Raw genomic sequence first — 143,644 nt, 5'->3', positions numbered from 1 at the left:
TTTTGTCAACAGATGCAATTTCTGAGCTCATCTATCAGTAATAAACTGGGTACTAATAAAATTGGAGGACTCCCACTTTCCAGCTCTTGACTCTGGGACTCTGTTGGGGTCTTCTCTGCTGTCCCATGGTACATGAGCTGAGTATTCCCATTCCATTTTAATATTCACAGCATGACAGAGGTGATGAACACACGAGAACCAGTGATGGAGGAATTCGCACTCAGCCAGACTCCTGAGGAAGAAGGAGGCCCTTCAAGCCAGGTAACTTTAGCAGAACTGGAAAGTATCCGAGTTGCTTATCAAAACCAATTTAATGCAACCAATAACTGTCATAGAGGTAGATGTTGAATTGTAAAGAACAGCTGCCAGAAAAACAAGCCCTGAAATACATGTTTGATCCCACTTAGGTTTTATTATTGAAAGGTAGAAGTTTGGCAAGAGTGTTTTCTCAGGTCTGCAGGGCACAGTGGCAGCGATGCCTGGATCCTGCAGGGATGCAGGCAAAGCGGCTGTTTGTCACCAAGAGTTTGGATCTGAGCAACTGTTGTGCAGTGAAGACATCCAGCCAGTACTGTGCCACAGCCAGCTTTTATACAGCATCCTTGTAATAAGCTGAGCTTCCTCAGGCTCAGAGGGAGCTCCCTTTTTAGGACAGAGACCATTTGAAATGATTGTGTAATTCACATAAATGGCTGTGGCATCATAGCAGCAGCACTGGTCAGGGCCATTTGCTGGCAGGTGCAAGAGCATTTTCTGTCCCCAGGCGGTCTCAGACACCCACTCGTGTACCTGCCCGCAGTGCTCAATCCAGCAGGGTGGATCACGATGTCCCAAGCCCCTTTTGTGACAGCCCCCATGTCCCAGTTTGCTCTCTGTGGTTGGGCTCATGATTCTGTGTCAGTATCAGGGACAAACCACCTAAATGTGTTCTGGTTGGACCTGAGTTGCTCCTCTACACGAGGTGTAACATTGAAAGCAGACTCAGAAAACTACTCTAGGAGCAGCCTATTCCAGGTGGAAATCAAGGATTTGAAAGCCAAGGAAGTCAGAACTGAAATTTTGCAAATTCCACTTGGATCACTTGTGCATGTAATGAAAGCCTTTGTGCAATTAAAGAGCGTACCAAAGGCTTTCCCATGCCTCAGCAACTGCACAGGATACATGCTGGTCACTTAAGGAGCACATTTTCACCGAGTTCCAGGTTTTCACTGTTGTGTTAGTGTATGCTGCCCAAACTCTCTCCCAGCCCTGGTTCCACCTATGTGTTCAAGGCTGTTCTGTGGTGTCTCTGATCACATGCTCCAGAGTTTTTCCCCCAGCTCCCTTTACCTTTCACCTCTGGAAGAAGGTGCTACCATCCACACTTTAGTGGTGGCCACCTAAGGCAAAAAAAATCAAATAGAAATGAGATGTAGTGCAAAGTCAGTGACTCAGTGGGAAAAGCAGGTTTCTTCCAGCAACTTCCAAGCACTTTGTCCAGGAGACCAGTCCTTCTTTTCCTGCAGTCTCCTGCCCACTCGTCATACACTCCAGCTTCCGCAGAAAAACACAGTGAGGCCCGACAGGCAGCTCTGCTTCCTGCCAGTCCTGACTCATTCCTGGAGGGACATGGTAAATACTGGGCTCTGCTGGAAAAAAACATTATGTGATTGGTGTGAGGAAAGACCATATGAGGATGACACAAACAAAAATAGCCAGGCTGAGGCCGCACAGGTGCCTTTCCTAAATTTTGTTGCAGCCGTAGTAATCGGCTCTCAGCACATTTTTAGATCTTTCATTTCCTCAGGCTTCAGAAAGCAGATGAAAAAGCAGAATTTTCATCTGGATGAAAACCAGGGTTTACCAGCAGGCTTGGGGATGGGGTGGCTGTCATGCAGCCCTCTGCCACCAGAACAGGCTGCGCAGCAGGCAGGGGAAGAGGTCACTGTCACCTGCATGTGCAGCCGTGGGAGGAAATTCAGCAATTTGCCCCTAATTTTATGGTTATTTTCTGCCAGCTGAGCTGTGAGGCTCAGGGATCTGGGCTCTGTGGTTCTGCAGAGCAGTGCACTGGTCCCAAGGGGCATCTCTGGTCCTGTCCTGGCCAAGGAGATTTTACCTTGTCTCATATTTGGAAATAGCAGGATTGTATTAGACACTTATTAAAAATTCCTTCCAGTCAAGACAGCTGCCATGGAAATGTCTTTTCAAATTACAAACAGGTCAGGATGAGGCTGTGTAATAGGAAGTTGGGAGGAACTTTTCTAATAGGCAGCATGAGTGGCATTGCTTGGTCAGGATGAGTTATACCCTGTGAGTGCAGCTCAGGGAGGCATCAGAAAGGTTTACCTTTGGTGATTCACTTGGTCTAGTTGTACTGAAGGGGCTTTCTCACAAAAGAAATTTCTTCCTAATTGTATCTCACTTTGCAACACTAACAGTAATACACAACATTTCTCACCTTTGTATAGATTTGCAAAAAGTCATGAATCCTCACAATGCTACCATGGGGAGTGAGGGTGTGAGGATAAGGTTTGTTGTCCTTCCCCATCTCCAGAAGTCAGATACAGACATCCCAACAGTATTAAAACTGTGCTTGCTTCCTCCTAGAAGCACAGCCCTTCCCAAGGGCTTGCCTCCCCATGCCAGCTCTGGTGCTAAGTGGGACAGCTAAACCCCAGGCTCTTAGGGAGTGCAGCTGCTGAGATGAAGGAAGGTTTCAAAAACCATGGAGCAAACAACTCCAGTGGGTTATGACATCCCCAGATCCCTGTCACTGTCCTAGGGGATGTGCCCACTCTTGTGGTGGTTAGGGAATATCTGCATGTTTCTGCCTGTGCTCATAGCGAGAGCTGTGCTGAGACTGGCTCACATAACCAGCAGTGTTTGGTCTAACCAGAGACCCAGATTCAGTGGTGAATATGTTGCAGGTGTGTGGGGAGGCTCCCACCAGCAAACCTGTGGCAGCATCTGAAGTTAAACTGGGATTGTTCTTGCTCTCAACTGCTAGTTTGATCCCCTTGCATCCATCTTGATTTTACTGTTACAAATAAAATAAAATAAATAAAATAAAAATAAAACTCAGCTAGCACTGAGAGATGTGCAGCTTGTTAGCTGAGGTATACAGAAGTTTGAGAATCCAGGAGATAAGGTTTCAGTGAAGCAACAACAGGGTTTCTTACGGAAATGTCCTGGAGGGGCTGGAATGATTTTTCCTCAAAAAAACCCAGGAAAAACCCAATTCAAAACAAAGTACCCTGAGAGATTTAAGTGATCCAGCGATGTTGAAAACAGGAAAGCACTTTTACGTGTTACAACCTCCTTCAGTAAAAAGACCTAGTTCAGCTTCAAGCTCTAACCACGGTGTAGTGTTTGACCTGCAGCTTGAATGTGACATATGAAAATAAACAGCTGGCACCATTCTCTGTGTAAAAATCATCTCTGGGGCTCCCTGTTTTGCCTGAATGCATCATAAAATACAGTGTTTCACATTACAGAAAATAGCTCTACAGAATGGTGGCTTCTTAATAAACTGTCACTGCAAGAAAACATGAATATCATATCAAAGTGAAAGGACAGCAGCCAGAAGGGCTGCAGCAGCCATTTAGATTAGCATTATAGCAATGACTTCTGTGTCCTAAAAACCCATCAGAACTGAAACATGAGTGTTTGGCAGCATAAAAAATTTTGTCTCCAAAGTCTCCATTTTTACCACTGGTGTCGGATCACACAAGGCAATTGTCTGCTCAACACACTGACAAGCAAAGTCTGTTCTTTGCTCAGGAAGGGACAGAATGTACAGAATGATGAGATCTATAGCCCTTCTGCATGCATGCTTGTCCAGCAAGGATCTGGGTTCAGCTGCTTTTGAAATCCTCCCTGCGCAGGACTGTTCCCCTGCACCAGTTTGAAGAGGATTTTTTAAGGGACATGTGAGTGCATGTCAAATGCAGAAAGGATGTACTCTGCTTGTTCTGAATATGCATCCCTGGGCAAGGCTTTGATGTCTCCCAATGTCTCCCCAGGCCTTCCCAGACTCACGTGAGAAGTACCCCAAGCTGTCCAAAAGACTGCCTTCGATCGTGGTGGAGCCGACTGAGTCCGGGGAGGTGGAGAGCGGGGAGCTGCGCTGGCCTCCTGAGGACCTGAAATCAGCAGAGGACAAGGGTCTTCATGGTGACCAAAGAGTCTGTGTCCAGCAGCAGCAGCAGCAGCAGCAGCAGATGGATCTGGAAGGTCTGAATGAGTAATTTTCATCCTTGTTCCCCATAGGAAAATAGCTGTTTCAGACCATGCCGTGCACTGAAGTTAACAGTGAACCAAAGAACTGCAGGTAGTTGAAGATGTCCAGAAATACCTGCACTGGAGAAGGAGCCCTGTGGACTGAAAATTTCCTTGTAGCTTTTAAGCACATGGTGTTTTCATCCACCTCAGCCACTTTCATGGCCAACAGACAGTTCACGGCGTGTTAGCAGTTCACGCTCAGAAACAGAAATCCTGGTCAACAGCATGTATCTACCTCCCTGTCTCCTATCCTAGGAGCAAAGTGTTTAACAGCTGCACATTTTCAAAGCATTGTGATGTCTCAGGAGTGTGTTAGTGCAACAGGAGCTCATAGACATGTAGCTATGACTAGCAGTGTCACTGTAAATATGTCAATGGTAAATATGGCTAAAGATAAGAGTTTGTTGGACTGTAGCTTGCACAGGGAGTGCTCCAGTGTGGATCTGATCTATTTGTTTCCTTTTTTTTTTTTTTTTCATCTCAGCCACTATCCTTTTCTCTTGAAAAGTGACCCGGTTTCCATTTCAGTGTACCAGCATTTGCCACCCAAACGCCCAGACACAGCAGCCAGGAGATGGGGTGCAAGATGCACCTTCACTTCCCTTCAAAGGGGTGTTGACAAATGGTCTTGAAGTGTAAAATCACCTACTACTCCAGTTGGCGTTTCTGAGTGGTGACAACCACAGAGTTTGATCACTCAGGTAGAAATATGAACCAAATCTATTTCTGACCTCCAGGTTGCACACTGTGGCCTCTGTGTTGTTTTTGTGCCTTGATGTTAGACTCATTATGACAGTCTGAGCAGATTTCAGACAGCAGGTAGTGTTCCTGTGGCGGTGGCTATCCATAGGGATCACCTCACCTCACTAATATCTGACCTGAGGTCTCAAGTTTTCTGTAAAGTCAGACTGTGATGCACTCAGAATTCCCTACTCCAGGTTTAACTACTGGTTTGCAAGCAGAGAAAAATGCTCATATCAGGTCTAATCACCCTAATGAATCAACTGCTGGGTGGAGCAGGGAATCAAACAAAGGTTGGACCTATCTGGGGAAATAAATACTGACGAGCCATTTCTTTGCAGATACTTTAGCACACCCAGCTCAAGAAGTGGAAGACAGTACAGATACCCTGGAAAGCAGAACTGAAGAGCATGAATAGGAACTCCATGGCCTCAGAAGTGAAACTTCATTGTGAATGTTGTTGGAAAGCTAACACACTCTGAAGACATGTCAAAGTAATCTGTATTTAAATCTGCAAGGGTTTTATTTAGTTAGTACCTAAAGAAGCGTCTGGGCTTTAGAACTGTTCTTTTAACATTTTGATTTTCAGGCTGGGATTCATATTATTTGTTTAATTTTCCCTTGGGAAGCAGTGGGATGTGTTAGGAAATATGAGACTGTCAAGGAAAAGATGCTCCTCATTTCAATTAGTGCATTGCATTGGTTTTACCTTTTTCGAGAAAGGCTGCTTTCAGATATCAACAGCAGGACAAAGGTGTTGCGTTTCTGCAGGAAGGATGTCTTAAATCTAAAACCTTTCTTTTTTTTTTTTAGCCATTTAAAACTAGCACTGTGATATTATGGACAATAGATGTAATATAATGTCACCAGTTGATTTTGTAACTTTTGTATAGAGACGCAAGGGCAAGGTTTGCCTCCTGGCTGCCGCCCCGGGGCAGCCCAGAGCAGTTCTCTCCCTTTGGCTAACCTGTGCAAATTTGGATGAACCAGCCTTTCCTTAGCTGCCTTTTCAGTAAGGCTGATGCCTTTTGGAAGCACTTTCTCTCTGTACATTGATGAAACAATGAGCTAGTCATTGATGTTTGTGGAGTGGGGCTGTCTGGGGTGGGCTTGGTTGGGTGGATCGTGCTGTTCGTGCACACTTCAGGCCAGGTGGGGAGCACTTCCCTCCCTTAAAGCCAATGAGATGGTTCCTGCTCCCCCCAGGGCTGGTTTTGTCCCACCTTGTTAATAGAAATTGTTGTGACATTTCTTCTTTGGTATGTTTGGTGTATAACCCAAGTGCAGAGATGCATCTGTTCCTCCCCTGGCCCAAGCTGGGCAGCGGTAGGGGGTAGGTGGTAGGAGCTCCCTAGCACATCCCAAAACTGTCCTTCATTTTGTCTGGCTTCAGGTTTCCCCCTGAGCCACCTGCAGTAGGAGAGGGTGGAGGAGAGCTGCGGTGGTGGGACAAACACCTGCCTCCCTCCTGCCCCAGTGGCACTGCTGGCGGGAGCACATGTGCCAAGGGGTGCCCTCACAGCCCCCTTGGCTGTGGATGCATAGTCACCTCCTGGAGCCCAGAGCTCACAGTAGGACAAGCTGTCTCTGGACACCTCTGGCCTCCAGTGGATTTTCCTTGGGAATTTGGGGGTCATTTTGACAGATGTGAACCCCTTTCTGCACGGGAACCTCCAAGAGACTCCCTCCCAGTGTCCCAGGAGAAGTATCTATCTCAGCTCAAAACCCTTTGGATGGTGCTGGTGGGGGTAGAGAATGTGTGTACTCAGAGGGACTTAACTGTGTTGGTGATGAGTGCCTCGTAAGCTGTGAGGTTGGCTTTCTCCATCTCTGCAGGCTGGATGGGGTCTGTACTTCTAATTAATGTTGCATCCTGAAGAAGCCGCTTGCTGTAGATGGAATGAAATAACAGGATTCCTTCCAGCATTAACTCCTAAGCTGACTTCCAAGTACTTTCTTTTCTCCAGTAATAATTTTCTCTAATGGCAACTTTTAATTTTGTGATGGTCAATAAAATTTACTGGCCAGATGTATTAATAAGTTTATAACTTCTTAGCAACCAAATTTAATATATTTACTCACAAAGAATTCTGTGCAATGAATGTTTAATACAAAGGGAAGAGACTATTTTACTTCAAAGCAACATTAATTTATGTACAAAACTATAGCTCATTCTTTGGGGTGTTTGGGATCTAGGACCCTTTTTATAAGCAGTGTAGTACAGTATAATGTGATACTTAAGTTAAACTTTGCTCTCTCAACCTATAAAACAATTTGTTTTGCCTTCTTGATGTAGACTTTCTTGAGTACACTGTCACAGAATTATTTTGTCAGGTGAGTGGGATTCTGGTCAGAGCACTGAATTTCACCAGAGTAACTGAAGGTTTCAGGAACATCTCCTAAATCTGGCTGCTATCACGCCCTTCACTGGTGACAGTTTTCTGACAAAGCCAATGAAGCAAGAACAAGCTCAAGCTACATGTTGGGGTAGCAGTGGAGCAGTGAGGGGAGGTCACCAGCTCGGACCCACCATGGGCAGGAGAAGAGCCATGCTGGTGAGGTGGCCAGGCTGATGGGAGGCGTTCTTTAAATGTTGCTTTTGCATCGAATGTCAAGTTTTACAAAGCTCTGGGGAGAAAACAACAGCGGTGACGACATATTTTTAGCTCTGTGATTTCCTTCCAATCTGCATCTGCCCAGCTCCGTGAGGAATGACGTTAGACGTATCACTTAATTTGCTTTTTGCTTTATAAAAGGAAAAACAGTTGTTTGAAACACTTCCCTCAATTTTATGTGCTCTCTATCTGCTTTCAGACGCTCCCTCCCTTCCTGCTCTGGATGGCCCTTATCCTATTTCCACCTGAGGTCAATGGCACTTCCCTAAACAAGTTTCCCAAAGAAACAACAAAATTCTACATACAACCTGAAAACACACCATGCAAGCAGCACTATTTTTTTTCATCTGTGTGTGTAAAGCTACAGCCCATATAGAAATCCCAGATTTCCTTTTTCCAGCCTAATTACTCCTCTCTTTTCTTTTCCCCTCTTTTGCACTTCTCCCCTGAATTATTTTACCTGAAGTGGTTGCTTCAAACTAAACCTTTCTCCTAAAGCTGTGTGGCCTCAGTTTAACATCCATGCAAAGCCAAACTCCTCCTCCCATTTTTATTTTTCTGAACATGGGCCAGAGGCCCTAAAACAGGAGAGCAAGATAGAGAGAAAATTGTTTTATACAAACAAGCCCTATTTATTGAACTTGCAGGTCTATGAATGTCCACTTACTTTGTCTGTGTGCAAGTGTTGTCTCTCTAATAAACTCAATAGTTGTTTTGTATTTTTTTCTGGATTAAAAGCTTTGTAGAAACTAAAAAGAAAAAAAAAACATTCAGTCATATTTTTCTAGTCTGGCTTGTAGAATACTTCATGTAGTGCAGAAAGGAAGTTTTATGGAGTAAGACATTGTTGGATTTTGCTCTATTTCAGTTCTTTCTAATTTTGTAAAATGCCACCTGTACATAATACTTGACTAATGTATGTCCTGTAGATGTATTACACCATTTAGCCTATTAAATGCCTATACTGGACCGATTGGAAGAAGAGGTTGTATCCACAGTTTCTTGGTTTAAAAATGCAAGGGGTTATTTGTGGTGGGGCGTGTCCTACCACCAGTACAGGGAATGAAGCCCACTCTAAGATTGCCTTCATCCTGTGACATGTAAATACTCACCCAGGCACTCCAAGCACATGCTCCTACACAGATAAATTCAGGTTTACACCAATGGCAGTTGCCATCACCGTCTCTTTCCTTTGTGCCCTTCCTAGACCAGGCAGCTCAACACCCCTTGCTTCTGTTTTGGGATTTCCTCTCTGCCCTGCTCACCCTGGTGGTACCCTGCCTTGCTGTGCTAGCAGCAAGCCAGTTGGCTCATCTTCATTCACCTTTTAATGCAATGCACATTTTTAACATTTTCTGGAAAGGCTATTGTAGAGCCCAGCAGGAACTCACATTACTGGAAACCTATACCCTGTGCAAAGGGAGCAGGGTCATGTGGCAGAGAAGATGAGAGGCAGAGATAGCTTGCTGCTGAACAACTGATTTTTTTCCCCAAATGTCAAGTTACCAAAAAGCAGAAGATCAGATAACTGGAGGATGAGGCTGCATCTCACTTACCCCTTCAAAAGCTGCTGCTGCTCGCTGAGATGGGTAAGTCAGCGTAGCAAAATGCATTGCTTGGGGTCAAAGCCAGTTCTCTGCCGCTGTGGGGCTGTGCCTGATGGGCAGTGGTGGCACAGCAAGGGAAATTGGCTGTATCCCAGGCTGGAGGCAGTGAGCCCAGCTTTGGCACCATGGGGCTTGCAAACCTGATGCTTAGTGTCACTCAGTACTGGAGTTTCCATGCACCACGCATGGAAAATGTCGTGTCCAGGCATACGTTACTCTGAGAGTGGGATGACAAAGGTACTGACACTGCCTTCTCCTCACCTCCCTAGGAACTGTCCCTTCCCCCTGTGGTTTTCCTGTGTGGTGTATGGTGTTCAGCCACACAAGGATGCAACAGGTGCTACCCGATGGCTCCAGAGGATGCAATTTCAACTGGTGCCTATTTTATGTTGCTGTGAGATCCTTGCTGAGTCCTGGCTGTTCTCTTTCCTTGAGTCAGAAGGCAGGGGGAGTTTATCTGTAATTAATTAAATAGGATGAGCATAGGGAGTTTATCTGTAATTAATTAAACAGGATGAGTGTGGGAACACTGTTGTCTTACTCCTAACATTTGTATTTTAAACTTATATTCACTGGATCCTCAGGTTATTCCATTGACTTGAGACATTTTCATTTATTTTTAATCAGACATCTGCTTAGTAATTTTTCTTTTAGATGTATTCTGCTTGATGCTCCTGTCTAAAGAAGCGAGTAATGTTTTCAGTGGAATTAGCTTTTATTTAAACCACCAGTAAGAGATGGAACTAACTTTTTTATGATGTTAAACTGAAAAATGTCACGTCTAAATTAAATCAATCCTAATTTGTGCTTTTATCATCTTTTTAGTTTTTTCCAAATCCAGTATTTTTGTGAATTCTTTTGGGAGAAAGGTGATCCCTGACAGCCACAGGGAGCCATGATTCCCATAACAAACAGCACATCCCTCACATTTATGTTATAAAAGCTCATGTCATATGCACTGCTTCCACCACAAATTAATGCAAGACACCCTTCTCTCCTCTGTCTTTGAACACATATTATGGCTTTTGTTTCAGAGACAGTAAGTCTCCATAGTTTAAATTCACCCAGTTTTGGAAAATTAGGATTTTAACATATTCTTTTTTCGTTTTGTTTTTTCTTTCTTATAAAAAAATAAAAAATTGAAAAATAAATTTAAAACATTTAAAAATTGCAGTTTTCCTCTTAAGAACACTCATAAGATACTTTCCTTCATTTTCTCCAACAATTCTGCCATGAAGAGCCCGAAAACTTCCCATGTAACCTTAGCAGACCTCCCTTCTGGAGACCCTCCCTGAGCCCAGTGAGGGTGTAGGCAGGGGCAGAGGAGCAGGAGTCTCTATGGAGGTGGAGCCATGGACTAGGGGCTGATCTCATGCTCAGCTTTCAAACCCCAGGCCTCACACCAGAAAGGACAAGGATCTTTTCATCCTGCCTGAAAATTTGCGCCCACACACCGAAGAAAATCTGTTTAAAATGCCCATGATTGCACTGAGTCCGGCCATTAAATGGATGTTTGCAATCAAGCCAGCATTCAGCTTCAGCATGGCTCCTGGAGTGTGACAAATTGTCTTTATGAATTAGTCATTTAATTTGTGAAAGATAGTTTGGATATTGTCACATACCCACGTGTCCTCCATACCCCTGACAACTGTACCCCCACGCATTACTATGCAGTAGGTGATGAAGCCAAGAAAACCCTCGGGACTGGAATGCTGTTGGGACATACAGCCAGACCCCAGATCTGGGCAAAGCTCCAGTTTTCCAGCACCAGAAACCTCAGAAAAACCTATTGTTGCTGTCAGCTATTCACTGATGATGTTTTGAACAAGAAGTAAAAGCACAGGAATTTCTCTCATCAGCTCAGCCTTCCCTTGACAGCCTCATACATGCACCTTCAGGGTGGTGAGATATGGCAAGTACAGAACTGCAACACAGGGGCAGAACAAAATAAACTGAACATGGCTGGAAAACCAGCAACTCAGTTGCTCTTTCACTGGTACTGGTCTTTAACTCCTAAGTTGCGTGCTTGTGGGGAAGCAACTAGCTTTTTTCCCCAGAATTTACAACTGAGACAAGACAAAGTGAACTAGACACAAGAATGGTCTCCACATAGCTGTAGAGTGCACTGGCCCTTGAAGCAGCATAGTTGTTTTTTTAATTCTAAATGGCCATGACCAGCCACTAGCACTCCTGTTCCCCTGCAGGACATGCATGTGGCTGGGGCAGCTCATCCTCCCCCTCCTAATGAACCTGAGGGCTGGATTCTGCTGTAGAAGAGGTTTCTCTAAATCTCAGGTTTTTCTGTCCATCCTGGTTTTGGTTAATGTGGCCCAGAGGTGTGATGCTTGGACAGCATCCCTTGGAAGAGAAGGAGCTAACCCCACCCCGTGAAGGATCTCTGCACAGGGGGAAGAGCAGCTCCTGGTGTCTTTTCCATCATGAAACCCCCCAGGTACCACAGGGATGAACAGTCACTCCCACAGCACAGAAACCAATTTTGCTCCAGTAGGAACAAGAAAAAAAATGAAGATTGGGTTTGGGATGCTAAATGCCAGGAAGACTTGGTGCTTAAAGCACCAAGCAACCAGAAAACATGAGAAAAAGCAAAGCAGCCCGTTGACTCCTGCTGGCCTCAGCACCTTCTTTTTAGCTGAAGGTCTCTCTTTGGACCAAACCTGGTGCCCTCAGTTCCCTTTAATGACCCTTTAGCCCAGGGATACATCTCAGACTGAAGCTGTGCTCTCAAGTGGGATTGTAACTGAGCAGGCACATCTGAATTCCCTAGTTCACACAGAGGCTAAGGTGCTGCTGCCTATTTATAGGCAGATGGGTTAAATAAAGTGCCTTATTCATCCCTGAGGTTTTAAACAAATTCCAGAGAGGACAAAGGGCGTTGTGTCTTTTTCCCCACCCATATTTTTTTGGCCCAGTTTGTACATGCAGAGTTCAGACTTGTTCCAAGAGTGATTCAAAATAAGACTAGAGAATTATTTGCTGGCTCAGCATGAACCACTGTCCTGCTAGAAATCATCTGTGCAGTTTTCATATGCGTTCTGTGAAAAATAAGCTATTAAAAAATGTAAAGTTTTGGTGTGTGGGTACAAACTATGCTTACAGATCCACTGATAGTAATCCCCTCGATTTCCTGGCATTGCTTAGAGTCCACTGCAGCTGATGGATGAGTTTGGGTACCAAGGGGAAGAAAGAAGGAATAAAATGAGGGTATTTTAAGCACTTGCTTTATAGAAATGCTCAGTAATTTATTGAAATAAGCAAAACAAGAGATGGTCCCTCATGCTAAGCTGCTGTCCCAGTCAAGGCCAGCTCGCTGAGTCAGTACACTTTTCATTGCATTCTCCAAAGCTTTTCTGGTCTCTGACAGTGGTGTGTGCCCTTCTCACGTGCAGAGCCTCAGCGAGTTTGGGCAGGAGTGCTGCTGGCCAGGCCTCACTGTGTGAATAGCGTTGCTTAGGTGCTTGCATCTCATTCCAGCAAATAGGAAAGAACTGATCCAGCTCACAAATAACCCAGACGTGTAATTACCTTGTTTTCGCAATAGGTGATTTTGTCACAACCCAGCATCTGGCCCGGGTCATGATAACCACTATTGTAAGCCAGCCAAAGCTTTCCTTCCAAGTGATTCAATTTTAAACTCTTCGGAGTAGCAACTGCCTTTTGGTTGTTTTGTACTGGAAATACCTTAGAAGAAAACACGAGGTTTGGGAGGAAATCAACAGGAGTTGCCAGCAGCATTTTACCCACACAGGTGTGCCTGGTCCATACCCTGCCTGAGGCTCAAGATGTGCCTGCCCCACTTTGGAGTGCATTATTGTATATTGCCCCTCTCCCCTCTGCCACCAGCCCTGCTTCCCCCTACAGCCCTCACAGGGATCCCAGCTGTGTGGGTGAGCTGGCTCTGGCAAGGACAAAACCAGCAAGTTTTAGCTGCATTCACGACTGCAGGACCAAACCAAGAGTGGGCTGAGATGAAAGGAATCAGGTGAAATGGTCCAAGAACTGCACGACACATTTGCCTAAAAGTAGAGTAAAAGCAACAGCTGTGAGTCTCTCCAGTTATCTTTCCTGGTTACTCTTGAGTTGCCAGAAAAACTATTGACAAATTAACTAATTTAGGTTTTGGTGTTTTTTTTTTTCCCCTCCAGAAAAGCTTGCATGCATTTATTCAAAGACATTAAGTGTTTCTGCCACGCAGAACTCTGCCAAGAACTGTGCTTATTATTCCAGATTTACAATAAAAATCTTGTACAAATGACCTAGATACATAGAGTATAGCACTTAAGTGGGGATTTGTCTGAATCCAGCACACATATCTAATCAGAAAACATCTACAGGCTTGGGAAAACACCATGATAGGATCTTACAAAGTTTTAATATATAGGTGGGTACAGGTTACATGAGAGGAGAGAGGCAATACTGTGTTAATGTTGGAAATTCTCTCTTTTATTGTTCTGTAACATCTGCTGGCCAAAGGAGAGAATGAAGAGCATCCTGAGATGTAAATCAACCTGGTCCACCAACTCCATGTGTGAACTGAAGTCATTTGACCTTTTGAGTCTCACTCTTAGAAAATTGGATAAATGGCTGACTCCAAAAATGAGAACCAGATGCTGCTACATTTTAACAAAATCTTCCTGCTTGTAGAACTATTCTTACTTGGAAAGAAAAATCTATAGGCAACTGTTTTGTGTCTTTAACACAGGACAATGTGAGCTCTTAGCAGATGGCAGGATAAGGTCCATGCTTTACACCAGAGCAGAACACAGCTCTCACTATAATGTGATCGTGCCTGGAGTGTTCATAAACAACAGAGCTTCTGTAGCAACATATGCTATAGGTGTTGCATGGCAGTAGGTAGGTTTGTAAATACTGTACCACTGCAGAGTAGTGAATTTACACAGTTAAACACACACAAAATGAATGAGAGATAGGCACAGAGCATATGATGCCAAACATCAAATACTAAACATTTCTAGAGTGACCATCAACTCTGCTCCAGAGGAAAATTTCAGAAGAAACTTGAAGATCTCATTTCCCCTCCAAATTTACTGTGATTGTCACTATACTCAAGATACTCATGTTGATATTTCAGTCTTCTTTGATCTACCAGTCTTCCTACAGGCTGCCAAGAACATGTAACAGTTTGTACACTCAATTATCCTATAGTTAAGCTGTATCTTCTCTTTGTGGATTTATTTTTTTATTTAGAAGGATACGATTACCCTCTGAGTAATGCTTTGCTACCAACTCAAAGCAAAATGCTCTGCAAGCAATATATGTGAAAGAGTAGGAATCTCTAGTGTCTAATGTGAAAACTAACACATAATCAACTTTTATCACAAAAGCATAAACCAGCCCCAGCTGTATCCATGCTGCTTGACCAGATCTGGTGAAGTTGTGCTCATGAATCTCCAAACTGATCTTCCTCTAAGATCAGGTATGTACAGAGATAATTCCTTTGACTTTGTAGACCTGATTCTTCCTGGGTAATACACTGAATATGGACATTTGGACTGTTACTGGAGCTTACTTCTGAAGTGCTTGTGACCCCATTCTTCTGGTGTGCATTTCTTGACAGTTTTGCTGGATCTCCATTGAGAACTTTCCTCCTGTGTCTTCTTGGAGAGATCAGGTAGCTCAACAAAAGGCAAGATTAAAAAACACAGGATGGGATCCCTTACAGTGGTGACATGCTCAGAAAATTTTGCAAAAGAGCGCCCAAGTTGGTCTCTTCTGCACCAGAGGCTGCTGGATTCAGTCCACAGTCTGGAGAAGAAGTCAGCTAATATGCTCCATCTTTGCTAAGCAACTTAGTTTCTGTCTGAATTCCTACATGACTAGCACACAGAGTGCATATTAAAGATTAATGCAAAAGACCCTGCAGATTGGAGCTTCCTGAAAGGCATCACGCAGCAGGTCTTCGTTAGCGCACGAGAGCAGATGGACACACCCCGGGGGGCTGACAGCACATGCAATGCCTCTCTGCACTCTCTTCTTCAGCCTAATGCCTCTGAACTTCATAAGCAGCCTCAAAACATCCATAAATGATTCAGAAGAGGATGGATTCACCAAGGGGGAGAAGTGTCTCTTGCTGGGTTGTAGGAGACCCTAGACCTCTGTTCTAGTTCTTGTTCCACCACAAACATAGGCATAGTCACGTTATCTGTCTGAGTTGAAGTTACACAAGAAGATTTATATGCTCAGTCCCCAAATTTTGAACCCCTCCATCTTTACTGTCCTGAGAGTACCTCCTTTTCCTCAGTAAAGTGTTCTACCTTTCCACATCTGACATCTGACGTCCACACTTCTGTACACTGGTGGGATTGACAAAGTTTCTCACCAGTGGGATCTGTTCCAAGAGATGGTGTCCTCACAGACAGATTTTGGCTGCCTCTTCTCAGGGCAGGAAGAAGGTTTCTGAGCAGCTTTTAAGTGTCCCCTGCTAAGAGCATGGCATTGAGATGATACGTTGGCAGTGGCACTCCTATTTTTTTTCCCTTTTCACCCCAAACTTAAAAGCGGTAATTTATATGCCTAGCATTTCAGAAATGTTTAAAATTACAAAAGACTTCCAAATAATGCCCACACAATGTGACACTGTACACTGCTGCTTATCAAATTGGAAAAAAATCATACATGATGTAAGAGTATGAGTTTAACAACAGTATTTTTTCTTGCAGCTCCTGAAGACAGTAGTGGTTTGCATAATGCATACCATCGAGGCTGGCATGATTTAGGGATTACATCTTCAAACTAATGGGTGGAAACATGCATGTAGTTACCAGAAGCTGTAACTCTTCAGTTCTTGCCTCTTCTCCTTTTTGACATTTGCTTTTGTGTTGCATTTCTGGTGCTGACAGTGAGCTTTATACACAGAAAGTGAAACAGCTCAAATATTCTACATACCTATCAGCAGTCGCCTGATGTTGCTACACACCCATCCCTCCTCCCCAGGACACAACTGCCTCTGTTGGACACGAACAGCTGAGAGAGCTGAGGAGCCAAACCTGTGGCTGTAGTGATGGTTGGCCAAGCCCTGTGGCTGGCAGTAACCTTGCTGCCTGTCCTGAGCAGATGCCAGTGCTCAGCCCTCCCCAAGTGCCACCAAACCTACACTTACAAACTGAACCATTGGCCTCTCACAGCCCACATGTACCTAACACCTTCCTACTCTGTCTTCATCCCCATCTGCTGAAGGGGCTGACACAAAGACAGTCACCAGCTACCAAGGTCATTGGCAGATGTTGCAACACCTCTGGGTCCCTCTGGGATCAGTTTGAGCTATTGCTCCGGGAGTAAAGATCAGAGGGACAGGCAAACCTTTTTTCAGAGCTATCAGTGGGACCTGTCTCTTTACTCTATGTCCTGTGAAGGGACCTGGCAAAGGGTCTAGAAGGAAAGCCATATGAGGAGTGGACGAGGTCACTCTGTGGAGAAGAGCAGACTGAGGGGAGACTTCCTCACAGTCTGCAGCTTCCTCGTGAGGGGAAGCGGAGGGGCAGACACAGATCTCTTCTTTGTGGTGACCAGTGATGAGACCCAAGGGAATGGCCTGTGGTTGTGTCAGGGGAGGTTTAGCTTGGATATTAGGAAAAGGTTGTTGGTCACTGGAACAGGCTCCCCAGGGAAGTGGCCATGACACCAAGCCTACCAGAGTTTAAGAAGCTTTTGGACAACTCTCTCAGGCACATGGTGCAATTCCTGGGGCTGCTCTGTGCAGAACCAGGAGCTGGAGTCAATGATCCTTATGAGCCCCTCCTAACTCCGTTTATTCTATAATTCTGTGACTTAATACTGAGACTTGCATCATATGGCAGTCAGTCCCACCACTACCCAGTATCCTGTGTGGTACCACAAGCTCTTCAGTTTCTCTGTTCTCTGATGACTTACTGATCTGCAAAATCAGGCAATGCCAGGTTGTTTTCTGAACTTGCATCTAGTTTTAGCAGCTTTGAATGTCCCTAAATAATCATTCAGCCATGCAATTTAGCCCGCAGCCTGTAACATCATGCAAATTAATTTTTATTATCAATTGCTCAAAAGGGAAAGTTTTGCGGAAAAACGTGTTTCAAAATGCCTAACAATCTCCACTTTTTTTAACACAATGTTTCCAAGTGGTGAAAAAAAAATGTATGCAGCCCATTTTCCAGAAACACAATGCTCACCCTAGAAACTATAAACTAAAACAATCCTACTGGTGATTGCAGTTCAGTGGAGCATTTTAGTTCATAAGTTATTTGAGTAAGAGGGATATTTGCAAAACATCACTGCTAATCCTGCCGTTTGCTATATGTGGAAGGGCTCCAGCCGATTTCAGTGAAACTCCACCCACGTGGAGTAGGCAGTAGAATGAGGGACAGAATGAGCTCTTGCCTTTTCCACCAAAATAACCTGTCAGCAGCCATATTTCAATGTAAACTAATCAGGAATATACATGGGACTGTTTCTCCATAGCAGTTTTACTTTTTTCTCCTCTCTCTCTGTCCCAGCAGAGCTGTTCAGGATATTCTTTCACATCAGCTACATTGGATGACCATCACTGACTGTGGGGTAGCCAAGGTTGGGTGTAAGTCATGGGGTAATGAGCCTCTTGAGCTGCCCCAAACCAACTTATCCTGCTCCTTCCCTTGAACAGTGCTGAGAAAACCTTTCTTTCTTCACTGTTGGAAAATTATAGAAGTGCTCCAAGCAAGGTTTTTTTAAACCTGAATCTTCTCCTCAAGCTGACTCTGCTCCTACTCACACCATCTCACCTGGGTGAATGTGCCTCTGACCTCATGCCGAGACAGTCTTGTGTGCACAGGTGAGTGAAATGGCAGCACTAGGTTGAAGCTCAGCTTAACTCCAACACAAAGAGCATGTCCTTTGGACCAGATTTCTCTTTCTGAAGTATTACTCATTCCATTTAGTACAGGTTGATTTATACCTAGCAGTCCTCTTGTTTCCCACAAAAAGTCACAAGCTGAGTTTTGCAGGCAAACATCTTAGTAAATTTATAGGCTACATCACGATTTTCATCTTGGAAGGAGCAAAGACATAATTTTCTCATGCAATTTCTTTGAAAATCATGCCCTTTTTGATTCATTGTGCTTGAAAGTCTTTCTGAGCCAGAAAATGCAGACCTCTCTGGGATATTAATTTTGAAAGTTGAACAAAGGATAGAGGCATCATTTAGGAAGTCTGTTCAACACTCCTGAAGATGAACAACCCAAATATGCCACTGCATATATTATCTTCCTTCTGACCGAGTGACAGCAGCCTCTCCGTCACACAGACAAAAAGCACATGAATACTTCAAAAGAGGCCAGCACTCAGGAATGTGAACATTCAAGATATCAAGTGCCTGTTTCAAGAAATTGGAACAGGTTTTGCAAAATACATTACAAATTGAAGACACGTGTATCTGTGCAGACATATGCAAAGGCTGGGTGGTCTAGGCACAAGGGCCTCTGGGCTGTAGGACTGTCAGCTCCAGGTATTCAAAAGTTCTACAATTTTGGCTCAAAAGTGCAAGATTTAAAACAAGTGGATCTGGGCTCCCTGACTGCTTTTTACAGCAGGGGGAGAGGAGAGACACTGCATTTTCAGTCATTACTCTGCAGCACAAAGGGCTAAGAACAACCTTTAGAAAATCCCCAAATGGAGATTCTCTGATAGTCGCACGACTCCAGGTGCTAGATTTCCAGAGAGAGAATGTGATCTAGTGAGCAATAAACCCTAGTTAGTGATACTGCCTTGGAAACCCATGTTCTGCCACCATTTCAAGCTGACTCTGTCGTGCTGGGTCGATCACGGAGTCCCTTTGTGCTAAACCCACGCAAAGACATCAGCATCAGGGCCAGACTCCTGAGCAACCTGCAAACTCACCAAAGGAGCCATGGCAGCTCCCTAGGAGGTACATGGGAAGATGAAGTGCTTGGGAAGCAGGACTCATTACAGCCAGCCTGACACACACCAGGAAGCTCAAGTTATGCTACAGGAAATCCTGAGGAAGGAGGTAGTTCTGGTCCAACCTCTCCCAGTGACTTACACACCAGTGTCAAGGGGTGTTTGCCTCTGCTCAGCACTTACAGGCAGGACCCTTCTTGGGTCTATCCCAGCCTTCCCCTCCTCCCACCACAGCAGGAGTCAGTCCTGTCAGCAGTGAAAGGAATCTCGACCACCCCTTCACCAGGTCAGCTGGAAAGCACACAGCTCAGGGGCTGGTAGCTGGGGAGATCTGGGGACAAGGAAAAGTGAGACTCCAGGATTTCAACCCTTGCTCTAATGAATTTTCACTCCAAAATACTTTTTAACTCACATTTACCTTCCAGCTGGTTGTCGTGAGCAGCAGCATACAGGGTCTTTCTTTTCTCTTCATGGACAAACAGCTCTTTGATGTTGCATGAAAAGTGTAGTGGGTTTTTTGCTTTTTAAGGTATTGAAAATGAACTTCAGCCTCACAACTCCCTAGTGCTTTAGAGAGCAATCACCTCTGAGGCAGGAAACAAGGTCAAATCCCTCTGGCAGACATGAAAACTCCTGAGGCTTCCTCACATCCCACTGTGTGCACCAGACAGCTGAGCTCCCAGGTCTGGAAGTGATGGCAGCAAGCAGGATGGGGAGCATGCCAGTGACCTTTTTCAGCTCAGAAGAACTGCGGAATAATTTGTATTGGGAGGGATTTGCAGACTTTTTTTGGTCTAACGCTGCTCAAAGAATGGCTGCCTGCTGCATGGCAGGCTGATCATGGCTCTGTCCCACTGAATCTTGAACACCTTCAAGGATGGAATCCTGCTCTTCTGCTTGACCACCCTCTTGGAAAAGTATTTTCCTTATGTCCCATCCCTTTCCACAATATGTGATTGTACCTTTTGCCCTTTCACTGCACGCACCTGAGAAGAGTTTGCCTCTTCTCCACAACCATCCACTGCTGATTAGACAAGACAGAAGGGATATCTCCCTTTAGCCCTCTGAGGGTTCGAAAGGTGGGGTTAACAAAAAGATAAACCATTGTCCCAGATCTGGTGCTCAGAATATCTTGGCCTAGTAACTCATCCAAACCAGACTGCCTGACACCGTTGTCAGGTAATCAGAGGAACGTGGCTCCAAAGTGTCCAGCTCTTAGATGAACAACTCTGTGTGCCTAGAAGAGGTCAGTTTGTCACTCCTACCCTCTGGGCACTTTAGAATAGACTTTTTCCATGTGGTGATCACCTGCCACTAAGATTATGCTTGAAAATACAGGTGTTTCCTTGACACCTAAATAGCAACTTAAAAAAAGCCACACTAGATCTGATAGGTGTGGAGCAGATGGTCTGTGAGGTCTCTGGGCTTAACCTCTCCAGACACAAACAAGACATTGTAAGATTTTCCTTATCTTCCCTTTATCTGTCTTTTCCAGGGACATTTTCAAGGTCTTTGGGTAAGGGCTGTCTTTCCTGAGTCCATACAGTGTTTAGCAAATGTCAACACTGCTTCTATTTGGGTCTTGTGTGACATAAACCATAGAAAGTAAAAAGGTGGGATTTTCTCTCCGTGGTTGTTGCTGTAGCAACTCACAAATCAATATGCTCCACTTCCACTGGGCTTTTCATGGGTAAAGGAGGTGTTTCCACGACACAGATGTGGAGGAAGCCATGGTGACAGTGTGTGTGGGAGTGGGGCTCTACAGGCACCTCAGCTGCTCCTTGTCACACCGGCCACGTTGAGCACTGGCATTGCTAAAAAGTGGTGGATGACAATATTGCTATTTTCTCCTGTTGGGACAAGTACCCCCTTGTTTAAAAATCCAAACCTCTGTGCACACCTACACAATACTCCAAATCTTTGCAGTATGTGGACTATGATGATATGAATAATATAAATATTCCTTTGTACTCATTAAAAGATTTAAACTCTCCCCTCCACCCACCCACCCAGCCCTGTGTGCCTCTATATATGTGATAATATGGGATTATAAAACAGTGCTGTTATTCCTGTGGGGTTTGGTTATTTAACATTGTACTGAGCAAAGTTATCAGAGCAATCCTGACGGACCAAAATAACTCTTTGTTTCTGATGTGGTGTTTGCAAAATGGGAGCCAAAAATAGCTATTGGCTGGTTGACTTGAACCATTGCTGACCTTTCAGCACACCCAGCAGAATCCGCCAGCACCAGAAATCCCTTTGCTCCGGGTGTGCAAGCAAACTACCCTGCACTCATCTCTTCAGTGTTTGACTCCTACTAAACTTGGGTCACTCAGGTCCAGTCCTATTTGTTTCAGTTGCCTTAGGTTGTGTGCTGAAGGGGAGAGAGGTGTCAGCTCCGTCTGGGAAGACTGTTCAGTCCTTTAGGAAAGGAGAGGTCTGTAAAAGCATGCCACCACCTGCCCCACTTCTGTGACAGCTTTAGGTGACCCAGAGCCAGTCACAATCCTAAATGTCTTTTGACCTGTTTCATCCCCCAAGCACAGAGACAGACCCGGACCTGCACCTGGACCTGGATGCCAGATGGAAGTCAGGAGACCATTCCTGGTTCTGCTCAGGCAGGGTGTCCAGCTTTCTGCCCTTTTCCTCCCTGGTTTGCAGTTCTCAATCCTGCACAGGACTTTACTGGCCAACACGCCAATAAACACCCAACACCCCTGAAGAGAAGTGTGTTTGTCAAAGGTGTTCGTCAAAGGCCCAATGAAGCCCTGAACCCTGCAACTATTTTACTCCTGTATAACCAACCCTCTACTCTTCTGTTTCGCCTGTGGTTTATGAACCCCCTTGCCCAGGAACCATTTTATCATCTGTCTCACTCTGAATCTACAGTCCCACACCAAAAAGCAAAAACTCCAGAAATTTCTACAGGTCTCATGTCCTCTTCTCCTCATGCAGATGGCTGTGAGAGAGTTGCCACCTGCTCAACTCTACTCCTTCTCACAGGTCTTCTGTCCATTATTACTCCTTCTCAACATTCTCCCACTTGCTTAGCTGAGAGAAAAATCCCAGGGATTTTTCCCTGGGAAAAATAGGAATTGGAGGAATGAGGGAATGAGGGCACCTCATAAATCAGGGAGCCAAGTGAACGTGCAGAGACATCAGGAGCAAGTTCATGCATTAGCCGGAGAAAAGGGGAGATGTGCTTCTTGTCCAGGGATTGTTCCTGCCTTGACTCATGGAGTCACCCATGGTGAAGTCCAAGAGGCAGGGAAGACCCTTCCAGGCTGACTGAGTCATATTCAGAAGAGAAGCTTTGTGAGAAGCAGCTCCAACTTTTCCCTAACCACCCTTCCTTGACTTACCAAAAGGCACAACACTTGGTTTGCAGGATACAAAGTGATATAAGGCAGAGCATCAAGAGAAAATATCTTTGCTGGCTATGTTTGAAGAAAACATCTGCTCATGCTGGATCTTGAGGGGAGCTCCAGTCTGGACCCAGAGCTCTGGTGATGTGCAGAAGTGACTGTGGGGAGATGAGTGTGCAGTGTTGCTTTGACAGTTCTGGGGCAACTTTCCCTGCAGTGCACAGAGCTTGTGGAAAGGAGAGGCTTGAAGAAATCACCTGTGAAATTCCTGAAAGCCTTTCCTGTGCAAACTGAATATTTTGAAGTTCACGCATTTAGCTCCATTTAGGGGAATTTTCACAGAGTAAGACAGCCTTGATACAAAACACTCATCAAATTTCAAATCACTCCTGCAATTTTTTCATAAAATGGGCAAAACACCACCCTTTCTTATGCTTTATTCTCAGAAACTGCCACTTTATGTGGACATTTTTAGGTATACAGTAAATATATTCTGACCTGTCTCTCTTAATGTTACATTTTAGCCCAAACAGGAAAAGGCTGCAAATTAAACAAAGAGGAAAAAAAGATATTATAATTGGAAGTTTCAAGCAAGCAGCTTGAATTACAGGTAGTGTTAGCAGGACAGCCCATAGCAGAATTCTGATGTACCTTTCCAAAGAGGATGCTGTCAGCAAAAGTATTCCTAAACATGCTGTAGGGGCACAAGAGAAACAGCAAAAAGGAGGAACCTGAAAATAATAATAAATTCTAGTGATTTAGATACTATATATTCTTCCTGTATACTCTGAGAAATGCTTAGGTGCTTGTTAGACATTGCGAAAAATATCTTACTGTGAATGTGCTGGGAAGGGACTAGTACTACTTTTAAATAATTTTCTAATGGTGTTTGGATCAGACTGGTTGTATAAAGGAGGTTCTGTGCAAGCACCAACCCCACTAACCTACCTCAAATTTGTTTTTATGTAAAAGAGACAAAACTTGTGGAAAGAGAGGCTGAAAGCAGAAGCAGATCAGCATCTAACTGCTGAAACTCAGACAGTTTCAAACCTCCTTTGATTCACATCGGTGGCAAAGTTGTTACTCCCCATCTGACAATCCTGCTGACACCAGTAGGGATTTCACTTGCAGAACATGAGCAGGAGTGGGCAGCAGATAGGTACTTCAATACAGACCGGATCTTCTATTAACCCTTTCAGAGGCTGTGACAAATTATTGCCTTACTGCTTGATCACAAGTTGTCTTCAGGAATTATTTGCAGCAGAATCTGGATCAGGCAACATCGATCTCAGATTTGACTTGCTTGTCTTTTGTTGCTTCACATACTTATTTTATCATTCTTCAAAGACAAGTGTATTTTCCCTCTAACAAGACCATCTTGTAGAGGGTTAGCATACAAAGGGCAGATTATCAGAGAACCAAGAGCAAAACCCCTTGGGACACTTGTGCAAATTGCAGCTGAAGCAGATGGTATTTAAACAGAATGTCTGGGCACAATTAGAGGGGGAAGAGAGAAGCCACAGAGGACCTGGAAGGCAGACTGACAAGATCCTGTAGCCTTGGCAACACCACCTCCTGATTGCCCACATCAAATGCAGAGGATAGGGCATGAAGGAGGTCGCTAATCAAGTGCCATCTTTGACGAGCTTCTTAATTTCTGCGGTTATGTTCTGAAGGGCTCCTGTCTTTCTCTCAGCCTGTGTAGGAGTGGTGTGGATTTGCCTAAAGGAGCACTGAGGAGCTTAACTACCACAACAGGACTTCCAAGTTGCTCCATAAAGGACACACAAAACAAAGTCTTCAGATGTACCTTGTTTTCTCACTCCCTGACCCATGCTGACCTGCCTTAGCAGCACACAGGGACCCGGTCACCAGCTGAGCTGTATCCAGCAGTGCTCACTTGCGGACACACAGTGCACCAGCAGCTGGGAAGAGGCTGCTGCTGGACCTGCTGCTCAGGCAATGACGGGCTGGAAAGCTGGAGGTAACAAACTGGGGTGAGCTTTGCCTTCAGCAACTGCCTGGGGAGGGACAGAAATAGGTTACTGAAGGTCCAGGCACATTCAAACAGTGATTTCGGTGAGAGATGTCCTCAACAGTGAGAGATGGCCCCAGATCACACACACAGCAAAGCAGAGTCAACCTCCCTTTAGTGCCTTTGGCAAAATCGATGGTTGAGCTCTTGGAAAGCAGGTAAAAGGAGCCCGGAGAGGGAAGGTGTCCACCCCCTTCCTTGTGTTACGCATTAACTGTAGTGATTTGTGCACAATAAGCTATTATCTTTTTAGTTTATGGAGAAAACCAGATGTTTTTAGAGAAAGGTCCATCTCATTGTTGAGTAGGTGTTTAAAACTCAGGGAAACAAAGAGTCTCTATCTGCATAAGACACAAAGAAAACTGCATGCAAAACTTATGACATCGGGGTCTCGAGGGATTTCCCAGAAAACTGAAAAGAACATAGAAATAGTTTCTCTCTACCTTCTCTGGCATAATCACATTGGACACTACATGAAAAAACATTCATTTAGGTGACAGAGATGACCGTTTTAATTTGACATGCTAAATTTCAGAACAAAACTTTCTGTGTCACCTGCCAACTTACCTAGAATGTGCAGCTTCAGTGAATAAACAACCTGAACTCCGATATAAGCAATTCTTATTACCCTGGAATTGTAGGAGGAGTAAATAAAGAAAGAGTATCTACTGCAAGGGTAAGCATTTGAGGGGGAAAGTGGGTAAATATGGAGCTGAAAAAACAGAAAGAAAAAAATTCAGTTATTTTCAAAATCCTCCTCAATTTACGCAAATCAGTTGCAGGGGATGTGAATTCAGCTCCCTTTTGCAGTCTGCATCCCTGCAGGACCAAGCAGCCACTGCTCTTCACCTCTACTCTGGGACATATGGTCCAGAGCCTTCTGGCCAGCACAAGGATAAACCTCTTGCATGAGATTTCCCTGGACATTCATCTTTCTTCCTTCTGTGATATCTACCCCAATCTGCTCCTTTTCCTCCATAAGCAGCACTTAATCAGCAGCACAGATGAGCACCTTCTGCATTCCAAAAGTCCCAGCTGGGAAATCTTGATTGTCATCTGAGCTCTCATCTTCATTGACACTTTGGCCTCACCTTTTAGGACTCTCCTTCTGCTCAGTTTTACCTGTGCCTTACAGCATCTGGGGGATGCTCTGAGCACAACTGCACCCCCAAACCCCTCAATACTTTAATGCTGGAGCCACACGCATCTTCAAACAAAGCCTGTGAACGTTCTCTAAGAGCCAATTTGGTTATAAACAACTCTTTTTCCGTCCCATTATGGACTATTGACACAGCTGTTCTCTTTCATCACTCAGCCTATGGAGAACTATAATTTCAACATGAAAAGAACATTAATAAAATTTTCACTGCTCCTCACTAAACTGCTCTCCCATGTTAATGGTCTGCACGGTTAGATTTGAACACGTCAGTGCTTGTAGCATCTGGAGCTTGGAAACTGCAGAGTTCCCTCCACAGGCAGCAGGGAAGGTGACGGGCAGAATGGCATGAGAGCAGGGGCAGAGCAGAAAAGCCTGGGAACATCTCCTGCAGCTCAGGGCCTGGTAGCACATGGCTTTTTATGGCTTAAGATCCGGGGCAAACCGGGGAGTCACGTGAGGGGACCTCAGTCCCTGTGTCCAGCGTACCTTGACTTGGGAGGTCAGCAGTGGCCTGGGACCATCTACTCAGAAACAGGATAAGGACATGAGCGATATCAGAAACGGGTGTTTCCTTAGCAGGAGGAGTTGCGCCATCCTATGCCAAAGCTCACCAGGCAGCTGGAGCCTGATGGTTACTGCTGTGAGGCCAAGCCACAGCTCTGCTTCTACAGATGGAGGATCCAAGAGGCCTCATGCATCCCACTCTGCCTTCATTCTCACAGCAGCTCCCTGGCAGAGAGCATTTGCATTTGTTTGTTCCCTGGGCACCTGCACTGCCACACCCAGGCAACATCTGTGTCTCTGTCCCCAAAGTGGGGTAACATGCTGGGTGCCCCAGGAGCGGGACCGGGGCTGAGCCGGCACCATTTTCTCAATATCTTATCAGACTTTTTATTTTTAAAATGGGAGAATAATATTTCTCTTTGCCTGTGTCGTGAGCATTCTGGGTGGGTTTGCAGCACTGCTTCTGGGAGAGCATCCAATGTCCTCTGCCTTGTTTGGAAAGGGTGGCTCCCGCCCCGCCGCCAGCCCTGCCGTTGATGACATTGGCAGCTGCAGCAGATTTGGCCCACAGACTTTGCTCTCCTGGTTGGTTTTCATGCCATCTCTCATGTTTTTTTTCCACACGACCTCCTCCCCCCAGGACAAAGATAATCGTCTCTCTGGCTGCTCCTTGCGGTTGCCCTCGCTGTCCCCCCAGCTGCTGGTGCCACGTACGTGTCCCTGCTGGAGCCACCGCGGCCCCTGTTTTCCAGCGCAGCCACCAGCAGTGGGACGCAACCTGAAACCCCGCAGGAAGCTCACGCCCATTCCCATCCCTCGCTAGCCGGGAGTTGCCTGTTTTTAGCAGCTTTCTGTCCCACCGTGCTGTGAAGGTAAAGAACAGACTCTCCCCACCCAGGACTGGTTCAGGAATCTCACATCTCTCTGGTTGTAATAGTGTGAAAATGCTGATTAACTGGAGGTTCACAGCAGCCAGAGCAGTCCAATCCAGGCAATGGCCAGGCAGGGAGAGAGCATCCCTAAGGCTCTGGGAGAAGGCAGAGACCAAACTCTGGTGAAGCAACCTGCAGTCTGCCCAGGACAAGGAGCAGCAGGGAGGGATGGAGATGTGCGCCCTGCATGTACACTGCAGTGAGAAAACCCAGGAAAAAGTCATTTAGCTCCTACACTCATAGCTCTGCAAGCCCCCTTTGAGAGCATGGACATCCTGCCTTCCCGAGGGACTGGAGTTGTGTCCAAGCAAACACACACAGGGTGGCCAAGCAAGCCCCGAGCATGTCCATGCTAGTGGCCCAAGTGTCCTTGCAGTCTGGTTGCTCACAGGGCTCCCAGCAACCCCCCAGCAGACCAATTCTCACTGGTGTCAGTGCCTCTCATGATTTTATAAGAATATAACATGGGAACAGACAATTCCCTTTGAAAAGACCATAAATCTCCTGTCATATCTTTGCTGCACCTCAGCACAGATTTAGCCTGGTACCTGCTGGTGGTTAAGTCCCCTCACCTGTGTTTGCTGCTGTGTTGAAAACACCTAATTTTGCATTTCCCGTGATAACAAAACCTCCTCCTTTCTTTCCCCTCTTTAGCACTCAAAGGTGAACCAATATATAGCCCAAAGAGCTGAAATAAGCATTGCTATCCTCCTGCTCAATTGGCAGCCACTTCTTGCCATCTTCCAGATGATACACTCTTGGTGTGGCCACAACTGCTCGAAGATCAGCTCCTCCAGGTTCATTCCCATCTGATGGGCAACATCAACAACACCAAAAGTCCAAAATCTGTCCTTCAGAATTGAGGAAGGGGCTTGAAAAACTCGACGTATGGTACACTGCGCGTGATTCAAAGATACATCTAAGTTCTTTTTAATTTCATTTAAAAAGAAGTGAAGTTTCTGCATGTAGGACCTGAGATTTTAAGAAAGCAAATATTAAAATCGCAAGGCCTATCAGAACCTTCATCAGTAACAGCCGTTTTCTGAGAACACCAAAAGGCTGGGCAGCCAAAGGCCAGGTTATGAGATCTGTGTAGCAAAGGCGTCACCCTACTCACAAAAACATATACGTCTTTCATAATTCCTTTTGTGTGCCACTTGGAAGAACGCTCTTGTAAGGAAGATACTTACCTGGATTGCTCAACAGCTCAGGATCTGATTTCCGGCTCTGCTGCAGTTTTTCTCCTTGAGCTCAAAGAACTGATGTTTAAACTTTCTCTGCTTCAGTTTCTCCATTTGAAAATGAGGTAAACTATTTATCTCTCAAAATGGCCAAGACTCTAAAACTACATTCTTCTTTTATTTCCAAACAACTTAGAAAAGTCACGTGGACAGAACTATAAATTACAAAGCATTATTTTTCATACGAACTTTGTCTTGAACCAAACTCTCCTCTTTGACTCACAGTCCTTAATTGACACTGGCATATTCTTTCCTTCATGCCTTTAATTGCTTCAACATAAATTAATTAAAATGTAAATTAAATGATAGCTTGCGGGGAAATTGCAATTACCATGATTTCATCTTTCACTGTTGCATCCCGTGGTACCAACAGGTCTGTGCAACAGGTATGCCAATTAATAGCAGATGATAAAGATGTCTGCAATCACTTACCTCTCTGCTTCAGGTTATTCAGTAAATGTTGTCTTGCACAATTAGTATATGATTACCTATTCCGAGTCTCTAGCTCCATCAAACTGAGAGATGAGAGAATGAGGTTTTCATTCAGCAAGAAAAAAAAAGAGAAAGGTGCCCAAAACTTTGGACAAACCTTTAAGAAACCTTACAAAATGCTTTCCAGGTGGTAAACAGATGGTTACTGAGATAGTTAAATGAAGCAGAATACTTAAAGTTTTCTTTTGTCACCATGCCTCCACCTTGATCTAGCTGAGAGTGGATTAGCCCTTCTGTTCTACCTGTGTATTCAGAGCTGTCGAGTTTGACATGTCTTTAGGCTGAAATTACTGAGTATCATAAAGAATGTGAGTAATTAACTTGATTATACCAAGTCTGACAATAGAGTTGGGGGAGTCATGTTTTTTCTTGCTTACCTAGAAATGGAAAATAAAACATTTCTAACAGGGACATGAAGAGAGAAAATCACCAGGGCATTTCCAACAACTCTGAAATAAGTGCAGTTTATCAACCGTCATCAAAAAATCCATCAGTTTGTTTGAAAAAAGGTGATGGAAACTCAAGTACTTTAGTGTCAGAAAAACCCAGAGCTTGTGATTCTCTACTGCCTGACAAGCCATAGGAAGAACCACAGAGCTGGCAGCGTGCCTTCAGCAGGGCAATAGCCAGAGCCAGGGCACCAAAAGCATGTTGCTCAAGACCAGTCAGGTTTTGAAGGTCTTCAAGGCTGGAGACACCACAACCTCCCTTAGCAACCTTTTCTGATGTTCAGTCACAGTCAAGGCTGAGCTCAGGAGAGAGTGGGAAGAAACAGCTGCCTTGTGTTGAAGATATCTTTTGATAGAAATGTATAAATAAAGAGTTAAAATTTTCTACTTGTGGGGTGTGCAGAAATGGAGGTTCTGTGGAGGTTCTGTCTGCAACACGGGCACTGAAGGGAACACACTGTCCTGGAGATGCAATGGTGAAACTAGAGGTGAAGATACAGCTTCTGGTCATGTCAAGAAAGGCTGCAGGGAAATAAAGAGGCAGAACATGCAACAGAGTTCAAACCAGCTGAGGCTTATTATTTTGGGAATAATGGTCTACTGTGTTGGTCCCCTATTCAAACTCATCTGGTCATGGACAAATATTGCTACAATTATACCAGCAGAGATATGCTGAAAGAGACTTGGCACTGTGGGAGGCTCTATTGCCCCAGCAGCAGCCTGGACAGCAAAAGCAACTGGTGAAGATACCACTGATGGTTAGAGGTTATTCAAGTACATAAATGAAAAGGGAATAAAGAGAGCTGTTCTGTTATGTGGTGAGAGAGTGGTAGATTAAAGGTAACTTTAACCCCATAGGAGTCTATGATAAAATTCTGAGCTCACTTGGGAACCAACATTTGAGGCCATGGGCTGGGACAAGAGGTGGCTCTGTGCAAAACACCATTCACAAGCTCAAGCATGCAGTTCTGCACCTTGGAACTTGTGAGGTACAAAGAGAAAAGCCACCCTATTTTTGTACTCCCATCTGAGCAAAACAGGGTCTTCAAAGAAGCTGACAATGAACCAGGATAAAATCCATGATATGTTCCATTCCCTCTCCCACTGTCACCTCTGCACATGAGGATTTACCTCTTTGCTTCCCATTTGTCAGAACAAGGAAGGCATTTGCATCCATCAAAAGGAAGGGGATCCTTGGTTTCCTTTTTTTCTTAAGAGCATAAGCAGACCTTGATCCAAACCAGCACAGATTTCAGGGCAGCTTGAGATGTAGCTTCTATGTTCACATTCATCCTAAATTTTTAACCAGAAAATGTTTCTAGTTAAAATATCCTCTAAGAAGCAAACAAGAAAGGAAAAGGAATAAAATAGCCCATAAGTAGCCTCTACATGAGCCTGTGGAAGGGTGGAGAGCATGGGGACGTGAAGAATCACAGAACGGTTTGTGTTGGAAAGGATCTTGAAGATCATCTAGTTTCCACTCCCTGCCATGGGCAGGGGCACTTCACTAGACCAGATTGCTCCAAGCCCCCTTCAACTTGGCCTTGAATACTTCCATGGATGGAGTACCTCCAGGTTTTCTGGACAATCGGTTTCAACGCTCACTGTAAAAGAATTTGTTCCTGTTTCAGGGTGGCAAGAGGGGCCCTGAAATCCTGCTACCCCCTACAGTTATCCTGGCAACCAGGGAAGCATGGTGAGTGCTCAGTGTGGGAGTGTGGGCTGTAGGTACAGCTACAGCCTTTAGTGCCGGGTATGCAGGCAGCCCCAGCCACATTTCCAGCAGGTTGCCCAGAATAAACCCTTGGTGTCTCTGGGTGCATGTGGAAAATCAGTATTTGTGCCATGGTGCTATCTATGTATGCTGCAATTTGTCCAATTCCTGCAGTCAAACAAGCCTATTTTTGTAGGGCTGCTGAAAACACGGCCCTTAATTACTGCCTTCAGCAGGGAGTGGGATTATCTAGCGGATGAGATTAGCAGCCTTGCTGCTCTCGGGGATGACACATTGGCCAGCTGAACTGCAGTCAGCAGTCCTGCTCTGACTCACATTTTGTGCCCTCTCCAAAAGTAATAGTCCTGTTTTTTGAATTTATGGAAGAGTTTATCCCCTGTACTTTTGTAATCAGTTCTTTCTTGGCTCTTTGCATGAAATGTTAAAAAAAAAAAAAAAAAGGAAGGAAGGATTGGCTTTTGTACTGTGGTATGGTCACTGAAAATGCTTACTGCTGCTGTGGTATGAAAATGATGTATCTAGTCCTGGTAAGATGGAAGAGAAAGGGACAGCATGCCTGAGACTGAGACCTGTCTCTCTGTCAGGCCCCCCATGGGAAGCAGAAACAGACTGAGGAGACACAGTCTGTCAGAAGAACCTGCTCAGGACAAAGAAGTTTGTAGAGAGGGGAGAATATCAACCCTTTTCAAATGGTGAATGTGTTTAGGCATTGCCAAGTCTGTGTCCTACCCTTTCCTGCCTTTTAATGCATTTTGCTTTTGCACTGCTTTCCCTTCTTCCCTGATGCTTACTCTTGGCCACTGAGTGACATTAATGTTAGTATTTTCTTAATTAGGACTCTCCTACTTGTGCCCCTGCACAAAAATGGCTCCACAGATGTCCTAGAAAAATCGACAATTTTGTTTTCATACTTTTTTCCATTCTTTAACTTCTCTAAATTGAAGTTTTGAAAGGTTAGACAGTGGAAAAAGGAAGATTTGGAAAGACTATCTGAACATTGTACTTTCCCTGGCAAGCAGATGGAGGAAAAGTTGAGGGGAGGTGGTGATGAGGGCAGGGAGTGGAAAAGAAAAACTTGACTGAAAATAAAAAAAAAAAAGATTTTTTTACTTTGAAAATTGACAAGTGGAGACAAAATCAATATTTGCACATTTCCTGAAATCTCTCATGAAATTGCCAAAAGTAACCTTCCAGTGAGTTCCCTCCCTCCTGTCACAGTAAAGTATATTTCCATTGGAAAATATATATATTTAATCCAGGATGAAGAACAAACTAATGCTGGAGTGCTGTGCCCAGGGCAAGGTGTGGGTGCAGTGGGGAGCTGGGCTGCTGCCACACCCACAGCCAGTGCTGGTGGGCTCACAGCTTCCCTGGACAGGTTGGCAGTGCTGGGGTCCAGGAGACACCCTCCACATTAGGAAACAGTGCACAGTAACCAAACAGCTGTAAATAAGGGGTACAACAGTACTCAGTGACTGTACTCAACTGTACTCAGTGATCAGGCACTCACAGGGAGACTGGAGGTATTTACAGCCCAAAAGACAGGGACTTTTATCCTTCAGTATCTTCACCACTAACATTAATAATGGGATAGAAAAGTTGCTTATTACATTTGCAAATAGCGCTAGCATGGGGCAGGTTGCTCCATGCTGGATCGTAAGTGAATGTAAAATAACCCCCAAAAATTAGAGAAATATTCTGAAAAAAAGGTAGGATGAAATTCAACGAGGAGAAATTCGAAGTTTCAACTGTAGGAAGGAACAGGCATTCCTGTTTATGGGAGATAAGAAGCTCCCTTGGTATCAGCTGGGTAGGAAAGGAGCTAAAGGTTTTAGTGGGTCACAACTTGACTGCAAATCAACATTGCTGTTGCAAAAAAGTCAGATACTGTAATGTGACACACAAATAGTATTGCTGCTGATAAGACACATGGAATAATTCAAGTCTGTTCAACACAAGTAAGATTTTAGCTTCAGCTACTGTGTTCAGCTTGGATGCAATTTAAGGTCTTGAATTTGCTGGAGGGAGTTCAGAGGAGACAACAGTTGGGGTGAGCAAGGACCCAAAACCACAACTTGACCTTGGGAAGGTCAGAATAAGTCAGTCTGTTCTTCCTGGAGAAGCAAAGAAGAATTCAAAGGACATAAAGAAAAGAAGAAATACATTTTTCACCACTGTAGCTGCGGGTAGGACAAAAATAATGTGCTCAAGTTACAGCAGGGGGAGATTCAGACAAAACCCAGCAGAGCTTTGGGTTGGTGGTGCTGGAGCTGCTGAGCAGACACACGTGGGTCTGTGTCTCTGGATATTTAAGAAGAGATTGGACAAGTACTTTGACAAATGTCACAGGTATGTCACTTGAGATAACACCTTGTCAATGCCTTTCCACCCAGTTTTCTGTGATTTTTAGCAATTCAGCAAGTAATGATTTTTAAAAACATCTCCCAAAAGACTTGGAGCTTCCTGAAGACGCCCAAACCTTCTCTTTCTGCAAGCTTTTCCCACTGCCTTGTATTTCCACTGGCTTCAGTGAAACGGGGACTTGCTGGCTGCAGCTCTTGGACCACATCAATGACTGCTCACAGTCAAACATTTAATTTACCTCCCAGCCACACTAGGAGGCTCGGGAGCGAACAGCTATTTTTAAAGCCACCATCCTGCCACACTGGAACGTTTGCTCGGCAGTAGAGAGTGTGCTCGAAGAAATAATGACTGCCTTTTTATCCAAAGACTATTATAGCTTATGTTTAAAGTACACTAAAAAACATGTTTCTGTATATTTGTATGGAAGGTATATTTAAGGCAAATGTCCCTCCAACTCTACTCAATAAGCAAAGAGCACACAGCAATGCTCCACTCTTGACATTTTAAACAGCTCTCTGATGTTCTTTTCTTCCTTTAACAATGGGGCCAATTTTCCTTTCCTGGCTGCCAGCCTACCCTTGCTTTTTCTTTTATCACCTCTTGAAATTACCTTGACCTCACCTTTACACACTCCCTTCTCCAGGACACTGAGCTCAGGTGGTGTGGGAGGTGTTGCTGATGGAGGAATGAAAGAGCAAACATCAGCATAAAGATGAGAATATTATTAGCACTTGCTCTACTGATGACCCAGCAACTCCCTGGGGCCACCATTAATATTGATCATGGGCCTTGTCTCAACCCTGTGGTTTCTCGAGGCTGCAAATCTCTGATGCTTTCTGGCCATCATTCTCCACGAAGGACTGACTGCATCTGTATTTGGGAGGGGAAAGAGTGTGGACCACGTTCATTATCTCCAGCCATTATCTTCATGACACAGCTTGGTCTCTTGCTGTTTTACTGCTGACCTGACAGAGATAGATGTTGACTGCTGCTGCCACACACACTCATCCTCACCAGACAGAAGTACCCCACCTCTCACAGTTGGAAAATAAGCAGTCTTCTCATCTCATCTACAGGTTTAAACACAAAAAACCCCAAAAATTATGAGCCTCCCCACTCTAAAACTAGAGAAGTCCTCCACCAGGCCCAAAACTTTGAGTGTGCCTGTGTTGGAGGAGTTGCATTCCCAATTCAGCCTCTCTGCAGTCCCAGTCCTACCCTTGTGGTGCACTCTTACCCAAATTTTTCCCTTGTCCCAACTGATTGTCACTGGGTAGTGGGGTGAGCAGCCCCAGCGAAGGTGCTGATACTCACACAGCTCCTCCTACACCCCAAGGCAGTGGACCAGGCCCTCCTTTCTCCAGTGCAAATCCCCACTGCTTTGGCTGCAAGATTGACCACATCAGCATCCCAGAAACAGTGTGTCATGCTGTGGTCCTCCCATGCTGTTGTAGATCCCAGTGTCTTTGTCCCTGCTTTCCCGTCCAGCACTACTGACTTTTTTTTTATTATTATTATTTTTTCCTTTTTAAATTTTCTGGCCAATCACAAGCCCTATTATTTTGGTTTGTGGCTGTGGGCTCTGTCGTATAAAAGGAAGGAGGAGGAAGGTCCAGCCTAAGTGTGACACAGGGACAAAGGGCTTGTAGGAAATTCAAGGGGGAGAAGTGGGCATGCCTGCTTATCACCTTCCAAATGACTCAAATGAGCAAGGAGAGCTGGAAAAGCAGCAAAGCACACTGCTTCAGCTGCTCCTGCAGCCGTGGTGTGCCATATCCTTTCTAGAGAGAACCTCCTGCACATGTGGCTGCCACCGATTTTGGGTGACCTTTTTGAGCCAAATCAGCTCCAGAGGGTCTATATTTTTGCTTCCAGGAGATAAATGCCAGCAGCTGGCACAGCCACTGGCAGATGGGCCATGAAACTACAAAAGACGATGGGAAGAGGTGAGGAGAGAGGACAGACCTAGACATCCACACAAGATTTTCATAGCTGCACGGTCACCTTACCATGCCCTCAGCTTTCACAAGGTGCTCAAGATGCAAATATAAACACAGCCCAACCTGTAGAGGGTCAGTAGTCTCGCAAGATATGAAGAAGGCAGAAGACCTTGAGAGACTGGCAGGTCCACACACGATGCGTGGCGTGGGGTAATATTACACTGTGGATGACAGCAGAGACATGTTATGAGGAGATTTGAGACTTCTGTAGCTTGATGAATCATCTCTCTTTCCAGTAGACAGAGGCAACACCCCACTCCAGAGAGCGCAAATTAGGGCTGTGCAAATAGCTGAGGTTTTTTGGCTTTAATCCCAAATCAAAATATTTTAAGAAATCAGAATCAGAACAACCTGAGAAAAAGATTGTTATTGTTTTGGGCTAAGTAGACTGGTTTGAGCCACCCATCCTTCTCCTTCTCTCCAGTGATACTGCAGAAATATTTTGTATGGAAGCACTTATTTTGGGTCACTTGAAGAAAAAGGAAAAAAAAAAGAAATAAAGAGAGGGCTGCCTTCTCCCATACTGCAAATAACTGCAGGAGACTTCCCTCCCTGAGCTTGTCATGGCAAGTGGCTGGTGTCTTGGGGCTCTTGGCCCTATCAAGATTTTATCACCATGTAGATCAGGGTCAGGAACACTAGAGCAAGGACTAAACTCACAAGCACACAGAAGGTAATGGCAACCTGTTAGGGAGTCTAGGCAGAGGGAGAAATCAAGATTGATCCCATGCTTAAAGGGAGTCCCTTGTCTCACTAATCCAAAGACCAACGGGGTTTGTACTGACATGACCCAGGAGTCATCACTGAGTGATTATATAGAAGTACTGGTGTGAAGAAGTCAAAATTGGGGCACCTGAGGAAGAGAACTTGTCAGTACTGGGTCGAAAACCAAACTTCTGCTTTGTAGCAAATGTTTTATTTAAAAATCTCGAGAATAGACAAGACTTCGATCCAAAATTTGAGTCAAATAACTAAGACAGAGTTTTAGCACGTCCATTTTGATATAAAACCCAAATTAGAGAACAAAGCCTTTCTGAACCATTCTCCATCCTCACCAATTTCTTTCCAGTAATTTCAGTTAGATTATCAAAATACTGTCATTAAAAAAATATTCCTAAAAAAAAAGTCATTTTTCTGGTAGAAAGTCATCTGCTGGTATTTTTTTCAGCTGGTCTAGTGCTAGGAGTTATTTGGTGTTCTCTATGATGAACTGGGAACCCATGGCAAATGCATGCATATGACCTAGTCAACATGAAAATATTATTAGGAAGAGGGAAAAACAGCTGTAAATTTTATTTGTGTTATCCTGAGTTGTGATTATTTTTATGAAGTAATAGGATGCTAAGGACCTAAGGGCTTTTTTACATTACTAAAGAAAAATTTAGAAAGTACCCCTTGACTGGCATTTATTAACTTTTTTTTCAGCCATTTCCTTTAAAAACATAACTGCATTTTCACTTCCTCTGAAGGTCTGCAAGAACCTTCAGCATGGGAAAAATTAAGCTGGTGGTCAACTGCATCAAGGAAGCAGTGAAGCAAACTGCACCCACTGCAGCTACATGCAAAAAACAAACTGAAAAATAGAAAACCCCTCCTCATTTGAACTGACTCCTCAGTTCTTGTCAGGCTGAAACAAGAAAATATATACTTACCTCTTTCATAAAGACCTTTGGGGTCTCTCAAAGAGGAAAAAAGCTCTATAAAATCTGTTTACATTGTTTTCAAAGAAGTGAGATTTCTGCCTCATCGGCAGGCTCTCAAGCCCTCAGGCAAGGCTTGCTCCAGTTGGGGCTTTGCAGTCCTGTCACTTGAGAGGTGGAAAGAGGCAGTTTCTTCCCTTCTCACCATTCAAGTTATGGCAATGGATGCCTAAGACTAGGGAAACAAAATGCTTTTTCTTCCAAAAGTCGTCATACTCTGGTGCAGGAGAACGGTGTGAGGAGCACAAACAGCTTCATGCTTTCCCTCAAAGCAGTGACCCTTTGCATTGGTCACATTTGTGAACCTCTCAGGGCCCTTTGTAGTTGCACATCCACCACCTTCTCTTCTCCCAAGTGTTGCTGTTCCCCTCAGACGTCCATGCGCCTTCTCCCTAGACACCAAAACTCTTTCCTAGCCCCAACTTTCCTTACCTGGGACCCACATCCACGCTCTGCCTGGACATGACTCATCACCTGCTATGTTTGGGACTGTCTGTGGACCCCATGTCCATCTGTCCATCCCTTTGGTCCCTAGAGAACCACACTGTTGGGGAAGGCACAACCCACCTGGGGCCAGCTTGGCTCCCAGCTCCACTCCTCTCTGAGGCAGACTGGCCCTGGCTGCTCCCTAACACAGGGAGCACATCAGGAATGCCTTTCTATCAGGAGAGTGCCATACACAGCACCAGCACAGTCTGAGTTACAGATAATTTTGAATTGGAGGGGAAAGAAAAATATTTAGCAAAATTATGTAACTGACGTTCAAAAATAGCTTATTGCCATCTGGTTGTGCTATTTTGACGACCAAAAACCCCTCAAGTCTTTTTAGAGCTAGCTATACTGTTTGCAAACTCAGCCAAATTTTTTACAAAATCTCGAATTTCACATGCTTGATTTACCTCTGGAGTTTTTTGAACCAGCTTTGTCTGCACATGAGCCATACCCAGTCATACAGCTCCATTCCACCTCTGCCGTTAATATTTTAAAAGCCCCATCACATTCCTGTAAAACCAAGTACACCATGTCAGGGGACTGCAGGAAAAAACCTAAAATAAAATAAAATATAAAATAAGGTAATTAAAAAAAATAAACCCCCTCAAATACTGTGGATTAACCCCCAGCCTGCTGCCCTGTCTCCACTGGGCATCAGGAGACAGCTATTTTAGCAGCCCACCCTGCAATGGAAACATCATTCCCAAGCTGTTCTATTTGCTAAAGCAACCGGGAATTGCAGAGAGCCTGAAACAGTGTCCAGGCATGACCTTCCCTATTAAACAGAGGACAACTTCATGCCATTTGCACCCAATTGAAATGTCAGCATGCCAGGGAGCATCACCCTTAAACTCCTCCAGACCAGCACGGTGGAGACAATGCCGAGCATCCGGCAATGTAACAGCATGCCAGGAGGAGCAGCTATCCAGCCTGCCCTAAATCAGCCACACGTCATCACTTCTTAGGTCTAGTATTCAAATATCCCTACTGACTACTAACCTTACCAACAAATCCCAGGAAACCACCTTCCTGCAACTGCAATTGAACCTCGAAAGTTGTGCGTCAGCGAGAGCGACTTGTGTGGAAACCTTTAGCATCCAATATCGGTTATTTATCTTTTTCTGTTATATAGAAGAAAATAAGGCAATGCTTTCAAACGGATTCCTCCCTCGTCTAGCCTGAATCTGACCCCTGCAGCAGGGATGAGTGGCTGCACATACCTGCTCAGCTCTCAGACTTGCCACCACAGCACTGAGCTAATGACTTCCACAGCCAACGGATCAGGGAAAGACTTTCCCTTCAGCGGTTTTATGTGTATTGCCTTTCAGCCTCATTACATAAGGTTAATTATCTCTGACCCGCTTCCTCTGTACATTTGGCTTTACACACCTATTGCCTGCCCTGCTGCTTTGCAGTCCTGACCTCTTTTTACACTTGCCTTCTGAGATAGGGACATGAGGTAGCCTCCCAGCATAGTCCTTCCTCACCTCTAGAGACATTATCCACCTCCACTGATACTCACAAGTGTCCAAACCTGGAGAGAAATCTGACCTGAAGCAAAGCCTGGGATCACCCCATTTACCTCCAGGAGGCTGGTTGAGGTGCTCCTGCAGGAAGCATGGTCACAGAGCTGCACACCTAGTTGTAGGTAAACACTGAAAGCAACACATTTAATAGCGTTATTATAGTCTTACTTTCTGAGAGTGAACTATTAGCTAATACTCAGGACTTCATAAGGTTGTTTCTCCACTGGAAAAATTGAGACTCTAATTAAGATGTTTCCAGGTGCAATTCTGTTTATTTATGGCAACTGAGCACAAAGCCTTGTTTTGTCAAGTGTAGAAGAACAAAAAAAAAAGGCAATAACAACAAAAAGAGCAATTTTCTTCCTCCCATTTGCCTAAAGTACCATTTGCCATGGCAGCTTATAGCTGAGGCTGCTGCCACCCTGCCTCCCCACAGCCTTGGCCCCTGGTGCTGCAGGGCTGCCTCACTTGTCTAAGATAAGAAGAATCTGATCAGACTGCCAAGGGGATCAGGAAGGAGGTGGAAGGGATGCCAGCATAGATGTCAGGATGCCATAGGAGTATCAGCCTCACCTGTCTGAAGCTGTACTCTGTTAGCAGGTCTGAGTTTCCAATGAGCAATATCCCTGATGGACAGCAGAAATATTGCCTTCCTTCTCGAGGCTATGGCAAATTAATCCCTCTAACCTTGTGATTACAATCCCCAAAAAATCCTACCACTCACTGCTCCTCTGGACAAGGCTCCTGCCAGTCTGGGCTTGACTTGCAAGGCTACGCTTGCTGGCCATGTTGGCCATCAAGTGACAGCACCTGGCTATACCAGGCGCTCAGAGGGGAAAGAGGTGCTCAGTACATCTGTCACCCCTGCCGTCTGTGAAGAAAGATCAGAGACACTCTTGGTCACAGATATTAGATAGTCCTGCAGTTGGTGGCTTTCAGCCTCATTTTCCCTGTCTCCTGGGCAGCCTAACACCCTGCTTGCTGCATCCCTGGATTTGGTTGTCTGCAGCAACACACTGGTTTATTCTCTCCTTGGGCTGTCACAGTTAATTGGGAAACCCAACACAGCACAAACACTTCAAATTATTTTCTGAAGAGCTATTGGTTAACCTCTCTCAATTCTGAATTTGATCAGTGTCTTATTTGGTCCCTAATTAACCTTGGTGCAGAGCTTTGGCAGCTTCATCCTCACCCTCCCTTGGTGGTCACTCCTCCAGATGATGAACATGAACCCATGAGACACCCCCTCTCACCCCCATCACCCTGAGCACCCTGAGTTTGTCCTGGTGGTGTGCTGTGCCTTGCTGCACTCCCATCCTGGCTGTCCCAGAGGCAGGGCTGCTCACCTGTCTCATTGCCTCTGGGATGGAGGCTCTTTAGTCAGAGCAGGTCACAAAAACTTAATTCAGTGAACTGTAAGTTTGACATATTGTGCTGCTCTACATGACAACATGCCAAGTTCAACACAACAATTCCGGTTTAAAAAACAAAAGGATTAAAAAAAGAACAAAGCTTTATATTGGCATTTATAGCAAAAAGCACTAAACGGTATTTTTTGTTTGAAACTGACTTTTTTTCATGAAAAAAGAAAGTCAACAGGTGAAGAACCACATGGTCAGACAGAATTTTCCCTCCCTCCGTCTCCATGTCACGTAGTTTCCACAGTACACCCCCTACAGCAGGGAGAGGGGATAATCTGTGTTATCCAATAAAATAATAACATTAAACAACCAAAAACTAGGCACTTAATGCAGTCATGGCACACCATTTTCCCAGCAAATACTCTACTGTTGGTTGGGGCCATTAAAGTTCTTGATGAAATTTCACCTTCAGTCCAGTACAAAATCTCCCATCAAAGCCAGACAGGTTGGTTACTCTCAATGCTTTCCAGTCCCCTCTGTTTTTAAAGAGCTTGATTTTGTTTCGTAAGGGAATCACCTTTTCATTCTGGTTTCATGCTGGGTGGAGTGCACATCAGTTCTGTGCTCCATAACCACTGTGTGCATCACTTCCCCCTCCGTTAGGCACCATCATCTCTTCTATGTGTAATTAAGACAGATGAGCAGCAGTTAACAGGGCAGAGGTTAATGGCAGTTCAATTTGCAGCACACCATGGGCAGTGCAGTGGCAGTGGATGGATGTAGTCACACGCTCATCTGTCACCACCTCCACCGAGCAGCCTGATCCTGGTAAAGGTGTATGTGCAGAGTGATTCCATCTTCCCTTAACTGCTTCGAGTGCTTTGGGATAGTGCTGAGCAGGGTGTTCCAGCCAGAGTTATGCCTGCCTTATACCTGCTCAGGGCTGAGCAAGGGGGACTCCTCTCTCTCTTAACCAACTATACAAGGAACCCTGCTCCTAGTTTTGAGACCCTAGTTTGGTGCCTAATACTAGGCAAGATGATTCCAGGCCATACATTTGGAGCTCAGTCTCTAATCTCTCTCTCTCTCTCTGTTCCCTAGCAGGCAGAATAGATCAGGAAATTCAGCATCTACATCTGCAAGTTACCAGCATGATTTCCAGAGAACAGTCAATTCAGGAAGGCAGCAGCCACCACCTCCAACCTGCAAACTTAGAGAAAGCATTTCTGGAGAGGGGCTCTTTGTACAGCCTTTGTGAGGTGGAAGAAGGGTCCTACCACTGGTGTAAGCTATCAGTGACTGGGGGATTTTTTGCCCATGCTTCCTAAAGTAATGATATTTCTGTAAACACTTGTGTATTTAGCCTGGGAGCATTAGAGTGGCATCTAAGTTGTCCTGGGGCAGGTCTGGGTGATGTGGGATGTTTGGCAGGTTGCATTATTGTTGTGGAAAGGTTGCAGAAGTCAAGTTTGAAGCAGGTTTCACATAGTGGGATCAAAGGGTATTTCAGGAGAAAGCAGAAGAGCAGGAGGTGCTGACATTTCATTTTCCAGCAGTAGAAGCACAGTTAATTGGACATGTGCTCAATTCAGAGATGCACCAGGACTCAACATTCCCTTGCTTACCACATGCTGAAACTTTCATTTTACTTTGCAGCACCTGATGAGTGTCTCATGGGAACTTGATGAATTCACACCACTTTGTTCAGAGTTAACTGGAAGTACTGGTATTTCTTGACCATCAGTCAAACTATGGTTGCAGCTGCCCTATGAGGGAACAGCAGGAAGACAATGAGTCTGGAAAGCCAATTCATAGGTGTGCAGCAGAGATTTCTCACCCAAGAAAGCATCCTATGACATCCTTCAGGATGTCTAGAGACTGAAAACAAGGCAGGGACAAGCCTCCCAGGCAAATCTGCTTTGAGTTGTCCACAACTGTACCTGCAGCTTCAGCTGAACAGGGGCCAGTTGTGCAGCATGAGTGAGATACCAGAGCTGTTGCTCACCTGTGCTGCTAAAGGCTGGAGAGAGGTAACAGCCTTTCTGGAAGCTGTGGTCTTGTAGGTAAAGAAACTTGTGGATAAAAAAAAGAGCTTTCAGAGGTCTTCTTGGAACTGACATTGCCTACACACAGTGGGAACAGGATTTAGCTTCTCATGCATGGTAGGAAAAAAGAAGGTTTGGCTGCTGTTAGGGGTTAGGAGCCTGCAGTAAAGTGTCCCATCTGATCAGCAGGTTTTAAGGAAAAGAGTTTCTAGACAGGAAAGAGAAGCTCTTTCAAAAAGACCATTATTCCAGTTTCCTGCCACTGGTTCTGGCCTGGCATGTGCAGGCTGGTGCCCTGCAGACTGCCCAGTGGCCCTGGCACAGGCATTGTCCCTTGCCAGCCAGGGTCTAGTTACACAGGGCTTGTTCAATTGTCCCAGCTGAGACCTCACCCACAGGCTGGCTGGGAGCCAGGACTGGGAGCCTCTTTCATTTCCTTCATGCAGACTTTGTCCACAGTGGAGTGAGGAGGCAAGATCCCAAGCCCTGGGCACAGCCCATTTCACTCCAGTACAGCATCTCCCTGATGCTACCAGGAGACTGTGAGGCAGATGCTTTCTGCCTGAGACCTCCTGGAAAAGATCTTGGGAAGCCTGTCCATGCTCTACTTAAGAAAAAAAAAAAAGAAAATCCCTCTACATGCACAAATTGCATGAGAAATGGTTAATGGCTGCAGAAACAATGACTACAGGGAAGAACCAGAGTCTTCATTGTAGGCTGGTGTCATCACTGATGGGTTCATCCCAAGCTGACAAAGACAAGATCTCCTTTGTGCCAAACACTCAGGAGCCTGGGAAAGTCCCTGCTTTGATGCCCATCCTGAAGAGCAGGTCACACTGTAGATATCCTTGATACAGCTCCTGCCAGAGAGCCATAGCAAGGCTGATGGGTAGAGCATGAAGCAGAGCACCTTGGTTGCCTCTGTGAGAGTATATGTTCAGGAAATATATGAAGGGAAACATTGGACTCGTGCCCTGTTCTGATTCTTTGTGTATGAGAAGATGGAGTGTTTTGTTTCTGCTTTTTCTTACTTAAAAAAAAAATTCAAACATCAAGTTGTGTTTTGGCAGAGGTCTCCTTGGAAGATCTATGGAAGTGGAGTGGGAGGTTTTGCAGTTTCTAGTGAAATGGGGAGAGGAGGAGGTGTCAAACTGCAAAGATTTTTTTCTTCCAACTGTTGGTTAGGAGTGAAGTTAGATAAATGTTAGCTAAATACAGACGGCCTAAAATATTTTGTAGGAAAAGCAATTCTACTCAAAATTCATCAGCTTTTACTTGTACTGTCATAATACTATTAGTTCTCCAGTGAAGAAAAAAACAAACAGGAGAGACAAGACCTGTATTGCTCGTGTGAAAACTAGAAACAAAACAATTTTTGTACCATCTTCACACAACTAAGAAGTTGACTGAGTGCCCATTTCTCCTTAACTTTGCACATTCTTTGCTAATTCACTGCAGTGCAAGATGCCTCACCCTCTTTATACTCCCAGTGCACAGGACCAGGGCGATTTCTGACAGTGACAGGGGTCTAGGAGATATAAGTATAGGCCAGGCAAAACTGATTTCTCAGATCTAGAAATGGAGATGAGGATTGGAGGTTCTGGATGGAGGACAAAGCTGACAACTCAGCCTGGTTGTCAGGCTGAGTTCACAAGGTATTTCTTAGGTGGAGGGAAGAGCCTGCTGATGGCTGTTTATGATCCTTGAACCAGTTAGTGGTCCTCTACTGACCGATCCTAAACAAACTGTCTGACCAGAAGTCAGTATCATGGAGAACAAACACGGAGAAACAGACTGATTACAGATGAGTTTCCACTGTATACCTACAGAGACACCAGCTGGAAATTCAGCTTGAGTCATAGGCAAGATGGAGAGAACAGTGACCTGCTCTGCTTGAGTGAGCACAAACAACCAGGAGCAGGTTGCATCAAACTGAAGAATGAGAAATTGATGAACCTCTGAGACACGTTGGCTGCAGGAAGATGGGACACTGCCCTGCCCCTGAGTGACCCTGAGACAAAAAGACCAGCAAAACATGCTTGTTCTTTTGGCGTACTAGCATGAAGCAAAACTGACACTGTCAGGAACAGGCTTTGAATGCAACTTGGGTTTTGTTCTATTCTTGCATTGACCATATTTTCCACATCTTTTAAGCAAATGGAAGAATAGCAGCTATCATGTGTCCATTTTATATTGGCTTTTAGAAAGTCTTTGACAGGGCAGACAGAGACTTTACATGTCAGATATTCTCCAATACCAGAACAGTCACACTGTGTCTGATGGAATGTCCATCTAGCCCAACAACCTGGCTCCAACAGCAGCCAACAAGAGATGTTTAGGGAAGGGACACAGGTATGGAGCATGCACACAGTGATTTATTTTTTTTCCTCTCTAGGTGTACTACTCTCATTTTCCATCCCAAGCACCTATGACTTAGGGTTTTATTGAGCCAGAAATCAATGTATTTAATTGCCTTCAGTGGATTTTAATTTTCCTTGACTACCTACTCACTTTGTGAATCCTCGTAAAATTCTGTCATCTACATCCCCTGGCAACGCAATTCACAGATCAACTGTGTGGTGTGTAAATGATTAACCTTTTCTACATTTTGAGCCAACCTCCTGCTAATTATACTTGATGATCTTCAGTTCTCATTCTGACAAAAGAAAGGATATGATCATCACACATTCATCTCTTCCCTCGCCTCCTGTGATTTCATAGACCTCTCTTACATTTCCCCTGAAGATTTTGATATGCTAGAAATATTTAGTTACCTAAACCTAGAGGAACCATCCAGACACCAAGAAATGCTCAGTGCTACCACTGAGCAACAAGATCAAATGTATCTCCTTCCCTGAGCTGGAACAAATACTCCCTTCTTGCAAGGAATTGGCCTTTCTCACGGAAACTACAGTTCCAGGTTTGGACAGCATGGTTGGTGATCTGGGCTTATCTAACAACATTTATGTCCTGAGTGATAAACAGGATGTAACAGCATACCAACAGCCTGGTTTGAACCATCTCACAATGAAAAAAATCTTAAAATCAGAGGGGAAAAAGTGAGTTTGTCCTCATAGCATCTCCTAGAAACAGGATTCTTTAGAATTTCTGTTGCATTTATTTAGCTAGGCAGCAGTTTTCCTGAATCTGGTGACTTCATCCACAGTGGATAGCACTTTTTTTTTTCTGAGTCAGTAATGGAATTCCAACTCCCTCAGCACCAAGCTACAGCTCTTTATCAGTACTGCCCTAAGCACAGGTCAGAATGTTAGAGGAAAGGTAAATCCAGCCAATAGCAGTGAAATAGCTTTTATCATGAATGCCTGCAGCAGGTGTTCAGAACAGAATGGTCAGACACAATGAAAACTGCTGAGATCTTATAATACAGAAGTCCACACACAGCTGTATGAGTAGCACAGGAGAGAAGGATTTTCTTGGGTATGTCCTACAAAACTTGGGCAACAGGGTGTCTGAACAAACCCTGTTATAGGCAAAACCCCAAACGAAAACCAGTCCAGTGTCATCCCTGCAATAAAGAAAAACCCTTCATCGGTGATTTCACATGGGAACAATTTGAAAAAACAAAAGGCATTTGTCCACTGTGGGGCTGTCTGGCAGGGACAAGCTCTGCATCCTGCACCTGGCAGTGATATATGTGTCAGGATGAGCAGAGGTTGGATTGGAGCTCATCAGGAGCATCAGAACCAAACTGATCTCAAGTACCACAATCCCTCTAGTATGAGCAAAGCCCTTATATGCTGCCTGATCTTCCTGGCTTGCTACAGCCTCATTATAGCCTTTGTGCTTTGAGATGCCCCAGTCCTGTGTCCCATCTCATGACACTCAGTGTCAAATGATACCATAATAAAAAGGGTCTCAGCTGTTCGTATGGCTGACTAGAGGGCCTAATTTTATCCATATATATATATAAAGTGTTAAATATAATCTTAAAAAACCCGCCTTTTTGCCTTTGAATGGGAGTATTGAGTTATTTTACCTTGAGTCTCATGGTATAGCATTACCCTTAGGAAAGTGAAGGGAGGCGAGTTTTAAAGCATCTTCTATTGCAAGCTTATGTAACTTCACAAAATAATATTGCTAGACAACTTCACACAATAGTTTACAGATTCATAAGCTTTTTAATAGCAATCCAAAATTATTGTCTCCCAGTGTTGCCTGACTTTGGAGGAGCCTTGCCAGTTTTCCATCAGCCAGGAAATCTGTTCCTTGGGCTCATTCACAGAACATTCTGAGCATCTCCGGCAAAACATTTGGCTTGAGAAAGAGAAGAAGTTACCCTGAAATAAACTCCAAAGTAAGTATGTAGACAGCAGTAAGCAAAATTCTAGAGTAAATTAATTTTCATGGGGATTCACAGGCACTAAAAGGTCCACAAAGTGACATTTCAGCATCCTCACAGCCCTGGCACAAAGCAAATGGTCCCAGAACCGATGGGGGAACAGCCAGAGCCACTGGGCCTGAACAGCACATAAATCAAAATGGCTCCAGCACAAAAAGTAAGTTTTTGTCTTGTTATTTTGTTGTTTGGTTTGGTTTGGTTTTTTTTTTTCACTGAAGGATTAGATCTTCCATTTTTAAAATAAGTACCTAGAGCACTTGATGTGCAGCTTCTTCCTAGAAGCAGTGCAGAGTCACTGTGCAAAGCAGCTGTGGTCATGGCCTTTCTGTTACTTCTACAGGTAGCTGGCAGAGAGGAAAATAGTTGCCTGAGACTAGAGCAAAAGCTGCCTGAAAGCAGATCTCAAAGCCCAGTTGTGGAAGCTTGGTGCCCCCTTACCTTGTCTGACATGAAGGACCCTGCAGACCCACAAGAGAGGCAGCAGAGGGGCTCTGCACAGCACCCATCTCTCCATACAAGCACATCTACAGCAACCCCACGATTAGGGGAGGTACTCCAGTGCTTAAGGCTCTGCAGCTCCTGTAGCGCCGATCCCAAGGGGTGCAAATGGCACTGGTTCTCAGAAAAACAGCAGATTAAAAAATCAGTCTTCCAGTGGTCTTGCCTAACAACTTCAACTTACCACAGGGAAGATTTTTCCCATGCCAGTGAGGGTTCTGCTGGCACTGCACCAGCACAACAACCTGCAGACCCTAATCCCAGCTCAGGTTAGAAGAATGTGCTCACCCCAAGACCCTCTGCTCCTGCTGCCTTTTCACACCAGAGCTTCTAGCATCTTTGTGCACTCACACATCAGCATTTAGCTTCCATTCTCCTTCCCTCCAGCTCCTCCTGCCCTTCCAAAGGGTCAGAGGAAAATCACCCTGGCCTTTGGAAGGTCAGAGGAACACCATCCACAAGGGAACAAGCAGCATTACAGCTCATCTCAGTCTAACACTACCACAAAGCACAAAATCGAGGCATCAGAGATGCCTCTTGGTTACTTTGTTTCAGTAACACTGCACACAGCTGTGGAAAAAAACAGCGGCGCCACTACCATCAACTGTAGTTAAGGAGTTTTGCAGGCTCACATACTTCAGCTGGAAATCATCAGCTGATCAGCAGTGTTTATTTATCATTAACATAAATTAAAAAGTAACCCTAAGGAGCTCTTAGTGTCACACACACACACAAAAGGTTGTGAAGGGATTTCACCTGCTCTGTATTGCTTTTCACCTTCCAAAAATAATGTGGCTATAATGACTCCTCTTCAGCAGGGGCCTTTGCTGCCCACCACCGTTTACACTGCAGTTTTTTATAGATGTCCCATGCAAAGAAAGGAATGTTTTCTTGCTCAGACAGAATGAGCTGTGAAGTTCCTCAGCAGGGCTGTTTCACAAGTTACCTGTGCAGCAGAAGTCCCTGCCAGTGCACCCCATCAGCAGCTCATCTCCCTCCCCAAGGTCTGACACCTCCCTCACCCTCTCCCTCAGCAGTGGTGGGGCTTTGGGCACAGCCTGTTTGCCCGTGGCCTCTTTCCTGCCCTGTGGAGGGAAAAAAAAAAATCACTGAATAGAGAAAGTCGAGCTTCCTTTTGTTTGCCTCCCCCACCATCCCTCTGAGTCACCACGTGGAGGGTACATGGTGCCTCTGAGTGCTGCAGTGACACACCAAGCCCCAGCACCAAAGCAGGGAGCACTGATGAGTGGGCATGAGTGGCATGAGGAGGCACCGTGACATACACAAGTCATGATTGTTTTCCTTGCATACTGTGTGATCCTCTCAAAAGAAACACAAAGCACGCTCTCCATCTCTCCATTTCAAGCCCACGTTTTCCTCTGTGTTACCAAATCCATGCCATCCCCCAGTCTGCCAGCAGCACTCCAAGGCTGTTCCCCACTTCTGCTCACCACTTCCCACATGGATGCTGCTGGACCCTTGCTCCTGCTCGGCGTGTGTGACTGCTCCCCAGCAGGGTGGTGGGGGGGGACCACAGCACAGGACCAGCACAGACACCTCTGGTGAGGAGTCAGATACTGGAGGGTCTGCAAACCATGCAAGATGCAAATGCAGCCTCATTACCCAGCATTTACAAAACTCTTCTGGAAACCCTGAAACAACTCTCAGAAAACCCTGCATGTCTCAGACTTTCCTCAGAGACTATAAAAAGCAAAAAAAAAAGTTTGTGCAGTGGCTGCTTTTGGCTTCAGATAGCCTGTTTCTCCAGCACAGACAAAAAAGGTAAAGGGAGCTCTCTAGGGAAGAAATTGCACTAAGAATATTTCTAAGTCACTGATCAGTGAAGGAAATAAAGGTCCTTAGAGCTTGTTGCTCACTTAAAACAAACAAACAAACAAACAAACAAACAAACCAAAACAACAACATCAAAAACCAACAACAAAAGGATCATTGATTTTATTGGGGCTCCTCTAGGCAAAGCAGTTACCTAAAGTACAATATATTTTTATTGTACCACTGAGAAGTGAATGCAAACATTTATAAATCTTCCTTTGAGTAGGTTATCACCCAGCTGTTTTAAATAGCTTTGTGTGATACAAAAATCTTTAAAACCAGACATGTCTTGCATTTAAAAGATGCCTGCAGGGAGGCAAGGGTGCATGTTTGGAAAACACCACACATCCTCATGGATGAAGCCACCCTCCATAACAGGAGGTTGAGGCTGAATTACCTCCTAGCATACCTTCAGTGCTGGCATGTGGACCAGGACCCACTGGAGCTGGCCCAGCCCCCAAGGGGCAGAGCAGATCTGGGCATCAGTGGGATCCCCCGGGGCAGGATAGAGGAAGCATCTCCCTGACGCAGGTCCAATGGATCAGGCAGAAACACGGTGGGTCAAGGCTACTGCAGCCCTGTGGGATTAGCTGCTGGCCAACACGAACAGAAACAGGTTTACTCATTTAAAACTCAATCAGGTATCTCTGCATTCACTGTGCTCTCTTTGGGATTGCAAAGCCAGCACACTGTTAGCAAGATGCAGCTGTGCTAAGACAGTGGCAGGCCAAGACTGCAAGTGAGGTAAGGAGTGCAGGAAGATGTGTCTTTTATTGTAGCACCTGATATGTTGGAAGAACTGGACAAACTCTGGCCCAGAAAGGATTTGGATACCCTGTAGCTCGTTTTTTTTTTGCAGTTGTGTTAATTTACTGAGCAAGGATGGAGGCTGCAGAGGCTCTGGAAAGCACACAGGGCTGGTACATGATCTATTCCGTGCTGCTTAGCTGCACCGAATTAAAATCAGTGTCTCTAAGGCAGTATAGCTCACTGTTCAGGCCACACAGTAATTAAAAGGTGTCTTTTGAAACAGTTTTCTCCTGTACATTGAAGGAAATATTGTCTTTCTCTTCCAGTAGAGGAATTAGGGGCAGATAGTGAAGCCTGCTTCAAAGTGAAGCCCAGCTTCCAAACAAGCAAAAGCGAGTGGTTCTTCAGAGAGCAGGTGGCCATATGGGACCCCTTGCTGATAGTGTTTTGGATGCTAAAAGTCTGCAGGCACTCAAGAGGAAGCTGGAGAAGTTCCTGGAAAAGGAACCTACAGAGTGTTGTTGCAAGCACACTGCAAACCACGTTTAGCTCAGGAAGCCCCTGAGCCGAAAATGGTTGGAGGCTGGAGGAGTATCTGATATATCTGTTTTCTTCTTATTTTTCTCTGCATATCCATTTATGATGGCCTTCAGAGACAGGGTGCTGGGCTGCATGAACCTATGGCCAGAACTGGTATTGCCAAATTTGCAGTCTTTTAAAATAAGCCACACCGATCCAAGTCATCTTTACACCAGTATGACAGTGTCTGTACATTGGGACAAAAATAAACTACGTGGGACCCATGAAAAGGAAGAGCTGAGGGATGCAGGAATATAAAACAAGAAGTGAGAAAAGAAGCCAGCTCTTGGGAGCAGCCATGCCACAGGAAGCAAAGCTTTCTGTGGATGATGTCCTGACCCTTCTCTTTCCCCCCAGGGCCCTGATGAGGACAGCTGCAGCTCACCAGCTCCTGGGCCAGGATGGTTACAGTCTGCTCACCAGTCCTAGAAGGAAACCCATCTGCAGGGACAAAAATACAGATAGGAAAGGAGCAATTCCATTTTGGGCTGGGGGCTTACTGATTTCCCTCCTCACAGGCACCCCTGTTTGTTTACACCGTGCATTCTGTACTTCTTTCTCTTGGAGAAGCAGCTCTGGGTGGAGGAGCAAAGGAGTACAGGTGTGTGGAGTCCAAGTGTACAGCTAATCCTCATCCACAAACATGGGCAAAATAAAGTATCAGGCTGCTTTTTTTTTCTTTGTATTTTTTCTCCATATTTTGAAAATGGTAACAAGAAGTAGTTTCTACTTCTTTCCCCTGTGTTGCCCCTGTTTCCTCAGCACCGAGCTCTACCCACCTGGGCACTCCAAGGTAGCAGTGCACATACCCCATTTGGAGGCACAACCGGGAGCATCACTTGGCCAGCATTGGTCTGAGGAGGTCTGTCCTGTCCAAGGAGGCTCAGCAGGAGCAGTGGAGACTCCTGGACAGTTCCCATGGGCAGGGAAGGGCTCAGGAGCAGAAATTACTGGGGCTATTGGCTGTGCTGGGCAGCAGCCTGATACTCCCATCATGGGCACATTTGAAACATTTGCTCAGTTCTCAGACCTTCTCGGTTATAAAGACCTTTCAGAAAAGTCAAAGAATAACAGTGATTAAATGCAAAACAGCTCCTGGACATGGGCAAGTAATGCTGGCCTGAAGGGTGTAACAAAGGAAGCCAGCAATATGTGTCCTGGTCTCAGAGTAGCACAGGTCTGTCCCTGCACCACAGTGAGTCTCACCAAGGCCACTGAGCATGAGTGAAGCACAAAATCCATTTGACAATAGACAGTCAGTCACAAGAAAGCATCTTCCTGGGGGCTGTTGACATTATTATTCTAGATCAAGAAGAAAATCCTACATGTTAGTTACTTAGCAGATGAAGTTACCATGCCAACTCATATGCTACCTTTTTTTTTAATTATTATTATTGCAAGAGTAGGCAGTGCTCCCTTGAGATTTCACAAAAGGGGAGGAAAAATGTCAAAGTGCCAAGAATATAATGGAATTTCTAGTCTCAACCCTCTTCTCCATAGATCTGTTTTTCAGCTTACATCCTGCTCCTTCTCATGGCAGCAGCGAGGCTAAGCCAAGAGACTCTCTGAATGGTAATTTAGTGGCCAGCCCACGATATTGTGGTGCTACACTCCAGTAATCCACAGTTCTCTGCCCCCGCTTCACACAATTTTCAGGGAACTAATGCAAGGAGCTGGTGCCAAATGATTGCACAGCCTTCCCCCAACCTCTCCTTGACTTCTCTGTGTTTCTTTCTTTGTTCACTGTTTCTCCCCTGCCTTCCCATCTGTCTTCTTTCCTCTGATGGAAGGATTTTTATTTGTGACAGATACTTTCATTTTTTTTCTCTGTTGTCTTTACTTGTTTTCCTTCACAAAACATACAATATTCCTGCCTGTTCCCCTACTCAGTGCTGCCTCTTCTGTGCTCCATCACTTCTAGGGCCCTCTTGCAGAGCATGGACCCTCCAGGGGAGCAGATGTGGGTGCCACCAGTGTGATGCTGGGAGGCAGGGAATTGCTGTCCATACCAGAAACAATTTCAGATATGCACTAGTTCAGCATGAACACAAGAAAGCCCTTGCCATCTAGAGCTGGTGTGCTAAATCATGCTGGAGGCAGAGCCGAGTCTCCCTAAATTTAGTGCACTTTGCTTTCTGCCTTGAGACTAAAAGCCACCCAGCTTCAAGAAGCACAGGTGCTGTAGCCCCTCCCAAGGAAAATCCAGTGATGGAGGATGTATGAAAAGAAAGGGGTTGGAGGGAAGAGGCTGGGGGCAGGATGTGACTGCCAACTTCCTACACCTCTTTGGGAACCTGCGTAGGATATGGTGTTGAGGAACAACAAGACTCTTGAGTGTCTACAAAAAAAAAAAGTTAAATGCAGTCTCTACTGGCACTGCCTGCTGGCACAGCCATGAGTCCTTGGCGCTGTGCTCAGCTGGATCCGTGTGGGAGCCACTTGTGCCCATACACCGGTGGCTGGTTGTGTCAACATTTCCGTGTGTTTGGAAGACACGCAGCACTGATGGGGAGAGGATTCCTGGCAGAGGCTGTGCAGCTGCTGGGCAGAGGTGGGGAGGGCAGAGATCCCATGGCAGGCTGAGGGGTCTGGGTGCTTGCTAATCCTGCAGGAGATGTGGACAGGGGGACATCAGTCACCACATTCAGATCTTAGTCCAGACATTATATCCTCTGTTGTATGAAGACACTTGAACCCGGGGTTTACCTTCACCATCTTGAGAGTCAGCTCTACCTTCTAAGAAGCAAAAGCACAGAGACCTTCACTAGTTTCACACCCTATTTTCTTTTATACCTATATGTGAAGCAAAGAAATGGGGCACAGACCTTTATCCCAAGTAATGGTTTTTCACAACTCGCCTTACATGGCTTTATGCTGCTTATCTGTTCACATCCCTGGTCAGTTAAGTTCAAGGATGTGATATGGGTTGTGACTCAGCAGCTGGCTTGTGACCAGCACCAAACAGGATGCATTAATTTGTCCTGGTCAACATCCAAGGCCAAGTTCTGATTTTTATCTTATTGAACACTCTTGGCTATTGACCATTGTATTCAAATGCTATCAGGCACGCGGGCCATCCAGAGGTGCTCCTTGGTTGTTCACAGACAAGGTAAATATGAATAATTACTGCAGTTCTAACTTTACACGATGTATTCCGATGCCTGGCTTTTTGTGGTCAGTTTTCACACATCTATTTGACTTTCTGTTGCCACTGGACTCCACAAAACGTGAAAGCCTGACTCAGTGATGCATAACAGGACTTCCCAAAAGTGCCCAGTGGCTGCCAGCTGTGCTCCCACCAAAGCTGCTGGACATGAGGTCAATCCACACTGACTTCACACCACCTACTCCTCCCAGATATAAGAAATACTATGTAAGTATCAAGCTGAAGCAGAAGCAATCCTTAGACTTTGGAGAGGCTGACCACAGGAATGATAACTATCCCCATGTGTCAGTGCTGCTGAAGGGATGGAGAGATTGGAGGCTGGGATTCAATAAATTTCAGCAGCGCAATTACTGGTTTGCACATAATGACCTGAGTCATGGCTTGTGGGGGGGGGTATTTTCATCTTGATGCAGTGCCATAGCACCGTGGGTTGTACAATGTGATGCAGTGTATAGTAAATCTCAAACCCAACTGCACTTGCACCGAGTAAATCAGAGACCACAATTGCAGCTTGAGTGGAGTGTGAATTACTTTTCAGAACACGATGTTGAAAAAAAACAACAAAAACTTAATAGGGAAGAAACAGAGGAGCTTAATAGGGAAAATCAAAAAGGCTATATTCTTTCAATCTGATAAAAGTCAACAATATGTTAGAGAGAAGTGTTTAATAGGTCAAAGAAGAGGAGATGACTGACATTCCTCTGCAATGTGGTACAAAGATAATCACCATGAGGACAAATATTTTTAAACGTCATTCTAGCAGATGAAGCCAGAGAGGCAATTAAAATGCATGACACAAAATGTGCAATAGCCACAGAAACAGTGCAAATTTGGCTTCATTGTTTATCCTTTGATTTTTTAGCAGGCTGGGGAGGATATTTGTGTTAGGATTTAAAATGTGATTTATCGATCACATTGTTATTTTGCAATCATAGAGAGGAAGGATTTATACACCTTAGTGTCATCTTCTCTAATCCTCATTCTCCCTTTCCAAGAAAAGGTGTCTCAAATGGCTGATTAGGAAACAAAGAATGTGGAAAATTGGAGGAATAGCCTTGGAGTTCAGTTAACCTAAGTACATCTATGTTTGGTCTTCTGGGGAATTGCTAGAAATTGCCTAAAATCCAAATTGTTGCATAAAAGAGGGCTGAAGCTGGGCTCAGAGCAGACCTTTGTGGTTTCAGCATGCCTGCCAGGCACTGCCTCAGAAGGAAGATGCCAGTATCCCTTTCAGAGCCAACAAAGCACTCTGTGGTGCAAGGCCAGCCACCTCTGTCTGTGTGATCTTGTGATATCTAGGTGAGGGTGTGCCTGCCAAGGTGTGCTTGCATGACAGGGGACATCAAAGAGGATACCAGGCGCCTCCAGCCATCTCCTGCCATCCAGTTCTAAACACAGAGAGAGAAAAGTAAAAAACGGGAGAGACGCAAGAGAGATCAGGCCAGGCTTCATGTAAAATACTTTAAAAAAAATTTTGAAAAATTTAAAATTTAGTTGAATAACAAATTAATTTCTCCCTTTCCCCCATCAAATTGCTCAGTGTGGCTCCTGGCCTGGATAATCAGGAAAGAGGGATACCCCACAGCACGGCACCAGCCTGCCATTGGTGCTGCAGCTCCTTCCGGGACTACCCAGTTCCAAGATATCCATCTGCATGGCCAAGGCAGAGCTCTGCAGCTCTTCTTGGCACATTGGATGGGGGTTTGAAGCAGCTGGGTGCTGAGGAAGGAGATGCTGCTTCCCTGCAGGGAGAAGGGAAAAAGTCTCCCTTTGGAAAGGGATAGTGCTGACAGCCATCGGGAGCCGAGGCCTCATGTGGGGCTCCATAGAAACAGGAAGAAAGCTCAGCTGCTCCCATCTGATGACTTCAAAATTGTTTTTTTTTATTATTAGTTCTTTCCTGTAGCAGCAGTGGGAAGCCCATCCAGCATCGATGGCATTGAGAGGCTGCAAGGTTCCCAGACTCCATGGTGGGAAGCCCATCCCTGGGGTGGCGCGGGTGCTGTGGTCACAGCAACACACTTGGCAGGGGCACAGGCACTGCTGAAAACTGTGAGGCTGGCTCCAGGACACAGTGCCCCAGCACTGGGAACAGTGCTCCCTGGAGAGCCCAGCTCTGTGGTGGCACAGCTGAAAAGAGCTGCATTGACACAGCACTGAGAGCTCCATCCATCTTCCAGCTTTCCAGCTAACCCCAGACTTTCCAGCACATCCTCAGCTCTACAGAGATGAGTTTGGCTCAGTTGTAGGAGGGATGTGTACTGGAGTTTTCTGCATACCAAGGCTATGCTGTGGCTTGTAGGGCATGTCATGTCCTCACAGTAGTGTCAGTAGCATTAGGTCAAATTAAACCACATCTATTGCTGAAAGAGAAGTGAGATTGGCAGGGTTTGCCCAACTAGGAGGTGGTACAGACGATGCCAGTTGCTCAATCTCAGCTGCGCCACGGCGTGTTTGATGTTGCATGAACCCCACAGGCATCACCCAGAGGAATTGTCTGTGGGTTCAGGGAAGGAGTCATAGCTGTGCTGCCCTGAGCTTTGTCCCTACATTGACAGAGAGAGGGACAAAGTGGTCCAAGACAGGCTGCTGGGCTCTGCTCTTAGCAGTCATGTGAGGACCAGGACAGCAGTAGGGTCTGGTTGTCAGGTCTCTGAAAAAGTGGTTCTCTGCTATCTCCACCCTTTCCTCTTGTGCCCCTGAAAGCACGTGGGGTAGACAGAAAAGCTGAGTCTTAGGTCTGTACTATGATTTAATTCCATTCCTGCAAGAATTGCTGGGCAGAGCCAGACTGACTTTCAGACCCAGGAGTAGAAAATTTCTCACCAATATGATTCAGAGAGTAGAATAAAAAATTATTTGGGGCTTTAATCCTCACCCTGCCAGTACTAGAGCATCACAGAAGAAAGGAAGAAGAGAAAAACTCTACAGGATGGTGAAATGTTCACTGCAAGAGTTGGAATGAAGGGAGATGCAATGTCCTGGAGTCCTTTGCTGTCCCCTACATACACGCATGGGTGTGAACACAACCGTCTTTCTACACAAGCACATGCAGAGAGGTTACAACCACAGAATGCAACTTGGTGAAATAGTGGCACGTGGAAGCAAGTAAACACTGGGTAAATCTGAAGCCTTTGTTTCCCAAGTTGGAATAAAGTCAGTTTTATCTCCCCAGGTCCAACGCTGCCTTACTGAATTTTGATGCAGGAGCAGATAGAGGCAATTAAGTAGATCATTTACTTTGTGGTTCTGGCTCTGACACAGGGAGGCTTTTCAAGAGCACCCTGGGAGCTGGGACACCCACACACCCCAGCGGCAGCTCTGCCCCCCCCCCAGCATCACAAACTCCATGGCAGAGGGGAGCACATCCCCAGGCAGCTTCTCCTTGTTTCACCCTGATAAATCCCAGCTTCCCGCTAACAGACTCACAGAGTCAGATCCGCACTGCAGAATTACATCTGCTCCACTTGCCTCCTTGTTTTTTCCCCTGGGGAAATGTGATATATAGGCTTTCTTAAAGGGCCACACGGCACATGCAAACCTCACCCACTGGGGTGTGTGGCCCAGCCTGGTTTTGTGTGGCAGCCTGAAACACCTGCGGTGCCCATCGGTGGGAGAAGCGCTGCTGCTGCACCGCGCCCGCTCCCTGTGCCGGGGGCAGCCCTGGCTTCTGGAGGAAGAGAAGGTATGGCCGGGAATGCAGAGGCGAGGGACGGCTGAGTGGTTTGCAGAGTGTTTCCCGGTGCAGTGATGCCAGAGGAACAGGGCTGCTGCCTCCCAGTGGGAAGAGATGCGTGGGAGCCTGTGGGCGAAAGGTGGCTATGGAGCGTAACCAAGGAGGGCAATGCAAGCGGCTGTGCTCCCCACAAGCAGCCAGCCTTTGCAGTAGGGTGGCCCATGGCCCCAGAAAAGCCGATCCCCACAGAGGTGACCCCTACAGAAGTGGGCTTCACCTGTGCCCCTGCAATTAGAACTTGATGGAGACATGGCAGCTGGCTGGCACTGCTCTTGGACACATGGATACTTGTGCTGCCATACACTGCTCTTGCACCCGTTTCTGCAGGAGCCACAAGGAGGAGGGGCACAGCCTGCCAGAGCTTACGAGCAATCCATTGTGTTCCTGTCACCGCTTTAAATCAAATTAAACTCTATAAGAAAGAAGGTGATGTTTTTACAGCAGCACCTTTAATGCCACTGCAATTAGGGCTCCATTATAGCCCCCCGCACTAAAAGGTTTCAAAACATGGCTATATGAACCCCCTTGGACTGAGAAAGAAAAACATTGCCAGTGAACTGGTCCATTTGAAAGGACAAATAGAATTGATAGACACCTCTCAGGGCTAGAGTGCTTTGGGGATACTCAAATTATACACCTGTGCCACTTGACTGCCAGAGTGACGTTCGACTGGGGTATGAGCAAGAGCCTTTCCCACCAACCTCCTTGGCAGCTGCCCACACTCCCACTGCTCCAGGTGATTCCAGCAACATTTTCTACTGGTCACCAGTTTTCCGTAGGGATTATGCATTTATTAAAATAAAGGACAAACTCCTGATACTGGTTTGCAATCATGACATCAGACAGACTCCAGTCAGTGCCCAGTGTTTTACAGCAGCAGGAGCAAGGGTTTGCAAACATTCTAACTGGTTAGGAACTACTGCCTTCGTCAGCTTAATGACCAGCTATGGCTTAACCAGTTCCCTCTGAACAAAGTGACACCATGATTTCTGTACCAGCTGGGTCCAACCACCCCACCAACACCACGCAGAAATGATGCACGACTCGCTGCACATGATGGGAAACACTCTGAGGGTCAGACCGATGGACTGCACATGAAATAGCCTGGAGCAAATCAACCAAAGAGGGTGACTGGGCTCCAATGTTCACCCTGAGAGTGTCTCGGTTGTAAAACCTTCAGCTGCCTCACCCGGACGAGGTCCCCCTGCCATCACTGACCCTCACAGCAGTGGCTCCTTAAGGGAATTATCTCCACTATGATGAGCCCCTGCAGGCATTGGCTGGCACAATAGATTTGAGCAATTTCAACAGATTTATGGGTTTAAGGTTTATGGAGTCATTGATACGTGAATTAAGCACTGACTGACTGAGACTAGCTCTTCAAAAGGAGTCATTATAATCTCTATAGAAATATAATGATTCCAGTGACAACAACTTCAATGAAACTTCAGAAACACTCATTTAAAGAAAATGGTACAGAAATATATATTTGAATAAAGCACTAGTTCTCAGTTTTTCCCATCCACCAAAGGTAAGGAAAATTCAGCTTTCCAGAGGTCAGACATTCAGGCTTCCTCCAGGGAGATGTTCAATAATAGTCACTTTCCCCTTCCCTGGGGCATTGCTATGGGCACCACAGCTCACGCTGGGTGTGAGAAATGCAAAGGTGTGATACATGCATGCTTCAACATTGGAAGAAAGCCATGGACCCACAGTCTTATACAGATAAGAACCAGCTTGCACCTTTTCCCCCTCCATCAAACCAAGCCTGAGATTAAGCCAGAGAAAGTTGAGCCAGGAAGAAGCCAAAGGGGTTTCTTACAAGGCCCCACTAATTTTTCCTCAAGGTCCTTGTGCTTTAGAATGTTCTGCAGCAATGTGGCAAACAAATGTTAACACAGTAAAGTTTTTGAATGCTGTAGAGTGGAAATTTTGGTGCAGTAAAGCAAAGCCTTACAAAGGAAAAGCTCAAGTTCCCGCTGTTTGCAGCCTCCCCATCATCTGCAGCAGAGGCAGTACTGAGCTCTCAGCTCAGTCCTCGGCCCCAGTGACACGTTTTCAACACAGACATCTAGCTGTGGTGACAGGCACAGCAGGTAGGTTCCATGGCTCCAGAAGTGGTTTGCTCTTAGTCACCTGATTTAAATGACAGAGTAGTCTAACTTCGCTTGAATTGCTCAGCAGTGCTTAATCCCCACTCAAAGTCTGCTGGTCATGAGGGAACATTCAGCTCCCAGCCACCTCCAAGGGGAAGCTCTCACTCTTATTCCCCATCTCCGGGTGATGGGGCTGGTTATCCCCCTGCACTGATGGACCTCAGGCTCCATCCCACTGAAGCCAGTGGAGTTGCACCACAGTGAAAAGCCATGGCATCAGGCTGGTGTTTTGGCAGAGCGTAGGGTGAAGTAAGAGCAGAAGCAAAATCACGTAGATAAACTGTTGTCACTGTCATGCACAAAGTGCTTCTGCTCTTTGAGTTCTGGTTTGGCAGCTCCTGTGATGAGAGATGAGGGCACTCTGCTCAGTAGGACAGCAGCTTCCTCTTGAAGTCAATGAGCTCTGACACTTCAATCTCGAGGCTGCTCAGAGGACTGGGGTGATGGACTCCACCCTGGCCTCGCTGACGTTTGCTGCAAACTGATGGGCTACAGAGCACAGAACCTGCACAGCTAGTTCTTAGCAATTACCACCCGTCTACTCGTCAGCTCGCCACTGATGACAAACAAGCAGAAGGAAACGCTCAGCAGGCGGTACCACAGCGTGTCCCTGATGCACCAGCTGAGTGTCCCCAGGAGCAGAGCTCCTGCCGGGGTGGGGGAGCACACGGGCGCTGCGCCCTGACCTTCGATGCACCACACAGCTCCGGGGCTGGGGGGGCCAGTCTGTGCATGTTGGCAAACATGCTTGTGGGGCTGCTGAACTGAGAACCAGGAGAATGGGGAAGCCTGTCTCCCAGTCACGCCATCCCCGTTGGCCTCACATGAGTTCCAGCACGCTTCAGCACACAGGGCTGATGGCTTGCTGAAAGTGTTAAACATTTTCACTTCAAAAGAAGAAAACCAGTGTGAGAGATCCTGCTCGAACAGGCCTGTTTCAGACCTTTTCTGGGAGGAGAGGAAGGAAAACTTTAATGCTTATCCTTCCAAAGCACCCAGTGTGGGCTTCTGCAGCAGTGGCGGCTCTCATGGAAAATCATCCTGGCCCACTTTTCTGCAATGGAATGAGCACTCTTGGTTTTCTTCCCCAGCGTAATATATATTCCAATTCCAGTGGTCTCCTTCCATGGCTACACAGAAACAGTGTAGGATACCATCCTGGGTCTGGAGCACTTTCTTCTTCCAGGTAACACTCCTGTGTTTTGCAGAAATGCATCTTCCAAATTCTCCCACTCAACCTTGAGGCCAGCATCCCTTCTGCAAAAGCCAGTTTCCAAACCACAACCTGCTTCTTGCCTGCAAATGTACTTTTCAGCTTAAGGCTCAACCCTCCCACAACCTAAAAGCAGAAAGAAAAATATTGCAGGTGAAGCAATATATCTCATTTCTCTGCAAACCACCCCCCAGGAGGCAATGGCTGCACAGGCACATGCAGCCCCCAACATGCCTTTGCCTCATCCATCACTGGCAATGCTGTTAAAAATAGCAAGCCAGTCTCTCTGCTGCAATAAATCACTGCAGCTCTGGGGTCTCCTCCACCTACACGGGTTGAGATTTCAGCCCCACCACTGAGCAAACGAAACCTACAGAAAGGGAGTAGGTCACAGCATGCCCCATCAAAGCTGTGCCAGTTGGGTTGCCAAGGCTGTGAGAGTGCATCCAGGGTGGTTTTCTGGATGTGCATCAGAGCAGTATTCCCCTGAAGCCTCAGCAATGTGTTTTTCTCCTGGCTCTTGGAGCTGATGAAAACCTTGGGGCTGTGGAGTGAATTGTGGGACCCCCAATACCATTCTCCCTGCCCCTCACCCCACCAAGGAGCACTGCGCCTCTGGAGCCTTTCACTGTATTCCATGGGTGGTATCACAGGAAAAGAAATAAGAAGATAATAAATATGAGTAATAAACACAGAGAAGGGAAGAGGGAGCAAATAAACCTCAAACCAAATATTCAGAAGGGTCAGGGTCAGGAGGCAAAGCAGCTGTCTGAAAGCCCCACAGAGGTTAGTGGGTGCACGACATTAGGGAGCTGATAGTCAGCAACATCCTTGCAGATTTGGGCTCTGCACATCCTTCACACCTTTTCTGAGGAAATCAAAAACCCTTTAAAACATTCTCAGAGCAAGAGATCAAGCAACACACCTCCTCCTCACCCAAGGAGCATAAACTGAATACATGCATTTCACAGGTGGGGAAACTGAGGCAGAGGGCACAGCAATGTATTCCCAAGGTTGTCCTGCCTAATTTGTGTCCATTATGCATGAATTAAGCCAAACCAAGGACAAAACATGCAAACACAGGGCTCGAGGACATCTGTGAGTACAAATACCTGCTGGGAAGAGACTCCTGAGCCCCAGAGGGAGAAAAGGAGAGAAGGAGGGAGTAGGGCAACTCATGCATTCTCTTTGAAGCTGGAGGGGTAACTCCCCATGCACAAGGCAAACAGGACAGGAACTGCACCTAAACCGTTGCTCACAGACACTCATCGAAATCCATCGAAGATCTCCGATAACAGAGCTTCAACAGGCAGAGGATCAGTCCTCTCCCCATCGCAGAGGGAGGGCAAGTTATTCCCATCCTTTTTTCATCAGTCCTTTCCCTAGCTGACACCTATTGTTTGGCCTCTCTTAACTTAAACAGCCAAAACACGTTCATTTCCTCTTCATAGTCCTTATTTTCTAGATCTCTGAAAAGTTGATCTGACCCTCCACATGACTGTGACATTTTCTGTACCCCCTCCACCACACTTCTCTCCAGCCCTATTTATAGTCGCTTTTAATGCGCCTACAACTTGACAAAACTCTTTGCAAAAGCCATGTGGAGAAGTGTGCTTGTGCATGGGGCAAGACTCAAAGCTCATCAAGGGTAAAAAGAATTATGTTAATCCTGCTTTCATGGGAAACACCAACATGTGGGAGACTCCTGCAGCTTCAGTCAATCCTTGCTTTCAGCTGAGCAGGTTGCAGTGAGATGACCAGACTTCTGGCACTGACCAAACAGACCTCTCTTTTATAATAAATGCCAATGGGAAAACTTTGTTTTGGGAAGCATCAGCCGCATTGTTGTTAACATTTCACTCCATGACCTCCCGGGGACAGACATCTGGAAACAGCATTGCCCTGATGGCATTAGGAGGAGCAGGGGTGCTCCTTAGGAGGCAATGCTGGGAGAGAGCACTAGAAAGGGTTGCAAGCAGAGAGGTGACCTCAGCTGTGGGATTCAGAGCTCCCCCGAGGTTGTCTTGATTAGCATTCCAGCAAGCCCTGGTGCTAGCTGTGTTCTGAGGTAGCTTACAACTTCCAGGGAGATCCAGATCAGACTTCACCCATGTTGGACCTGCTGCCTGCTCTGGCTGCACCCCAGTCATAGTGAGCTTGTCTGTACAAACCAACCCTCTGTAAATGTTTGATGGAGGAGAAAATTACCAGCTGAGATGGAAAGAGGTTTAGTCAGACTTTGGGTCCAAAGGGGCTTTCCACACCTCAGCATGTGCCCGAGTAAATAACTCCTTCCTTTGTCCATGTTGTCAACCTGGCAGATGGCAGAACAGTTATCGATTACAGTTTTCCCCAGTACAGCAGGGCAGTCTCTGTCTTAAACATGACTTTGAAGAGCCCAAGGACAGAAAGCTCAGCACTGGGCTGCCAAGCTGGGGGAAGCTTCAGTCAAGACTCCTCCTGCCACAAACAGTGCTCTGCCCAGTCCCATCTTGCCATCCGGGCAATTTCACACCAGAACGTGCTGCCACTCTTCCCTGTTTAATTGATCACAGTTATTCCCATCCCACACACTTTCCATCTCCTGGACACGCAATCTCTCCCAGAGGTAGAGGAGACTCTGTTCAACTCTCTTCTCTTCCTCTGTTTTCCTTTGCACAGCATGAAGTCCAAATGTCACTGGACTTTATTGCATCAATCCCTTGCTAACCCCTTTATTTCCCCTGTCACACTGACGGGTGACATGCTGGCAGGCTCCTAAAGCAAAGAAGCACACACTGCCCGTGGCATGGTAACAGCTCTTGGTTTATCCCTCTTGCTTTACACCAGGACCTTGGCCACTTGGAACTGCCTGGTGTGTCCAGCCTGGCAGCCTAACTCACTTCTGTCTGGGCACTGCAACTTCCCCGGAGTTAAATCACTTTACACCACTTAGTGAAAAAACAAGTGAATGTGTTTAGCGTTGTTTAAACCTTCAAGGTCTCATTTTTTTTTGTGCTCCTTTGCTTTGAGTTCCTTTCAAGGTTCCCAAATGCTCCAGGAATGGAGAGATCCAGGGCCAGCAACCCCATGGAAATAAGTGCCCTTGGAGCAAAGTGAGGATGTGAATATATAAATATTTAACCAGGGGACACAGTGCCCCCTGTCCCTCACCCATGCCTGGCAATCATTACTGGGACTGAGCCACTCATGATCCGCAGAAACGGGACAGAAGGTGATGAAATGAAGCCACTCCCACACAGCAGCTCTGGGGTTGCTTTTGAACCCCCCACAACCAGACACTCCACCGGGGCAGGACCACATGCCAAAATCCTTCTGCCCACCGTTGTCCCAGGCCAGCTCAGTGCAGCAGCTCACCCCATTTGAACGTCTGGTTCAAACCTCCATCTGTAGGGTAATAATTAACCTTGAATGGAGGTTGTGCAGCATTTTTTCCCCGACTCCTTCCTTCTTTTAAACTCTCAGACATAGTGAAAGTGAAACAGTATCATAGTCTCTCCGGTGAACAAGGAGGTGAAGGTGCTGGAGGTGTTGGGCAGGTGCAGACAGGCCTTTTTGTCCACTTTTTACAGCCCTTTTCAGACGGAAAAGGAGGACGAAGAGCAGCACCATTCTCAGAGGGAGCCCCTCAACCAGCATGTGCGTGAGGAATGATGTCCCGGTCAGCTGATGTGGGTGAACTGGCCTGGTCCTCTGCCCTGCAGGGCTGTCCACCTGCCACTGCATCTCCCCTGGATTTCCTGTAGCAGGGAGCTGCTCTCAGTTTCATTCCTGTGCCATTCCTGTGGATCATTCCTGTGCCATCCCAGCTCGCCGTGGATGGGATCAGTTTGGTCAGTACTTGGGTATATATTCCATCCCTTTTCTTGCCTGTTTCTTGTTCCTTCTTTCCTGGCTCCCTTTTCTGCTCAGCTCGTCCCTCTGATCCTTGCTGCTCTGCTCTGTCCATAGCGTCCCCATGCAGAGTTTGAGCTAGGTGTCAGCCTCCTTCCTACTGAAATCCCTGGACAATGGGGTGCCCTCCTCTCCCTCCCACCCTCTGTATGGGCTGTGATGGGGTGAGATCCTGAGAGAGGCAATGAATGGTTAGATACTCCTGTGAGAGCATGTGATGCAGGGTTTGATCCCTCTGTGAGAGCAGCTCAGCAAACCTATGGGAAAGTGCAGTCCCTGCAGCTCACAGCTTGTGAAATAACCATGCACAAGGGAGTGAAACTCTGATTGAGGAAGGGTGAAATCTATTTCCAGAGTCCCAACATGTCCGTTCACTGCAGTCATATTTCAACCTCTGGGCTGGACAGATCTGAGACAGGCAGTTCCTGGGTCACCTCAAGCAATAGCTGTTTCTAATGATTTGAACTGTTCACTGAGCTGCCCTGAGCCTGTGCCAGGGAAATATGGCATTTTCCACACTCAGCTATGCAAAGTATGTCTCCATGAGCGGGCTGTGTTAACTGGTGACCTGATGAGAGCCCTTTGCAAGGGAAGGAAGGCAAAATCTCTCTCTCTTCCCCCTTCGCAAGCATCTGGGCCAGCCCTCAGGGTGGGCAGAGGGGAGTTAGTCTGTCTGCAGCAGGACAGGAGCTGAGCAAGTGCAGGGGATGTGATTGCAGCCCAGTAGCACTGACAGAAGCACTCCTGCTGAAATCTGAAATCTCTTGCAGCATCTCCTGCAGCTTCCCCTGCAGCATCCCCTGCAGCTCACGCAGAGCTTTGTTTGACCTTAGAGATGCCCATTCTTGGCATGCTGGGATGCAGTGCTCTGAGGCAGAATGTGAACCACTTCTGCATTGTACGGCCTCCTGCACTGTAACCATGATGATTCAGAGTGCAGAGATAGTTGTGGGTTTAATGGAAGGGGCTAGAGCAGAGCTCGGATACCCGCTGGGGACCACTCACCCCTGGGCCAGCCCCAGCAGCTGCAGGGCAGAAGTAACAACATAACCCAAAGTTGCCATATTCAGATCAGAAAGTGGCAACACCCCAGTGAGACTAAGGGGGGATCATCATTCCTGCATGGCTGGAAATCCACCTAGAAGAATGGAAAGTAAAACCATACCTTGCTACCAAGTGAAATGGTATTTTTGCACAGACTTCAGCATCTCTGATGGTTAATGATTCCTTGGTGCAGGAGAAATAGCTGCCACTTTCCTGATTTAGGGAGTTAAGTGGAGCTTCCCAGAGCACCAGGTGCAGGCCAGCATCTGGTGTCTGTGGGTAGAGAAATTATTTCAGCAGCTGCAGGCTACAACAACTTTCCCTATCTTTGTATTATGCACAGGAAAAGAATGGGCCAGATTTTCACTCCAGGACTGACTTTGGAGGCAGAGTAATATCCTGTTAAGAACACCTCTAATTCTGCTGTTTTATGCATTTCAGTGATTACCATCAACCTGTTTGGTAAACCTCTTGTTGAAAGACAAGAAAAATAGAAATATGGAGTTAGACCCAAGGACTGTGACCTCAGAACCAGCCTCTCCGAGGAGCAGTGCCGGGGAGGAAAAGATGGAGATTACTTCTGAACTGAGCAGCCCAACTTCACACAGCAGGGACAGTGGGTTCTTTGAAAGAAGTATTAGAAGGTTAAGCACCTGGAAATTGAAACAAAGTCCGAACAAAGAGAGTGGAAAGGAAGATATTGGCACTTGGAAAGGAAAAAGACTTTTGCGATCATTTAGGAGCTATGAGAAGAACAAAACCACAATATGCGATGGTGTAGAGAAGATTGGTGAAAATAAAGAAGCAGAGCCCATTCAAGGAAAACCTCTTTCAGGTAAGAAGCAAAACCACCAGTGTTATTTGCTTGGCAGGATTAATGTAACCTTGAAGGTTACATTAATTTACAGTGTGCAAGTGTTGGACCCAACAGAGGTGCTAAAGAACAAGGTATCCCATCACAAGGGAGAGACAACTGCATCCCTTGCACGATCTCGTTGGGTGTTACCTGGCCCAGGCTGGGCAGGTCACCTGCTGTCACTGAACATGCTGCTCTGTAGCCACCACTGCATTATTTCAACCATATCAGCAGCCTACCCATCAACCTGTCAGTGGACATATCGCCCTTCATACGTATCAGTCACCAATCTGCTGACCACAGTTTGGGAACTGCTGGTCTGACAATACCTGGAAGTGCAGTGTGGACTATTTCGACACTATTGCCTGCATTGCCCTTCTGGACAATTTCTGCTCTTCAGCTCTCAGACTGATGGTCCCCTGACTGTGCTCTGTAGGTTGGTGCAAGGCCTTGATGGGGAATAAAGACAGTTTGGTTGTGATCTGACTTGGCTTCTCCACTTTGGTTCCCAGTCTTAGAGACTGCCTTGCAAAGACACTTTCACAGATACTTTGCTCTCTTACACTGACTTTCCACCTGTCCTTCTCACAACAGCAGTGCTGCAAGTATTTATTGTTTGTCTTCCTCTGGCTGGTTACTCTCGTGTGTTTTGTCAGCATTATGTAGATAGGTCTTGGTCTAATTATAATAACTACCTTTAGCATAGCTCTCACCTTTCCCCAAGTGTGGGCAGACTGCAGTGACTTTGATCGTGGTTTGGGCACCACTTCACTCCATCTTTTCAAGGCAGAGGTACTAAAATGCATCCACCTGACGATAGACTGAGGTGGGTTGACATGGCTTGACCTTTCCTTGGGCTAAATTTCTAGAAAGAAATTCTTGATCTTCTGCATAGGGTGCCACAGGGATCAGATAGATGGGCTGGCGTAGTCTCACTGCTGTAATGTGCTCTACCTCACTGTGAAGTTATTTACTGCTTTGCACTGATACATTGTGAGGTCGGTAAGCTGGATCTGAGCCTGTCTCATGAACTTTGCTAGTCTGATCTCAAAGGGTCATAGATGAGGAGCAACAGGAAATGTTATCATAAGATTTTTCATCTCCTGCAACAAATGAGCTGAATAATTGCATAAATAATGCCCATTCTCTGCTCAATAACTCGTGTTTGGCCTGGACTAAAGCAGCTCTGTCAGAAACACAACCCATCCTGAGATAAGTATGACAAGTGATGGAGACTCCACCATGTGCACCATTAAGCTGAATAATAGTTAATTGCCTTTCAATTGTCTTCCTTCAACCACCAGCTGGCTGATCTTGTATTGCTAAATTAAAGATCCATTTAGCACCCAACATCACCTCCCTGAATAATTATCCTAGATGGTGATTAAATGGTGTTTTCTCACTTTGATAAACAGAAGAGAATGTATTCCTCTAGTCTCTCACTGCAATCATTTGTATAAAAACAGGTTTTATATTAATTTATCTAGAAGAGACTAAGTTAATTGGTACAATCTCCCTCCCTTCCTGCTGTAGAAGCAACTGTAGCACCATATAGGTACTCAAAGATTTATGTGTTCTATGATGTATCAATAGTTGGCATATGTGGCATATTTCTGTATTTATACAGATACTCTTATACTACACAGATAATTTAATATATATGGTATAAAACCCATGTGCAGACAAGCCCAAGGGCACAAATTACAGGCTATGGACCAGTCCTTCATATCTTCTTTGAGTACTCTCCAATTTTTCCTTATCATTTAAGATGTGTACGTCCCAGATGTAGTGGTCACACATGCCTAAATAGGACCCTTTCCCTTCTCTTTAATATTTGCCCAGTATCACAGTGGGATCTCCTGTTCAGAGCATCTGTTACAGTGCTGGAGATGGTGAGAGCTTCCCAAGGTCTCTCAAAAGCTAACAGTGCATCTGGATCTCCTCAACACATGGCAAATACTTCCTGTCTTACTGGCAAATAGGCAGTGGTTCTTGCATGAGCAAAGCTTTGTAAAGTAAATGTGAAACTCGGTAGACCTCAGCTACTGCTACCCCCCCCACACACTTTGGGGTAGCACTATTTGGTGGCTTTGGCCCAGCCTCAGCCAACACCAGCCAGTACTGGTAGCGGGGGCCAAAAGCAAAGGAAGTGGGGAAAACCCATGTGAGACCTGAGCACCAGGAGCACCCCAAACCTACAGGTTTGGATGCCCCTCCAGTGCACACACCTCCCCAAACCACTCAGTGCTCGCCACTTGGGAAACAAACGTCGCTGGTGCAAGGCAGTGCTTGGCATCTGACTGTAAGTTTATATACAAGAGGTGAACAGCCAAGTCATCCAACCCTGAACCACCCCAGGAGGGTGAATTTCACATATATGGCATACTTGGTGTTTCGGTCTTTATTCCGGGACACCAGGACCACCATCCCAGAGAATCTCCTCACTCCCCAGCCAAAAGATTACTGCAGGTTGCAATAACTGCAGAGCTAAGAAGTGGTGTCTTCTGGTCCTCCAGAAGTCCCTCTTTTTGATTGAGAGGAGGCTGAAGACCACAGGCATTCACAGAACATCTAAATGTCTGGAACAGGTAAGAGGCATCTTACCTGTTTCAAGAAGCCAGTTTCTGTGACTGACACAGGCTGCAAAGGGTGGCCAGTCCCAGATGGGCCAGTCTCTGGCTTGCTGTCTCAGTCCCTACATCTCAAGAAGAGAGATCTCATTATGGAATCACCAGAAACCATCTCTGCATTTTGTTCAGCCTCAAAAATGCAGAAGCTAGTTTAGCTGTGACATTAGTTGGATGTATTTTAGGAAACCTTGATAATCCACAAAATCAGAAAAGGAGAGAAGCCTGGGGTTTGCCCAAGGTTACATTTAAACAAGAAATGTTCCAAAAAATGTGTCAGGAGCAGTGCTGAACACACTGGTATACAGGAAACAAGGACAGATATGCTAAAGGAAATCCTGCTGGTATGGTATATTCTGAATTCTTCCTGATGCCAGTCACACTTCATCTCCACACAAGCAGAGAGGCAGAGACAGAGGTGGTTTTATGCTGCCTGAGCCACCAGTATCCCCCTCTGCAGCCTCATTAGCCATTGCTTGAGGTTTTCCTGCAGGGCTATCATCAGCTTTTTGGATATTTCCTACCTCTGTAACTGGCACTTTAGAGATGTGGTTCAATTTGCAGTGATTGCATTCCCACTGTTTTCCTCTCCTGTGTTAAACAGGAGCTGAAGAGGTCGAGGGGGTCAGTCTCAGGGGCACTGCTGGGACCTGGCTACTCAGAGCAGCCCCCTGCAAGCCTCCCTGTGGGGCATTTTGTCCTGTTACCTACCTGTCAAGAACCTAACACCTGCTTTGTCCCAACCCCTTCCCCTCTCTTTCTGCAGTAATGGAAATCAATGAACTTATTCAGAAAAGACAACTCCTGGAAGCATTTGCAAGTATCAAGTTATTGGAAGATGAGACTATCTCTGAACGGAATGCTGAGAAATACAAAGATAACCCACAGGAGCTTTTACGGAAATCCAAGGATGTGAATTTCCTTTATAACTCCATCGCAAATTCTATCCAGTCCATAGTGGAGGGAACGCTGGAAGCTTCCACTGTAGAGGAAACCATGCTGACCTCCATGGTGACTTTAATTGCCCATGAAGAAGCAGCTCATCCCAACACAGACAAAGCTGTTCATCCTGGGTCAGACTTGCTTGGCAGGCCCAGAAAGTGGAGGGAGATGTGGAGGGAAGCAATCAACGAGAGTGCTAAAAAGAGAGTCCTGAAGGCACCCATGGCATCAAAGGAAGAAGATAGTTCTTGGCTTGATCTCCACTTAAATTTCCTCCAGAAACTCCTGAGGGAAGATTTACTGAAAATTAAGTTATCAGTAAAAAAGTGCTATCCCGAGGAGTACCAGGTGTGTGACACATATGTGGAGGCTTTTCATAAGGCCATTGCCTCACATTTGCAACACCTCTGCCAGAGACTGCTGGATTTCAATGAGCTCTACACCTTGCTCAACTGGGTGGCCAACACCTACCACAGGTGAGCTGCTGTGCTCGTCACATTTCCTCTGCCTCCTCCGGAGAGCAGCGGGGCGGTGGGGTACTCCTAAAGCACTGAGCTATTCTTAGCTTTCCAAGTGAGCAGGAGGGACACAGTGACTTCTACAGTGGAGCCAGATAGCAAGTGTGTTAATAGGTGGGGACAAAGGTTTGTGGATAAAGCACTTGCTGTTTTCTAAAGATGTACCTCACCCCCTTTTTCCCCTCCCTGTCCCACTAGCTGTTCCCACATGGCAGGAAGCTCCTCCTCACAGCTCAGATAAACCTGCTCCTTTCTGCAGATATTTTGCAAGATCCAACAGCTGCTCAGTGACTTTTCCAGGCACAGGGAGGGACCTGTGGGGGAGGTCTTTTTCCTGTTTAATTAAAACCATGATGCATTTGGCAATGGGCCACATTAACCCCCTTGCATGGGGTCAGAGTTCTCTTGAGGAGGTGCCAAGACATCATCTAGTGGAATTTTTATCCACATAAAAACAAAGGCTCTATCTCAGACATGTCTGCTAGTTGAATGAGAGGTTTCTAGAACCTCTTAAGGCTCCTTGCAATTCAGGGGTGACTGAAATATTCTAGGAGCTGTAGGGACGTAGTAAACACTATCCTCAGGGCACCCTGGATGTATGGGGGTACAGGCAGGAATTTTTTGTAAAAGCTGTAAAAACTGTGTTGATTGTACAGCCAATGGAGACATCTTAGTTGCTCACAGAAGGTCCATGCATCGAGTGTCAGTGTCCTCAGTTATTTCCTGCCCTAGACCACAGCCCATCACCCCAGCCCCAAAGAGCTCCCAGACTAAAACTCAACAGAGATACACAGCGAGGTGGGAAGGAGATGAGAAGCAACATTCACAGGAGACGGATCTGGAAATAAACATGTGAGAACGGTCATGTCAAAGCAAAATCCTGTCTGTCCCAGTAGCTGGTCTCCAAGAATGGCCTGAACCAGATGCCCAAGGAAGGGATAAATGCAAAGCAATTGACAGCCCTCAAAAAAACCTCCAAAAAACAACAAAGAGGGAGTGAAGGCAGGAGTATCAGCACTAAGTCAAACAGTGGGCAAAAATGACCAGGGAGGGAGGCAGTGGTGGAGCAGGGCAAGCAGCAGTACATGGTTTCCCAGAGCACCCCTAGTCTGAAATAGCTTTTGGGTAAGAAACACTTGCACTGCAGGTAGTCTTTGTTTTGAGCGGCCCTCAACATATTTCTTCCGTGAACTTGTCCAGTTACTCCTAAAACCCTATTTACAGTGTGGTGACCACGATGATGTGTGTAACCCCCTCAGCATCATCAGGCCCTACTGATCTCATCTGGAGGGAAATTCCTGCACGTCCTCAGCCCCTGGGAACTGTACTGCACCCCAGTATTGCAGGAGAGAGAGGAAAGAAACAAACTTCAGCAGCTGGGTTCTGCATGAAAGAAAAATGCCCCCCCCCCATATTTCTCTAACTAAGCTGTGAAAAAGCTTGTTAAGAGGTTGCAGCTGTTTGGGGCACTGTTTGCAATCACCTTGATGGTTTGGGCTGTTTTAATTTAATTTAATTTAATTTAATTTCATTGCTCCTTGGAACCCATTCCAAAAAAGAAGAAATTGTCTGACTGAAACTCATTATTGGTGTTACAATTCAAATTAATGAAAAAAAGAAAGAGTGGGGACTAAGCTCCTCAAGTATACACTTGAGACAATCCTTTCAGTTGTGGTGGAGAGTCTGTATTTAGATCTGTGATGTCCTTTTGAATGAGCAGCAGACTCTGGTAGCAGTGGGCTGTGCAGTGCTCCACATGTGCAGATGTACCTCTCTGGGAAATCTAAACCATCACTGTGGAACCATTGACTCCAGGACACTATCAGCAAGCTGAGTTTATTTTCTGCTGAGCAGTCACTCTGCACCAGGCTGACCTTGTACAGTACAATCCTCACTTGGATCCGAACCTGACTGTGGGCACAGTGCTGGTTTGGCAATGGGAACCCTTTTTGGCTGAGGGAATGAGCAGGCTGTGTGTAGGACATCACAGCTGTGTTCCCTGGTAACCAGGTGACTGCTTGAAACTTAAGCCCTACCTTCATCAAGTGCATAAATATTTTCTTCTTTCCATTTTCCACCTTCATGACCCTGCAAGATGCAATGCCTCCACAGTCCGTGGCAGATTGCAAGAGCAGCACATTCAATTGTACAGGCTAATGACGTTTCTTGCCCTAGAGAGAGAAGCACAGGCACTCCCTCCCTTTCCCTGCTTCCAGGCTAATCAGCTGGTCTGAGTACATGTCAGTCCAGAGGAAAGTGAGTGGTAATGGTAAAGTCGTGTGTCAGCTGAGCACACTTCGGAGTCAGACTCTGTAGCTGCACATCCACCCACCACTTCCATCTGCGGGGGAACATGGCTCGTATCCCAGGCATGGGAGCGCCTTCCAGGGGCTGCCCTGCACGGAGCAGGTCCTGCTCTGCCGCCTTCCCTTGCTCCGGATAATGCACAGAGAAGAATAACAGGCTGATAATGAGCCATGATGTGACACGGGAGAGGAGCCAGGGGGATCAGCTAGCGACAAAGCAGCAAGCTACTACAGGAATTACCCTGAAAGGCATTTTGCAAGCTCATAGTCGAATGAATCAGCTTCAGGTTGTTTATTTTAAAAAGTAAATTCTCATAGCACTTTTCATGTCCAAACAACTCAGAAGTCTCATGATTTCTGAGGTGGGCTGGAACCTTACATCATTTTGGGTTTGAATAATTAGGATTGTGAATAGCAAGGAAAGATTTTCTTGTTAAATCTTGAAAACAGGCATCACAATTTAAGCTTTAAGTATATTTCTCATGGCTTAATAATTACGTAGTTCATGCTGCATGAATATTCCATCAGTTTATTCACACTCTGAGGCAATATAATTTGTTAATTTGAATCTTTCCAGTGAACTCTTTCTGGGTCACCCTGATCTCAAACCAGAGGTTAAGACAGAAAACCTGTCCCTGCTGTTTACACCAGCTGACTGGGATAAACTGAAAAACAACTACATTGCTTCTGCAAAGGTAAGAGCTTTGACCTAGTCCCCACATGCCCCCTCAGGGAAGGTACAGGAGCCCCAGCCTCCCTGGCACAGCTCTTGGATGACCGTGTTGTGGTTTCTAGCCCCACCAGCTGCTGAGTCCTGCCAGCACCGCACAGAATGGCCTTTAATGAAAAACAAGAAGGTCCTGAACACCAACTCAGGGACCCAAGCTGAGTCAAAGGGACTGTACCAGACCCACACAGTGTGGCAGAGGCTTAATGAAAGGTTGTAGCTGGGCTTTATCAGATTGAATGCACTGCAAAGCCAGGTGTAAAGGCATTTTAGCTGCTACTGTCACTGTGTGGGATCTTCTCCAGCACATCTGAGGTTTGCTACAGGTAGACAACTTTTGGCATCCCCACCAGAAGGCGCCCCCATGGTTCATGCCCTCTGAGGAAGCTCCTTCTGCAGTTGTTTTTCTGCAGTCCTTGCTGGCACCCTTTGTAAGACTACAAGCTTTCCTGGCTTTTTGCTGGGCTCAGTCATTTTCTTGCAAACCGTTTCTGAAACGGGGCACTGATCAAGGTGAGCTCAAGGTGCCCAGCTGAATGAAATCAGTATTGCTCCACCGTGCTGGTGAAAGCTCACTGTTTCACCAGCAACAGGACTGATTTATCAGCTAGGACTGAACACTGCTGCTGGTTACTTGAATGGCTGTACCTCTGGAGAGGACCAATTTGATCTTTAATCCTGACCTGGTGCATTCCATGTGCTGGAGGACTTTGTAATCAAACAAACAGCTGACATACTATTTCCTGCCAGGAGAATGACTCTCCTTTGATATGAGAGTACCTTGCCCACACACAGCACAGCTCCTGATTTCTCCTGAGATCCTGTTTAGACTGACAGGACTGGAGCAACACCTGTGACTCTGCTTACCTTTCCATGCTGTGCACGTGAACCTTACACACGTGACAATGGAGCAAAATGCAGTGAGCCTCTGTATTCATGTTTGCTTCCTTATCCTGAGCTGCATGTTTCCTTCCTACGTTTAACATTTAGGAGAAAATCAAAAGTTATTTTGGAAACATCCTGAGACTAGAGGTCACAGAGAAGTGGGAGAAGGAAGTTCATTCAGAAGTGGAGGAAAACCTCTACCACGCCTCGCTCTCCTTTGATATTCAAACGGTATTTAATTAGCTGGGGTAATGTTGGGGGGGCCTCTGTGGCTCCAGGGAAACTGAATTGTTACCTTCTGGGGTCGAGGTACTGCCTCCTGCCATAATTTATGTAAGTCACGCACTGGCAGAATACATTAGAGCAGAAAATGACATTTATTACAACTTCTGGCTCTCCCGCTTGCCTTCTAGCTGCAAATTAAACCTGCTGTCAATTGTGTCAGCAACATAATAGGCAACTGATTTTAAAGTCCCTAAGCCTCTTTGATTAGAAAGAAGAAAGAGAAAGGGAAAAAAAGATGGAAAGAAAAGGTTTGTTAGAAAAAAACCCCTTGGCTTAAAGAACAACTTTGTCCCGGGGCTGTGGAAGCTGTGGAAAGGCCGTAGGCAGTAACAGCCACTCCAATTTAAACAGTACAAAAAACAAAAGCTCCTACTAGGTTTAGGGGCTACAGGGTAATAAATCCAGGAGGGGTTTGGATTCATTCTCCTCACTCAATTGGTTGAGTCACTTCAATTAAATAATACTAACAAAAAAGAGAGGGAGAGAAAAAGAAAATCAAAGAGTTTTGCCTGCTGCCATGACTATTTTTCCTTAGAGAAATACTACACATTATGTGATCGTGGGGAAGGCAGGTCTGAATTGGATTAGCAGATGGATAGGAGGCCTTGGTAAGCACCAGAATGGGACTACAACATGCCTCACTCTGGAGGTGCAGTCAGGACTGTGGGAATGGGAATCCAGGAGGAGTCCCAGTGCAAACAAGGCTTCAGGGTGGTGCCTGACCCTCTGTGCTGCCCTGTTACCACTCCTGAGAAGGGGACTTGTGTGAGCCTCTAGGGATGGGGCTTATAGTCATCCTTATCATGGGGTCATGCATGGGAACCGCTCAGCTTCCCTTGGGTTGCTGACTGATCCCTCCCAGAAACCCCCCAAAAGAGGAGGATGACACTGGGTGAGGTCGGAGCTCCAGCCAACACCACCTCTAACTCACACTCAGACAGCAAAAGGACATGAAGCAATTAGGGATGAATGATTATATCACAAATCAATCAGTGCTTCTTAGCCCATTCTGTGTTATAATTTTTAAAACTGCCAGAGAATAATGAAAATCTCCTGGCAACAAGTTGGCTGTTTGCCCCTTTGCTAGGCAAGCCATCCTTACTAACCAAAGCTGCATGAGATCCTTGGAAAGGATGTTTCTCCCATGTCTGTCCCATTCACTGGAGCTTTTTTGTGCCCTTTTCTAGATCATCGGGGAGTACATGAAGTTATCTGGAGCTATCAGCAGAAGCCTGGAAACAAAAATGCTTGAGCTGTGCATGACAGAGCTGCTTGAATTTATACCAAGGTCATTACCACTCCTGGCAGTACTTTCTTTTCAAATGAGTCTCACACTGGTAAAAACACAGGGAAAAGGTCTGTGCACTGGACCAGGTGCTGGCATCAAGCAGGTATAGGTCTGCTCTTGGAGAATTAAAGATTACAGTGAGCCAAATAACAAGCAAGCTGCAGAACAACCTGGAGGGAGTCATAAATAGATCCATACAGGACTCTTGCAAGCCTTAGAATCTAATGCCAGAGCTCCAGGAAGGAGCTGCTGTCTGGGAAGGGATGGTACCACCGTGATCACATCCATCCAGGACCTTTGTGCATGAGATGCTGGTCACTTGCAGCTTCAGCCATGAGCAAGCAGCAATTATGGACCCCTCAGACCCAAAGCCTGCTTGCCCAGAACATCATCTGGGTGTCCTAGGGTGAGTCCTGCTGAGAGGGTTTTCTCTGACCTCCCATGTCTTTGGGCATAAAAATGGATGGTGAGACCCTCTCTGCTACACCTGGGAAAACATACAGCTGGGCTGCCTTCTGAGTCTCTTTGAAATTCACCCAGTGTCCAAGGGAGATTGCTGAAATAATGGGTTTTTTTACTTGATAGTCTCCACGTTATGGCCTCAGGTCTTACCCGCCGCAACATGCTTTGGGAATGCTCCAGGGAAGGTTTTAGGCTTGCAGAGGGTCCCAGCACAGTGACACATTGTCTGATGCCCCTGTCAGGGCTGTATTTGGGATGTCCATGGATGTTTGCCGGAGCAGCAATCTGCGGAGGAGAAAGGTTGTTTGACGTGAATCAACTATGAGCAAGACTAAAAATAATTTTGCATTAACCTTTGAAGTTTCCCACCTCCAGCAGGCACCAAGTGTGGAGTTTGCTAATGCAGGAGCATGGGTGGGGAGCCTGAGCACTGCTTTCTCCCATCATGAACCTGGGGCATGGCAGGGGTCCAAATTGCACTAAAGGCAACACTTTCCCTTCTAAACCCTCATCTCTAGTAGCCCAGCGATCTACACTTCTCTCCCATGCCCTGAGTGAGCACGGTAGTTCAAACCAGCTATTTGGCTCTGAAGTCTGTCTGGGTTTTTGAGGAGAAACAAGGCAGTGATGTTCTGGCCTTTTCTTTCCCTCATTTTTCTTATTTTTCTCTTTTATTTCTTTGTTCTTCTTTTCCTCTTTCTTTGTTTTATTTTTTAATTATTTTTTCTTTTATTTTTTTCCTTTTATTTTTTATTGGGTTTTTTAAAATACTGTACAATTCAAACCAGGGCAGCAATAGCTCTCAAAGGACCACTGAAACTTAAGCTTTTATGGAAACAAACCTGAGATACAAGCGCCTGAGGCCAGCCTAAGCAGATCCCTTTACCCTGACAAAGAATGGGACCATCAAACAAAGCCTTCTTGAGCACACAGCTTCCTGTCATCAGCACAGACCTGTCTGTAAAACAGCTGTGAAACCCATAGAACCTGTGCTACACAAAAAAAAAAGCTACCTGACACTGAGGTCAGGGGGAAGAAAAGTCAGATGTGCTACCCTGTTCCTATTCACCTTCTGTTTTAAAATCAGCCCTCAGGTAAATCCTTTGCCTGTGTTGTGCTTAAAAAGGCACGCAATATATTGTCCCAAAAGCCAGCAAGATGAAGGTCCAGGCTTACAAGCCTGAGTACCACAGCTGCAATTAAACCCTCAGCATGAGGAAAAGTAAGAGTTGGCCTGCCCACATCCCTGGCATCTCTCCAAAAGTGCTCTGTACCTGCTCAGGCGAGCGCATCCTAAACCTGTAATTATCTGCCATCTATTTTCCTCCAGTGCACACACATGTTGTGACAGCTGAAGAAAACACGTCTGCATACAGAGGGGACAGGTTGGGCCAGCCATGGGTGTCTCCTGACATCACCACGTACACAGAAGATGAGCCATCCTCAGTCCCCCCACCATTAAGTGTTACCTGAGTGTCTTTTCTTGCAGGTTTGAGAAGGAGTTTGAGAAGGCTTGGAGCACTGCCCAGGACAGCCCCATCTTTGCACCCTATGTTGTTGCCTACATCAACAGCTTCCACGACCTAATGTAAGTCCACTCCCCCTGAGCTGAGATGCCATGTTTTTGGGGTCTGGGAGGGTAACAGCATCTGTAAAGGAAAGATCAAGGTCTCCTTGGGGTGCCCCACTGGGTGCTCAGTCTCCAGCCCTTCTAACCTCACAGGAGGATTTTCACCAAGGGATGCAGATAATAGTCACAGGCATGAAGAGACAGAAACATGAACAGATGCAGTGCTTGCATGAAAGTTTTAAACTCATTTTCAGCCTCAGAGGAGGGGTTTTTCCACATTTTCTTCTGGAGGTTAGCAGTACAAACCCAGAAACACGGTCTCAAGGCTGCCTTTTGTGCTGGGCTGGAGGAAACAATGAAAGCACTGAACCTGAAAATAAACCCCTGCCATTGCATCTGGCAGCTGGAACTTCCAGGGCTTTGCATGAATTAGTTATTTCAAGCCACTGGTTGAAAAGTGCCTCTGATGAACAGGTATCGTCAGTGCTGACTATCAGAGATCTGACTATCCCTCTCTCCATAAGTAGGATGGTGCCAGTGAGTGCATGTCCCAGGGTCTGATCCCTCAGCCCAGTGCTGTGGCACATGATGACCTTGCACATCCCACTCTGCAGCCGCTTACACAGCTGCCACAGCCCCTCCCAGTGCCAGTTCCATGGAATACTGGTGCTGTTCATACGCCTGCCCCAGGGGGATGGTCTGCAGCCACGCAGGGACATGGCCCACCGAGGCCCAGGGACCCTTCAGCATCTGGAGTCATCTCTGCCATGCAGATATGGTGCTTCAGAGGCCAACCCAGCAAAACAGCACAGGAATAATGCGTGGGCTCTAGCCACCAAAAAGCTTGGGTTGTGATCTCCAGCTCGTGTTGCTGCACTGCTGCCTGGCACTGCCTCCTGTGAGGATGCTATATGCCAAATATTACTGAGGGGATGGAGAGGATTTCGTGTTCGGTGTCTCGCAGGAGCCGACGGCTCCAGCCGCAATGAGCACTACCGTAGGGAAGTCTCTAGATGGCACGGTCTCTCCAGCAATGCTAACCTCGCCGAGGAGCTGGCTTTCACTGCCTCCTCCTGACCCTGCGGAAAATTGCTCTCCCCTTCCCTGCTGGAGACTGGCGAGGGGGTGAAGGGAGACGACAGCCCCAGGCAGGGAGCTGGCAGCGTTTGGGTGGCGGATTGGCTCTGCTGGGTTTATTCCTGAGTCAAGCTGTCTATTCATCAGCCTGAGGTGATGAGTGCTGGGCAGAGCTAGATGACCTAACAGCATGATTTTTTGCATGCGGGACCCAGAATTCAACGGGAGTTGCAGCCCTGAGCTCCAGCCTGGCATGACAGGGATGCTGTTGAGTGCTTTATAGTCCTGCCTGGGAAACCTCAGACGTATAAAGTCTGGGCAGAGGCAGGAACCTGCTGCTCTCCGTGGTCACAGCAGTGGATATGGCACATCCATGGAAGCTTGGGCACTACTGGTGCTGCCTTGCTTCCTCAGTTCCCCCCCCCCCCCCCCCCCCCCCCCCAAAGTGTGTTACAGTGGGACGGGAATGGAAAGTGAGAAGAAAGACAGGAGCACACAATGCCCCCAAAGCTCACACACACACTGGGGATTCCCTTAACCTCTCAGAAGTTGTGTTTTCTTCCTCATGGGGTGAAACCTTGCAGAAGTACACACTGTCCTTCGGAAATTCCACAGGTTTCCATACCCAGAGTCCCCATCCTAGCTGCTGATGATAGACATTGCGTGGAGTGATTCAGATGGGCTCTGGGGGACACAGGCTCAGCAATTTTCCCTTCTCTGGCTTTATTATTTACTTATTTCTTCACCCACGGCCCCTCAGTGCTCTCCCAGGTACTTGCAGACCATTTAGCAAAGGTGTTGCTCAAGTGAAAGAGCAACCAGCCTATGCAACTGCTCCGCATGGCTGCACCATCCCACCTGATGAGGAAATCTGTGGGGTTTTTAAGCACAGTCACAGCTGTGACTCATTTTCAGTGCACAGGATTGTGCAAAAGGAGCCATTACTTTGACCCATAAAGTGTTTCCAAGAGGAAGTACTACAAACAAAAGTTTATTTAAATATAATATCCAACATTCCAATCCAGATAAAATGCTTAGGGCACTGTAATAGTTTACATTTTAACATCAACTCACTGGTGTTCTCTCTCTATAGGTCAGGGTTAGAAACAGAGTTTGAAGTCGACACTGAGGAACTGCAGAAGATTTTGGCAGCTCTGACAAGGAACTTCACAAATATTTTTCTAACGAAATTAAAAACGAAAACACAGGTAAGAGGATCTTGGCCATGTTATTTCCTCAATGTAAGGGGTATGTGCAGGACCACTGCAGAAGCTGAGAGCCATTATCCTTCCCTTGTCTCACCAACTAGACCTCATTTTGCAGTGCATGACATTATGGTCTCTCCAAAATGCATCAAGCCTAACACTCCTGTAGAAATCCTCCTTAACTCAAAGCAACACTTTTGGCATCCTGGGAGTTTTTTGCTTTGAGCAAGGATACCTTTGTCAAGCTGTTTACAACAATCAAAAGAAAAGGATATTTAGTGGCTTCCAGTATCTCAGGCAAAGCAGTAGGGAAAAACCTTCCCCATAATGAGGCACATGGGAAGTCAGCTGAACACCACCAATGAGACATTTTTTCTTCTACTAAAACGTTTGGATTTCTCAGGACTTTGATTTATTCTTACTGATTCGTTGATCTGCCATCATGGTCTGTAAGCAGCCTCTTCAGATAGGACAGAATTAATTCTGGTAGAGGTGATTTTTCCAGCCTGTTCCCATGGTGAAGAAAGGCTGATTTTTCCAGCATGAGGATGCTAAAGCTCTGGTATCAGCTGATAAAGCTCTGATATCAGCTTGTGTTGAGGCCTAAAATGCAATGCAATGTGCTGCAATGAAGTTTGTGCTTCCCAGGTGCTGTAGGTGAGACCTTTCTGGTCTCAGCCAGCTGGGGCCCACTAGCTCTAGCTGGTATAATACAAGAGATGAGGCAAATCAAGCCTTTGGTCACATCCTTTTTCACTCAATCTCATTCACTTTCTAAATCCCCAAACATAACTTTCAAAAACCAAGGCAGTCATGGGAACTGATGCAACCTAAGCCCAGTCTGCCTGGCCAAGGGGACTTTCCAGTGACTATAGATCTTGTCTTGGAGCCTAAGTGACAGGCAAGGAAAGGAGTCAAGCCAAGGCATTGAGCAAGAGACCCGAAATGTGAGAACTGAGAGAGGCTGAGGCAAAGCATTTCTAAACAGCTCTTTTGGCACTTTGTGCCATGGTCTGGTAGCCACGGCAGTGTTGGATCAAGGGTTGGACTTGATGCTCTTGTAGGTCTTTTCCAACCCGGCTGATTCTATGATTCTTTGATTCAGCATGCTGGGAGCATAGCAGGAGAGCACAAGGAGGGGGAAATAATTGGGAAGGAGATTGCCAGGAGTCTAAAGCCAGAGATCCCGAGAGCTAAGACGAGAAAAGTACAAAGAGGATGTTCCAGAGAAGGGATATTTTGCATTTGGCCCTTAGGGGAGTTTCTTCCAGAAGTCTTTAGCAGATATTGCTGTGTTTCTGTGTGAAGGTACATTAAGTCTAGGGACCCAGCAAGGACAATAACCCACTGAGAACACTTGGTCAGAGTACCTTGAACCCAGGACTGATGTGAGACTGCCATAACTCTCATGTCATCACTGATCATGAGGCATCAAGCTGGAGATGCTCCCAGCTGCTATTTCCCTCCCATCACATTAGGCCAATGAGCAGAAGGAAAATCCCAGTGAGACTTCATGCAGGTCTGCAGGAGTACAGATACCCTCCTGGAAGGGCTGTGAACATGAGGAACTTTATTTCCTTGTGGACAAGGCTGTAGGGGTGATGGATTACTGGGCTAATTTCCAACAGATTCACTCCCAAGTGACCTGTCATTTCCATAGCTGGTGCAAACCCAAGTAACAGTAACATACATGACTGCACAACACAGCTTGTTCTAGTCATGCCCGAGTTTTCTGTGATTAACATTCACATCTGTTCCTTCACCTATGCAGTAGGGATACAAATTCATCTACCCAAAGAAATAGAGTTGGTGGGTCAGAAGGTGGCACAGAGAAAAGAAATGAGGTATCTCAAGTAAGCCTTTAATACCAAAACATCTGCTCAGGGAGCGATGCTTCTCCTCTCTGCACTGGCATGCCCACCCAGAAAGGGGAGACGTGTCTGAATTCGCTGGGGTGGAGAGAGAAACTCACCCTGCTCTGTGCTCTGGGTGTGTCTTCCTGCAGAGGGAGTGTGCCATCAGTGCTCTGTGATTTTTGTTTTAAGCCAGCAGGTGTACAGCTGAGTGCCTTCAGCTAGGGCATTTCAGCTAATCTGAATGTTACCAGTGCCATCAGTGAGCTGGTCTTTTTTCAGCCATTCCTTAAGAAAATCCTGACCAAGGACTGGATTTTGGACACAGGAAGGCCAGACTCACTGGCATCAGCAGTCTCGCAGTTCTCTGAGCACCTGCAGCACATGAGGAAGCCCATGGGTCAGGTAGGCCACTGATCCCACACCTGGGCACAGCGATGTTGGGGAGGGTCACAATGTCCTTTTCAGGCTGTGGTCAGACCTGCAGACTCCTCTACAGTGGTGGTTGCTCTTTATAACTGTGGGAACTGCATATGCAAAGGAATTCAGATATTACTATACTTCCACATGTGAATTAAAGAAGAACTTTCCTTCCTGTAGTTCAAATACAAAAACTGATTTTGTTTAAAGAGGAACAGAAAGCTTTCATGACAATTGCCTCTGAACATTGCAATTCCATGAGTTGCAGGCTTATGTGCTCCTTTCACATCTATGCAGTTGTGAAATAAAGAGATAGGTGACAACCGCTCTGTATTTAAAATCTGCAAGCACCATTAAAACCGGGTTTTAAAACAATCCAAAATATCCCCCTTTGCTACTGAGAACCCAAACTACCAACACAAAATTGTGGGCTATTTCAGGGTGAGGAGTATTTCCGTGGCATTCCCTTGGGTGCAGCCACTGCTCTGTGCCAGAGCAAGGGACTGTAAGCCACTGATTCCTTTCATCAGGGCCTGCCTGGGCAGCATGTGCTGATGGTGTGTTGCCTTCATGTACCTCCTCTATGTCCTCAGGTGCTGCTAAAGAGCTAAAAGCTTTCCCTGCCCTCTTTCACTGCCTTGGCCTTGTATGGGAACCACAGAAAAACCATGAGGTCTGTTTTTTTTATCCAGGAGCTTTTACGTGAAGTTCATAGATATGTGGTAAAGGAATATATCACACAGGTCATCAAACACAGATGGAGAATGAACAGGGAGACACGGCAAAAAGTGAGCGAAAAGATGGACCTGGAAGCCAGAATCTTTCATAATACTCTCATTGATCAGGTATGTGAGTTCTCTCCTGGCCCATTCCCAGAGGTACAATATTTCCACTTGTCTTCCCAGAGACAAAGGCAGCAGGATTCTAAGGAGGCCAAGCCTCAAGAAGTATAGAAGTCCTTAAAAGAGAGCAAGTAAGGTTGTTACTGTAAGTTCATGGTGTGGGCTTCCAGCCTATTGGCCTCTCTGCAGTGGCAGCTTTGCGTGTTTTATGGCTAGACCAATGTTACAACCCATCTGTGAAGGTGAGGTAACTGAGGTTCTTGTTAATAGATCCCTTGGGGCAGATTAGAGTGAAACAACACTGAATTACCAGTGTTTATAAACATATATATATATGTGGCAGGTTTATTTTAGAACAATTTGATTGCAATGGAAATGAGGGATGTAGCCATTTTGGTTATTGTCTATAGAAATATAACAATATAAATACCGCTTAAGAAAATATGTAAAGGAAAGGAAGAAAGAGAAAGAAAGCATAAGAGTAGATAGTGGAGAGGAAAGATATCACCACCCATGGATCCAGCGATGAGGCTTGATTGTCACAATTTAGGTGCCTGTTGGTCGAAGTGATGGTCGCAGTCTTGATCCATCTGAGGTGGGAGAAGGCTGCAATGGGTTTAATGGGTTCAGGTGGGAATGCCCAGGTACCTCCCAGGGGGGGATGGCAGGGGGCAGGAGTTTCTCACTGTCTGATATAATGCTGTGGATAATATGCAGTCTTCTGTTGGAAGGCCCCAGAAATGAGTCTGGAGCAGCTTTGGGGTCTTTGATGGTTCATGACCCCTTCTAAAACACGACTGCTCTTTCTCACACCTCTGTAGTTGAGCCAGTTATGCCTTATCAGAAGAGATACGTGTGAAAGTCCCAATACCTCCCCATGAAGGGGGAGTTTTACACATGAACCAGCTGTGTAAAGAAGGAAATTGGCATGATAAAAAACATTATTCCACCTCACAGGATCTGCTTCCTGTTGGCTTTTTCCTTATCTGGCTCAAAAACCACCTTGTTGCTTAAAAAAAGGTTAGTTTGTCACGGTCACCCTCCAGTGGTGGGTGCTCACGCGCTCTGCACCTGGGCTGTTCTTACACAGATCAGAGGTTTTGCCACCACACACCCAAAAACTGGGTGCAAACCTGGCCTCAGCAAAGCAGCACCCTGCCACTTTTGAAAATAGCTGATTATTTGAGTCATTAACTTTAACATTTCAGTCTCTCATAGCAACATCAGTCTGTGATTTTCAGGGAAGCCAAAGTTGAATTAACTGGATTTTGCAGAAAGTCAGGCATCCAGGGCACTAAATCCCCTCTCAAAAATAAGGCACATGAAATTATTAGGCAGCAGGAGGTAAAGTCTGGCATCTGCCTGTGTGCTAGACCACAGCCACAGTGCCCTGACCAGGGCCTGACTCATGGGATGCTCATGAGCACCGGGAAGGGTGGAGTCCGGCCTCAGGGGAACTCCTTGTTGGCACCTTGCTGCCTGCTGGAGGCAGCCTGTCCTGCCTGCAGCAGTTCTGCCTCACACCCAGCTCTGCACTGTAGGGAAAAAGGCATTTAGCAGGTGCTGCTCTCCCCCTTGACATCCCCATGTGCCTCTTCATCCACAGGGCTCTGACTCTGACTGGCTTGTTCCCGCCATACACCACATTGCCAAGATCATTAGAGAGAAGAAAAAGGACAAGATCAAGGTGTATGTCAAGAAGCTGTGTCAGAATTATCCAGATATCAGGTACACAAAACGACAGATGCCAGAACTGTTGGGCTCCATCCTGAGCTCTTCATCTCATTGTTGGTAGCCATATGGTAGAGGTCAGGATGCCAGCAACAGTGGGAATCCCATCTTATTTTTCTCTCTTTATGTCTGTATACTTTCTCTTCTTTCCCCCTGTCTGCTAGATCTTATGATGCACACAAATTAACTTCAAAGCCTTTTCATTTTAGAATGGAATGGAACAGAATAGAATAGACTATTTCAGTCTATTAGGAGGGGACCTACTACGGTCATCCAGTCCAGCTGCCTGACCACTTCAGGACTGACCAAAAGTTAATGCAAGCTATTAAGGGCATTGCCCAAATGCCTTTTAAACACTGATAGGCTTGGGACATCAAACACCTTTCTAGGAAGCCTGTTCCACTGTTGAACATTCCTCTTAGTAAAGAAATGCTTCCTAATGTCAAGTCTAGAACTCCCCTGACACAGCTTTCAACCATTCCCATGCATCCTATCACTGAATTCTATTTTTTTGCTCCAAATGAACCTTATTTCACAGTAAAGCTCTGGTTTGATTTCAGTGCATCACCAGTATCAGCCCAGTTTGCTGATTTGTAGGCTCCAGATTCGAAGCAAATACTTTGTCTCCTCTTCTGAGGCTCAGACATCAAAGTGAGGCAGCCATTGATGGAGATCAGCTGTGGTTTCTGAAATGACCTCAACACAACCATTAAATTTTGGAATAAATCACATATTCTTTCTTTTATACTTTCCCTTTGTTGTTCCAAAGCTGCATCTGAAAAATTTAAAACTACTGCAAAAGTAAACAAAGTGACTGGCTCTGTGCATGGCTAAACAGCTGCCAACTAAATCAGAAGTTACCTCCTCTTCTACAGCTCTTCTACCAACAACTGAGAATGAATATCAGTGGTACAGACTGCAGAAAACTCCATTTCATCAGAGTAATTTCAGGAAAAAAACCCGAAGGCTTTTGTACAGAGTTACACTGTTTCTGATGGATGACATTTATACAATCAAAACAAACCATAAATTCAACTAATTGTGTTCAGAACACTGAAGTGGACCCTCAAATATTGAGAAAAAAAATCACATTAAATCTGTTTTGTTCCTGAGTAATTTCCTAGGTGAACACACCTATTAAAAAAAAAAAAAAAGATTTAATCTCAGTGGCCAGATTAAGCTGACGAAGGAGGCAGTGCCTTTTCTGGGAAGGATGGGGGAGGTAAATTATGCCTAGTCATCAATGATGGCTATTTGAAAACAATTTTCCACTCAGAAAAGCCATTTACAAGGCTGTAATTTGTGGTGCTTTTTCATCATTAGGTTCAGACCCAAGCCAGGTTTTAAGGCTCGTCCTCTTGATTTATCTAATTATTGACTTTCCATTATTGAGTAATACTATTTTTAACAATCAAGTTTGGAAAACGGGGTGGAACCTGCTGGACTTGCATTGCTTCCTGTTCAGGTCTCTTAATTCTTCCCCTGAGCTCTCAGAGACGTTGAGGAATTTGTATATACTGAGATTACTGGAACAGGGTATGTTTCCAAGTTGGCTTCCCAGCTCTAATCTAATTGGTGCCTGTCAACTTCCTAAATATTAGCACTTCCATTACTCAATTCAAAATAACCATTAAACAAAAGGTCTGCAGCCTCTCAGGAAAACTTGAAATAGGCATCACGTGCGTGTGGAGACAGAGGAGGAAATTCCCTGAAGCACCAGCCAGCAGGAGGGCGTCCCACCAGTGCGGTGTGGCAGGAGCTGATTATCACTGGCTTGATACCTCCATAAGCTGGAGACCCAACTCCAGCGTGGTGAGGGGACGGTCCCTGGCACTTTGCTATGTCCTTGCTCCATCTCCTGCGTGGTTGTTGGTTGTTACCTTTTGGGCTAGTTTTGCCTGCCAGGTCTGAGCAAGGTCGTGTTTGGTTTTTCAGGAAGGGCCACATCCTGGCCATCCTCGCGCGCCGGGGGCTGGGGCGCACCAGGAGAGCAGCAATTCTTCGTCAGGTCTGCCACGTGCTGGAAAGCTCCAATGGAGGAGAGGGCAACACGCTCTTCGCTGAAATTGATGTTCCGGTGGTCATATGCTGCTTCTAAAACAGAACCAGAACAGCAGTCAGCATCCTCCCGCCTCCTGCGCTGCCTCTACACATGATCCAAAATCTGCTACCCTCCCTTGCTCCTCTGCAAACCCAAATATTTGATTGCCATGGAGAAAGAAGCAGTTTTCTGAACTTGCTACCGTGAGTTCAGAACCCGAAGGCAACAGAGGCACTGAGACACCAACCTCCTGCAAGAGCCCCTGGGAAGCAGCTCCAGTTCAGACACCGTGTCTACCTCATGTTCCATACAGATTCTATTGCTGGGAGGCTGCTCTGTTGTTTGGTCCAAAATTAAATTTCTCTTCAGAGAAAACCAAAAGCAGTTCGCTCAGAGCTATATTAAGGCTCGGACTGTGCTTTGCATAATTATACAGCAGCAGAGCGAGAGCCTCCTTTGTAATTAGTACCCATGAGCAATCAAGGGGCAGAGCTTGGGCAGGGATGTGGTAGCACCCAAGTCTTATTTCCTCCACTGTGAACCAGCTGGCCAAGCTGGCATGATGCAAGGCGGTGATGTTGTGACCTGATGCCAAAAACCACTACCTGCCTGAGGAGGAAAACTTTGGGTAAGCAAACCCCACGGGTGGGACATGTAGCACATGGACTACTCTGCCCTCCAGGATGGCCCTGGTGGCCCTTCAGGCATTTCAGCAGATTTTCCTCACTCACGGGTTGCCTTGGGAAACTCCTGTTGGACCGAAGATCTGTTCATGCCATCACAGCCTCTCTGTGTGGACAGGCATGTCTGGATCGGATGTGCCATGTGGAGTGAAGCTCCAAGTTCTCCTTGACCTGAGGAAAAGAGTCATCATGCCTCTAGTCCTTTTTCTTGTATGTTTAAACATATTTTAACAAATCTGGTACAATCTGACTGTAGTATGAAACCAAATGTGAGGTGGACAGACATAGTGCTACAGATCTGATCCTCATCTGGTGTAAGCCAGCATCACCCCATTGATGGGCGTGGAACACCATTGGTTTAAGACCATGAGTGATCCAAAGCATCAGATCCAGCATCTGCAGGGGAGACTAAAAGAGACATCCAGCAGCCTAGAGATGTACAAATCTGATTTTATTTAATTCAATTTATCCTTAGGTTGCCCTCCACAGCAATAAATCTGAGACTTTACAGAGATGTATTTATGATCTATCAATTAATCTGATAAATGTGGACATGGCATAGCCTTGAACACTAATTTGTCTACAGCAGAGCTTACAGCACCAGCAGTGAGACTTTCATTTCCTTTGCTTCGGGTTGCACCAGTATAAATTTCAGCCTGGGTGAGCAGCAGGCACTGGTGACAGGCCAAGGGAGCTGTTCTGATGGATGAGAAATAAAGAGTGCACCTTTTATTCACAATCATCCTATGAGAATTTTTCTAAGATTAACATGCTACCTCCACAGTAAAGATAAGGTGTTCTTCTAAAGATGGCTTTGAAATATCAGGTACAAATTGACAGCTTGAGACAGAAAATCCTGGAAGGAATTTTCTGCCCTGCATCTTTCTTCAATACAGCTCATGACAACTCCTGCAAATCCTCAGCTTGGTGACTGTTTGTATTTGCTATGGAGAAGGAGAAGTAAAATATCATATGCATCTCCCATTGGATGTGAAGAGCTCAGGAACACTTTGGAGCTCCCCTTTCCTGTCCTGGGGTCATGGTGAATCAGGGAGCATTGGATTACACCCCTCATGGATCTGTGAGCTACATCCCCCATCCCAGCAGAGGGGAAGGACACAAGTGCTGAGAGATTAACATTTATTGTTAAAAGCATTGACTAAATGGCAGAAACAAAAGGATTTCTTTTACATACTCAGTCAGAGACTTCTAAGACTGCAACTTCAGTGGAGTGCAGGATTTGAAGCACTAAAGCCTCAGTGGGAGTTTTTGTGCATCAGAAATTTCCCTCTGTCCTGTATGTATTTCTCATCCAAGCACCTAACACAAGGCACCTGTGGCACAGACATTTTCCCAAGTGTATTAGTTAAATGTATACTGGGTTTTCAATCTTATTATTTGACTGGCAAATGTTTCACAAAGCCTCTCCTCAGCCTCCAGATGCCTGGCCCTGGGATTAGATATGGAGCTTGGCTTCCGTTTTCTAATAAAAGCAAGTTGCTACCCCGGAGTCATGGAGGAAAGCTGGGCACAATGGCCTGCCTTTTGTCACAGCCTCTCCTGGGACACTCAGATCCTGCAGCCTGGCATTCTGTAAGCCAGTGACAGGCACAGAGCTGGCTTCCTCCAGGCTGCTGCTCTCCAGCTGCCTGCTCTTGAGCAAAACAGTTTAACTCCATTATGACAAGACTATGGTTCAGTCCCTGTCCTGCCCCAACAGCTGCCCAAGTGGAGAGGGAGATCCAGGATGGGTGAGAAGCAGGGGTCTCCCTGGGCAGGGGGATGCTTAGTCTGGGCTGCAGAGCAGACCCCGGAGCCAGTTAAACAAGGAGAGAAGAAGGACTGTGTGCTTTCCAAAATAAGCTGCTGCTGTCCAGCTGTCTTCTGTAAAACATCCAGTGTTCATTACGCCACATCTCACATTCCAAAAACAAGAGAAGAAAGGCCTCTCAGGGCTTTTAAATGTGAAATATGTTGCTCTTGTAGGAAAGTGCCAAGGAGCTCAATTATTATCACCCTGTTACCTCCTCCTGCTTGTTGTTTCTCAGTGAAGAAAAACACCATCATACCCATTCCTACCCCAGCACACAGTTACATTCCCTCCAGGACATAGAGCTCACTTTTATCCCCAAAGACCCAAGCTACATTATGCAGATGCATCCTCTGGTGAATCAAGCTGTCTCAAAAGTATCCAACTAAATGGAAGAACCAAACTCTCTCCAGACTTAGCTTCTCAGGGGTGAACAATGCATTTTGGGGGAGGGGGAGGGATGTGCAGATTTGGCACAGCTGACAGTATTGTGTGGGTGGTGAAAGACTTTTTTTTTGTTTCAGAGGTCTCTGCTGTTTCACAATACTGTTTGTTTCTGGTTTGGGGTGAAAAGCAAGGGAACAGTGCCTGCAGTCAGGGTACATATGCTGGCATTTGCCATCTGAGACCAGCCTTTGGGTACCATCATTTCATCAATTTTGCTCTGTGAAGTTGTCCTTTCCTGGAAGGAAGATATGGAAAACAGGCTCACACAAAGCAAGAAAGGAGGAGTACCAAAACATTGCAGTGAATGCCCAGGAGGCTGTCCCTGAGCTGAGGCTCCTAATCAATCAGTCAAAATACTCCTGAAAAAAGTCTTTCAGTGCAGCACCACTATAACGTTTAGCTCCCTGTCATGGTAGCTTTCAGAAATGAGCCCTCAATTGGGTGAAAATATTAAAGATGATCAGTGAGAAGCAGATTGCAATATTCTGTCCACTTTATGAGCTGGGTGATGTGGCCTGACACTACCCAGCACACACAGCTGGCATGAAAAGAGGTGCCAGAGCGTTGTTATCTCAGGGATGGCTGAAAAGTAAACTTGTATTAGTTTTAGGTTTAGCGACTTTGGTGATTATATAGCACACTTCTCCAAAGAACTGATGTTTAGCAAACACTTGTCTTCTGTATTTTGCATCTTTCTCCATGAAATCTTGTTGTGGTTGGATTTACTGCCCCAAAGCCAGTCATTTTCTTTCTCTTGGTACTGGGCAGATACAGGAGTGCTCTGCTCAGTATCATCGTCCGTTTCCATCCCTTCAGGACAATTTTGTATAATACTGCTAATGATGATGTGACATTAGCACTGGGACAGGTCCACCTCTCCCATAAAACCTGTGCAAGAGATCAGTCAGGCTGACAGAGCACTGATTTAAACTATTTGCTATCACTGTTACAATAAAAAACCGGTATTGGGAAAAGGTTAAGACTGATGTACATTATTGTGTGGCGAAAGTGGATTAAGATAACCTTTACAAAACTACAAGAATTTTCTCTAGTCCCACAGCCACGTAACTGTCTACTGCCTGAGGATACTGAGCACATAAACTTTGTCTTCCTGCCTTCATCCCTGTCACACAGAGCACTGCAAATGTAGCACTCTCCATTTATATTTGTAAATTCATACCAAGTCATTCAAATATGTTATCCAGAAAAGAAGTAACATGTAAGACAGAGAAACCTCTGAAAAAAAGGCTGTTGTAGTATTTTTGCCATCTTGATACTACTTGAGAGTCTTGAAATGTCAGTGTAGGGCTTTCTCTGCTAGCTGCACAGGCGTTGTACCTCTTGCTAAATGAGTCAGGAAAAGTGAATGGCGGATTAAAGATGAGCACCTAAGTCCCAAGATGTCTGACCAGGCATGGTTTATGTTTGGCCAGGTATGAAATTGTGCCTGGCAGCACGAGCAGCCTGAGCTCCGTAATGAGTGTGGGACTGGGGAGATGCCATGGCTTCATTAGGAGATGCAGGATTACGCCTTGGTTCCCAGGACTGTGGGGAGACTTGGCATCAGGCAAGACAGAACTGTTTTTTTGTGAAAAGTGTTACACAAGTGCAGAAAAAGCAAACCAAGCCAGAAGGCAGAAAGAGGTGGTTACACAGCTTGTCAAGCCATCCCCCAGCTGCACTCAGTCCCTGGGAAGGGGATGGTGAATGACAGCTGGGAGAAAAATGCTGAGAATCAGAAGGCGGCCCAGAAAACTGGAATTATTTCACAAACTGCATCCACAGAGAAAGAAAGCTTTGCTTAACATTGGTCAGTGCAGAGCAGTGGCCTTCAGCTTTTTGCTGCCTATGGACTAAGGTATTATTTCCAGCGAAGGCACAGAGCGCAGTTGTGATAATTGTCTTCCAGTCGGATAAAAAATTGCTGCAAAAGGGAAGGAATATTCTCCTCACCATTTTCTGTGGGGGTCAGGAATAGAGAAACAAGCTTCTACTTCAGTAAGTAGAGGCAAGTTAGATGCAGCAAAACCACCAGTAGTGCTGACGGGGCTGGAGCGCTGGGCACAGTGTGTAGTCCCTACCATTGGTGGCTTTTACAGAATCACAGAATTGCAGAATGTTTGGGGTTGGAAGGGATGCCAAAGATTAGCTAGGTCCAGCCTGCCTCCCATGAACAGGGACACCTTCCACTAGACCAGGTTGCCCAGATCCAACAGCGCTTCCTGGTGAAGCTCGTCATGGGTAATTCCAGAACTGAAATTAAGGAAAATCAAAGTAATCATAAAAGTCCATTATCCTGAGCAAGGCACAAAACGCTGGGGATCATTTCCTGAGCAAGGGAGCTCACAACTTTACAATACTTTTTCCAAAACTCAGGGGAAAAAATATTTCCTGAAAGAACTGTGCTATGAACAGAAGCTCATTGAGTAGACAAGAGGCAATCATGGAATTAGTCATCAGGGATTCATTAGAAGGAGCAAGGCCGAAAATCTTGTGGCTTTTGTCTCTAAAAGCACGTCATGCACTCGTGGACCGTCATCTTCCCCTCACGGCCCGCGCTACAGTTCAAGAATGCATTACTCATGCTTTCGTCTTGAGAGCCCTTTAAACAAACAGGTCTTGAGCCTTCAAGGCACCAGCGAAAGCACATGGTACCTCTTTCCTCAGTGATCTCAAGGCTGAATCCACCCTGTGCCTCTTCTTGCTAAGCAGCTGTTAGTCACCCTCTGAAACAAAGACCATTCCCCAGAATCACACATGTGCTGTCTTCAAGAAGACAGTGTGGAAAGAAATAACAGCCCAAAGGGCCAGGCTGGATTTGCATGTGGTAAGAAGCTCTCCCAGCAAGCTCAGGAGGAGCTGTTATTTCTGTTATTTGGAAGCACCATTGCCTGAGGCTGCCAAAGCACGGATGATACACCATGTTGGCTCAGGAGACCTTCTGGATGTGAACAGTGTCCTTGTAGCACAAGGAGAGAGGCAAAGGGGAGACAGTGGAGTGCAGAGAGGGGAAGCACTGAGAAACAGCTTGTGCTGCTCATTCCATGCATCTCCTGCCCCTGCCTCAGCCTGCAGCCCAGCCCTACACCTGCCTCTGCCACCAGGAGATGACAGCTCCAGGAAGAGGCACCTACACAGCCCTGGTCCTAGACATTCCCAGTGTCTCAGGAGCTTATGTGCAGCCTTGTGACATCCCATGTGAAATGCCTCTCTTCAACTCTGTTTTATCTGAAAAAACAGCTCTTTTTTCCCCTTTTTTGTTAACCGTATAACTTTATTCACTACCGAACAGCACAAAGCCAAATTCAGCCCTGGCATAAGGAAAAAAAAATCCATAGGATTCCACCTGATTATTCTGTGCAAGGAAAAAAAACACCCTTGAAAGGATCCTGAATTTGCAGCACTGGTCAGAACCTCAGAGGGGCTGTGGAACCCTCCCAGGCTGGGTGTGCCCTTGGCACACCAGCACTTGGTGTTGCAGTGAAGGCTGTGGTACAACATGGCAAGAGAGCCCCTGCCAGGACCCCCGTGGGGGAGTCCCACATGTGGCATTTCAGCACTGCCTGGGGGAGGGGGCTGAACCTGAACACACCATTTCCTCTGGGTTTGGCCCTGACACTTGGGTCTGGGATAGTGTCTGGGATTTCTCGCTTCCCTCAAAATACCTTTTGCAAGTGATTAAATACCGAAACAGCTCAAGGTTATATCTGCTGAGTGAATTAATAAAAAACAACAACAAAAAAAGGATTTGTTTGGTTTGCAACAGGGCAGGAATACTTGAATGGATGCCTACTTTTGTTTTATTAAAATCCAAAGCAGGAGAAAATTTTGAGTTAACCAAACTGCCTACAGACAGGCAGCAAAACTCACAGCAATATTGTTCTGTTTCCCAGAGTTATTCACAATCTGTTACAAACAACAACTGCTATGTCTCCACAATCATTTAACCTTCAGCCTTGGTGTGTGGATTTAAATGCCATTGTTTTAGTCACAAGAAGAAAAACTAATTGCATTGTTGCTGTTACAGCTGTATTTCTGGGAAATTGCTTGCATGGGGTGTATCAACCAGAATCCTCAAGTGAATATTATTTTCCACAATAAAAAAAAAACTCAAAAACTTTAATACTAAATGTAACTGCCCTTTCAACCTTTTATGAGTGAAGCAGCTTCTTTCTAATGCAGGTAGATAGAAGCCTGAAGTAGTTAGAAGTGCAAACTTGGGGCTTACCTTTACATCCAAATTAATGCCTTTACACTGGCATTGCAATATAGGGTTTCGTATCCACCACTCATATTTACTTACTTTAGAGCTTTTCCTCTATTCTATAAAGGGAATGTTAGGAATAATTATGACGACTTCATCCATTTAGGAAGTGGTTTAGGAAGGATCCATGTCTGGCTGCTGTGTTATTGGAAAAACTCCCAGGAGACAAAAGCACCCTACCCAGCCCCAAGCCCAGGCTCTACCAGGGAGCAGTGGGACATGTGATTCCAGCTCTGGCCTCCAGAAAGGAAGTTTGCTCACTGTGCCTCAGTTTCCCCTGCAGAAGAACCTTATTCAGAAGCTGTTTCGTGCTTTCTAGATAAAAGAGAAAATCTGAATATGACTTTTAAATCCCTCTAGGCAAAGAAAAAGGCTATTGTTCTGAAGAGCCAGCAGGATTGCTCAGATATTTGTTGAGGAAAGAGGAATATTTTATTGCCAGGTCACTGGGAATTTCAGTGCCTTTCTTTGCAGCCAGTAAATTTGGTAGCAACAACTCTGTTGATTTCAACAGTGCAATGAACTCCTTATCGAGTCAGAGGGTTTGAAACACAGGCTATTGAGTCCTCATGGGTACTTGGATTTTCCCTGGAAACTTCCCTCTGTGCCACTCACTAACCCCAAGTTTAGTTGGACACAAGAGGATAATGCAGCAGGAGAGAGGCCAAGAACAGCTGGGGCAAATCCCGAGGACCCACAAGGAAGTTCAGAACAGAACTTCTTGGTGTCTAGCCTTCAAGACCTCAAACAGAACTACTGCTTTTTCGAGGTGCTTTCCCCCAGTACTTTCCACCATGTAGTGATGAGGAATTTATAGGCAGCCTTTCCTGCTGAGCAAAAAGAGATGCCCCAAGGCAGGGAGTCCTGGGGCAGGGAAGGTGTCTGGGCTGGGGTAAAACAACTGCAGTGAAAAGGCATCCTCATTAGTTTCACCAGGTCTGAACATGATGCCAGTACCATCGTGAGAGCCAGTTGGGATTTGGTCCCATCCAGTGACCTTTCCAGTGTTTCATTCCCTGACCTAAAATTAGGCCTCTCATCCCCTGTAAACAAGTCATGTGCCAGCAGGGCACAGCCATGTGCCTGGAGAGCACTAGTGAGGAGAGGCAGGTCCCAGCCCCAGCTTTTAAACATGGATAGGCATATTCCTCCCACACCACAGGCAGTGAGTGTGTGAGCAGCTCTGCTGACACAGCTTACGCAGCTCTGCCTGCCTCAGGGTGGTTTTTGCAGCCCTGGGGTTCAGCTGAGCAGGTCAGGTTCCAGGGTTCAGACAGGTCTGTGAGGGCACCCAGCCCTGTGCTGCACAGCACAGCTGTGCTCTCACATCTGGGAGCACCGAGCCGCATTGCAGAGAACACGGATATCCGATGCTGCCCCAGATGTGGCTCCTTGCACCATTTCTTTTAGCTTCGCTGGTGAGGCTTTTGCCTTCCCTCAGCCCCTGGCCATGCTGGTCTCTGAGTGCACTCAAGTCAGAAGCGGTCCCATCTTAGTGACTCCTATTTAATGCAAGAGCAGTAAAAGAAAAGCAGCATGCATCCCGTAGGAACACACACATACACTTGTCTAGCTGCACAGGGACCTTGTCCTTGTCTGTTCATGCTGAACTCCAGAGGCATTAGGAAGCTGTAATCAGAGAAGCAGTGTTATATAAAGAAGCAAGAGCAAGCTGGGAAAAAGAAAGAACTACTGGGTAGTAAGCACTGGAGTACCTTAAAAATAGGGTGCTAAAAGTACCTAATAAAAATAGGGTGCTAAAAGGTGGTTTTCTGTCAGAGGACCCCTGAGGCTTCTCCGAAGCAAGTGTTTTCCAGAACATCTGTGCTACAGGCAGATGTGAATCCCCCACAATTTTCCCAGCCCAACGCTCTCCCAGGTCTGATATGAAAGCCTTGTTCAGCCCCACTCCAGACCTGAGCCTTGTGCTGTGACCCGACAACATGCTGTTCATTTCCCAGTGGAGTGGGATAGCAGGAAGTGTGAGTTCCCACTCCACTGGAGTGAGTTGGACTCAGAGATGACTGGACTTCCACACCAGGAAAAAACACTTCCGGTTTCCTTCAGATGAAAAGGAGAAAGCCACACTCTTCCCTCAGCACCTGTTGTTCTTCCCCGAGTCACCGCATGGCAGATATTGAGGGTGCCCATCAGACTGCAAGTAGCTCCAAACACAGGGACAATATCCCTCCCTCCATTCTCTGGGGGAGGGTGACTTGCCCCAGGCTATAAAGAAGCCTGGCTGAAGGTCCAGGGACAGCAAACCGGGAATGGCTGGCTGCCAAGCCTCCCGGGTCAAGAGGACTCTTCCAGCACGTGGTGTCTCCTGCCCACTGTGAACATGTCAGGGACAGCTGGGCCCAGACAGAAATCTCTGATATGGATCCCTCCTCCGTCTTCATGTCAGATGGAGGGTGGCATGGCAACCACAGAAATGCACACCTCCCTTGCTCAAATACCAGAGGAGAGTTCCAGGGCAGCCTCAGAGATGGATGCCTCCTCTGCCAGAATACCACAGGAAAGGTGTCATCAGCCTCAGCTATGGACCACTCCTCAAGCAGAAATACCAGGATGGGGATGCAGACCATGCTTGCATACAAGCCCTTCCTTTGACGAAGATTTAGGACATTTCTCTCAGGTTTGATCTCCTTATTATTCAGACATGTAGGATCTCCGATGCCAAAAGCAACCAAAATCAGGAAAGCTCTCTGTAGTTAGCTTGGCTCAGATGTGACTAGAGAGGGCAAAAGTATCATCACATGAGGTCGGTACCACCAGCAGCAAAGTTCTCAAAAGGAGTTCACACTTTTGAAACTACCAAATCACAGCTTTGCAGCAGGTCAGACCTCTGACACCAACCTCCCTCAAACAGACCTGGGAAAAATATGTGTATTCACTACTTGAAAAGGAAGAAAATAGAGCCAGAAGTCATATTCCCAGCAGAAGGTAGCAGGGTAATACCTACTTACCCAGAGGGCTGCTGCCAGCCACCTGCAGCCCAAACTGCTGCTTTTCTACCTTGAAACATGCACAGCTGGAATTACTTAGGACAAATGAGTTGAGCTCATGGAAAATCCCACAGGAGAACTGATAGTTTCCTTGTCTGGTAATAAAGGTAATGAAAACAAGTTTGAACAAAAATCTCAAATACCATTCAATGAACAAGCATATTGAATTAATAGATTCCAGGAAGAAAACCTTTACCCTCATAACAATCTGCTTCTTGACACACCTTTAGCTGACAATGAGGATAACAGCTTTTCAGCATCATGAAAGAGGAAATTAGGACAGCACTTCAAAAATAATCTCCTTATCAACACTTCTTGTTTATCGCATCTTCATTTTTACAGGTCAGTAAATCTTTCGTTGTCTAGTGCAAAGGATTCACAACCGTTTTTTCAGTAGAGACATATCCCATCTGTAGGCTCCTGCTCAGCTAAATTTGGATATTAGGATTGCTATTGAGATTGACTTTGATGCTGAATATAGAAGACAGGAACGATCCCATGCAAGTTCGATGTTCCAATTTAAGGAAGCATCTGCAAACCTAAGTTACAAATCTCTGAAGTACATATTGCTTATAAGTGTAAGTTGCAGCTGAGAAATATATCACATATATTGGTGAAGTCAAGCATAAAAGCCTCGATTCCTCAAATTGGCAGACTTTAGATAGCTTCTTATATGGCACAAACTATAAACACAGAGTATCAGTGTAGCCCTGTGCAATACATTGGGTAGCTACAGAGCACAGAAAAATTCCTGTGCAGCACTAGAAGATGTGCAGCCCAGTATAACTTGGTTACTCACTACTCAACATTATTCAAGTAAATACAAGATGCCTGTCTCAGAAATCAAGCTACACAGGCAAGCAGTGTCGTGCTGGTGTATCAGCAGAAGGTCCAAGTGCAGTGATAGGTTTGGTTTGCACAAGTAGGGGCACCCAGACGATGGCACCTAAGCTCTAGGTTTTTAATTTAAGACCCAGTTACAAGATGCTCTTTGTTCCCCTGTCTGCTGGCAGAATTGCCCTGACCCCAATGAAGTTTACTTACAGCAGATAAAGATGAGGCCCAGCAACAGAGCCCACTACATGAATCTAATTTGGATCTTACATAAATCATTCCATACAAACATTTATCCAAGAAAACAACCCAGGATGCCCACAGATTTGCAGCCACATTTGCCAACACCAGCTGAGCATCAGGAAGTGTGAGTTCCCACTCCACTGGAGTGAGTTGGACTCAGAGATGACTGGACTTTCCCATACTGCTTGCTGCAGGAGTCTCCTACAGTCAGGGCCTCCAGTGCTAAGCTGGGGACGAGACATTGGTCAGAGACAAATGCAAAGACCCCCTGAATGTTTGAAGAGAGGTTTCAGTGTGTCTGAGACACTTGTCATTGAGCCACTTTCCAATGCAGATTCACAGCACACCTGGGACAGACAACCCTGCATCCCACAGGGATTACATAACTGAGGATGTGAGCAGAGAACCAGCCCCAGGTCCTCCCTGCATCCAGAACAGCATCCTCTGCTTTCAGACAGTCACGAACACTGCCTTTCCAGCCATGCCCAGAGTTACATGTGTGTGTAATCCTTGGACCACACCAGCCTCCCTGGTGCCTCCCAGGGACCACATCCCTTAGCCTCCTGCACGAAAAGGATGCAGCACCAAGCTCACCTCCAGCTGCACTGTGCTGCTCCCAAACTGGCTCTAACTGCAGATGTCAAACCTTGCCTCCTTCTCTCCCCTTCACATTGGCATTGGAGGAAGTGATGAAGCACAGAGCAAGTTACTGCACTCCAGGACCAAATCTTGTGCTGTTTCGTGTTTCCGATGATTTTCAGACTGGTGTGGCAACCCAGCATTTCTGTCATGTGACATTGCTAGTTTCAGGTCACTCATTGTCAAGCAGTAAGGGGACCCAACCCTGGAGTAATCCCAGAGGGGAACCCTCTGCCCAGCTCAGCCAAAGGCTGGCCTGAGATGAATCAGGGTTTTCCAGAGACCGGAGATCATGGGTTTGCCCATCAGGGCGGCCCCTCTGCTTCTGCTTCCTGTTTTGGCAGACATTGTTGGGTGTGAGGTTTTTCCCTGCTACTATGGACTTTTAGGGAAAAGAGTCCCTGAGAGGAAAGCAGCAGCCCCAGTGGGCAGGACGCAGGCCCAGTGGGTAGGAAGCATCTGCTCTCCAGCACTGTGCCAGCTCAACTGGGCACCTCCTTCCAGCACAAACATTGGTCTCAGACTATGTCTGCTGCTGGGGGATATCCCCATGCCAGACCTGCACAGATTTATAGCCCCTCCAAAAGTTGTGCAGCTACACAGGTGCTGAGTGTGGGCATCAGCAGCACCAGGAAAGCTCAAGGTTCACAATCAGCTTTAAATCTCAGGACCGTTTTTTTTACATTTTGCATTAAACCACAGCTGTCAGATGTAAAACAGAAGTCATTCCAGGCACAGTAACCAGGCTCTTGGGCTTGCTACTTGTCCCACTCCCTGCCCCACTGCAGCTTCCCAGAAAAGGAGGGAGGAGGTAGGCTCTGCAGGACCACAATAGTTTGATTTTGTGCCTGCACGGCAACTGCTTCAGCCCAGATCTCATCCAGATGTGTGCTGAAGATGCCTCACATTGAGGCTAAGCAATGGACAGCACAGCCCTCACAGCCTCCACAGACCCTCTGCAATGGCCCCCCACAACCATTGCTGTCACCCAGACATCCCCTGGCTGCCCTCCAACCATCCCTGCTGTGGCAGCACACAATTTCCACAGCGTAACAGGCTCACCACAACTCCATGGCCAGGGATGGGGGTCCCTAGACATCAAGAAGAGAAATCAGGAAAACAAACCACAGAATCATAGAACAGTTTGTGTTGAAAGACACCTTTAAAGGTAATCTAGTCTAAACCCCCTGCACTGAGCAGGAACATCTTCAACTAGATCATGTTGCTCAGAGTCCTGTTCAACCTGACCTTGCATGTATCCAGGGATGGAGCAACTCACCTTTCGGGGCAACCAGTGTTTTATCACCCTCATCATAAAACATGCCTACCTTATCTATGATCTAAATTGACCCTTCTTCAGTTAAAAAACCATTACCCCTTGTCCTATCACAACAGGCCCTCTAAAATGCTTGTCTCCTTCGAGTACTGAAAGGCTCAGTAAGGTCATGCACCCACAAGTGAAAGACAGAGTTTGGGAGACTTTGGGGTGAGGAAGGAAGCCATTGGCTCCCAGTACCTTCAGTACACAGCACTGAAGGTTCTGAATGATAATACTGTCTTCTGGGAGTGCTGTGAGCCCTGCTCTGGGGAAGGTGCTTCACTGTGGGCATGATGCAGGACGCAGATACAGGCAGCTGTGCTTTCAGGCACACACCTCACCCCTACCAGCCTCCTGGTGGCAATGCCCTGCTCAAGGAGCAAAGCTTTCATAGAATCAAAGAATATCCTGAGTTGGAAGGGATCTACAGGGATCATCAAGTCCAATACCTGGTTCTGCACTGGACAACCTCAAAAGTCACACCACGTGTCTGAGAGCATTGTCCAAATGCTTCTTGAACTTTGGCAGGCTTGATGCCACGACCACTTCCCAAGGAAGCCTGTTCCTGTGCCCAACCTGAGTGAAGAACCTTTTCCTTATATCCAATCTAAACCTCCCCTGACACACCTTCATGTCACTCCCTCAGGTTCTATCACTGGTCACCAGAGAGAAGAGATCTGTGCCTACCCCTCCACTTCTCCTTGTGAGGAGACTGCAGATCATGATGAGGTCTCCCCTCAGTCTCCTCCAGGCTGAACAAACCAAGTGACCTCAGCTGCTCTTCATACAACTTCCCCTCAATGCCCTTCACCATCTTTGTTGCCCTCCTTCGGATGCTCTCTAACAGCTTAAGGTCTTTCTTATATTGTGTCACCCAGAACTGCACACAATATTCAAGGTAGGGTCGCATCAGTGCAGAGCAGAGTGGGACAATCCCCTCCCTCACCCAGCTGGCGATGCTTTGCTTGATGCCCCCAGGACATGGTTGGCCCTCCTGGCCGAGTAACTGGTTGCCAGAGCACTGCTGACTTATATTCGACTTGCCATCGACCAGGACTCGCAGGTCCCTTTCCTCGTTCCCCAGTCTGTACATCCGGGGTTGACCACCCCAGGTACGGAATATGGCATTTTCGGCGGCACCTGCTCCATCCCGAATGGAGAGTTTCCAAGCCTACAATGGGACACATCGCACAGACAAAGCCCTCGGGGCAGTGAGCCCAGGGTGCCCGTGCCCCATCCACTGGTCTGTCAGGACAGGGCTCTGGGGTTCAGTTCCTCTGCAGGGACCGACCCCGGGGCCAGGCACCCCCCGTCCGTGTCACCTTCCCCGCCAGAGGGGATTTCTCGGTTCTCTTTGGCTCGACCCACGGGCCGGGGGGGGCGTAGCCGGGATTTCCCGCTCGGTCCCGCCCCGAGCCCTTATAGCCGGGCTGCCCCGGCTCCTCCGGCAGCTCCGCTGACAGTACCGGTGACAGCCCCGCATCCAGCCCCGCATCCAGCCCCGCATCCAGCCCCGCATCCAGCCCCACCGCCGCCCGAGAGCCGCCGCAGAGTAAGTCCTTCGTGCCAACTGCCCGGAGCTCGGGTCTTTCCCTTTCCCCGTCTCTCCCGCTTCTCCCGAGCTGCCGCCCGACTCCCGGCTCGCCTGCTGCGAGTCTGGGGAGCTCGGGGGCTCTCTGCTGCTCCTGAGAGGGGGAAACAAGTAGCAGGTGCTAAAGGTTGGGTTCCCGGACACATCAACAGGTTTGAGTCTCACCGAGTAATTATCAGAATGGAGAATAAGTCAGACTGCTGCGAGAAATACAGCAGCTCCAGGCACACCCCAGAGCTAGACACCGCAAGGATATGTGTCTGGCAATTCCATTTTGACAGCTGGGTCTGATTTCTGTTGCTTCTTCCCAAAATTTCAGGGTACAGGCTGCAAGCAGTGACTACTGTAACCCCCCCCCCCCCCTCCAACTCTTTCCCCAAAATCCAGATGTAGGTCTTGGACACCAGGGCATCCTAAACCCAGACCAGGCACTGGGATCCGAATCCAGTGTGGCGTTTCCCAGCCTCTCCTGTTTGTCTGATTTTCCCCCAAACCACAGAAAAGTAACTGGATTATGAGTCACTCAGCCTGGCTGCACTGGAAAAACACCATTTCAGTGCCTGGATCCTGGATGGTCCAGGGCAGCCCACGTGGTCTGCACCTTACCAGGGTCAGTGTGCTAAGCTGGCACATTTCTGCATTGCCATGCTTTCCATTTTGTGACTGTAGTTCTTCCTAGTCAGGGAAGTACTACTGCCCCTAGGACCCCTTGAGCACTGAAAATCCTGTCAAAATTCCCTTCTGTCCTTAGGTAGGAGCCCCATATCCACTGTGTCAGCTCCTCGGGCACAAATAGAAAGGTTCAACCCCAGGGTTAGGATCCTTGGTGTGCTTAAAGTAGGATTTCTTTTTGAGGCTGCTGCAAAGTAAGGAAGAGACTTTCTGTGGTTGGAGCATATGGCTGATCTAGAAGCCATGGTCTCTCACCATCACACCCAAGTTCAGAGCAGAAAACCTGAAGAAACCCTCATTCTCCAAAGCATTCCATCCCCATCAAAGGACTTTGAGGCTTGCCAGATCCAATTGAACCAATCAAATGGGAGCAGAGATCTTTGGAAAACTCGGGTTTGGGTTTGCTTCAGTCACGTTCTCTATAAAAAGACACCTGAAAAGCCAAAGATTTTGGAAGTGCCAAGAGAGGCTCTCAGGGAATATGCGTGTTTCTTCCCAGTTGCTGTTAGCTCGAGCAGTGAACTTTGCAAATTCCGGGCCTGAAAGCAGGATTTGGCTTTGGGAACAGTAATATGAAAACAAAATTCTAGACAGCAGCAGCTGGTTTCTCTTTCAGAAGCAACAGTTTAAAATGATGCTGCCCAGATTTGAAGCAAGAGGAAAAAGTAACATATTACAGTGCATTCTCTCTGCTTCTTTCCAATAACAACATATATGTATAATTTTCTCTTTCTCTGTTTGAAAAATTCTCTGTAATAGCAGGAGATGCTGTTTTACAGGACTATTTTTCAGTTGTGCTTTAGTAATTTAGAGAAACAAATTTCTCATTTAAAAATTGCTGAGGCACTGCACAGCTATATCTACACTGTTCCCCAGACAGGTGATAGCATGGTTTAATGCTGATTTAAAGCATCTCAGGCCAGATGAGATGCCATGGGATCCTCTGGCAGCTCTGCCACTGCCATTCTCCTGAGTCCCTTGGGTCCCTCATCACCCCCAGCCCTATGGGGGTGCCCAGAGCTGCTGAGGCACATGGACCGAGTCCCCTGGGAAGGCTCTGCTACTGCCTTGGCTTCTCTATTGGAGACATAAGTTTTGTTCCCCCTCAGCTTTTGACTCCACTAAGAGCAGAGCTTGGCCACCATCAGGATGCTGCTGGACTACATTGGGTGGTGGGTGTCTCACAGGGATCTGCAGGCAGGAGCATGGATGTGAGCAGCACAGTGAAGTGTCAAGGTGGGGCTCCAGGTGGCCCAGCTTGTCTATAGACTGCGATTTCCCAGGCAGACCCAAGTGGAAGCCAGTGGTGTATCTACTCAATACTTAATCCAGCTACCCAAAATTGTAGGAAAAAACCCCACCTCCTAGAAGGGCTTCCCAACTTGCAAAGGTTGGGGCTGGCGTCTACGTATACTCTTTGCTTTGATTAATTATCTGCTTATTTAGGAGTCACCACATAGTCTGAGGTTCATTAAACTCAGTGTCTGCACTGCTCTACTGCTTCAAAAGATTGTTTGACCCAGTGCAAGTTTCTTGTGTGGGCAGGGATGACCCCACTTCCACAGGGAACAGGTGGGGGAGGAATGGCTGATGCAAATGCAGAGAATAAACTTTGCTAAATAAGTCTGGATTTCTGAAAGGCTCTCGGAGAGTGGGGAATTTCCACTAAAATGAGAGATAAACCCTTGTGACCTAGGTTGTCAGACCGCTTGAGAGGACCAAAAATCCAAACAAATGTTTGTTAGTACTGGCAGCAGCTCAGGAAAAAGAAGTCAAAAAAAAAAGATCAGCAAAAAATTTCAGAGTAGGGGTAATTAGTCAGTCTCTTCCCCGAGTCTCTCTAGCACGCCATGAGCCGCCCCTCACGAATGAGCTCGTTCCCGAGTGTGCTGCATGAAAGCTGCCTCATTTGAGAAGGAAAAGGAGAAAATGGGAAGCCACTGTGCCAAGAGTCTGGCCTGGGCCCTTCTGTGACATGGCTGTGCTCCAAGAGTTTCCATTTTCCGTTCTGCCCACCCCAGAACAGCCCCAGCTCAGAGGTACATGCTGTGATCAGCATCATGGGGAGAGCTTGCTCTATCCCACTGCAGCTACACCAGCAGTCACAGTACCACTGTCCTAATGCTGCAGGACCTCTGTACAGGGTGGCAAAGGATGCTGTGTGAGCTGTGCTACTCTTCTGTTTGGAAACTGTAAGCTGAATATACTATGTCAAAAATAATTGGAGCTAAAGACTCCCCTGGCACAAACCATACTGCCACATAACAATAATGAGAATGATGTTGATAACAGTAAATTAATAATACTAGTGAGTGGGGAACAATGTCAACTCTTGACCTTAAATCATTAAATTTCCCAAGACTTGAATTGGAGCTCCGTGCCTGGGAAGTGATTCAGCATTTCCCTGGTGTTAGCTGCTAAAAGAGTTAGGAGCCTGCTGGAGTTTTAACAGTCTCTGGTTTGAGAGCAGAATACAGGCATAGAGGAGCAGCCCATGGCCATCTAAGCCAGAGCCAAGTTCCTGGTGAGTCCTGTCTGCCACAGAGACCAGGAGTAGATGCTGATGGAGGCAGAAGATGCAGTGCTAGCACAGCATTTCCTGCCTGTGGCCCCCAGATGCAACAAGCACCACTTCCTTTTATCTGAGTATTTCTTCCAGAAAGTGTGAGGTTTTCTTCCATAAGGAAGTTTCTTATAGGAAGTTTCTTATAGGAAGTTTCTTATAGGAAGTTTCTTATAGGAAGTTTCTTATAGGAAGTTTCTTACAGTAAGTGCATGGCTATCTAACAATAAAGAGAAGAGACGGAGAGAGGAGTTTCTAATACCTCTTGCCATTAAGGCTGAGGCTGCATTTCAAGGTAAAACTGGGAGCTGGGATTTACTGCTGGTATTTCCTACTGCAGATACAAACATAGGCCAACCAGCACTGATAATCACTGGGCAAGCATTCAAGCTGGCCAAATGTGAGTGAGCATGGTAGCTATTGCATTGACAGCCTTACTTAGATGCTTAAGGTTGTCTCTTTCAGATTATTACCAGGACAAAGTTCTGACAGATTTTAAAAACTTTTATCCAGCTTAATCGTTCTGTTATGGACTCTCTTATGTGTAGTGTCACTTAAATGGTTTTCAAAGTTACACTGCATTCACCTTGGCATTGAAGAAGGACCAAAGCTGTTTTGAAATCCTCCTTTCTGATCATCATTCATCAAAACAAAAGACCTTAGGCTTTTGGAAAGGGAGAGGTACTTTCTTTGTTTAAAAAACAAACAAACAAAAAGAATAATAAATGCTTTGTATGAAATAATTTGAGACAGAGAAAGAACTCAGCTGAGTCTGTGCTTGAAAAACAGGAAGGAAGGGATTTGGCAAAAATAATCTAAACACAATTATATATTGGGAAATGCAGGCTGGGAAAAGAATCCTTTATCTTCTTCCCAAATGAGTTTTCATCTTCGTTGCATTTTAAAGGCAATAGCATTACTAATCCTGAACATGACCTGGCATCCAAAGCAGGGCAAAGAAAAGCTCTCAGTGATGCCGGGCTCTAACTGCTCTCTGTACCACCCGGCTGCTACCACTAACTTGCTGTTTCAAAGCTCTACAAGGTGCTGGGAGCCAACAGGAGGAAAGAAAATTAAAATGAAAAGCCACAATCTTCCAAACAGTTTGCCCAGAAATAAGTATCATGGTTTGGATCAGCGTGATACATATCAACAGTATGAACTTAACAAGGGTATTTGAAGATCACCACTTTGTGGCCTTATAACTGAAGCCAAATTCTTATTTTATTTAAAGCCTAATTCTTCTGCCCTTCCTCAGTACACATAAGCCAAAACTTTCTTGCCTGAGAGTTCTTCATACAGAAGTGTTCTGGTCTCCTAGAAAGTCACTTTATTTAAAGTGTTATTAGAATAAGGATTGGAAACTATGAGTCACTTTATTTATTTGCAATAATTACATAATTATAATCATTACGCAAATTGTCATAGTTGTGCAAATAAGTATTTAGCAATACATTAAATTATACAGGAACATAAATAACTCTAATTATGAATTCTGAAAATATGTTGTAACAATAACAAATTCCTGTTATCACTTATTTGTAGTACAGGAGTGTTGATGGTAGAGTAGGACAAAGCAGGATAATGTCTGTTTAAACAAGGCTAGACCACCCTGATCCTCATGCCTTGTTCCTGTTTTCACTTAGCAGAGATCGGCAAAAAAAGGCCCTGAGGAAGATGGGAATTGATCCCAATGCCATATAACAGTATGAGAGTTTTGTGGTTGCTCTGAAGAGGCACAGGACACTTGTCCCACCCATCCACATTCATATGCAATATCCATGCTCACGTCCATAGCTGTGGAAAGCTCTGCTCTCCTGTATCCATATAAGCTCAAGGTCTCAGACCATCTGAATCACCCTTAAAATGACTCTTTGATTTTCTCTAGGTTCTTTATTAGACCAGAGAGCTGCTTCCTTTCTCTCAGTTACCTGGAGTGACATTGCTCAGGAGCATTCCTGCAGAGCTGTGCTCGTTCCAGACGTGCAGCATTCTCCACATTGCCTACCTGTATGCCTTGCCATGTTTTTCCATGGTATTTTTCTGGCTAACTGTTATAATCTGATCAATTCTTTTTCTGAAATTTACAGGCTAGAAGGAAAATGATGAAAATGTTACCCTTTCTCCAAAGTGGTCCTATTGGAATACGCAGTGGATCAGAGGGTTGCATTGGTCCAAACAGGCAGTTTGAAAACCCTTCGGCATCAGTAGCTGAGCAAGTGCCTGCCTGTTCTGAATCTTCTGTAGATGAGATCTGGTCCAAGAACCAGGAGAAGATGAGTGAAAGGCCAGCGGGAGCCTGCAGAGCTTCACGTGCCTCTTCCATCACGAGCAATGAGAGCTGCATCTCTGCTGGAGACAGCCCTGAAAAGGGCAGAGGGATAACGGGAATCCTTAGAAGTGCCTTTAAGAAAATTAAAAAGACCAAGCCACCCAGTGGTAAGTGCTCTTCCATCCTCCTTGTACCACTTCAAGGGCCATAGTTACTTCTAGAGGGGCTGCACAAGGTGGAAAATTGCCCCCTAGAGAAGCGAGTGCACCAATAGATTGAAGTGACTTTTCCAAGAAGCCTGGGGAAACATGGGCTGAGGGAGACATGATCTCAAGTCACAGACCTTTAGTACCAAGGGCACAGTCCATTGGGAACTGTCAGTTTGCAGGTTTTCTGTCCAAAAGTTATTTCTACCTCTCATGGGGGCACAGAGTTCTGAGGGTGGGTGAGAAACCAAGGCATACCTCTCAGCTCTGTTACTCCATGAAACCACCACCTTGTGAAATCACAGAACCACAGAATGGTTTGAGTTGGAAGGGACCTTAAAGATCATCTGTTTCCAACCCCTCTGCTCTCTCAATCTCCTCTTTTTCCAGGAACAGGAGTAAGCACCACATGTAGGTCTTTCCTGGGATTGACATATGAACATACAGCTTCTCCAGTCGCAGGCATTGGTCCTGCAGGATGCTTGGGGAGGTAGAGAAATACTTGTTTAGAGAAACCCAGCACCAGAGAGGAAAGTGTCCCTTGTTACCTCATTCGTAAACTTTGCAAGCTGTACCTTAAAATCGGTTCATTTTGTAGCACTGCCTCCTTTGCTGTGGGGCTCTTACGAAGTCTTATTGTTTTAGTACAAATTATCTTATTTCCAGACAAGCCTCTACCTGTCTGACTGGTGTCTCCTTCTCCATGTGTCAAATGTTTTCCCTAACTGGTGGTTTTCCTTCTTGGCCTTGAATTTGCTGCTGAAAACAGGCCTTTTGTACCTTTTTTCTTATCAGTTCATTGCCCCATTCCGGATGTCTGCAACCAGAACTGCAGAAAATATTTCAGATAAGATACCACCAATGCCTGGTACAATATGTTACCATTTTTCTGTCTCACCTGGGCATTCCTCACTGGATTCATCCTGGGGTCATAACTGACATTTTCACCATCACTTCCCAGTAACGATTTACAAATTCTCCAGGCATCTCTCTTCCTCCTCCATCTCAAGCTGATTCACATCCAGCTTGAAGCAGAAAATCCTATTTGTTGCTAAGTAACTTTTGTTCTATTGAATTTGTATCTTGTATTTTGTGCTATTAAATTTCAGCCCATTTACTATTCAAGTTATCCCATTCTTCCTGTAAAATGTACCAAGCCCTCAGTTTCAATAATGTCTCTGAACTTTGTGTAATCAGCAGATGCCAGTAAGGCACTCCCAGCTTTAATGCCACAACCTCTACTGAGAATATGAAGTAATATGAGTTTCATGGATAATGTAAGCTTTCTCCAGCCAGGGTCCTCCATGCAAACATTACACACCTAACAAAACTTATTTTGGGGTATAATTTCTTCAGTTTAACTAATAATTTCCCAGACTGCACTGTCTCAAGCAATTGGCTGCTATTCAGATAAGATAGTTCAATTGTATTTATCTTGCCTGCTAAATGTGTCCTTCAAAACAATTTCACAGGTCAGGTTGTGCTAATCTATTTCTGGAAACCCATGTGGTATTTCCTCTGGCACATCTTATTTAGCTACATCTTTCCATCTGCATTTTTTCTAGAGCCATGCTTCTGACTCGAGATCATATTAATGGGAAAGGGATAATCAGTCAATCAATAAATATCTTCACAAGGCTAAATTCTGTAAAAAATTATATGTAGCTCATGAATAGTTCACCATATGCAATACACTGGTGATGGGTATTCAAATTGCCATTGCCCCAGTAAAAAGCAAGCTAGGAATAATCTGATCTTTAAATAAACAGATTTTCTATATGGTGAAGGAGCCCAAGATCTAGCATTTTAGAAATATAAGCATTTAAAAAAAATATTCCAGAACTGTCATTTTTTATAAAACATAAATTTAAGTCTTCAATCTTTGGTAAAGAAAGGTTGTTCTTTTTTCACCAGTCAAACAAGTCATGGTTCTCCTTGGAGAGCAAAAGCTTTGTGATGCCACTCAACATCTGATTGCCCTGGAGAAGAGCCTGTCTAGCAAAGGTGAGGAGGGACTGAACGCCAGCCAGGAAGACATCGAGTCTGTCTATGAAGTTCTGAAGCACAAAGTCTTCAGTGTCTTGAAAGACTCCGTGCTGCTAGCAAAAACAAACCCAGACCTGCTGCAGCAGGCAGTGGAGGCTCTGAAAGAGCAGGAGAGAGAAGATCAGAATTACATGTCAGAGAATCCACCTGACCAAAATATGCAATTTAGACCTAGAAAATGGAAAGAGCTTTGGATGGCTACAGTAAAGGAGTCAGTAGAGGCTCGAATGAAGGACACAAGCCGTACTCCCATAAATGAGAACCTCTCTGCAGTCGGCCAAAACCTCCTGCACATGGGAAAGACAATGAAAGAAGATTTGACAGTGGTTGTAAAGTACATTAAAGAGCTTTATCCTCCTGAGTTTAATGTGTTCAGCATATATGCAGAATTCTACCATGATTATTTTGCCTCCCAGGCAAAGAAAAATGCTGAGTCTCATCTGGAAGACAAGGATATTTACCTTCTTCTCTCATGGGTGCACAACATTTATCCAAGGTAAGTGAGACTTTTACAAGTTTTTATCCCAACACAGGTTTACTGGCTGCAAAACAGGCATTTGCTTGATTTATGGATTAGTATCACTGCGAGGCAGTCCAGTACCTGGCTAGGTTCTGGTATCACTGGTGACATGCTGATTTACACTAGCTGGCCAGGACAGCTGGAAGGGACACACTTAAGGCTGCTAGTCTGTAACTGAAGGGCTGATCCCACCATTCAGGCTTCTGGACAACAAACATAGATGTTTAGAGCTTCACTTGTGGGGTAAATTGGTCAGATTGATTGCCTTGATATCTATTCCAGTTGCACATTTGAACTCATCCTTAGAAAATCTGGAAACTTCAGCTCTCTGGACCACAGGAGAGACAATAAATAGAACAACCTGAGATGCAATTATCCTGGGCATGGAGGATGTTGCTTAGGTGTTACCCACAGTCTATGCTCTCCTCCCAATTAGGAGACCCATGCATGCACCCTTGAGAGAGGACATCATCAGCCAAGGGTCACCCTTCATCCTCACGAACCCTGTATGTTATAGAATTGAAAGTATTCCTTGTTGTGGCTTACAGTACTGGATTGAGAATTGAGGGCTCTCATTTCTTAGGTGGAAACCAGTAATGTTTTTTTTATTCTAAAGTCATTCAACCTTCACCTCTATCTTTTTCACTGATAGAATATAATGAGTCAGTGTTGATCCTGGGAGTTTTCCAGAGTTATGCTCTAGGTCAGGATATTCAGGCCTGAACCAGTATGTGTTTGGAAATCAGTAGCTGTGAGGAGGAGGGCTCAGCCTGGCACTGGGGACAGCGCTGGCCAGGGTAGCAGCTGCTTTGTGGGATGTTCCCAGAGGTCACATCCAGGTGTTCGCTGAGGGATCGCCTCTCTCCATGGCCAGCAGCAAAGGGAGCAATGAGGAGAAGGAGGAGGGCTGCACAACAGCCTGGCCCCAGCTTCCAGTGTCGTACCAGAAACAGCCCATGTGCGGGAAGCAGGGCAGTGCACCCCTGTGGAGCTGGGTGATGTGCAAACACAGGGCTCGGGAGATGTTCAGGGTTATTCTCCTCAGCTCCAGAAGGACAGGCTGCTTCCACATCAGCTCCCACAAGTGTTGTCCTGAGCTCCCCAAGGTTCGCAGGTCTGCTTCCTCACAGCTGCTCAGGAGCATCTGGCTCAGCCAGCACACGGTGGGAACAGGACAGCAGGGTATGAATCCACCCACTGTACCACCCAACCAGCCACAAAACACCAGCTTTTCATCTCCTCACGTCTCTGTGTTGATGGAGAGAAGTTGTGCCCAAGGGCTAGACTCTCCTGCTTGCTTCAGATCCCCCATGCCCATCAGAGCACAGTGGCTGGTGCTCAGGAATTCAGAAGACCATGACTCCCTTCCCAGGGTTACCTGTGGTCCCATCCTCACAGATCCCACCCCTGGCACATATTCATCTCCTCCAAGTCTTGCCCGGACTAAGGACAATATATATTTCCATCTGTTTTTTCACTGAGATCCTCGAAAAGTGTTAGTGATTTGCATCAACAGCTGTCTTCAATTACACTGCCCTTGGAAAATGTGATTGTTTGGCTCTTTTCATTCCAGAGATATGAGAAAAGATCATGCTTTAGCCAAGGAGTTGGATAAAGTTAAGCTTGGAAGCCTTTTGCCATCAAGTCTGAGCAAAGAGCTTGAAAAGAAATACCTTGACAGTGAAGAGGTGAGAATCTGTTCAGTCACTCCCCTTTACTGCTCCCCTATGACTTCCTGGAGAAGCTGTGGCTTGTCCTGAACACACAGTTCTCACCTGTGAGCCATACACCCCACACGCCCTTCCAGGGAGAAGTAAAAGCTTTTGTTTGGTTTTGGGGCACAGGTCAGCTTTCTGCTAGATGGAACTTGCAGAGCAAACTTCTGCTTAGTCTTGGGAGCCAGCCGAAAAGAACTGTTCTGTTCTTGAAAACTGTGTGGTAGGAAGGGGAGGGGGGAAATCCAACAACTAATCTTCATGGGCAATTTTCCAGTTGCCTGTTAAATCTCCAGAGGGATTTGTAATCCCTCTCATAGTAATATCGAAAGGATCCCAAATTACTCCTGGTCTCTGCAGATGTCCCAGACCATGGGTGAGTGCAAAGCATGGAGATCTGGTATTGAAAAATCTGTTAGTTTGATGGAGAATGTCTTGGTCTGCAGATGATAAAAGGGGCTCTGGTTTTTGTATCACTTAATAGAAACAAGAAGCAACTTCTACAGTACTCCCAGAGCTCAGTGTTTTTGGCATTTGGGGCTGGAGTTCCTGGAAAATGAGAAGACAAGTTCCAGGTTTAGATGTAGCTCTGATGGTTTGCATATGGGAGAGGTGGTGTGAGGTCTGCAAAGCCCATGAGCGAGGCACCGGGAGATCAGCAATATGTACCAGACACTGTACAGACCATTTCCAAAGCCTCACCTCAGTGTGCACTCAGAGGGGTCAGAGCAGAGAAAACCCGAGAGCATTTTGTTTCATTCTCCAGCGCTCGTAAGGCATCAGAAGTGCTCATGCAAAAGGATTGCAAAACCAAGTAGCACTGTGTGTGACCACAGGGCAATGTGTGGTTGGGGGAACTTGGGCTCTGGCACATGCAGCTGCCTGCAACCTTCCTACTCACCGCTCCCCTCCCTGCCCTCCTAATCCCCACGGATGTGGTGGGGTGATGGGCAGGGATACAGAGTTTCATCTTCATTCCTACCTTGAAATACTCAGCTCACTGTTGCATTGGTGGATACTGTGAGGGGGTTGTCCTTGTTGTGGTGGGTTAAGCATCTTGTAACAAGGAGCCTTCCCAACCAGAGCCGACGAAAAGTCTGCTGAGCCAGGCAAGAGGTGGATGGGCAAGTACAACCTGCAGAAGGCAGGAGCTGCTGCATTCATGTTGTGGTAAATGCTGTTGTTCTTCCTTCCTTAAAGGTTACTGTCAAAAATTCTCTGAGCAAGTGTTTAGACAAAGAAATCCAAAGATGGAAAGAAGACAAAGAACCAGAGAAGCTAAATGGGCATTTTCAGAGTGAACTCCTAGGAATATTTGTTATCCAGGTAATACAGAGCTATACTAAAAATAGAAAATCTCATCCTTCACTTACTTGGGATTTGAGACCAACCATGGTCACTATGGGAAAGCAAAAGGCTAAGTCACTTCTGTGGGGCAGTAGCAGAGGTGAGTGCTACAGGGGAGCCAAACCCCCATGGTCTGTCATGGCCCTGGTACACCACATGCTGGAGGCAAACTCTTCTATGGGCAAAATGAGAAGGAATGCTGCCTTCATTCTCCCCGTGCAGTCTCTCCTGCATCCTCAGTAGCAGAGAGACAAGAGGTTCCTTGCCAAGCAAGGAATCTGTTGCTTGCTCTCAGGGAGACTGTCACAGGCAGAGCTGCCTTTTTTCCAAGCTCAACGCTTTCCCTCCTCTGCCTGCAGAGAATTAGTCAAGCGTATTTTTCAAAAAAATAAACCTTTCATATGTTGAGATTGTTGTGATTAAATTGTATTTTAATGCCATCATATGACATTCAAAAAAGAAAAAAAAGAAAACAAAACCAAGTGTCACTTTCTCTACTTCCTCAGCTATTTTACAGGCTTTCTTTCATGCTTCTTTCTTCTTTGCCTCTTCCCATTTGAAAATGAAGTTCAAAACTGGCTTGAACCCACTAAATAAGTATAGCTGCTCTGTATGGTGCCTGGCTGAGCTGCAGGGGGGATGCGGGAGAGCTGGGTACAGTTACCTCAGTCAAGGATCTGCAGCCTCTTTGACCAGCCAACGTGGCTTTTTCAGAGCAGGCAGCATTTAATATTGATCTTGCTTTTTTGTTCGTTTTTTAGAGCATCTACAGTGGCCAGAAGCGAGCCCAGGACATCAGCAGTGCGGTGGGGGAGGAGCTGTCGCGGCGCCTGTTGAAGGAGCTGCCTGCCTTCCTGAGGAGGTGCGGTAAGGCAGCCGCGGGCAGCGGGGCTGGCAGAGCCACCCGGGCGTGCACTCACCCACCTCTCCTCTTCCCATCTCCCCTCCAGCTACAGGGATGCTTTCGAAGACTTTAAGGAGAAAAGTAAGAAGCACACACACTACAAGCCTATACTGATTGCAAATATTAACAACTGCTGGAATTTTAGGTAAGGGTCCAAGAGAAAAAGTTTTCTCCTTCCTCTGCAGGCAACCTATAATAGTGTGATAGAGGGGAGGTACTTCAGAGCGAGCAGAGATAGATCCATCTGCCTGCAGAGGAAAATTTGGAGACCTCTGAATTTCTCTCTCTATCATCTGAGGATAGACTACTCTGACCTTGCTGATGTTTCCTTGCAGAGAATACACAGAGAAAAACATGGCAGAAAAGGACGACGGTAAAGCCGATATCCTCAGCACTCTTGGCGATATTGAAAACAGCGGCTTTGACGTGCTGCTTCAACAGCTGTTTGCCCAGCTGAAGGTACTGTTCCCATGCCCCACACCCTCCTGCCCCATGGCTCAGCTGGTGCCAGGGCAGGGCAGGTTCTCCTGCTCTGCTATCTGTAGCTCAAATCTCTGATTCAAATCAGCAAAGTTCAGGAGGGCTCTGGGCCAGGGCACCACGTCAGTCCTAACCCACACTACTGCCAGAAAACTCCCACTAACCTCTGCTTGAGCTGTTCCTCAAGACTGAAGGCAAAATGGGTGCAGTGACACAGGCATGACTGTGCAGGTGACATAACTCGTGCTGATTGCATCTGAGACAACGGGCTGCAGGAGGGAGAGTCTCAGCCTGCAGCTGTTTACTCTCCAAAATGTATGAAGCCATTAAAAATGGCATAAACTGCAATTACACAGCTTTTGACTTCTTCATAAAGGTGACCTAAAGGGCAAATTAGGCTTCTTCCCTTTTTTTTTTTTTTTTTTTTTTTTAGTGTATGTAACACAAGCTTTTTAAGTTACACAATTTTGGTGGAGGGGAAGGAGGCTTAGGAGTTGGGAATGTTCAGCCACAATCTCTGCTGCTTTCTCTGTAGACCTTTTGGAATGCATGACAGAGCAGAGTTGCCTTTTTTTTTTTTTTTTAATTTTCATGTTTATTTACTGTGGCTGAGAAAAATTGAAAGCCTCTCATAATGATTCACTTTTTTCCCCCTGATGGTTCCATAATTCTCTAATCAGACAAGATGGTGTGAACAAAACATTAAAAATGTGGAAATAAAAAAATATGAACCTTTTAAGCTCTTGGTCTTCTCCATCATGAGGAACCAAGAAGGGGACACAGTCCTCTCTTCCCCCACCCCTGTAAGCCATTGTCACACACCCTTGCCCAGGACTGCACGCTGCTCTCTCACTATATAGGATACTGTACATATAGCAATGCTAAATATAAACGTGCATAGGATTTGCTTTGAGGCAACTTAGCTGACTTCCCTTTTTTTCAGCCGATGTATAAGAAGTTCACAGAAAATAAGTGGGACTCCAGCAACGAAATTATGAATGAGATCATTAAAACCACCAGCAAACATATTTCAGACTTCCGGACGTTAAGGGACCCTTTTTACCACGTAAGTCCAAGAGAAATATTGGAGGGATTCTGGGATGCTGAGGCTGCATTTTCAGCTTTGATATTCTGTGACTCAAGTTGTCTTGACCAACACTGAGCTGGTGAGCTGGACTGGCATCTGAGAGCTGCTCAGGCAGTGTGCAGCTTACCTAGATTAGGCATATAAATCTTAGTCTTCTCTGACAGAAGCAGAATCCTGTAGCTCTGCTGCAGTGTTTGCACAGGAAACTACCCCTGATGTAAAGAAAGTGCTTTAGAGGCCACCCAACATATGGCTTTATTTGTGGATTTGGTTTAGCAGTCTTGAAACACAGATGCAGTTGCATGGTTCAGTCTCATTTCTCCTTTGATTGCCCTAAGGACTGGAGGATATGGATGCAACTGGGACAAATCCCAGATAACTGAGCCAGAACCACATCTTCACTGGTGCTGGAGTATATATGAAACATCATTGTATAAAACAATATTTGATTTCCTGCCTTTGTCTTTTTAGTAGCTGAAACAAATTGATGATGTTTTGTGTATTGGAGAGAAGAACAGGAAGAGCAGCATGAATTCCTGTTTCTCTCTAATACTATTGCTTCTCAAGCCCATGGAGATCTTTTCTTCACTTTAAACTCTTCCCAGAAGGAAACAACATTTGGAAATTCCCATAGTTCACTAGAGTACAAAGAAATTCTCGGCATCTAGGATGTGGCGCAACCAGCCTTGGGAAGCTGGCAACCAGCAACGTTCTGACATGTAATCAGCAGCAGGGACTGGTGGGGCATGTCTTACAGCACCCAAGACAATTTTGTCTCCCATCCAGCCTCATGGTTTGTCTTGTCCAGAAGCAAAAGAGAGATGGATGATTCCCTCCTCTCCTTCCCAACAGGCTATTGTTGAGAAGATCCACACCCGTTTGGTTAAAGAGTACATCGTGAGGCTGCTGAAGAGGAAAGTCAGCCTGAAAACTCCAGCACAGCAGCAAACTCTAGCCCAGCAGATCTCCAAGAATGCTGCTGACTTGGAAGCCTTCTGCATGAGCAATGTATGTGAGTGCTTGACACAAGAGCACAGGGCACAGACACACTAAAAACCAAGGAAATAAATTTTCTGGGGCCTCTCGTTAGCCTTTCCAACTCAGTTTAATTTCCTGGAAGGCAGAACCTTAGGCAGAAAGAGGTTTCCAAGTGTCTACAGGCAGGAGGGCTCTCCTGCTACCACCCTACCCCTCCTTGGTTAGAGAGACATGATTTCATCCTCCTTTGCCCTGTAGGCAGTTTGAAGGTTTATATTAATAGGATCAGAATACTTACACAATCTTTTCAGGTTTCAGTGCAACTTCCATGAAGTCTGGGTTTTGACTGTGTTATGATCCAATTACTGAGATATGCCTCTGCCTGAATCAAGGTACAAACAAGACCATATGCTGAAGACAATAATAAACAGTAAATGTGAGGTAGAGAAATAGAAAAAAATAGAAAAGAGCTGAGGGAGAGAGAGACAGACAGACAGATCAAGCAGAAGACAGTCACCACCCATGAATCCAGCGGTGTTCCATCGGTCCCTCTTCATCCTGGTCTTCTCAGTGGTGGGGATCCCAGAGTCATTCTTCTGGAGGTACCACCTTTACACAGTCCAAGTTCCAGGTATCCACAGGGTGATCGTAGATGCTGTTCCCAAAACTTGGGATGATATATGTATGAACAGTTGCTTCCTTTTCCACACTTTGCCATAGTGGGAGTTTTTGTCCAGATACATTAGGCAGGATGTGCTAACCAGATCTCCCCTCTCAAGGCCTCAAATTAGCATCTTCCTGTCATAATTGTCTCCTGTGCTTATCTCAAGTTCCTGCTCTGGTGGTTTATCTTATGGCAAATTCCTTCTGTGGCCTTAACAGTGTTTTGACACAGGCAACCGTGCACTTTAAGTCCTTACAGATTTTTCCCTTCTCCCCTGTTTTCTCTCACTCTGCTGCTCTTAAGCCAGGTGCTAAAGCAGGCAGCACAGGGTCTCTGGTATACAGGGGGTTCTTCCACAGGAGCCATGGCTGAAACACCTCTCGTTGTCCTCTGAGATCACTTCCCTCCTTCCCTGCTTCTAAATTTGCCTGAAAAAAAAGATAAAATCTAAGCCAAACTCTGCCCTCTACCACCCCTCGAGCATTTGACTGGAGAAGGAACAAGCTTGAGTTTCACACAGTGTGGATGGGAGGTCAGGCAGCTGCATCTTGGGAATTCCAATGGCCAGGAAAGAGGTCCAGTTGGGGCTTTTACCTGAGAGGGCAGGGAGTGGGTTTTGGCAATGCCTGGAGATGCTAAAGTCGGGGCTGTGTGTGGAGCTGGGAGAAAGCAGCACAGGGCAGTGCGTTACGTGGCCTGTCAGACCTTGTACACACACTGGGCAGTGGAGAAAGACAAAGAAAAGAAAACGTGGTGGGAGGGAAGAGCAGAGGGAATCTGTCCAGGTGGATGTGAAAACCTCAGTCTTATGGCAAACCCCACACCTCTTGTGTAAGAGGATTAAAAACCATCAAAAAGCTAATCCAGTTTTTCTGTGGCTGGCCTAGACAGCAACACCACTGAAAACAATTGAGACACCTCAAATCACTGACCCGTCCTTCCTCCTTACCTGGAAACATCCTCAGGAGCCAGCTCTTAGGCTGGGCAGAGATTTGCACCCCAAGATGCTCTCCTAACCACTTTCTCTTCTGGCAGGGATCTCAAGCCACGTGGCTGAATTCAGTGCTCCCCAAACTTGCTGAAATAATCCGACTTCAGGATTTAGGTGCTATTAAAATTGAAGTTGCAACACTTGCCACAACATACCCAGATATCCGGTAAGAGACGATGAAACAGATTTGCTAATATTCATATGGAATTTTAATTGAGCCAAGAAACAATCAAATAACCTGAGCCTATGGAAATGGGTGGGAGTTGCCTGCCAGGCTGTGGCAATCCCGGTGCCAAATGGACAACAAAGGAAAATATGAATAAAAGCCTATTTACATATTCCAAATGATTTACATATTCTGGCCTGATTTTCTCCTTTGCCATGGAGATTCCCTTCCCTTCCCTACCCCAAACATCCCAGGGCAGTGCTGGGTCCTGTGTAGGATCGCCAGCTGCTGAGCTGGCCCCCACCAGGGACCTCAGTGCCCACTGTAGGGCAGGGGGCTGCATCCTGATGTGGAGATGTGTGGAAGGAGATAACACTTGCCTGTTTTTTTCTCTTTCACAGCAAAAGGCACCTGGAAGCATTCCTGCACATCAAAGCCAATTTGTCCCGCAGTGAACAAAAAAGCATCCTGGGCTACTTGGCAGACAACAAAGCCTCCACACCACCCAGGGCCATGCTCTTCTCCAACATAAACGTGTCCTAGGCCAAGGCACCCCTCGGCACTCCCTTGTGCTGGACTGTCGGGTGAGCCAGGGATGGAGGCTGTTCCCCTGGACAAATACACAGCACACACTGCCACCTTTTCCTATGGAAAGTGCTTTGTCTTAATCTGGTGCTCAGCACCTCTATGGGAATTGCTGTTCTCCGTGTGAAGATAGGAGGAGGGGACACCCACGAGATGCAGTGCCTGCAAGGACTGGGACTGCTCCTCACACCAGCCATGGATTCCCCCCCAGAGTCTCCTTGGTGCCACCACGTTCTCTGCCTGGACACTGCCCTGGTGCTCTGACCTCCACCTACCTCTCAGGATGCCATGAAGGCCATGACGCTGACTCCCCAGCTAGCCCAGACCAAGCAGGCACCTGCTGTGTAGATTTGTCTTCGAAAGAAACAGAGAGAAACAAAACTCAAGCCAAAATTCAGAGATGTTGGAAAAGTCCCATGTGAGCATGTTTGCACCCCCTTTGCCTTTCTCAGAGCCGTGCAGGGCAGCTGTGTTAGGCTAAGGGGAGAGGCCCCAGGTTTCTGGTGAGGAGGAGCTGTAGTTCAGCCATGGAGGGCTCTTGCCATCCCTCCACACTGCAGGACCCTGGACTCAGGACTTAGAGTGGCCACAGCTGCACGCTCTGACTCAGCAGCAGCACTGCCCAGGGGCATCAGGGTTTCTGAACCGGCCCTGGAGAGCATGTGCTTCCTTCACCTCCGTGAGGTGGGAGCACCTGACCCCCTGGCAGACAACCTCTCTGCGGTGACCCCATCCAGTGCATCTGCACAGAGTGGCACCCTGCTAACTGAGCTTGGGAGCAAGCTGCCTGTTGCAATGGATTGTGTAGCATCTAGTAAAACACTTTGGATATTACTGAAGCCCTTCCTTATCAAGAAGAGGACTTTTCCAGACCCCATTAACAACAGTCTTTGAATGGGGTGTGGAACTGGTCTCAAATGCCATCAAAATGTACTGAGCACCCTGTTTGTATCACCATTCTCTTGCTTGCTCTTTCCCCTCTTGCTGTGAGTTAGATATGATGTGAAAACACAAATGGGTCTCTTGTGAAACTGTGTTTTGTTTCTTACAGCCTTAGCTTTCTTTCTGGGAAGCTAACCCCTTACCAAAACAACACTGTGTTTCATTGGAGACCTTTCCCTTCTGTTTTTTTTTTTTTTCTGTTTCAACTTTTGTATCAGTCTGTGGAAAGTCACTCCGGAAGGAAGACACATGATGACTGTGCAAACTATATCATGTATTTATGTGCATATGCAGTATACCACTGGTGTATTTTTGCATCAAACTCTATTTTTTTCTCAGTTAGAGATATTAATTTACAATGTTTATATTTAAACAGTATTCAAATACGCTAGAAAACTGACTCATTTATTCTGTCTCTGGCTGTTGTTTACTGTGTTGCCAGATGTAGTCCTATGTCCTTCTTCGAAGGGCCAGTCCTTCCACTACTCCCAGCCTGCTCTGGTGAATATCACCCACTGGTTCCAAATAGGGAGAGTCTTGCTGGACTATAGACAGGCTGGTAAAGTAGAGGCACCTTGTGTTTGTGCTGTGTATGGGTCTCATAGCCTGGCTTTCCTTGCTCTCTGGAACAAGGACTGCCATGTACACCATGTTTAGGGTATCTGGTATAACAAGATCCAAAATGTCAGCCTCTAAGCACTACCACAGTCTCAATGTTGAACAATAAAAAGATATGCATTTGACATTTGCATTTGCTCTGGCATTGCCTTCCTCCCTCTCTGTTGTCTCCTCTTGTTCATATGAGCCTTTAGGAGATGCAGCCCACCAGGATTTGTCCCCAGCTGGCCCTGCTCACCCCCTTTTACCCTCCTCACAGTTGCTGTTAGCCCCATGGCATTGCTGCAGCCCCTGTGAGACAGACAGAGTGCTGCAGGCAGCTCACTATCAGTGGCCAGTGCCACAAACTGGGAGAAGGAGTCCTTTGCCAACAGGTTTTGTGGCAAAATCGTAGCCTGAGTGAAGAACACTGCTTTGGTTTTAGTTTGCTGCCTGGCCACGGGCAGCACAAACCACCCTCTTCTTATGTAAGCACACTCACACAAAACTCATATAGACACATAATTTAAAAAATTATTATTTAAACACTTAGCTACAGTTTAAAGCCAAATGCCAAAATGACTTCTGACAGTGCTAAGCACTCAAGAGAACTGTCACCTATTGGGTAACATTTTCTTTCCCAATTAGTGAAAGGTCATTTTATTGCTATAAAAAGTGGATTTTGATTTAGAGATCTGTTAAGGGCCTAGAGAAACACATAATAGAAGTATTGTGCTGATCTTTAAAAAAAAATATTCCAGCTAAGTAAGTACTTGAAGGAAAACAGTGTATCTATTTATGTATCATAATTAGGATGGGTAGGAGAAAATGGTTTTCATACACATTTCATAAGCCATATGGAACTGCATTGTGCAATTCTCCCCCTCCTGCTATAAACGTCCAGCTTTCAGCTCTAATAAGCCCAGGAAACTAATTTATTTATCTTCCCGCATGACTCGACATTTACAATGGCATTTGTTTATATTTGGCATATTACACATAGCCTAATAGTTTCAGGACATTGCATAAATGTCTTCTGATAACAATGTTAGTTTAATACAATAAATAGCACTCCTATAAACTAAGTAAAATTTTCTGAGGTCAGTGTGGCTGGATTTTCTTTATCATGCAACCTCTGCTGATGCTCATGCCTGCCTCTCCTTGAAGGCAGAGCAGATAGCCAAGATTAAAGAAAATAAAATCAGTTTTATAGAACAGTTAAGGAAGGTGGTTGCTGGGCACAGACAGCTCTCCCAGTTGACTGTCACCAGTGCCACCAGGACATCAGCCTACAACAACCACCGAACTGGGCATGGGCTGAGCTCACACATGCACTCACACACACTCTTGGCTCCCTACCCACCAGGCACTTCCATCATTTGGCAGCAGACTTGTAATTTTCAGTGCAAAAGACAAAAAGACACAAACCACAACAGGGGTGGATGGAGGCATTCCTCACCTCCTTTACTCCCACAGGAGCCATCTGTGGCATGCCAAGACCCCAGTGACACCTGGGGAACTTCTGCCCTTGCTGCAGGGGAAGCCAAAACATCCAGAGAGCTCACAGACTCCTCCCAGTGTGAGCAGGAGTGCTCTGTCAGAGCTTCTCTTCTGAGAAATTTTGGGTTCTGATGACCTGGAAATGAAGCCTTAAGAAACCAGAATGCCTGCAATTCCTCCCTTTGAGCCTGGGTCTTCTCTCTAGAATCCCCTGAGAGATAACAGCACTAGAGGCCAGTGACCTTGAGTGTGACACCAGCGAAATTGTGTTTTGCCGTGCTGTAGATTGAAAACCATGAGAGTAATTTCTGCCTTCCTGCATGACTTAAAAAGAGGAAGTGGCCAAACCACCCCCACCAATATTCTTGAAACACAAAATAGCTCTTCTGTAGCCACAATAATAAAGATGGAAGTTAATGTTGGGGGATTTCAAGAATTACTCATCAGTGCAGGAACCACAGATTTCCCCCTTAGCAAAGATGCAAATCCACACTGACAGGAAGGGAGGTGAATCCCGCCCCCTGGGAGGAAACCAGAGGAAATGTGTGGAGCAGAGACACACATCAGGCTGTTCAGGTGATGTTACTGAAAGAAAGTTAACTGTGTTTCTCAAAGCAATACAAAGTTTTTAATGTTACCATGAAGGAAATGTTTGTACCTGCTGGACACAATCTCTCCCTGCTACCAGGGCTTTCTCTTTTAGAAATAATATTTTAAAAAACCTTTTTGAACTGATCAGCTTGGAGACTTCCCTATAGAGCCATTTTTTTTTTCTCTGGATCTTGTCCCCAGGTTTTCAGTTCCTTCTTTCACCTCTCCACAAGTCTCCTGATATCTCCCAACACTACCCAGTAGTCCCCTTGGACCATGTTCTCCCAGTCTTCTCACCCTTCATCCAGCAGATGGGACACAAAAAGGCACATTATATACCAGCACCCAGAAAAACCACCATTTGAGGTAGAGGAATTCATTGCTATTTATCCAAGCAATTTCCATCCAAATAAGACAGAGCATTTGAGCTGTAATAACTCTCCTAAGGGACTAATAAAAGAGGAAAACTTAACATTTAGCAGAAAAGCTGAGCTCTCAAAAGTACTCATTAATGTTGGAACGACTGTGAAGGGGAAAGATTAGCTCTGAAAGGGAGGAGGTTATAACAAGCTCCTAGGTAGAACAATATTGGTCCTGGAGTCTTCAAGAGATTTTGAGCCCTATCCCAAAGGCTGGAGGCCAACCCCCAAGTCCCACTGGCAAGAGCAGTGCGGCCTGAAAGTTCAACCAAGCACACAATTTAGAGAAAATAGCAGGATAAAGTTAACAGTGGTATGTCCTGGCTAACAGAGGGCTGTTTCTGCTCTTTGGTTTCATTGTAGTCCCTTCTACGCTACACCAAGGCTGTAGGAAGTGGTGGCAACCACCTGAGCAGTGGGGCAGGGACTGTTATCTTCGTGCTCCCACACAGCAGACTCCCTTGTCTTTGGCAAGGTCTCAAATTCACTAATTGTGACACAGCCCCTCCACAATCTGCATGGGGGTTATGCAGACCCAAAAAGGTTGTTGAAGCTACCCACTCCCCCTGTGGGGAGTGACAGAGGTATTTCCAATTCCCCAAAGGAAGCATTCAGCCCAGCAGGATCCTGGCAGCCACCTGCTTGTGACAAGCTTGTGCAGACCCTCCTGGACCACACCAGCCTTGAGGCCAGTAGATGTGAAAGGAATGTCACCTGCAGAGGTCACACTTCATTCAGTGATGTCATTGCTGTCCTGCCTGGGCACAGGTAGTTTGCAGAAATCGTCTCTGAGCAGCCTGGCATCCATCCCTCAGAATGCTCAGGAGTCATAGAATCACAGAATATCTTGAACTGGAAGGGACCCATCAGGATTATCAAGTCCAACTCCCTGCTCCTCAGAGGACTACCTGAAACTAAAGCATTTGACTAAGAGTATCATCCAGGTGCTTCTTGAACTCTTGGCAGGCCTGGTGCTGTGATTGCTTCCCTGAGGAGCCTGTTCAAGTGACCAACCACACTCTGGGTGAAGAATCTTCTCCTGACCTCCAACTCAAACATCCCCTGAAGCAGATGAGGAAAGGGCACCCTATTCCACTTCTGAGGGATCACAGGTAAGTAAAGAGAGGCAGGTAGAACCCACAGACAACTCCCGTGACCTTGTAGGGCAAAAAGACCCATAAGAGTTACTGAAAAAAGAGGGCAAACTTTTGTACGCACTGGGTGAGCTACACCTGCTCCTGGAGGAACCTTGGCAGCTTGCAAAGATGCCACAGGTAAGATCTACAGGTTAGTCCTTGACAAAACACAGCATGAGTAGTAATCCAGATAACCTTTGCTGTGTATCAGTAAGAGAAACCTAGGAGGCTGCAGAAGTAGAGAGTGAAGTGGGAGAGCAGCATTCAGGTACCTGCCATGCCTCTGGCTGTGCTCAAAAATCTTTTGTTGGTCTTTGTTTAACTGCCCAGCACAGCCTCCCTTTTCAAATCCATTAAAAATATCACCAGGACTAAAGTATTACTGTGGAATGCATGAACTGCCCGAGCTCCCATTTTTGTTTGATTTGATTTCTCTACGAAGCTTCTCTCGAAGAGCTCAGATTGCATTTACTTGGGGAACATTTTGTCAGATCAGCACGTACAGCACGAAATCAATAGCAGCTTTTGAAGAAAGAGCAGATTCATCCGTCAATCAGAACAACTTCTTCAGCCAATTTTTCTTGGGCGGAAACCACATTGAAGAAAAGGAAAAGTTCTACCTTCCTTCCATCTACCTTCCAAAACCTCACCCTCCATGTTCCCTGTGGACAAGGAGTTAAACCCCATCTCTCCATGTAGCACTATCTCTGTACAAAACCCTATTTCTGTACAAAATAACACTACATCTATCCAGGTATGATTTCTAGTGTCATTTTCTACTGTCTCATAAAAATAACTCTATACTTCAAGCTTCAGCTTATTACTCAAAATGATACTAATTGCCCGTTTTCATGCATTTCAATGTAGCTTGACTTGAAAAGCAGATTTCTGCTTTCAGTAGTACACAAGCAATGCTTCCATGTTAATGTGCAAATTATCATGAAGAGAATCAACGCACAGCAGACTTCTGCAATCTGTTTACCTTTCTATACACAGAAAAAATTCTTCATAGAGGTGCTTTCCAGACAGAAATGGAGGCAATAAAATCTATAGGGTTTTGAGGCCGGGAGGTGTGATGAATATATAGATCATTTCTTAATCAAAGGCTCCCACATCACACATGCACACAGTGCTCCCACACAGATGCTACTATCATAACAACTATTTTTCTTACAGACATATCTGCATGCAGCCTTTTGCCCAGTTTCAGCCCTTCGAAGAATGGGTTTCTGGAAATTCAACATTTTTTCTCCACAGAAAGTGGGCAAATCAGGGTATTATTTTGGCAACTCAAACCATGAAGTCTGGGACCTGAGAGCTGGTTGTACTGATGTGTGAAACCCCCTTCCTCTTCCCATGCTCTGCCACAATGTGGGCTCAAATGGGTTTTGGTCATCGTTCCTTCTGTTAACTTTCTCTGCAAGGAAAACATCAGAAAATTCAGGCCATGCAAGTTCACAATGTTGTAGGAGCTTTAGCATATTATGGCAGAAATACAAACAATGTGCAGAGGACTTCTCTGTCTTCTCCACGTCTATGAGCTGTGTTTCAGTTGTGCAATTCCCACCTAATGTATAAAATAATTCAATAATGACAAATCATCAGTCCTGAAATTCTGAATTCTCTGCGTTCTGAAGTTTTTGGTATACAAACATATGCAGGGTATGCCTGAAAGAACAGGGTGGGCATCAGCCCCTCAGAGGCTGATGTGACTGGTCTCACAAGCCGGTGACAAGTTATATGGTTGTTTATTTTAGGTGTTTGAGCTGCATGTCATCAGGGCAGTCTGTGAGGTCTGGTGCAAGAGGTGTTCTTCCTCTCTAGGACAGGCTAAGGAGTCACCCCAGGGCCAGGGGTAGTGTCACCTCTCCTGGGAGCAGAGCTGTTTGTCAGCTGTTTGCTGCATGAGGGAAGTTCCTGCCTACATATGTAAGGATGGGAAACAACCAGTGCTGCAACCAAGTGGTTGTCCATCTCCTGGATAAGGAGGGAACAGGAAGAGTTCCCAGGAGGAAGGTGGTGCATGTCTGCATGTCCTGGGACGATGTCAGAGGACAGCTGATCTGTGGAAGGGAAGGGTGACCTAGCACCAGCATCAGGAAGGGGACCCAGAGCTGGTCTGTGAGCAAAGCTCTTTAAATATTGCCTCTGTCAGAGGCTTCTGATGGGCACAAGCCAGAGAGCAGGAGCAGGAAGAGGCAGGAGGCCTTGCTGGTGGAGAATTCGTGCAGGTGGTGGCATTTGCCTGTTTTTCCTGCCTTCATTTACATCCCTCATGAGTACATGCCATGGTATTCTCAGGTGGAACAACAGATGGTGCACACCTGGCTGTGCTTTTTCTCCTACTTTCACCTGGCTTGGGTGACTGCAGTATGAGGTGACCGGGTAGCAATGGGCTATCCTCAACAGACCATGTCATTCCGTCTTCAAAAACACAATGAAACCACAGTCAGGGGCTGAAGCACCGTAATGCAGTGGCCCAGCTCCCCCAAATACTCCTAGCCAAGGGCATGTGAGGTCTGCAAAGGGGGGTCTGGGGGGTGGGTCTCATACACAGCATGAGTGGAGACAAGTGTCTGGACACAGGCAGAGCCACAGGAGGGACATTAGAAGAGTGAGTGAAAGCCAGAGAGACATAGTCTTCAAGGTCAGATGATGATCAGCCTAGGACATGTGGCAGTGACACAATTAGGTACATGCAAATATTCATTTTCCCTTGAACCATAGGCAAGGCAACGGCTGCCAAAGCAAACATGAGCACCGCTGGTGACAGATGAGATGTTGTCAATGTTCAGACCATCTGACTCTCCCGTGTTTCTGTGTTTCTGTTTCAGTTCTTTAATGCATTTTCATTTCTCTTGGAAAAAAAACCCAAATGGAGAATAGGTTATTTCCCTCCCCTTAAGTAGTATCAAGCACACCAAGAAATGGTGTGGTGTAGTCACACCCTGAGGCAGAGGTTTCCTTTTGCAGAAAGGATTTCTTTGTCAACCTGAAAACCTTCAGGGCTCTCAGCCGCAGCTGTGTTGCACACAGAAGTCAGTCTGAGGCCAGAACTCTTTTGAGGGTAAAGATTCAGGCAGCAGTGTGTGCCAAGACCAAATTTAACTAAACAGCAACAGGAACATGGAGGAAGGCGTGCCCTACCCTGCCCTCCACTTGCCCTCTGCCACAGGAACCACAGCCCTGCAGATACACCTTCCAGTCTGTAAGTGACCAGTCCCACAAAGAGCATCTTGTCCTAAACCCAACCCCATCTTCAGTCACAGCATCCAGAAAACAGAGGCCCTTCTTGAGTTGCTTGGTCAAGGCTTTTTCCTAGTCCTGATTTTAGCTGCTACCTGCCCATATTAAAGTATTCTCTTTAAGGCAGAGGAGTGTGTTGCTCAGCATATGTCTGCTCTCCTGTCTTATCTGTCCTTCATCCAGTTGAATTAAAGTAATGCCGTTAATAAAGATCATCAAGCATCCCTTTTCACCTCTTATAGCCAGACCAAACTGTCTGAATGCTGCACGTTTTGAAGATCAGTTGAGGGGGGTGCAGGAAGGAGATGACCACAGAACAAGAGCCATGGGACAGAAAAGTCCGTGATTTACACCAAGCCAGAAATATGCTGAGCTGTGTCTGCTGGGATCCCAAGGCACTGCTCCCAGTGGACACTGATCCTGCTCCAGCAGCTCTGCTGGCCACCAGGTATGGGCAACACCAGCTGATGGAGTGGAGATCATGGGGATCAGCAACCTCCACCCCCACTGTGTCCTGATGGATGCTGCTACCTTGCTAACTCTGACAACAACCCACCTAAGCCAGGAGAGAAAATGAACTGAGGAGTGTGTTTGTTCAGCGCAGAGAGCTGGCCATAGGGAGCTCAGAGTACACCCTGTTGAGATCCCTGTTGGGATGAAGATCATGGGATCACTGCACGAAGCTGCCTCTTGCAGCCAGTGTCAGGGACACACAGTGTTGGTCTCAGCAGGGACCTCGTAGCTCTGGAAAGCAGATTGATCTTTTTCACTTATCACATGGAAGAGACAGGTAGTTCATCAATAGTGTGAATTTTTGAAGTCCTCAAAGTAGCTGCTCAGCTGTGAAGAGGAGGAAACCTCTGCAGTCTTAGCACAGGTAGCAATTGTATATTTGGCTAAAAACTTCTCCTCCCAAGTGCTACACAGAGAGATCGTGATGGACAAACAGAGCACAGAGGTGCACAGGGAGCCCGTGGCAGCTGAACATCCCTCACACCAGCAGCTGGATAATTGCTGTCCTCAACCTCATTCTCCATGGCATCGTGGGTGCTGTGTTTACCCTGCACAGAAACAAGACAGACGGCAATTTCATCAGCCCAGGAATGCACATGCCCTCTCAGTCCTCAGTCTCATGTTTCCTCTGCTCTCTCACTTTCCCTTCCTGTCCAACAGGGCCTTAGCCTATATCTCTTTGGGGAAGAGGCTACTGTGTGCGAGGCTGGCTTGGTCCCCAGACAAACCTGCTTTCCAAAACACTTTCAAAGTGGAGCTGTCAAGTGTCTCTGTCAGAGCAGTAGACACAGATATTATCATGCTCTAGTCCAGCTGACACAGAAACAATTGTGTGTCCACTAGGTCAGCACACACCAAGCAAAAAATGAGGATATCAGGCATTATTTTTATTGGCTTTCCTCCACACAGTTGAATTGTGTTTGCTTCACTTTGGGTTTGTTTGCTTTAATTTGTCCCTCATTACAGGAAAGCATTGGCAAGAGAACTTTGAGCAATCTCAAGTCTCATTAATAATGGCTGGGACAAATAAAATGCAAACAGCCTGTATAGCTCAGCCAAAAACCTGCAAGTTTAGTTCATATAATACAGTCCATATTGCTACACTTATATTTGCTCTTAGTTACACAAGTGATTTTGTGTCATTTCTTTTTGCATAGATTTAAGCATATGGGTAATCTGGACAGGACTGGCCTCAACAGCCTTTGCTACAGTTTGCTGCCTGCTTTATACCTCTAGTGCAAAGCACTTGCCTATAACCACTGAAACGTGCCTCAGTTGGCAATGTAAGTGGAATCAAGTCGAGTGAAAAAATTCTACAAGAAGTGGACAACATTTTTTTTCAGATCAAATGCATAGCAATAGAAGAAATCACACTGTGCTCTGACTGACTCAAACCACACTGATGTTTCACTGGGAGAAGAGGTATTTGCCCTCACTTCTCCTTGGAACAAACATCTATCTAGATGGTCCCTTGTGCTCAGGATGACAGCTCAGTGATGAGTATTTATTCTCTCTGTGCACTGGGGGAAAGAGCTGTGCTGCATTTTACAGACCAGGAGATGAAACAGATGTGACCAGCCCTGGGACACATGTGGTCTTGCAGCAGAATACAGATTCAAGCCCAGGCCCAAAGGTCCCTGTGCATTCTTTGGCCATTAGACCAGAATAGATTTTCAATCAGGCTGAAGCAGTGAGTTTAGAAATGGAGAAAAGTCTCCCCCCCCCCCCCCTTTCTGACATCTACTGTGCCATACTTAGGGCACTGTGATGCAAAAGGCACCAGCAAGGAGATGCAAGCTGGCTCAGGAAGTCCTTGTGTTGCACACTGCTGGGGGCTGGAATGGCAGAGAGCATCCCTGCAGGCATGCCTGGGTCTCACATTCCTTCCATGCTCACCATGAATGGCTGGGGTTTGTTTGGTTTTACTTTAACCTTTGCAAAACTGATGTGGCAGGGATAGCAGTGTGCATGAGAAATGGGCACATATGTTACCATAAATTGCCACCATCCCTATTCATATCCTGTCCTCCCAGCACCTCTATCATCATCTGTGGCCAGATACATGATGGAATCTCTGTGGGAAATGAAGAGTCCACCTGAAAGAGCAGTTTGTGCTCTGGCATGATCAGCCTCACCTCACCGCCCCTGCAGGAGGACATACATTTCCTTCTGCACTTGCTGCCCCACACCCCCCCTGCTGCATACCTGGGGCCAACCTTCCCCCTTAGAAACAGTCGTATCCAAGGAATAACATAAACGATGGACACAGGAGTCAGAGCTGTAAAAAGGTCTTGCACTATCTCGTTAGCAGAGCGAGTCCACAGCTCTGCCACAACAGCTCACTTCCCCTGTACTTTCCCTGTGTCACTCATTTCTCAGTGGACAACTCCAAGTTTTCCTCTTTGTTGCCCAGTCCAGTTTCACTTCTACTTCTTTATCTGAAAGTTTCCAGCCTCGAACGAAGTCAGTGAACTCTTATCACAGGATTTAACAGCAGATTTTCCATTTTCCCTGACCATGTCTGTTCACGCCAAGTTGGGATGGCTGAGGTACCCCCTGTGCTGCCGGACACAAGCTCAATCTGCATCTCAATCAACGCAGGTTAATTGGCCACATGGGCCAGGAAATACACGCCAGCTGCCTGTGTCTCTGTGCCGGGAAAGGACCAGGGTGTGGAAAGCCATTAGGACATGAAACACTGTCTTTTTCCTCAGAAGGTTAGCTCCAGGAAGTCAATGTTTTGGAACAGAATTTTCTTCCCAGAGCTCTTTGGTGTATTCCAGAAAGAGGTTAGTCTTGCTGAAGCTGGGTATCACAGCCCTACAGGTTTTACTTTATTTGTAAATTAGCTTTTGCAGACTGGAACAAATTTTTAACTACCCTTCAGAAAGGAAGGGGTAGAGAAAGTTCATCGTATTCTTAGCCAAGGAGAACACACCAGCAAGCCAGGCTGGGCAATATGTGGAGAGAATAACCCAAACTCCACCCCATACCTCAGTGCAGCTGCCCACCTCCACACCTGCCCAAGCCCCCATGTCCCTCATAAAGAAACTCTACAGCTTTGAAGCTATTTTATTTCTGGGGGCTCCTGGAAATCCGACAATTTAAATCCCTTTCCTGTATGCAAAGTTGTCTGTGTCTTGCTCTGGAGGGTCTCTCTGGAACCCATGGACTTTGCACCGCTGTAAGCCAACAGCAGTCAGGGGGCAGCCCCACACAGGGCACACCAGGAGAGGATGACTGTCATGTGAATGGCATCCCCAAACAGGTGCACTCCCTCCCTCTCACAAATGGGTCATTTCCCCATTAAAATGAAAATTACCATTTTTACCATTAAGTAACCCCAGAAAATAATCTGAGTAATTTCCTCTGTTGCCATCCATGTGTCCCTTCCACAGACACTTCTACTGTCTGCCACAATATAGCCCTCATATATTGACTTTCCAATTTGAAAAAAAGCATCTACAGGATCTACAGGTGGAGCCCCTCCCTGTGTTCCCAGCTTTAGCTTCAAATCCTGTTGGCTTGAAGCTGAGTGAACAACCTCCAGGGTTATCAGAAGGAAGGCGGAATGCCATTGTCGTGGGTGCCATGGACTCTCCCAGACCACATCTGGGACATCCCCCGTGTAAGACAGCAGCCTCACCAGCAAGTCCCCATCTGCCTCTCTGGTTCTCATAAAGCAAAATACAAAACACTGGAGACAACAAGGAGGGACCCCTGTGCCTGAAATGCAAAGCTCAAATGTAATGTGTGGATGGAGAAAGAGCTGTGATATGCTTGGAGAGAAACGTGTTGAAGCCTCAGGAAACCCGGCAGATCTGTCTCTTTTTGCAGCAGATTCAAGTGGGAAGGACATAAAACTGTTGGGTGAGCCTTGGAGAAGCACAAAGCAGTAGTATCCCCTTTGCACTGTGGCCCCATGCCCAGAAAATGCCCTTTACTGGGGCAGGGACAGGCAAGCTCCCTCCAGCTCAGGGTCTTCAGAGTGACAGGCATGCACCCTACAGCAAGAGAAGCCCTGGGATGTCTTCAAATAACCTGGCAGACACTCACAGCTTCTGGGCCCCTCCCATAAGGTGTCACCAGCACTTGGCAGGCGCCTTTCTCACCTGTCTCATGGTGATGCACCAGGGAAGAGCCAGCCCAGCTTTGGACCTTGCCAACCCACAGGTGTTCTGGGAGGGGGTGAGCAAGAGAGCACAGGGGAGAGGCTGTAACCTCCTGAGGTTTCCAAATGGCATTTGGCAAGCTCTTGTCATGGGCTCAGAGAGAAACTGGGAAGAAATAGGAATAATGAGAAGTTCTCACAGGGACAAGTAACAGAGCAAAGATAAGGAGCAACTTTCATACTGTAGGGCTGTCCTCCCATGCAGGGTTGTGATGGGATCTTTGCAGAAACCTGGGTAAGATGGACAGGCAGGTGACAGCTGTTGCAAGTGACACCAAATGACTCATGGCAGTAAAGGTGACCTTATGGTACTGAACAAGCAGGTGTTCAATAGGCAGAAGAGATTTATGCAAAGGGCTGCAAAATTCTTGTTTTACATACAAAACAGGGGAACCAAAGGAGACCCGGGGCAGATAGCTCTGTAGAAATGTTACCTAATGCAAGGAAGAGAGAAGAAATCTCAAATTAAATGTGAGGAGTTAGTAAGTGTGGCAGGAAGAATGTAGCAATGAACCATGGGAGTTGTGGTCTCCCGGGTTCTCAGACAATATTTGATTGTCATTGGTTAGAGGGTCACGTGACATGTTCAGGTGTGGTATTTAAACCTTGGCAGTTTGAATAAACGGTAATTCTGGTCTGGCACCTGTTCGTGTCTGAGTGGGGTTCGTGCCTTGAACAGCACCTCAAGTAAGAGGGGAAAAAAGTGAACAAATCAGGAACAGAAAATCATGCCATGATAAAAACTCTTGGCAGCCCCAGCTGTGCACAGTCTGGGTCCCTCCACCTTAAAGAGGTGCTAGCAGAGGAGGAGAATGTCCAGAGCAGAGGCATGGCAGAGCTTCTGGGTGAACAGAGCAGGACTCCTCAGGCTGGAAATGGGTCAAGTGGGGATGAGAGTTTGCAGAATAGTGGAGGACTAAAGGCGGTGGAAAGAGGAAAACCGTCTCTTCCCACACATGAGGTATAAGAGGAAGGCAGTAGGTGCACAATCCAAAAATAGAAAACTGAAGGTTTTTTTGCACAAGGTGTAATTAGGCTGCAGCAGCTCCTGCTGTAGGATTCTGTGGTTACAAAAAGCTCAGCTGTACACAGAAAAGAGCCAGTCAGGGAGGGAGAAGGGGCGAGAGAAACAAAACAACATCGAGGACTCTTAAATACAGACACTGCTCTGGATCAGAAGATGTGTAAACCACAAAGTTTGGGGTCTGGAAGAGTATAGGGGAGTGGATCATGCCTCTCCAACCTGCTTTCCCTGGGCATCTACCCTTGCCACTGTTGTGGAGAGGACGCTGGGCTGGAGAGGTATTTGGCTTGACCCATGCAGATGTCCTGCACCCACTCCCAGACACCCCAAATGTTTGAGGTTTGTGGATTGGGTCGTTTGGCTCCACACTATATGAATTTTGTGTTTATTTGAATAATTTTGATGTAGTTCCCAGAGGTTCAGGAGAAGCAGTCAGTGCTGCTATGAAAGGTCACACTCAGACTCTGCCAAACCTCAGTTGCACTAATTTTAAATTCAAAAAGCAGTGTGGGAAGTCAGATTGGTAAATCAGCCTTCTCATATTTCTTTCAAAAAAAAAATCTTCTGTTCTCGTTCTTCTTGTCATCCCGCAGAAAAACAAAACAAAGCTGATACTATGTTAAATATAGAAAATGTCTTTACAAGAGAGCATTTATAAATTCCATAAATTGTATTTTTAAATTCCAGTCAACTTTACCTCATAAAAAACTCCCTAATCTTTTAACTCTGGAGTTCTGATTTTATGGAAGCCTGGGGCTCTGCCTCACATCCTTGTGTGCAGCTGGGACATATGTTTATGCTTCAGTCATGTCAACAAGAACAAACATCCCAAGCAAGCATCACTTCTTGGTTCAATGACTTGAGAAAACAGAGCCTTGTGGGAAATTCCACCCTTGTCACAGTCTCTTGGAAGGCCTTGCTTCCCAGGAAGCAATACAGAAATGTAGATCCTTGATGCCAACAGGCTTCGGAGTGGGAAGGATCATCCAGTGACCCAGGGAAATTCCTGCTCTTCCAACTCTGATCTCATCTGATCCCTGGCAGGGACTTTTTCTTTTCCATCTGGTCCCATCCTGACATGGCATGTGGTGACAAAAAGTACTCCTGCCTTTGAGGAGATGCAAACCCCTCTAGTCAACTCTTAATTATGTTTTTCATCTCTTTGTTTGCCCTTTCTCTTAGTACAATAGGTCAATGCTATAAAATTACAGATGGATGAGAGTGTTCCTCACCCCAGCCTTCTGCTCCATCAACTTCCCTGTTGCACCATGGTTGGGAACAAACTTTCCAGACGACGTTCACAGAGCTTCCGCCTCCTGTTTATTTTCAGGTAGGTGAGAAGTGATGCTCCATTACACATATGCACTCAGACAAGCTCTAAGTCAGTTTGGCCTGGCGACAGGGCTCACAGGATGACACCACTCCTAGAAGGGAGCTCTGGAGGCCTCCAGTTCACCTTCCCATTCAAAGCAGGACCACTGCCAACACTAGATCAGGTCATCCTATGGTTTGGCCTAGGATGAAAAACTTGAAAAACCTCCAAGTGGAGAGTCTACCATCCCTCTGGGCTGCACCATCTCCTAAGGAAGAAGGTTTTCCATGGTGTTGAACCTGAACTTTCCAAACTACGACCTGTGCTCATTTTCCCTTGGTCTATCCCCTGCTGATACCGAGAAAAGTTTGACTCTGTCACCATCGTAACCATCCTTCATGTAGGTTGCTATCAAACTGTCTTTTATCTTTCTCTTTGTCAGGTTAAGTAAGCCCAGCTTCTCCAACCTCTGTTCACGGTCACATGACCTAGACCCATCCTCTGGAACCTCTACTGACCACACATCCATTACTGGGGCAAGTCTCTCCTGCCTGGAGGACTTCAGTGGAGATCCTTCCGGACAACAACTGTGTCTTTCCAAAACTGGTGGCTGTTAGAGGACAGTCTACTGCCCCTGTCTCCAAGCCCCCTGACATCAGCTCCTGGTGCTGATGCTGGAGGTGTCAGCCCAGGCTGGAGGACAGCCTTTGCTTTCAGCATCCAAGAGTCAGCACCCTGGTGCTGAGGCAGTCCTGTCTTGCCTGTGCTGGCAGAGACCAGCTGCCCCAGGAGAACCTGGCCAGCACAGGAATTGTCCCCAGCCCTCACTTATGGCCAGGAGAGAGGTACCCAGCTGCATCCTAGCTGAGGTGAAAGGGAAGTTTCATCAGTACTGAAACCATAGGAGCCGAGCATTGTGCAAAACATTCGAGGCTAACATAAACATCTCTGCTTTTATGAAAATGGAAATCAGATGGTGTCTAAATGAACCCAGAGTGTTGTTCCTTTGGGGCAGCACTCTGTCATTTCTCCATGGATGGAGGAGCCGCTCCTTTGGAAGCAGCTGGGATCTGGATTTGCCAACCAAATGAGTAAGGCCACGCTGTGCCTTTGTTGGTAACTACAGCCCTGCTTTGACTCAGTCCTTAAAGCATGCTGAAATATGAGCTTGTGTCATGTCTGGCAGCCTAGACAGTTTCCCAAGCCTTGAATGGACATGTGATTTACCAGAATCACTTCTTTTCCTGCATCCTTACAGCCAGGCCAGCCCGCCCTGCCATTTTCCTGTTATATAGGAGAGGGAAAGCCCCAAACACACATCTTAATCCCAGGAGTTTTGGCAGCTCAGTCTCTGCTGAAGAACAGGACACACACAAACCAGACACCAGCTTGGGCTTGCCTGCAGGACCTTGCAGTGAGACAAGACAGACAAACCCCCTGCACCTTCCCCCAGCTGGGACATGCCTGACAAAGCATGGCAGGGCGTGTAGCAGCAGCACCGCAGCTTTAAAATGGAAACTGAGGCACAGCGCTGATGCGTGACAGCTCTTCCCTGGGCCATGTGCCTCAGTCTCCCCAGGCATTCTGCAGACTTTTCAGCCCAAAGCTCAGCTGCAGAAGTGATTTATCTAGAGTTCACCCACTCAGGGTGGTTCCCATTCCCAAAGCGACCCTGTGCTGGGCAGAGGCTGGCAGCATCGGAGGCACCCATGGGTGTGAGGCAGCCTGGCTGCCCTCAATCTCTGGGCTATCCACCTCCTCAAATCTCTTATATCTCCCCGACTATTTTGCAGGGACCACATTTTCCTTTCAGGCTCCTCTGCTCTGCTGTCATCCCCTCGACTCCTTCCAGAGATGTTCAACCTATGTGTACCTGTGGGCTGCCCTGCTTCAACTCCAAGGATGCCTCTTGTGAGCCTGAGCCTCCATGGATGCCTTGGAAAGTGCTCCTCACCCCTGCACTGAGTATGCAGGGTGTAGTACTGCTTTTCTGATCCCTCCCTTCATGGGTGGGAGAAAGGATCCAGCTCTGGGCAGGGGAAGATACAACCAGGTATGGGGAGACCAGAGAAACGCTGGTTCTTGGGACAGGAGGAACTGGAAAAATTAAGTCAGTGGGATACGCTGCAGCAGACACAGATACAACAGGAAAGACCCCAGGGCAGGTCAGTCTAAGGGGAAAGAGGAATTTAGAGGAGGAGGCAGCTCCTCAGGACATAATAATAAAGGCATGAAGAAGCCTCCCAGTGCAGGAGGAGAATGCGCAGCATGATGGCTATTCAGCTGAATCATAAATTCTTTTGTCCCTTGAAGTTCAAGAAGGAATTACAGAAAGAAAACAAGCTATTCGAATTTCAAGAGATGAGTGTAAAACTGTGGCACAGGCATCTGGGGGAGAAACTGGAAAGCTGAAGCACAGATGCTGGTACCGAGGGATGAGAAACACCAGGGGAACACAAGTGTAAGGCACATCTGCTCCAGCAGCAGCCTTGGCTCAAGCAGCCTCTGTCATCCCCATTGCCACTTCCCCAGCCCCCAAGAGCTGCACCAGCACCGGGGAGGGGGACACACACATGCAGAGAGGGCTGCTTGTGCTGGTGATGCTGCCAAAAACTAAATGAAATAAGATAATGCTAACAAACTGTGCATCCAACCGCAGCCTAAATAAACCAGAGACTTCCAGAGGTGGATTTCATCCACCCAACATGTCCCAGCATGTTTGGAAAATTGAGCAGCCTACAGCCACCCACCACAATGGCCGAGAGGGAGGTGGCTCCCTGGGCAAGAGCAAGCAGTGCTGATCTTAAAAGAGAGGGAGGAATAAGACCTGGGCTTATTTGGCTTACATTGGTAGAATTAAAGAGTTTTAAGCATGAGAATGATACCAAGTCAATATACCAAGACTATTTTAATCAAATTTTTTCTGCATAAATCTATTTGTTTTTCCTCCATGGCATGAGTTTCCCCTCCCTGAAAGCAGAGCAGCTGCAGGTCACAGAATTATGGAATGGGTAAGGATGGAAGGGACCACGAAAGGTCATCTAGTCCAATTTCCCTGCTCATGCAGGGTCCCTGGAGCATATTACTCAGGATTGTGTCCAGGTGGTTTTAGAAAATCTCCTGTGAAGGAGAATCCACAAACTCTCTGGGCAGCCTATTCCAGTGCTTAGTCACCCTCACGGTAAAGAGATTCTTGCTCGTGTTCAGATGGGATGATTGGGACTGTTGACTTTAATAAGGCTCTTAACACTGTCTCAAGTACTTTTCACATAAATAAGTGAGGTAGAGATGGCTTCTGGCCATGGCTTGGCACAGGTCTGAGGAGCACTGCACCTCTCTCTGGGCATACAAACCTCAACCTGGGGGTCTGCTTTTGCAAGGCTTCTAGGAGGCAGATGCAAAACTGAGTAGAGATCCGTGACCAGAGTAAGACTGCATGGGGTGTTGAGTACAAGTCCAAAGGAATCTGGTCAGAGCTGGCTTCACTAGTGATTTGGATGCTGAAAAGCAAAGAATGCTGAGGAGAGATTCAGGGACTGCAAGCATGGTGGCTGGAGATAGGGGACAGGAAAGAACTGTACAAACACAGGGAGGAAATTGCCTATTCAGTAATGACTCTGCAAAAATTCAAGCACTCTGGAGTATCAACAGGTCATGAACAGGTTGTGTCAGCACATTGCTATGAAAAAGGGAGCCTCTAGCTGGGACTTGCAAAAAGGGGTGACACTAGGACAACACAGAAAAAAACTCTTCTGCTCAAACTCTGCTGCTGTGCAATGTCAAATCTTGGCATTCCAGAGACCAAGAGACAAGGAGAATGACTGACAGACTAGAAATGTAATGTCTGAGTAAGCATTGAAGAAACCAAGACAACTTAATTTAGGAGAGAAAGTAGGGCTAAACAAGATGTTGGCCCTCAAAGAGCTAAAAATTGCTTCTATGAAAGAAATGCAGTAGTGGGAAGGAAAGGCAAGGGAAGGCAAGGTGAAGCATGAAGGCAAAGCAGTCTTCAGGGAAATTCAGCTCCACACTGGCTTTCATACCAAGTCCTGGTCTCATGACTAGGCAGTTCTTTCCTGATCAACCTCAGGAAACTGGTCACTCAATTCTTCCTCATATGTTGTGAATGCACAAGGTTTGCTGACAGCTCCACATTCCTCCAGGGTCCTGTTTTTTAAATAGGCAATAGGGAAGATGATGCCAGAGCTCTGCTTCTCGATCCCCAGTCTGCCTTACAGGACATGGGCACTTGGCTCCTGCAGTCACTGTCACCTCTCTCCCCTCCCTGTGACAAATGTTGGATATGCAGAGATATTTCCCACTGTGCCCACAGTAATCCCAGTCCATGTGGCTATCAGGCAGTCTTGGGGAAAACATTTCAGGCGTGCCTATTTTTGATTATGATGTTGTAGCCTGAGCTCCCCCTGCCTGGACTTGTTTGGTCTCAGAAAGAGCCAAGAAGTAGCATCTGGCAAGGCAGTTATCAATGACCATGCAGGCCATAAAGCTGCAGGAAGGTCCCCATTACATCCCCACCTGCCCAGGACAGCCCCTATAAAGAAACCACCATAGATTTGGGCTTCAACTTAGTGTACCCTGTTTCTCACGGCATTTCTCCCCTTGCAGTGCAGACTCCTGCTAGAGGACTCCCTCCAGGACTGCAGCACCAGCAACATCTGCCGTGCACTGGGCACAGAGCTGAGCCAGGGCCAAGGGACAGCCAGGATAGCTGCAGCTCCAGGATGAGCAAACACTGCTGTGGCTGAGCATTTTGGCTGCAGGGCTTCCCCCAGGGCAGGGAAGCAACAGGCTCCAGCTGGGAGCTCCAGCTGGGAGCCTGTGGTGAGATTTGGCCAGCAGGTAGATGGGGACAGACCTGGGGCAGCACTTTTGCCAGGCTGAGGTGCCAGGCAGGAAAGATGAGTGAACTGGTGGAAATTTTATGGGAGACCTAAGTACAAGCATGACAGGAGAAGGAAACACATCCACACGGCCCCTCTGCCATGGCACGGAGCTGCTGTCGGTGCTCAGCCCCGCCCTGTATTACCCGGGCTGGAGGGAGCAGAGTGATCCTGCCAGCGAGGGGCTCTGCAGCCCCCAGGGCTGGGGGACCAGGGAGTCACCCCAGGGCCCAGCTGGTGTTAGGGCAGGACTCAAGCACGTATTTGTCTGGCGGTGCCTGAAGAAGAGGCTGATTTGCCTCTGCAAGTGAGTCCAGCTCCTCCGTCCTCAGTTTTTAGGCTGAAAGTCGGCAGGACTGGGCTTAAGAACACCAGATACCAGTTGCCAACGGGCAACAGTCGGCACTGGTCCTGAGCCCGTGTTTGGGAGTAGACATCCTCCACATCTTAACCCCGGGTGACGGGCATCCCCCGCGGAGCACAACCCTGACCCCCCGTCTCGCCCTCCCGGGGGGACCCGCCCTCTCCCCGCCGCCCCACGCGTGGGCTCGGGTGTTTACCCCCATCTAGTGGTGGGCCCCGGTTCCACACGGGCGCTCGGCAGCGAGGAGAAGGTATCCCGGGGGTCCTCAGCTTGGCTCGGGCTGAGGCTCTCAGACCCCCTCGCTGTTGAGGGGATGAGGTGACACAGGCAGGGCTGGGGCTGGGGGCTGCCCTGAGAGCGGCCCCTCTGCCAGGGGACCTGCTGCTGCAGGGCCGAGGGGTCACACCAGACCCTATTGACAGCTGGAATTAGTGCCGGGGAGGGGAGGCAGCAGCACCCTCTGCCCAGGATCGCCTTGGCAGTGGAGGTCTCCATTTTTGCAATTTTCTTCGTGCTGCTGCTCCAAAGGAGACCTGATAGAGCCCATCACCTGTGTATCCCAGCAAGCAGCCCAAGACCACATCCCAGGCACCTGTACTACCTGCCACGGACCATTCATCCTGGAAGAGCCATGAACCATGGCTATAATAAGGCCCCTGAGGCCATCACCTCATGGGTTTGGGCTGAGTCAACCCTTCATCACCAGTGCACACTCAGGGGTACACACTGTCAGGGATGCCAGGAGATGTCCAGCTGCCCCAGCAGCTGAGGCATCTCTGAGGGCAGGCAGGTCACAGTATAGAGTGGAGGAATGGGCACTTTCCTGTCCCCTACTCTGCACAGGACCAAGCTGCAGACAAGTGTTGCACTTGTGGCTGTGTCCTGCCTGTTGCAGTGAGTGCTTCAGCCTCCTGCCCACATACCACCGCTACCACAGTGGCACCAGGGCAGGCAGCAGCCCCCAGACACCCACTTCCACTGACAGACCAGCCCCACACCAGCCCCTGGGTGTCTGGACCAAGCAGCCCTGCCTGAAGCTGCAGAGGAGACACCCATGAGAAGCTCAGACCTGAGAGGATGAGGGTGCCCTTGGTGGCCACAGCTGCACAGTGGCTGCCACCCACATCAGGACACTCCTGGTATGTCATCACCTGTGGAGCAAAGGCAGGGCCACAGACGTGTCAGGATTGCAAAATGCTGTCCCGTGCGGTATCAAAAGTTCCCCACACCGATCTCTACATGGGTGCTTCACACTAGGCAGAGCACAGCCCTCAGCCTGTGCATAGAAGCGTTCTCCCCCTTCTCCCACAGAGCTTTTAATGAAGACCTCGTGCTTAGAATCTACCCCAGCTCCTTTTTGAGCTGCAACACCTCAGCGTGGGTTTATCCTTCCCATTCTCAGACCCTCCTCTCTCTCTGAAGTTTGGTTCATGCCAAATGAGACCCCAGCAGACATGAGCAAAGTGGCCCACAGACTATGTGGCAGCATCAGGAGCTGCAGCAAGTGTCTGGGAATGGAGATCTGGATCTTTCTCAGCACTGGACAGTCTGGAAGGGAATAAAATTACATCATTCTTAATAGTACAAGCCCATTTTTTTAGGCACAAAAGATCAGCATGGAGAAGTTTAGAGGATAGAATCCAGTGAAGGAAAAAAATCTGATACTCATTTGTGAATCAAGAGTTGCTTTATGTTTTTTCCAAGACCCTCTAAGGATGTATGATATAACAAACCACTCCAGACAGTCTGCTCTTGCAAATACTTTGTCCCAGCCCTGAAACAAGGGATTTTCCCAGCAGCTGCTTTAAACCCAGTCCATTTATTTTAATTCCTGGCAGACTGGCACCCCTTTTAGAACAGCCCATTGGGACAATATGCAATGCCCTTGTACAGGCTGTGTGAGCCAAGTTGGACAGGACAGGCAGGCAAAGGCAGCACCACAGCCCACAGAGTGGGCAATGGGACAGCTTGGGGAGGACAGCTGGGACCAGGCTGAAAACCAGGATAGTGGTAGGAGACAGAGAGTCAGCAGATGTGGAGCTGGAAGCTGGAGCTTGGAGGGAGGTAATAGCACCAGAGCTCCTGAGAAGCAAAGAGGAGAGGCAAACCCATGCAGAACTATTTATTTGGGCTGTTAATTTTCTGTCACACAGGTGGGGCTGACCCCAACAGCCAATGCAAGAAGGTGGTGGGGAGGTATCCAGAGGTGAGGGCAGAAACCTGTCGTCTGGTGTCCATAGGGCCTTAGGTTAGATTCAGCCAACTAAAACCTTATCCTAAAGCCCTTTACTCCCCACAGCAGGAACCCTGGCTGTTGTGGAGTGGGAAGAAATTATGTCCTTGGGTCCTGGCTCTTCAGTGCTGCCTTCTGACCTCTCCTCTGCGCTCACAAGCTCCAGCTGTTTCTATAAAGCACAGGGCACATCCCAGCAATTCTGCTCATCACTGTCTTTTACGATCTTCCCATAAAACTACTGGTTGTTTGGCTGGAAGAAACATCTACATGCTCTGTGTATCCTACTTACACCAGAATTCCCAACTTTTTGTTGTCCTGCAAGTCTCACACCGTGATTAGGGGCCTCTCACAACCCACGACTAATAGGTCACACAGGCATATTCCCCTGTAATATCCCGTAATAATAACACAAATAAGAAAAATAAAAGAGCCTCAGCCCTTTCGGTGTCCCGATGCCACTAGATGGCACCAGTTGTGTACCCTTCCCAGTCCGGGTGTCCCCAGGGCCACTGAGGGACACTGGAGGGATCCAGCCTAGCCCACGCTACAGAGCCAGAGACTGCTGCACAGGTGGATGCCTCCTGCTCCTCCTTTCCACAGGGACCATGGTGTGCTGGGGTAAAGGAAGACATTTAAGACTTAAAATCAAACCTTCATTGTTGTGCTGGGGGGAATTACCCGTGATGGCTTTTGTCATGCTGCCTATCCCACGCACAGCCTTCCCCACCCATGGATTAGGCATCACTCCCTGCTGGGTGTGGGAGAGGAAACTCTCAAACGTGGGTGAAAGTTATTTTGATCAATATTGGGATCAGTGGTTGAGCTTCCACCATTGAGAGGCTCCCCTTGGGAGGAGGGAGGAAAGGGAATAAAACACAATTTACTATATAATTTTGCAATCAGCAAGTGGCTTGCCTTCCCTGAGATCTCATAGTTTTAGGGATTGATTCTCCTCATGCACATTTGATATCCAACAGAGCTCAGCATGTCCCAGAGTATTCATTACCTGTATTTTTCACCATCAAGCCCTCCATTCCCTGTCACATCCTTGGCAAAGACACTAAGTAAACCAGGAAAACGCAGGTGGCACCTCAGCAAATGTCAGGTCTTTCCTCAGACCTTGCAGCATAATTAAGGAGGATCTGTTTTCCACTGTCTTCAGCATTAAGCACTGAAGGTGACCCTCGGAGACAGGAGCTCAAATGACAGGAGTGGCTGGCGAGGCTCTGCTGCACTTCAAAGCAGCCAGACAAACCCTGGCCC

At 46.5% G+C, this 143,644-nt stretch overlaps 2 protein-coding genes across 3 annotated transcripts; both read left to right on the top strand.

Annotated features, from left to right (window-relative positions):
- The first annotated feature begins 64,098 nt into the window (after window positions 1–64,098).
- On the top strand, window positions 64,099–94,817 carry EXOC3L4 (exocyst complex component 3 like 4). Of its 2 annotated transcripts, XM_051769495.1 has the most exons (12): window positions 64,099–64,656; window positions 66,203–66,596; window positions 70,011–70,662; window positions 73,588–73,705; window positions 74,728–74,853; window positions 76,095–76,195; window positions 78,147–78,245; window positions 80,398–80,512; window positions 82,645–82,767; window positions 83,475–83,627; window positions 85,231–85,352; window positions 87,291–94,817. In XM_051769495.1, exons 2-12 carry the CDS (start codon window positions 66,260–66,262, stop codon window positions 87,451–87,453), a joined length of 2,109 nt encoding a protein of 702 aa, XP_051625455.1. In that variant the 5' UTR covers window positions 64,099–64,656; window positions 66,203–66,259; the 3' UTR covers window positions 87,454–94,817. The 2 variants fall into 2 exon arrangements, with proteins under 2 accessions (XP_051625455.1, XP_051625456.1); XM_051769496.1 differs by lacking the exon at window positions 74,728–74,853.
- Window positions 94,818–102,072: 7,255 nt separating this feature from the next.
- On the top strand, window positions 102,073–121,116 carry TNFAIP2 (TNF alpha induced protein 2). The gene is made up of 12 exons (XM_051769497.1): window positions 102,073–102,194; window positions 107,559–107,907; window positions 109,861–110,488; window positions 112,086–112,200; window positions 113,428–113,553; window positions 114,336–114,436; window positions 114,525–114,623; window positions 114,814–114,937; window positions 115,902–116,024; window positions 116,898–117,053; window positions 118,723–118,844; window positions 119,246–121,116. Exons 2-12 carry the CDS (start codon window positions 107,571–107,573, stop codon window positions 119,385–119,387), a joined length of 2,073 nt encoding a protein of 690 aa, XP_051625457.1. The 5' UTR covers window positions 102,073–102,194; window positions 107,559–107,570; the 3' UTR covers window positions 119,388–121,116.
- The last annotated feature ends 22,528 nt before the right edge of the window (window positions 121,117–143,644 follow it).

This window comes from Manacus candei, unplaced genomic scaffold (genome assembly GCF_025592945.1).
Source record: "Manacus candei isolate 608988 ecotype Guabito, Panama unplaced genomic scaffold, ASM2559294v1 h1tg000109l, whole genome shotgun sequence".
NCBI classification, from domain to species: domain Eukaryota; kingdom Metazoa; phylum Chordata; class Aves; order Passeriformes; family Pipridae; genus Manacus; species Manacus candei.
The sequence above is the reverse complement of the archived record's forward strand: the minus strand, read 5'-3'. Positions and strand labels throughout refer to the sequence as shown.

Excerpts from the sequence above, each read along its gene's own strand:
- EXOC3L4 (XM_051769495.1), top strand. The coding sequence starts at position 66,260 with ATGGAGTTAGACCCAAGGACTGTGACCTCAGAACCAGCCTCTCCGAGG. Across the intron at positions 66,597-70,010 it reads TCAAGGAAAACCTCTTTCAG|TAATGGAAATCAATGAACTT; the intron begins GTAAGAAGCAAA and ends CTCTTTCTGCAG. Across the intron at positions 70,663-73,587 it reads GTGGCCAACACCTACCACAG|TGAACTCTTTCTGGGTCACC; the intron begins GTGAGCTGCTGT and ends GAATCTTTCCAG.
- TNFAIP2 (XM_051769497.1), top strand. The coding sequence starts at position 107,571 with ATGATGAAAATGTTACCCTTTCTCCAAAGTGGTCCTATTGGAATACGC. Across the intron at positions 110,489-112,085 it reads GTGCACAACATTTATCCAAG|AGATATGAGAAAAGATCATG; the intron begins GTAAGTGAGACT and ends TTTTCATTCCAG. Across the intron at positions 118,845-119,245 it reads ACAACATACCCAGATATCCG|CAAAAGGCACCTGGAAGCAT; the intron begins GTAAGAGACGAT and ends TCTCTTTCACAG.